Genomic DNA, 142,455 nt, shown 5'->3' on the forward strand with positions numbered 1-142,455 from the left:
CTTGCACCTGTGGGGGCATCGCCTGCAGCCAAAAAGAAAAACAAAACCACCCTGGTTCCCACACCTTCTTCCAGGCACTCACACCTTTATAGGTAAATTGGAAAAAGCATTGTGAACGACGCACCAGAAGATGTCGGGAAAATGACCCCTTCTGCCCCGCAGATAGGCGAGCAAGGCCATGCCAGAGACTTGACGTCTGAAGCAGCTAAGCGAAGTCAGGTATCACCAGGTAAAGTCAGTCTTTTCACCTCCACTGATGGCAAAGGACCCAGATGAAGAAGATAGAACACTGGGTGCCCAGCCTATGGGCTTTCCTTCGAGGAGACTAAAGCCGGCATTGCTTTTCCCTGTGCATAGATATCAGCATGTGTTGAGGTCAGACAACTTAGAACACCCCCACCCCCATAACATGTTTAATGTCAGCCACTCCTTCCTATTTGTATTAACTAAACTCAAACTTAAGTTTGCTGGAACAGGTTTTGTCGAACTGCTTCTCCAGTTCAAAACCTCCCTTTGAAATAAGCTCAAACTACCAAGGCTTTTTTTCCAGCTAACAATGGCTATGTACTGCGAAATGACTCACCTCCAACCCAACCCTACAGTCCTCTCCACCTACACCTCTGGAAGGCACACAGTGGGAACAGAAATGAATGCCAACAGACATTATGAGGGAGGCGGTCCGGCAGCCCGGGGTGGATTTGCGGATTTGGTGTATCCTCTCCTGACATCAGGTGACATTAGGGGTGGTGCACCCCTAATACTGCTGACTGAAACAAAAGTCTCAGTGATAGTCAGACAAAGTGTTCTCTAGATAATGAAAGAAGACTGAGAGACTGGTGGGAAAGGGGTCCAGCCCGCTGCTAATTTGCCCACCCCCTGATAGGCAGCCTTCTCAGAAAAAGGTGGAATTACACCTAAGAAGAATACAAGGCAGAAAGAGAGAATTAGTTTCCACTGGCATATGTTAATTTCCAGACAGGATAAGTATACCTTACACTCATTATCTCTGGTAGACATAATTTGCCTTTGAGTGTCAAGAATTTAGGAGATAAAATATTTTGTCCTAAAGAAATGCCTGTTTGGAGGGAGGCTCCAGGCTTCCAGACAGTGATTCCTGTTAATGGGGGTCAGAGGGCAGGGCTGAGCTGCAGGGGCTGCCACAGCAGTTCTCTCTGACCTGCCCTGGGGGGGGTCTGAGACGGAAGCGTGCACGTTGCGGCTGGTGGTGGGTGAGCAGTGGCTTGAGGCAATCCTGCTACCACTTTAGCCGGTGAACACCAAAGGGACCATATCACGCCTATCCTGGGGATGTCCTTTGTTGTGTGTGGTATTACATGCTTAATAGATGTCCAGGAAGTTAACTGCTTCCTTTATGAACTAATAATTATGAATAAAAAGTTACTCTTATACGTTTTTAAAATTCTGATATCATTTATTTATTGGCACAAAAATTATTCCGATACAGCATGGTGTCTAGACACGGCCAGACTTGGTACTTACCGTGTTTAGCTGAGTATTTACTTTGCTCAGAGTCCCCCACATGTACGAGACCATCCTGTGTTCAGCACCTCCGTGACACACGCCTGTTTGCCACGTCCCCGCTCAAAAGAGCGTTCAGTCCTCACTGAAGACACGGTGGAACCGAGGGGGAAGGCCACCCTCCTGCACCGTGACACCCCCGTCTGTGCGTGTGCCTGGAACACCCATGGCGGGTCTGAGACTGAAGCGTGCACGTCATAGCATCATGGCCGAAGACAGACCTTTCACCCATTTTGGCCCATCTGCAAATGCAGTTGCTGTGTCTGTGGACCAGTGAGGTAATGGGGTGGGTGAAAGTGATGATGTCGCTTCTCCCATTCTTTACAGTCCAGAGTCTAACACGCATCTCCCACGACCTGAGGCTTCCCGGCTGTGCCAAGCTGGCTGGATCTGTGCTGAGAAGAGCGACTGGCTGTTCTTCTGTCAGCAAACGCTTATGTGAGTTCTCTTGTGAGTTAAGTCAAAACCCGTATTTCTAAAGTTATATGTCTTCTGTTCCCCAAAATCAATGGCTTGATTTAGGCATTATATCGGTGTTCACTGTCCTGGGAACCAAATCAAGCCTATGTGTTTCTGACAATATATTCTTCAACAGCAGCTAGAAAGTTGGTTCAAGCCAACTTTTAATATACAGTAGTCCTTTTCATTTACATTTCAAAATATGTAACAAAGTGGAGCTTTCTGACCAAGGTTTCAGTTTAGTGGAAGCATAAACCAAAGTACAAAACTTCAAGAGAAACGCTGTGGGCACGTCTGGGCCTCCAGTTACCAGAAAGGACACCTAACAAGACAGAGAAGGGGTATATTTCAATAATTTGGGCATCTTCAAAGCTTTACAAAGATAAATCAAAATCGGAAAGACGGAAGTTTGACCGCCCCGGGCAGCCTCTGAGCTCCCCCGCAGGCAGCTAACTGTGTGGGGCACGGGCATCATTTCCAGCCACGCTCTGAGGCTGCCTTGGTCCCAGAAGGACACTGCTCCACACCCTTTCTCACAGCTTCTGCCTTTGAGCATGCCTTGGGCAATTAATCAAAGTGGACCCACGCTGTTCCTTGAAGCTGCGATCCAGGGTCACGATTGTCTTTTCATCTCCTCTGCCACTGCTCTGGCTTCCTTCCCTTTGCCCTTCTTGTATCTGAGCTGACAGCAAAAATCCAAAAGAGGGCCTCCCCTGGTGGCACAGCGGTTGAGCTCTGGGCTGCAAAGCTGCCCGCAGCCTCTGCAGCGCTGGTTTGATCCCTGGCCACCGGCGAGGGTCCCACATGGCGTGCAGACCTCTCCTGCCGTGCCCACTGCTCCCCTCAGCAGTGTATTTCGTCGCTCTGCTGTTCTGTTCCCCACTCTGGCTCTGGTGAATTCTCTTGCCCTCCCGTGCTTCTGACTGTACCCAGTGCTTGTATAAATAAATAAATAAATCAATCTTTAAAAAAAAAAAAAAAATCCAAAAGACCCCCCTCCCCACAGGTGAGGGTGTCTCCCCTACTCTTTCAAAACTTTTAAAAATATAATTTTAGTTTATCTCCATGTTTGCCCTATAAATATGTATCAATATTTAAAAATTTTCTGCTGTCTAGGACAAGGAACACATGAGTAAATAAAACTTTTAGAAAGATTTGAAACGATGATTATGGGTCACCCCAAATCTTCTCTGACCCTGTAACTAGGGTGTAGGGAGGGGTCCCGACAGACTCCTGCTTACCATCCGATGTAGCACTGACACAGGTTCTCGTGGGATGTTGCTTGTTTGATGAGCAGCTCAACTTGTGTGGGGACGTCCAGAGTTTCATCATGAGAGAAGTCCCGACCTAGGACAGGAGAGATGAAACATTTATGCTGCACCTGGTTACAACAGCCCTCTTCCCTCTGGCTTAAAGCCACTGCAGCCCAGATCAGTTCCTCCTCACGCGTCTGGACGCTGTATGTAGCTGACCTCATTCACTCCGGGTGACCTGAATAAACACCAGTCTCCTCCTAATACAGTCTGGGTTTGCGGAGGATAAAGTCCTGCGGTGGCTGAGTTCAGGAGGGGGGAGAGCTGGTTGGTGGCCTCTGAGAGGTCCTTCCTTCCTCTGTCCCAAAGCAGTCCTTGAGTCAGGCACATGGGTGAGAAACCTGCTGTCTTTTTTTTTTTTTTTTTAAAGATTTATTTATGCATACAAGAGCTGGGGCACAGGCCAGAGATGCAGGTGTGTTTGTGTGTGTGTGACAGGATCCACCAGAGACAGGGTGTGGAGCAGAACAGGCAGACTGACTGAAACACATTGCTGAGGGGAGCAGCAGGAGAGACAGGAGAGGTCTGCTTCGCCATGTGGGTTTCTCCCTGGCTGGCCGGGGATTGAACTCATGCTGCAGAGGCTGCGGATTGCTTCGTATTGCGGCTGGTTAACCCCTTGCACCACCAAGGAGGCAGAAATCTGCTGTCTTAACTCTCCATTTAACAGCCTCCATTCGGAGTTCCATGGGCAGCTGGTTAAGATGCGCACAGGCCCTGAGCACTGCCTGCTGGCTCATGCTTTTTGGCAACCGGCCTTTCCCTCTCCACATGGACCATTTCAAGCCCCTGCCCCAGCTGTCCACACCTATCCACTGGCTTCCCGCCTCAGCAGCCCCGGCCTCTATCTCACTGCGTTTGACCCCTGCTATGGCTTTGAGCAAGCAGAGCCCTGCCCCTCAGCTGGCCGCTGAGTTTACCTGCACTTTGGGCCCCATCACCTGCTTTTCCAGGTGCCTAGAGTGATGATTCCCCTTCCGCTCACTCAGGTCTTGGAACTGCCTCTCACCTGCCCCCTTTCTCACTGTTTTTAAACAGGTTCCTGTTTCTCACTGCAGTGTAGTGATTTACAAGAAATAGAGTTTGGTCTTTCAAATAACTAGATTCCTCATATATATTTGGTCTTAATCCACAGTTCTAGCACACAGCTCTCATAAAGCCTTGAGATTTCCTAACATTGACAATGATCAGGGGTCTTGCTATGCTGATGATGTTTTGGGGGTTGGTAGCCAGGAGGACTAACCAGGTGTTTAGAGGCTTAGAACTTGCAGCCCCACCCCACACCCACAGGGAGGGGAGGGGATGGTGGTTGAGTTCAACTGCCAACGGCAGTAACCAGCTGAGCCTCTGTAAGGAAGCCTTTTTAACAGTCCAAAAGGAGGCGCTCTGGAGAGCTTCAGGTGGGGGAACCAGAACACTTCTTCCATTCCACCTCGCTGGACCCCGAGTTCTACAAGGGCAGAAGCTCCTTTGTTCGGCGCCTGCCCCTGTGCCTCTTCACGTGGCTGTCACTCAGGACCCTTTGTAATAAGTGAGTGAGCTACAGTCAGGGCAGCACAAGTGACAAGCTATCAACACAACTGTTACAATTCAGAACAGAGAAATTCAAGCCATTTCTGATTAGCCAAGCTCAACTACTCAAAAGTCCATTTTTACTTAAAAAAAAAAAAAACAGTTATCTAGTGAGTAAACAGACTTCCTCAGTTCTGCGAGCCCGTCTAGCGAATCAGTGGAAGCTGAGGACAGGTCCTGGGATTTATAGTAGGTCTGGCAGCAGCAGAGAGTCTGGGCTTGCATGGGCACCCGAAGTCTGAGGGGCTGTGGGGACATCTGGTCTGTAGCCAGTTGGTCAAAGTGCAGGTGACTGCTTGGGGCTCGCCACCCGAATCTGAAATGGAGGGTGGTCTTGGGAGACGGAGCTTCCACCTGGGCCCCCGTGCAGTGTGGGTGCTGAGTTGAGCTCTTGAGTGCTCTGCTGTGTCCCGGCATTACTTGGTGCGGGGAGGCCTTACTCAAATATCTCTCCCTCCCCCCCGGGGGCTGCCAGGCTCACAGCCGCTCTGAGGGGCCCCACGATTTTCCCCCTCCCTTCACCAATCCTTTTGATTTTGCCTCCTAACGATGTCTGGACTCTGTCTGGCCTGAAGGAGGACGGCAGCGGCAACCTGGGCTCAATTCCACGTCCACACATGGCCAGAGAGCGGCATTCACATGACAGCCCAGGCGTCACAGCCCTCCCCTCCCCGCTGAAAACCCTTCAGTGGATTCCCGCTGCCCATTGGGGACAGGACGAAACACAAGGGCCGGCACGATCTGGGCGCAGCATGCTCAGCGTCAGAACATTCCGTGCTGCCCTCCTCCCATCTTCCTCCCAGGCAGCCAGACGCGGAGGGCAGGTCTGCTTCTGGATCTCTTACCAGACCCCCTCCTGCAGAAGGAGGAGGGTGCCTCTTTTGGATTTTAGCTCATGGGCCGTTTGCTCAGGGAAGCTTAATTTCTCCTGTTAATGGGTCACAGCCCACAGTCCCTCTCTCCCACCTGACAGTGTCCTTCTTAGGTTCTAAGCTCTATGAGGCAGGGAACTGTTTCTACTGATACCGTCTCCTCAGCATCGAGGACTTGTAGGTGCCCAACAAATACACTGTGACTACGAGACTTAGGGGCCGGGACCCACGTGTCATTGGTTCTCACCACCCACTGAGAGGCATATGCGTCATCTTCCAGATGAAGGGACGGGGCCCAGGGGCACCCAGAAAGCGGTGGGGCTGGGGTCTTTGGCTTCCCTGACTCCTGCCCTCCACGTCACACTGTTTGGTCAATGGGACATGTCTCCTCCTCAGCAGGGTGCGTTTCCCACTTCCATGCTCTCCCTTACAGCTATCAAAATGCAGAGAAGGGATGGTCAGATTCGCTCTAGTATCAAGCCAGGCAGAGAAAAAAAGTTTGACTGACTTTGGACTCAACAGAACTTAATTCTGTTAAAATGAGATTAAATTTACATTAGGGAAAGTTACTGTTGGTCATCAGACAGAGAACCAGAGACGGTCCTCCACTTATGGCCAGCGTTCAGGCCCCAGAGTCAAACTCTAGGTACCAAGGCCACCGGAAATGGGCTGGACCCCACCCAAGAAGAGGAAAGTCTCTCAGATGTTAAGTTCTTTTTGAACAGACACACACACATACTCACCAGTGAGCTTATCTCGAACCCTGTTAATAATCTGAATAGCTTTCTTATTTAGGGCCTCGGGCTTCACCAAACCGTCTCCAACTGAAATACACAACAGCAGAAATGACAGTAAAAACCATTTCGGGGCCACAGGTTCAACAGAGGCCACCGTGTCTCTCCAGTGTTCACTTTGCAAGTATTGAGCAAGACTGCTCTGGGTCACCTTTGTCCTCAGAATACAATGAGAAATTCACAGAACATTTCTGCTCAAAGATGGTTTTGTTAACTCATCTTATTGCCCCACTCATGATATAACACAGCTGCAACTTTCTTAATGAGCTAGTCATTGGTGCAATTCCTCAGGGCTGGACTTACTGAAAGAATGAATCGATTCTGGCACTGTGGTCCCTGTTTTCTTATGGGCTGGTTCCCCAAGTTCCACACCATCCAAAATTTCTGGGAAGAAAAAAAAATCAGTTAGCAGAACCTTCAAACACTATGATGTCACTGTTCCAGAGCCTGGCTGATTCCTGATGTCCCACTACATCCCCTTAGCCCTTGCTCCCTCCCCCCAAGGGGCAAGAGAGAGGGAGCCTTCTTCTTCACATACTTAGAAGTTTTTAAATCTGCAAAACCATTTTCAAATGTGTCACTGTTATTACTATTACTGAAGAAAATGGTGCTCATTAGAAATGAAGCACAGATTTTCACTTGAGCAAACAGCATTAATAAAAAGCTCCAACACAGAGAACAGGAGCACGTCATAGGCCTGGCGATAAAATGCATGTGCTGAGACAGAAACTTGACATTAGCAAAGAAAGCCGGCTTCGAGACAGCTCACATGTGCCTGTTTTTTCTTGGAAGAATTTAGATGTCAATTTTGGCAGGAAAGTCCTCAGACTTTAGGGTCAACCTTCAGAGTCTAGACTGAATTATGATGTTATTACACTGTCAATCTTAAAATGAAGCTAAAGATAATAATACTTGTACTAATGACCCCCTGGAAGTTAACTGTTAAGTCCCATAAACCAATGAGCATGGCTGTGGTGCCACTAGGACTGGCTTTGCTAACCCTTGCACTTGCCAGGCAGCTTTAGGGTCACCCAATAATGTGGCTCAGTGAGGTGACCCTGAGAGATAAGCCAACAAGTTTCACATATTTGGGACGAGCCCATCACTCCACAAGGGACCCCAGAGACCGGGCAATCCAGGCATTCACACCTCCTGCCCCTGTGTCCAGGGGAGAGTCCACGCATGTTCACAGGTGACACTACAACCGAGGGCCTCAATTTCCCCCTAAAACAGCCTTTTCCCTTTTACTTATCCAGACCCTTCCATCTAGTAAGGCTCAACTTAAATCCCACCAACCCCAGAGCTCCCTTACGCCCTGCAGCTCAGAGCTGCTTCTTCTGAAGTCCCACAGCCCTTCTACTTCAAACCAAGCCAGGCGGTGTTTGTTGACACCCCGGAATGCTCTGCTCTTCCACTATTTCATCTATATTTTGGTTAATTCTGTAATACCATCTCGGCAGCTCACATTTTCGTTTTAAACCCTAAATATTATTTGGCTTATTAGCTAAGCAACTATGAAAAAATATGTCATGACTTTTCTGACAAACCAATAGTTGCAAATGTGGCAAATGTTTTATAAATATATTTGTAGAGAATATTTATTTTTCACACTCCAACAGCATTTCCCAGTGTGAACTATGTAGGAAAAAGGGGTGCTAAGGGGTAGGTAGACAAGGGGAGGGTTACGCAAGTTAAAGAGTTTCACTCTAGACCTGAGCATGTCTCATGCAGAAGCCCCGTTCTGGCTTCTGGAGCAATGTCACCTTGCAGAGGCCTGTCTGCAGCCTGCACCCTTGGAAGCCATGTTTCCTGCGGCTTCACAGCTCCTCAGGGGGCACATCAACAATTGCTGCTCCTTCCATAGTCCCAGCTATTCTGAGCTGTTACAGTGTTTTGGGAGCAAGGTGATGTAGCTAATGATTGCCTCAATTTAGACACCAAATGCTGGTAAATATTCAGACATACTTTTAATTGTGTATTTATAGCTAAAGATCAGATAGTTCGATAAAACTTTCTAAACTCTAGGTGCCCACGTCATCCTGAGAGGCATTAAAAAAAAAGCATATATTACTGCTCAGCAGCTATTTCTAGACTAAGTTTATAAAGTGAAATAAATAAATGCCTATTAGGTGATAGTTTAGCAGTGATAGAGTCTGCAAAATCTCCAGAAATACAATGCTGCTTCTCCTATTCAGCATCCATTACTACTGTAAATCACGTACCTGACGACAATAGCAAAGCTCTCCCTATTCTAGAAACACTCTGGACAGTTGGGGACAGAGCTCACGATCACCCACAGGGTGCACCCACCTACTGACTGGCCAGCGGAGTAGGAATCTGTCCGTGTTCGGGATCGTTTATTGCCTTTGGTGTTTGCTAGGGAAAAAAATCGAGGGAGATTAAACAGTGCTTCAAACTTTGACTTGAAAGAAACTGGATGGATGAGACACTTTCTTACAATTAGAGAAATATTTTTCCAATGCCTGTAACTCCTAGGACCGAAACCATGAGGTACTACTCTTCAGGAGAGAGAGGGTGGATGTCCTGTGGGCATCCAATCCCAAGGGACATGCTAAATGGCTGAGTTGGATTTAGACAACGAACCAAGAAGACACAGGTGAAAATATGACTCATCACAGTGGACTAGACACTTCCTGTTTGTAAGCACTTTCTAAGGAGGCAGGAACACAGGGTAGAGTGAGATATTGCTGGCCCAAACTACAACTGTTTGCATCCCTATCAAATTCTAGCTTTTTTCCCTATATGAAGTACCCCCCACAAGCCCTCTCCCCACAAACCACAAAGGTACTTAATTTATCCTGAAAAATATTAATATCTAAACTGATGAGTGGCATTTTGGGCACTAATTAATAAAAGTACCTGAAATTCATTTCTAGCCACCAGAGCTGCTTTGTGTAATGCAATAGCTTGGCACTGTAGCCCAGGCTCCAGGCTTGAAGGGGAACGGTTAGTGTCTCAGATAGTCCTAACTTGGGAGGGGCCAACTCTGCTCCAAGCACTCGCTAGCACTCACTGTCCATCAGCCTCCAGTTCAGCAAGGGGTCGTAGACAAAGGCTTCCAGCACAGCCATGACACTGTCCTTGTGCTCTCGAAGCACTTCCATGACGGTGTGGCATGTGATTCTGTAGTTGCCATCCAGACCGGTCACCTGCAGAAGGGCCAGAGCTCCTCAGAGAGGAGTCACCCACACTGGCCTTGCGGCCTCACCACCAACAGTAATTCAAATGCATCAGCCCACTCAGAGAGCAGACACCGCCCCCTGCTGAGGTATCAGGCCTCCAACATCTTGGCAGCAAGGGGTGAGATCAGGGGTGTGACTCACATGAAGGCCTGACGGGAAGGATTTTCAAAGACCGATCATTATCAATAGAATGGACACTCCCAGAACAAACATGAGCCTTCAGGGTACTCATATGATCTATAAGCAAGTCTGTCCTCATAAAGGGTGGTGACTGTGTTGGCCCCATTCTAAAGCAGCTCATTCCCAATCTTCACTCACCTCCATAGCATTGGTCAACATTCTCGTTAGTCTAAACGGAATCTTCTCTGGGAACTTCTCTCTGGTCATGGCAACCTACAGGGCAATAAAGGGAGAACAGCCAAGCTCCCATTGGAGCGTTTCCTTAAGCCAAAGCTGGTGAAGGCAGGGGGCTTCCTCTGCAAAGCACCTGCACTGCTTCCAATTAGAGCAGAGAAATGAAGCTGCTTGAGTTTAGTGAGGGGAGAGGAAAGTGGCCTTGTGGGAGGGTGAGCTCTATGTGGCATCCAGAACCTGTGCTCACCTCAAAGCAGTCCCCAAAGTCAATGTGCAGGATCTTCCCACTCAGCCGGTCCAGCATCAGGTTAGATGGGTGCCTTTGGGAAACAGGAGCGAGACCAGGCAGGGGTCAAGAGAGCAGCCCCAGGAATACATCAACAAGCCCTCAGGCTGGCCCCTGCCCTCACCTGAGCTGTAAATCAAATTCCACTGGATGCAGCCTGCATTTGTTTTGTCTCAGGCCCCGCTTGTGTGGCGACAACAGATGAGCCTCTGTGTCAGAAATTATACAGCTAGCAGAGCCTGAAGTATTAATTATCTGGCCCTTTAGAGAAAAGTTTGCTGACCCCTGCTCTAGGCCTGAAAAGATTTACTGTGTGAATCAGAGTTGCCCCAAGAACCATGAAAATTCACTGTCCTGAGGTCCCTGGCATCTCGGGGTGACGGGTGCTCCAGCCACCACTCCCCCTCTCATAGGCCTGTCTCCCTGAGGCCCAAGCCGTACCAGACACATCAGCTGGTTTTTGTCAACAGATATTTTGCTAGTTTTTTGTGGGGTAAAATGATTTCTGCTATCAAATAACTGCATGAGACACAGTCCTGGGAGAGGAACAGCAGTCACCAGAGAGTTTGTTTTTTTAAAGTTCCAATGCATTGATTTTCAGACATTCTTAAGCTACTTTTTCAGTTGGTACATTTAGATGACCTTAATTATGCAGAAATATCAGGAGGATCCACTGGTTTTCAGTTATGGCAACAGAATGACCTACCTTTGCATAGTGGTGATTGAGAAACCTTTATTAAGTCAATCAGATTTAATATTTTAAACCAAACCATGGAGAAACCAAACCATGGAGAAAGCAGTACCCTCAAACTATGTTTTTTCTCCTTAGTTTGATTCTGCTGACATGAATAATAAAGAGGGTGCTAAGACCAAAGCTGCAGAAGAAGCCTAATGTACAAACTACAAATGTTTACCAAATGGTCATAAACCTCACTGGAAAACAAAATGGAAACTATTCCCACCAACGGATAGAAAGAATAAATTCACTCACCTGTCACCCAGGCCCAAAATATACCCAACCATGGACATGACTGCCAAGGAACGGGTGTAATTGGTTCTTCGGTCAAACCACACCTGGAACGACACAGGCACAAGCGTGAGCTGATGCTCTGGAAACCGGTTTCTGACATTACCACATCCCAACGAGCTCTTTTCCTCTATCAAGAGCCCACGAAGATGTACAATGGGATAAAGATCTCATTCGGTGACAGTAATAAATCCCACTTGGAGTAAGATTCGCTGAAGATGTGCAGAGCTTAGAAGAGTAAGGGAGGCCCATTTGCTTAGGAGTGGAAAGTCCTGAGTATTTGAAAATATCCACTGAAGATGAAAAGATGTAATATGTACCCAAATGAATTACACTTAATGTAATTCCAATAAAACTTTAGAGGCACTTTCTCCTGGGGGACCTTGACAAACTGAGCCCCAAATTTGTTAGGTGTAGGTGTAGATTAGGTGGCCTGAAATAAAGCAAACTATGAAAAGAGCCAATGAGAAGAGACTTGTGGTAATGATGGTTCTTGGGGGAAAACAGGCAGGAAGATCAAGGAAAAAGAATGGAAGCCCTTGGGCATGTGGGAGTTTAGGGTACAAGAAAAATGGACTCTGACAGCAGGGCGGGGATAGATTACTTGGCAAACACTGTGGTGATGTCTAATCATCTTAAAAACATAAAATTTATATCTGAATCTTAAATTCCAAAGTGAGTTAAGGATTTAACTGTAAAACAAGTCTTATAATTAACATAAGGATATATATGTAAAAAGATACATAATCTTCAGGTAGAAAAAAAATCAAAGGTGAAAAATTTTAAATCTGATAACTTCTAACTTTAAAAACTTTAAAACCAAAACTTCTAAAACAAAACACACCATTAAAATGTACAAAACCACACAAGCAGGAAATTTACAGCACGTCATGAAAAAGATTTAACATCTTCAATGCACAGAGCCCAAGCTGGTGCGGGGCCCAGTGGCTGCACGGCTCACCCAGCGAGTCTCAGCCATGAGGGGCTGGCCCTGCAGCTGATCGTAAGGAGGATGGGCACAGCAAACAAGGCCACCCCCTTCGAGGGCGAGTGCACTGGCCAGTGTGGGGCCGTACCTCAGAGCTGGGGCTTTTCAGCCACAGCAGCTTGGCCAGGTCATCCCCTGCCGTGTTATTGACAGCGTGCTCGAACACCTCCACCTTCTGCATCAGAGTCAAGTGGTCGTAGTCGGGCGCCATCTGCAAGGAAACAACCAGCCTGAGATGCAGTGGCAACAAGCTCAGGACCAGCCAGAGGGGGAGTCTAACTTCACCAGCATAGCCAAGGGGAGAAGCGGACTGAGAACGAGGCAATGGAAGCGCCCGCTCTAACAAGTGACCACAGGAAAGTCCAGGGCTGGGGGCAAACCTTAGGCCTCACCTCAGTACAGGCCCATCCCCGTGAACGAGGGTTCAAATGGGTGTTAGAGACCCCTTATAATCTCCACATCTACAAGACATCATTTCCCCACGAGGTAGGGGTGATTAAAGCTTAATTTCTGGGCTTTCTGTTTCTTAGAGGTCACCTGCTTTAGGACTCACGGCACTAGCGACTTCCCGGTAACAAGCACATGCAGAAAGGTGTGTAGAAAGGTAACTCCGTGAGCCCGGCGCGTGTCCTGAGACGTGAAAGCATCAGTCAGGCAGCCCCATCACTTACCCGCAACATGATGCGGTGCTCGATGTTGAGAAGGATCTTCTTTTTCTCCCTGTAGTCCCGGATGAGGGCGTGCAGTGTGTCGCAGTGGGGGACCCAGCCGATGAGGCCCGAGTTGGTGGACAAAGGGATCACGGCGTACCTCTGGATGCTGTGCCCACGGGGAAGCAGGTTAGCGGGCGGCAGGCAGAGTGCACCTGGACCCTCTCGTGCACACTAGCTTTACGATCCTCCCAGCGAGGGGCTGCTGTCACCGTGTAAAGCGTCTCGGCCTGCCTAACAAACTCACTGCTGTGGGGGAACAATCCCATGAGCATTTCCAAGCCTAAAATAAGCAACGTGATATTCACGTTCTTAATAGAGAGGGGGTGAGCGGGGAGTCTGGCTGGACTGAAATCCCATGGTCACATCCGATCTGCGGCATCTCCAGCCTAAGGACCACTGGGGATCCTGGAGGCTGCTAAAGGCATTTCCCAGCGCGAGTATCTAAAAAGCCAGAATCCCCCATGTATGACACCTTGGCTATGAGGATTTCCTGGCAGGCACACAATTTTCTGCCTCACCTCACAGAGGTGCGCAGCCACACGGGTATACGGTGGCGGGAGGAAAAGCCTGAGCATGTCCAGGGCGCGCTGCTCTCACGCCCACCAGTACCTGAGGTTTTTCCGCAGAGATGTGGGGTCGTTGGCCAGGAGGGTGTTCACCAGGCCGAAGAGCTGCATCACTCGCTCATCCTGTCGCAGGTCCTCGTGGCCCTTCAGGAGGAAAACGAACTCGTGCCCGTTGCTGCCTGCAGGGAACGGCGGGAGCAGTCAGTGCAGGCCCGGAGGCCCTGACCCTCTGTCGTCAGACCACCCCTGCCTTCAGGAGATCCTGCATCTCCTCTAGCCCATCAGCCACGCTTCTCTGCAAGGAGAAAAAACACTGCCGAGAACGGAGGGGAAGAGCGGCTGCTTCTGACGGCCCCCCAGTGAGAAGTTGCTCAAATTAAAAATGAAATAAAATGTAACAAGGAACAAGTAGGGTAAGTGAAGTGGTCAGGCTCCCTCCTACCACCCCCACCGCCTTCCCATCGCTAGCTTCTATGGCCATCACCCGTGGCCTCACACTCCTAAGTTGCGTGGATGCTGGGGGCCTAGAGGCATGGGGCTCACGCACCTATGGTTGTGGACACCTGGGCGTGCACGTGTGTAAACGCAGGCCGGGGACTGAGAGGCAAAGACTACAGTGGCAGCACAGAGGAGGGGCGCTCTGAGGCGAGACCACGAGACATGAGAGTGAGGACAGAGTGGCCAGAGAAAGAGTGCAAAGACTCTTTTACGCTCCTGAGCCCTGCTGTCTGGCCCGTGCCTGCCTCCTTGCAGGCTGGCCTCCCAGCCAGGTGTGCCTGCTTCCCTGGAGAGCACCGAAGGCCTGCAAAATCTATCCAGGGCTCTAGGACTCTCCCTTCTGTCTGCCCAAATCGACACTGAGCCTGCCCATGCACGCCTGCATGACGGAAAGAGACTCATGGGGATGGTCGTTCTCCACGTGCGCCTCTTCGCCACCCTTCTCCGTCCTGACCTGAGAAGCCTGCCCCCCCCAACACCCCCCCCCGCCCCGACACTCCATCACTGCGGTGCCCCATGGGCCTGGCCGTGGGGTTACTGGGAGGTGGGCAGAGGGCAGGAAGAGGGAGAGGTCAGGGTGTTTATCCCAATAACCAGCCCGCGCACAGTTCTAGAAGGTTGGGGATGGACTCTCTCCAGGTTGCAAGCCCTTTTGGGGCCTCTTGCCCTTTCTACTCTGGAGGGTGGGGTGAGTCATAGCTTCTCTCTGTTGGCTCAGAATTCTCTCACAGTTCTGGAAGCAGTTTCTTCATTAAGGTCTCTTTAATTACACAGCCAAGAATCTCCTGATGTATGTTTAGGATTAGAAGATGCCAGCCCATGGACACAGCACCGCACCACCGTGCACCTCAATGAACTGGGGCTGGTGAATTTGAATATTTAAAAAATTTTAAATTTAATTTTTAAAAAATTTAAAAAACACAAGCCTTATTAAAGGCGAGTGCTGTCACAGCACTGCCAGGGCTCAGTCCCCACCCCAGACAGGACACAAACTTCACCATGAGAATCTATCTCTACTTTGGTGTGTGTATTTTACACAATCACTACCCACAGAGACAGACAGTGCTGGCACACGAGAGTATTCGAGAGTGGAAACCCTTCCTTCGGTGTAGCTTTTTGGGGATCACACTTGCACTCCGATGCCTTTGGTGTCTCAGGCCCCCCACTGCCCTCACAGCCAGCTTGCCACACCACAGGCCTTTATAAGTCCTGCCACTTGTTCCTGTGCAAGAGCTTTATGTTTCACTTAAACCAGCAAGCCACAGAACGAACTTGGAGTCCCAATGAAGGTGTGATAAGGAGAAATCACGTGTCCTCTAGTCCTCTCTGAGGAAACATGGGAGGGGTGGCGCATGCGAAAGCTTAGCAGTGTGACCAGCAAGCAGTAATTTCGGGGGGAGACGGGCTTGGTCGGGGCGGGAGGGCGAAGCAGGTGGCAAGAGCACACGGTGGTCCTTACCCATCAGTGTCAACTTCCGGGGCCTCTGCTTGGACGTGATGACTTGCAGAGACGGGGCTATGGACTGAATGCGGATGATTGGCTGGTTGGGGTCATATGTTCCTGGCACGGCCAACTCCAGGTCCCGGCACATCAGGAGTTTCGGGGAGACATACTGGAGCTCCAAGGATGTAAGCTGTGAATAATTGCTACGGAGCTTAGTGTTCTGCCTCCAGGGAGGAACCTGCATTTAACTCAACTATTTTTCAAAGGACTGCTAATAGCAAGGGCTTGCCCCAGAGATTGCGGGTGCAAGTGCAACCAGGTGCTCTGGGACTAGTTACAACACTCACAGGCCATCAGCCAGAAAGGGCTGTGAGGACGCCAGCTGGCTGGAACTGAAGATCCTACCTGAGGCAGCTGCTTTGAGATGCGTCTGAACACGTGGTAATAGAGGTCCCAGGCCTGGGTGAGGTCCTTGACGTTCCCTGACTTCATGTACTTCCTGCACCACTCTTGGGCCTCCATTAAGTCCCGACCATATGCCTGAGGGACGGCAGAGAAGACTACACGTGGTCGAGGTGTCGACTCAGCCACAAGGCCAAACCCCCAAGCCGACACAGAGCTCTCTGGGATCAGACAGCAAGACTGGGCCCCGGAAACTGTCAGCTCCCAGCCTGTGTCCCCGGCCTCAGGCCAGCTGTTGAGTAAAGCAGGGCAGAGAGAGGAGATGCCCTTGTGGGTCTCCAGTTAGTCTCAGGAGGGGTCTCGTATCTTAATGACAAACTTCTGGTGTCTCGACAGCCTGTGACCCCGTCGGAGTATATTTTATATAAGTCGGGAGAGAAGTGGAGGGAAAGGAGTCTGTGAGGATCCTGAGTCATGTCATTTTGGCTTTTTATCCTGTACCTGGTTAAACGATGTCTCCTTCAGAGTCTGGGGACCTCGTTCCATCATGGCATGCAGGGGTTCCAGCACCTCAAACATGCCCTTCACATTCCTCTCCCCAAAGTACAAACGTGAGGCTTCTTCCAGGCCTTCGTGCCACATCTCGTGCCAGAGGATGGCCACTCGGATCAGCTCCTCGCTCACCTGGATGAAGGGGAGGAGAGGCACCGAGGGGATGTTCAACTCAAAGGCCTGCGGGAGGACAGCAGGCCCTCTGGCAGCCAGAGGGCGTATGCAGCACTGTCGTGAGCAAGAAAAGCCACCCCAATCGTGGCTCAGGCGCGGCGACCGGGAGCTCCCGCCCCGGCTCTGACTCACCATCATGGCCTGCTGCACCAGGGTGTTGCTGTGCTCGCACATGTTCTTCAGAATCTTGTTGGCAGCGTTGTGACGGGCAGTGGTGGTAGACTTAGAAGCCACGGTCAGGGGGTAGATGAGGGCCTGAAGCAAGCACGGGGGGGACATTTGTGAACGAGCATAAAAGGAGCCCGATGCTGACTTTATGGAGGATGAGCAGAAGAGGAGCAGGACACTGGTTCTCATCTGAGTCGCCCAGGAGGGGCTACTCAGTGCGGGGCTCTTTCTTCAGGAGGGCGCCTGGGCCAATGTGCCTGCCAGTTGGCACACCTGCTCCCAGGTGCTGTGCCGGGTCTGGAGCAGCTTTAGGGAAGGCTGACTACCAAGCCAGGGTCAGTGGTTCTGTGAGAAAGTGCCGAGGGGCTGCACACACCTGAGGGTGGTAGCGACCGATGTCTGTGAGGAGCTGGTGAATGAGGCGTCCCACCAGGGGCCTGGGTGTGTCGATTCTCGCAATGAGCTGTGGGATGACCTGGCATTCAAGAAGACACAAAGTGTGGCACAAGACATGGAAACAACCCCTTTGTCCTTCCAGGCAATGACCAGAGCTGGTAGCCTGTTTTGGTAGATGCTGGGCTCTGAAATGATTAATTTTCTTCAGTTCTCCAAAAAAAAAAATCTAAAGGAAAATATGGATTCTTGACCTCGGGAGCAATCCCCTGCCTCACAGCACACAACACCTGCCACAGGCGCCGCTGACACCCCTGGACTCCACGGAGCCAACCAGCCTCCGTGACCAAGCAGCCTCACCTGCAGCCACGTGTCGATCTGGATGGCTTTCACCCCTTCCACTAAGGCTTCATTTACATCTGGCCAGTGACCATAATCAAACCACAAGGTGAGGACTCTGGAAAAGGAAGATGAGAGAGTCATGGGAAGTTTAGCTCCCCAAGCTCTGTCTGTTCTTCAAACTTAAGCTTCCTGAGAAGAGCTGGAAGCCTGGTCTTGTGAGCCCTCAGGGCGGGCAGGTGGTCATGGCTGCAGTACTCAACTAGCCAGGAGGATCAGCCCAGTGAAGGATGATTTATTTCACTCCGGGTAGAGCAGAAGGATTGCTACGTGTGAGCTCAGAAGTCTAACATGACACTGTGGGCAACCCACGGACAGAAAGAGTAGCCTGTAAAACAGCGGCTATAGGAATACTGGCAATTAGCTGCTGAGAGACCCTAGCCAAGGAGGAGGGGCAGCCCTTGTCACCTGTGGCCTCGGACAGGCTGGTGTAGGCTGTTGTTCAGGCCCCTCAAAGCAGCCTCTAAAAGCTGGAGGAACCTCAGCAACACTGCAAGAAACAGAAGGGTTTCTCCTTCCCTGCATAACAAGCCTCACAGAGCCACAGAGTGTTCCTTCTCCATTAGCTTCACAGATTTCACCTGTGTGGATGGGGCCTGGTCGGCTGTTACTCTTGGACATACTGATGGAGTGGGGAGGCCCAGAGGACTGTGTTCTGTCACTAACATGGCCGCCCCTTCGCTGATACCTGAGTGTGTCCTGGAGGTTGTTGCCTCGTGACAAGGAGATAGAACGGAAGAAGCCCTGGACGGCAGGGACGGTGTACATCAAGAGGGTTTTGGACAAATCCTGTTGGAACAAACATGAGTTAGTGACACTCTTGCCTCTGCTTTCTCATCTGTAAAATGGGTACAGCAGCAAACTATCGCACCTCCTTCGAAGGGTGCTTATTAGGATCCAATCAGTGTACTGGTACCTAGCACATAGTAAGCGCTCAGTAAAAGGCAACTGTGACTTCCTGCACAGGGTTCTGGGTGGTAGCAAGAGGAGGTGGGGCTGGGGCATGAACATGCTCATGTCCAGGCCTGCCAGCTGCCCTGGCGCATGCTGTCCTCACAGCCCGGGAAAGTGGGCGGAAGGGGAAAGGCCAGGACACTGGACCTGGAGGTGCAGGGTGTTAGGACCGTGAGCTCATCCGTAGGGGAAGCACAACAAGGAACTTTTTCAGCCTGGGAGCGGTGTCAGCCCTCCAGACATATAAATAACGTCCACGGAAACACCGTCTCCAACAACTCCGGAGGGCTGAGGACAACACTTCCTCGCCTGGGAGCATGCCGGGTCCTGTAGGTCTGTTCCATTCCTCAGGGGGCCTGTGGCCAGGGTCAGTCTGCAATGGAGCAGGGAGGGAGGTACCTCTGTGACCTTCTTCTGCAGAGGAGATGGGGTGGGGCTGTTCTCGGTGCTCTCAGCCTCACTCTCGCTGTTGCTGCCCTCGGTGCTGGTGGCTGTGGCTGTGGCTGCTGTGGTGGCAGCAGTGGTGGCGTTGGTGATGTTGGCCCCGCTGGCATGCCGCAGCTTCTTCTTCTCATCACGCGCTTGGTTCTGGTGTTTGTAGTGCAGCACTGCTTCAAAGTTCATCACTGCCCACGCGTGCCAGGCCTGGGTTGTGGAGAAGCAAGGGAGCCCCGACTGTGATCAACAGCAGGAGGAGACTCGGCTCGAGGGCTGAGGAGGGTGAGACCAATGCTGTGGAAGGGCGCTGTGACCACTCTTCTCAGAGTCAGAGAGCACAACAATCGCTATGAGAGGCTTGGGAAGGGGCATTTACTCAAGTCAACGTGATTCCTGTTTGGGGTGCACTGACCAGGTGCTGTGTGAGAGCTGAGGGAGTGGGGCCCAGGGGGAGAGCAAGTTCTGGTCCTGAGAGTCTAGCGGGGGGCTCACTCACACACCTAAAGACAGGCAGAGCATGACTAGGGTGGCAAGAGAAGACAGGGTGCTGGCGGGAAGGAGGCTGGGGGAGCACCAGAGAGGAGGGACTGGGGGAGCTCGAGGAGAGGGCAGTGGCGAGGACTTCCTGGAGTGAGGACAGGGGTGAAGATGCGGGCAGGGCACAGGAGACGAATGGCTCTTCCTGAAGCTTAGGGTACACACAGGAGAGCAGCGAGGGGACGGCTAGCCCGGCAGGCTGGGGGTCAGAGGACAAAGGAGCAGGCCTACTGGGCCAGGAAGGCCCATTTCATCCTGTAAGAAACAGAGCTTTACTGGATTTTAACAGTTCCCTTGACAGCAGCTTATGAAGTTGATCATCAAAGAGCACAGAGGTCCGGGGCAAAAGTCTTCTCTGGCGGTGACAGTGGGAAGGGGACATGGGAGGGAGCAGATGCAGGGGCATCAGGTGGAGCCAGTGCTCAGGGGCCCAGGAGGCTTTCGGTGCTTATTTGGACAAAGGAGAAGCTATTCACACCTGTATGGGCTGAGGCCTGTGGTCTTCATATTTGAGGTTTTCTTTCTTTCTTTTTTTTAATAGAGGCATGCTTTATTTATTTATTTGTTTGTTTGTTTTGTTTATACAAGCACTGGGTACAGTCAGAAGCGCGGGAAGGCGAGAGAATTCACCAGAGCCAGAGCGGGGAGCAGAGCAGGCAGAAGGACCGAAGTACACTGCTGAGGGGAGCAGCGGGCGGCAGGAGAGGTCTGCTCGCCATGTGGGACCCTCCTCCGGTGGCCGGGGAACAGCCGGGGATCGAACCGGCGCCACAGAGGCCGCGGGCAGCTTCGCAACCCAGCGCTCAACCGCTGCGCCACTGGGGAGGTCCTTGAGGTTTTCTTAATGTTACTTTTTTTTTTTTTAAAGATTTATTTATGTATATAAGAACTGGGGGGTAGGCCAGAGGTGCGGGGGGTGAGAGGATTCACCAGAGACAGATTTGAGTTTTGGTTCCAGGGACTAATTCAGTTTTAGCAAGCTAAAGAGATACTGGACAGAAATCAGTGACATCCGTTATATAAAGCAGCTATTACTGGGAGGCCCCTCAGAAACGATGTGAAAAGTGAGAATATGTGTTCTCACCAAAGTTGTATAGTTCCAGGAATCCCTCCTCTACTAGTCAGTCACATCTTTTATGCGTTTTCTATTTATCTTACTGAAAAGTTTCCTATGATAAAACAGGATGTTACTCAGAGCTTTCCAAGAAAAACAGAAAGTTAAGTGCTAAGATGAGGAGCAGGCAGGGATGGAAACGGGAAGGTAACCAGGAAGGAACAGATGACCCAAGGGAACATGCAGTTCCAGAGATGAGCCCCTGTCCACGGGCCCTAGGAAAACAAGCAACGGCTCCAGGACCACGCGTAGAATAACGTGTCACAAACACTTCTCGAGTTAAGGGCTTGCTCAATCCCTCTGGGTCACTTAAACTTGCAAGGGTCCTCGCAGGAATGCCCGCTTGGACTCACAGCAGACCAGCACCCCCGAAGCCCCGCGGTCCAGCACCAGCAGGCAGGAGAGCCAGCCAGGCTGTGGGCTGTGGGCTCTCCCTCCCTGAGTTACCTTGTACCAGCTGCGGTCATGCTCGGTGGCGGCGCTGTAGTACTGCAGGACTTTGGGGATCGTGCTCTCGTTGATGCCCTGGAGGTTCAGCTGCCACTCTCCGAGTTTCAGGAAACATCTGAAAAGAGAGGACAAGCCCCCATGTTGCTCCCTCCTCAAAATAAAGTGAAGAATTATGATAGGGGAGCCCTAAAAGCGCCCCAATATTTACTCTTGCTCTCGGGAAGCAATAAGACAGAGCTGACAGAATTCTGAATCACATGGAAGGAAAGAGGTGGGCTTTCGGGACTCACTGGCAAGGCCCACCTTTTCTTGACCTGTGTGTTTCGACATGAGCATAAACCAGACACCTGGCATAGGGCGGTCCGTAGGGACCTGTCTATGCCAAATGTCACTTTGTGGGCGAGAGCTGTTGACAGTAATCTTCCTCACTGAGTGCCATCTGACTTCTCCCCTGCCTTTCCTTCCTCATTTCTTTATGACGACAATCCCAAGAGTTAGCAGTGGTCACTGCTCGGCCCCAGGTACCGCTTACACGCCGAGTGCTGTATCCTCTCCATCCTCACGCCACCTCTGCCACCCTAGGAAATAGGAATCCTACCTTCTTTGCACACAATGAGCAGCAAGGCACACAGAGGCACATATCTAAAGCCACACATCCAACTGGCAGCATATCTGGCACTTGACAACGAGACTCCAACCCTGACAGCAGGAGGGGGACAGAAGGGAGTGTTGGGAAGTGGCGGAGGCTGTGGAGCGGCTCGATTTGATGGCTGCTTGGGACCCCCGCTGGAAACGGGGAGATGTAAGCAACCTGACGGGTTCCCTGGGCTGCTGAGGCTGAGGCAGGGCAGGGCTCACCGGGCCATGAGCTTGTGCAGCTCCTGCTTGTGCTGCTGGTCCTCGGTGGCGATGGCGTGCTGGGCCTGCTGCTGCACAGTCTGGACAAAGTGCTGCATGTGCTGGAAAGCGTCGATCTGTGCGGGGGAAAAAGCATGGGAGCCACTGGGCATGCGGCCTGAGCTCGTGGGGAAGAACCCGTTCATCTGATACGCGGGTCAGGCCCTCTCCAAACACCCTCAAATGTAGTTTCAGGACCCCAAAGGCCACAGGAATAGGACATGATGCTGGGAGATAATTGGAACTGTCAAGATGATTCATAATTTTTTTCGACTCAAGTTTTAGCTCTTCTTTTGCCAACCGCAATTATCAGTTTAATGGGTCCTGGAAAAGCTACTTGCCTGGTTACCTCAAACAACAATTCGTATGAAGCAATCAGACACAGCTGCTTACTTCACTATCGACATATTGCCCTGGGGGAAACTTCAGCTTCTGGCGAATTGTCTCAGGCTAGTGAGACTTTATGCATATATTTATTTTTTTAAAAGATTTATTTTTATTTGTTTATGTACGCAAGAACTGGGGTATAGGCCAGAGGCGTGGGAGTGAGAGGATTCACCAGACACAGAGTGGGCAGCAGAAGAGTCGGATCCACTGAAATCCACTGCTGAGGGGAGCAGCAGACGAGACAGGAGAGGTCTGCTGCACCATGGGGGCCCCCTCCCTGGCTGGGGCTCAAACTCAGGAGGTAGTGCTGGGCTGTCAGGATGGTAGTGCTGAACCTTAACCCCTAAGCCATGAGGGAGGCCCCTAGTGAGACTTTAGTGGTTGTTTAAAACATTATGGTACCTTGGCTACTCCAGTGCAGCAAAAACTATAGTTTTAAAAAATCTGGTAGAATGCTTAGAACCCAAACAAGAACGCGGAGATGAGGAGAAGGTCCTCATGCACCCAAGTAGAAGATAGAGAGGACACTACAGATCTCTGGCTGAAGAGGGCAGCTTAGGAGCGAAATCTTCAGAGCAGCCTTCAGCACTCAGACCTACTTCCATTACAGGGTTTATACAGAACGAGCAGAGGGCACAGGAGCAGACAGTGCAACTAGAGAACACAAAGGCATGAAGTCAGAGACCTGAGGCCAAGTCATAAGCCATTTGTATAAGCCTCTGTGTCTGGACACACCAGCAACTTGATATATGGGGGCTATACTATATTTATTTTTTAAAAATATTTATTTATTTATGCACACAAGAGCTGGGGCATAGGCCAGAGATGCGGGGGGTGAGAGGATCTACCAGAGACAGAGTGGGGAACAGAACAGGCAGATTGACTGAAACACACTGTTGAGGGGATCAGCGGGGAGACAGGAGAAGTCTGCCTCGTAATGTGGGCTTCTCCCTGGCCGGCTGGGGATCGAACTCATGCTGCAGAGGCTGTGGATTGCTTTATAGTGCGGTGCTTAACCCCTTGCGCCACCAGGGAGGCCCCTACTATATTTAAAGTGCTTCGAGGTGAAGCCTTACAATCATCAAAGACTCAAATGAAACATAAACAGTGACATATAAACCCACTGATACAGAGAGGGGTAATGGTGTGTTGGAGAATGTGAAAAAGGTTATGTATTCTTTGTTGCAGAAGAAGGGGGGTAGATCAACCCTTCCAATAAATCTGAATGGTCTGCTCAAAGTAAATCATGTAAGAATGTTTTTTTGAATGGAAACAGGTCAGTGATGATGGTCTTCAAGGAACAAAAATCCACTGGCTTGGGGACCAGGACCTACCACAGAGACTTTTCAACATAAGGAATTAACTGGCACTAAGAGACAAGGCTTAGTGCAGAGCTGGAGTGATGGGACAATTTATCAGGCAGCTAATCCATGCATGAGGACAGGGCAGCCACACAGATGGCCCGGCAGTTGACAAGACACCTGTCCCCCTCAGACATCTGCCTTCAAAGCCCATTATTCACCATGGCTTTGAAAAATGAACTGTATTAGCATCCCCACCTGCAAAGTGATGAGTGTGCCTTTAGTTTTTCTTCCTGAGAACTACACTGACCAGACTTAAATCTGATTAAAAAGAAAAACAAAATGGATTGGGAGGCTGCATGAGAAAGATCCATCACCTCCGAGATGACTGGGAGCCAGCGTGGTGAATGTGCATCAAGCAGCGGGACTGAGCGAGGGACTCTGAGGCCGCTGCTGTGCAATGCCATAAATTCCGTGCCACTGACAGTTCAGACATAGTTTAAACTCTTTTTGGGAGACACAACAAGGCACAGAACAGAAAATAAATCGCCCAAACTGGGGAAGCTGGGTGTCAGTTTGTATTTAAAGTTCAACGTTAAGTGTGTTAAGTTACCCAGTGTGGATATCCTTTTACCCTGGGGCATGGAGGCCACTTAATGACAAATGTTCTATTAAAAATGCCTTATTTTCTCCATCCCCAGGAAGTGAGGAGGGGGAAAATGATTTTTCTCTTTCACAGATGAAAGACTGCTCACTCTAGGAAGGGGCTTGACGTGGGTCCAGAGTTTAAGCTGCTCATGGTGTCGGCTCTGCACTCCTGGATGGTCTTGGGGCAGGAGTGGTGCTCTCAGCTCAGTAACATTTCTTGGAAGGACCAGTCTGGTCTATGTTCTGTGAAGTGATTTGTCTAGGAAAACCCTGTACTCACACCCACTGCCTGAGATCTTCCTGCAAAGTGGGGTCTGCTTTTCCCCAGACACATTGAGCTGCCTTATATAAGGCAGGGCATAGCCCTGGTTTATGGTAAAGGGAAGCAGAGCTCAAAGGAGAGACTGCTCAACAGCACAATTACTGTTAAGTAATTAGTTTCTTTGGGCAGCTCCTGAGCTCTAGATGAGGTGCTATCTCTGCTCTGGTCTTGAAGTCCAAGTACCTATCTTTATTGTTATTATTGCACAGGCCAGAGGTACAGGGTGGGGGTGGTGAGAGGATTCACCAGAGACAGAGTGGGGAACCGAACAGGCAGACTGACTGAAGTACACTGCTGAGGGGAGCAGCGGGGAGACAGGAGAGGTTTGCCTTGCAATGTGGGCTGCTCCCTGGCTGTCCAAGGATCAAACTCGTGCTGCAAAGGCTGCAGATTGCTTCATAGTGCGGTGCTTAACCCCTTGCGCCACCAGGGATTCCCTTTATTATTACTATTGTTAAAAGATTTATTTATTTATGCATGCAAGAGCTGGGGCATAGGTCAGAGATGCAGGGGGTGAGAGGATTCACCATAGACAGAATGGAGAACAGAACAGGCAGATATACTGAAGTACACTGCTGAGGGGAGCAATGGGCGAGCCAAGAGAGGTCTGCCTCACCATGTGGATTGCTCCCTGGCCGGCCGGGGATGGAACTTGTGCTGCAGAGGCTGTGGATTGCTTCATAGAGCAGTGCTTAACCCCTTGTGCCACCAGGGAGGACCTATTATTATTTTTTAAAAGATTTATTTATGCATATAAGAACTGGCCTACACCAGAGGTGCAGGGGGTGAGAGGATTCACCAGAGACAGCGTGGGGAGCGGAACAGGCAAATCTACTGAAATCCACTGCTGAGGGGAGCAGCGGGGAGACAGGAGAGGTCTGCTGCACCATGTGGGTCAGCTCCCTGGCCGGGGACTGAACCCAGGCCACAGTGATAGCTTCAGCGCTGAGACTTTTAAACCCTGTGCCACCAGGGAGGCCCCATAGTACTGAGCTTTAAAAAGGTCTCTACATTTTTAATCCATATGGTTTCCCACCAGAATTCGGGCTCCTAAGAAAAGGCTATACTTGGTGAAAGAACCTATTCCTTGGTTGAGATTAGCTAAAAGCCTGCCTTTAGTAAGATGATCAGAGACACAGAGGCTCAAAGGAAGGAAACCAGACTATTTTCAGATCTAGCACTTTCTGTTTTTCTCATTCTCCTGGAGGAAGATCAGGCTTTGAATCAACTGCTCTGGCCTGGGAAGATCATAGACTAAAACAGAACAAAACGTAACACTCCCAAAACACAAGGAAAGAAAACCCTAAGTCTGCATACCTGGGGAAGGAAACTCATGCCCTTGCTACTGAGGTGAAGCCTGAAGACCGCGGGCTTGGGCTGCTGACACACCAGAGGTGGCATTCTCAGTCCTAGTCAGCCACCAACAAAAGAAGCGCATCCTAGACGCAGAGCCAGGGAGTCCTGAGCACCCAGTGCAGACACAACTGCTGCTCTGTCATTTATTCCCGGGCCATGGCACGATGGAAGAGCCAAGGCTGTGCTGATGTTGCCTCCAGGCCTACTTGGCGTTAATCAGCACCACCCTCCAGGGAGGCTGTTCGAAATAGTGCTCCCCTCACCTCCTATTTATTTCCCAAAGATCTGCTTGTAAATAAAGTGACAGGAAGTCTGCACCAGCTTCAAGATGATTTTCCCTATGGATGTCAGTGTGACATCTGGTGTGGTAGCATTTAAACCCCAAATGATGACAGGAAAGGAGACGAGAAGACTGAAAAAGTCTAAGTGGTCTTGTGAAAGTTCTAGTCTGCATTCTCACAATAAACTTTGTAAAAATTTTTGTCTGAGCAGTCCTTCTCTTAGGGGGCGGAAACTGCCTTTTCTGCTGCTAATAAGATGCCTGTGACGAGACTCACTGCAATTATCAACAGTAAATAGGGCTCTCCGTGAATGTGATTCCCTTTCTGAAATCAGGTCCTACAGCTTTCTTTCAGGGGCAAACTCCCCGAGGGGTGGTATGGACGCTCTGCGCTCAGTCTTGCAGAGGCAGGGAGAGGCAGGTAATGAACTTCCTGAGAAGTGGGCCTACCGCTGGAGGGAACAGACCTTGCGTGCGCTCTTCCACATGTTCTTCATGTAGGCGTAGGTCACCTGGGGGTGGACGGTTGGCAGCGGATGGTCAAGTTGCCGAGATGGATCCACTCCCAGGAGCAGCACTAAAGTTTTATGAGCAAGAGCCTTAAAAACGAGAGGTGGGAGTTACCAAGAGAATAAACCAGGGGTGCACCCCCCCCGCCCAGGCCCCGGGGGTGGGCTCCTCACCAGCCTGCCACTCTTGCCGCACAGGCTTGCATACTTGAGCCAGGTCCTCATGTCCTCATGAGGGCTGACCACAAGGGACCGCACCATGAGGATTTTCTGCCAGTCTTCCACAATCCGCTGGCAGCCCTGGAACATTCCGAAGAGATGGTCAGATATGGCCTCTGCTGTAGCTTAACCCCAACAAGCAACAGCAAAACCCACCCTGAGACAATAAATTTTTACCACCTCAACTTTCTCAAGTGAAGGGTACTGTGAATGAAACACCTCAAGGAATTTCCCAAAATCTCAGAAGCAGGAGAGCATGGACTCTGGGGAGCAAATCTTGGCTCTGCCAATTACCATCCCTGTGATTTTGGTCAGTCACTTACTGTGACTGATCTATGAAATGGGACAAAAACAGGACGCACTTCATAGGGTTATAGGGAGGGGTAAATGAATCACTTAAATTTATTTTCTGGATTTTTAGCTGTAATTTTTCTGCTGCAGTCTCTCCGGTTAAAGATAACTATCACTGACAAAAATCAAATTTAAAATGTAGCGCTCAAAATTCAAAGCAATTATGTCTAAAAGTTTAAATAATTATATTTTCCAATGATGCTATTTGAGAGCTTATATTTCTGAAGTTATTAAAGTCTAAACCTGGAGTAATTCTACTTGCCTTGTTTAGATGCTTTCCTCTTATTTTTTATTTGTCTCAGATCAAAAATTGCATGGAGACGAGGAAGTGTTTCGTTCACACATATACAGAGGTCAGACTCCAAGACCCAGCCCCAGGGGGAGATGGGTATCTGAGATCCTCCACTTCACTGGTAAATTCCTTGAAACCAAAAGAGCTGCCCTGTGAGAAGGCAAGTCTGGAAGTCTAGCAACAATGGCCGCGGGCTTTTAAATGTGACAGGACACAGACTGAGCCTGAATGAAGAACCGAATGTGGAGAAAACCGATGCAAGTAAGGCCGGCCTCTCCAACTGCCCCCGGGATGCTGGTTGGGCCTTCAACATAAAGGACTTGGCCACACACCAGCTGCCACAGCCCAGGCAGTTCACTGTGTGTTCTGACCGCAAGCCACCCACTCCTGCCAAGATCCTACCACACGTTAATGCTTTATTTTCAGGCGTTGACCATATCTTTCCATCCCATCAAGTGACAACAGGGATTTGGAAAGTTAGAAAAACAGAAAAAAAGTACACTGAGTGACTGTTTTGGTGTCTTCTCACCATTACTAGTCTCTCCCAGATGCTGAAGTGATTTGGACCCGTGTCAGCCAAAAAACATACTGCTGTCTCAAGGGAGAACACGAAGGCTTAGATGCTGACAGCATCTTGGACATAGTCAAGTCGGACATGGGTCTCCCCTCCCTGCCCAATATGCCCTCACCCCACCTTGCACGTCTCTATCTGGGGAAGGTCTCCCTTGCTAGGGTGGCAGAGGACTCCTCAGAGCTCTGATCCAGAAACTACACCCCACGACAGGCACTCAAAAGCTGGGGTGTGCGTTAGTGCTTTGTTGAATTCTTTTCTGGTGCTCAACAGACAATTTTCCATCACAACATTCACTGGGCATTCCAGGACTGCTAATAAAGTGTGGAGGAACTACGTGTGCTCGTTTCACAGATGCTCCTGTGCCCGCTGCCCTGCCCTCTGAGGTGGAATGTGGCTTGAGCTTCTTAGACAGGAATTCAGCTTGGAGAGAAAAAGCTTTGTCACAGCCTACTGAAAAATCTGGAGTGCAAACCTGGATTGATCTGGAGATGGAATTTGGCACTGTGGATTCCCAAGGTGGGGATCGGGCCAGTAGGAAACATTACAATGGAAGTTGATGCTGATGAGCAGGGACAGGTGGTTTCTGGAGGGGACAGGCATCCTTGCTTTGCTGACGAGCGCCCCCCCTCTTCCTAGTCAAGGAATGGGAGCACCGTCCTTTCCAAGGACACTTAAGAATGCTGACTCCCAGATGTGCAACAGACAATGCCTCATGCTAAAATGATCAGAATATACATGGAAACACCGATGGAAGACTGGTGAAGTATCCCTATGGGGAGAAAACTTCACTGGAAAAATAACAGAATCACGACCAGGGGCTACGACATTGGGACGACAACCTGACGCAGGGTGCATGGCAGGCGCTGGTGAGAGAACACCAGGCAGGCCCTCCAAGGAGCGAGGTGCAGGGCCAGGAAGAGTGTCTAGCATGGATTTCGGGGTGGGCCACTACTGGCATCACTGAGGGAGGCTGAAAAGGCATGGGTCCTGGATCTATCCCCTGAAGTTCATATTTATTTAGTGTGGGATGTGGCCCAGGTATCAGGATTTCTGAAAGCTCTCCAAGCATTCTACTTTGCAGCGAAGGTTGCAAACCCCTGAGTTTGAGGTTAAGAATTTCAAGCATTCTTAACTGGTTATCACTGGTTATTGTTTATTGAAGATGCTTTCTTTTATTCCTAGAGAAGGGTAAAAGGAGGCTGAAAAATTGGTCATGTTCTCACAGCTAAGGGCCGAGGAAAATAGCCTTTGTTTTGCTTTGACTGCAAACCTAGCCTCTGTGGGGAGGCAGGAAGCACACGCTGGGCAAGAGTAGGGGAGGGAGAGGAGGGGTTACTGGGGCTCCCACCGGGCTCACCTGCAGCCTCTCCCACCAGATCTGGCGGATGATCTCACGTCGCTCAGGAACCAGTTTGTACTGGATCACCTCCTCCAGCTCGGAGAGCATATGGCAAGAAACCATGGCCTGACAGAATCAAATCACATTCCAACTTAATACTGCATGAGCAATCCAACAGTCAGAATTCATTTCAAGCATTCCTTCTGGTAACCAGGTACCTGCTGAGACCACACAGACATATTCCCAGCAGCCCGTGCGTCCTCAGTAGCCTACTCTAAAAAAAGAACCGAAACAGGCCTCTATGACAACACGCAGTGGATCCGTCACTCACCCCGTATGCCCGGCTGTAGCTCTCTCCTGCCATGGCGGTTAGCTCAGCGTCCAGCAGGTCCCGGGCTTTGTCGATGCACTAGGAGAAAATGAGGAATCCCTAGAACTGAGCTGCGGACTTGGGACTCAGGGTGGTGCTGCTTTTTTCAGGCTTCCCAACAAGCTGCAGAAATTCACTGCCTCAGTTAAGTGCCAGGGATGAGAAAAATTCACTGAAGAAGGGACGAAGCCTTTCCCAGGTCTGAATGCTTAGGGGAGAAGATGATCCCATTTCTCAGAAGAGAGAGACATGTGTGACATCTGAGGTAAACATCTAAGATAGCGCCCCAAACCTTGGGTGCCAAGGGGAGTTGTGTGCTTGGAATCACTGAGTTCTCGCACCTCAGGGAGACAGCTGGGGGTTGGCCTTCTCTCTGCTTCCCCTGGCTGGGCCTGCTTGTGAAACAGACTGTGCAAGGCCGCCAGGGCTCCCGCTGGTCCTCTCTGGCTTCTAAGCACCTTGTCCTCTGCCGGACATTGGAGGAGGGATGGCTAGTCCTCTCCAGACCACCGGGGAGCCTTTGTGCTGTGACAGGGTGGCCCAGGCCTTGTTCTTTCCATGTAAGTGAATTAGAACCTTCTGTGCAGAACTTCTTTTTCAAATTTTTAAGGTTAATCACTGTGTCCTCATCCCTTGGGTGCGCAGGTCATTTACCCAAGGGCCTCATCCAAGAGAGTCTGGTTCCTGACAGGTGGGTGACTGCTACATCCTGTGGCCAGCAAAGATTCAAGGAAAGTGCTTGCTTCCCAAGAGGTAATCAGAGTGTGGCAGCTGCACAGCCAGAAGCAGCTGGTTGTTTCTGCTGTGAGGGGGGATGGGGGTGGGGGGAACCTGCCTTCTGAATCTTCCTTCGGTGAAATGGACAGTTCCTCTCCACTACCAAATGCAAGGCAAGGTGGCAAGAAGGATGTGAGCCAGCTCCCAAAGCACTCTGTGTTGACTTCCGGAACTCAGCTGCACCTCTCAGAGTGGAAGTGGCCCTGGCTGACGTGCACTTCAGTCACGCTAACAAGCTCACAGAGCGAATACCTGAGCCGGAGTATACCAGCCCGGTCACACAGGCACCAGGTGCCTGGGGGCCACCACCAATTACCTTACTTTGCCAGATGGCCTGGGCACAGGGGCTGTTTACCTGCTGTGCCAAGGAGAAGAGGTCCTGATGGAGCGCCAGCACCGCCCTGTAGAATGCCCCGTCATGGGTGTCCCGAGGGATCATGCAGGTGTACTCCTCCATGCTGTCCCACTGACCTGCACGCGCAAAGAAGGAAGCATTAGAACAGTCAGCACCTCAAATAGCCCTGTCATTGTTACCTGCACTAAGCTTGGGGTTCAAACAAGACAAACTTGACAAACAAACAAGACAAACCTGCTGTATCAAAATCCTCTGTGCTCTATGGGGCTGAGTGAGCCAATTTAACAAAGCCACATCTGTCTTCAAACACAGGACTCATCCTGCCGCAGGGAGCACCATGAAAGTTGGGAGAAACTGTGACTGCAAAGCCAGCATGTCAAGGGGAGTTAGTTAATGCAGCACCTCATTAACCTGGTGGGTGCGCGTGCAGATTTCTCCAGGTGAGAGGGAATAGCTTTCTTCCCTGCCAGTGGAGCACCTCACAGTTCACTGGTACCTTGGAAATTACATTTTCCACTCAACAACTGGAGACAGCCATTCCACAGACAGGGACGGGATTAGACAAGCAGTATGGTCTTCTCACTCTGGCAGTACCTTTGCCTCGTGGGGAGGAGATAAATATTTTAAGAGGCTCTGTTATAACAGAAAGAAGGGCCAGGTCATAGCCCAGTGGTCTCTGTCACGGCAGACTAGGGAAATGGCTGCATCCGGGAAGAGGTATTCACTTCCCTGGTGGGGTGAGTGTGAATCAAGTGCCAGGATTTCCAAGACCATCTGCAGAAGAAATATCAGCTTCATTAGCTGCAAACCGCAGGCTGTTGATTTTACAAGGCATTTTCCTGCCTTTCACTCCAGACCATTGGCTCATCCCTTCTCTCTGCCTCCAGGCAAAAGCAAATAGCAAATGATGACTCCTCAGGAAGCAATTTGTTTTTGAAAAACGTCTGGACCCAGCCCAGAGCTCATGAAAGGAGAGGATAGAAGCTCTGTGACTCAAAAGGGATAGAATGGCGGTGGAGGTTACGTAACCTCCTCTGCACTCAGCAGGTGAAGCTTCTGTCCTGGGTCATCCTAGGGCCCCTCTCCCGTCTTATCAAGGACACCTCTGGACTAGACACTGCTACTCCTTCTCTGCTGGGGCCCACTGTCAGGTATCGACACATGTCTGTGGGGATTAACAGGAAATCTGCTCTAAAATACCGTGGGAGGGCCTCCCCGGTGGCGCAGTGGTTGAGCGCTGGGTTGCGAAGCTGCCCGCAGCTCTGCAGCGCCGGTTTGATCCCTGGCTACTCCCCGGCCACCAGGTGAGGGTCCCACATGGCGCGCAGACCTCTCCTGCCGCCCACTGCTCCCCTCAGCAGTGCACTTCGGTCCTTCTGCCTGCTCTGCTCCCCGCTCTGGCTCTGGTGAATTCTCTCACCCTCCCGTGCTGCTGACTGTACCCAGTGCTTGTATAAATAAATAAAAATAAATCTTTAAAAAAAAAATAAAATAAATGAGAGAATGAGAATGAGAGTGAGGAATGAGAGTGAGAGTGAGGGAATGAGAGTGAGGCGGGCAAGGGTTGGGCAGCAAGGAGGAGAATAGAAAAAACAAACCCATCAAAATGTTTATAATTGTTGGAGGTGGGGACGGGTATATGGGGGTTCCTTATACTATTTTTGTCACTTTCATATGTGTTAGGAAAGTTCTAAGATAAAGTTAAGAAATAAAAGGAGACAGACAGCTGTCTTTTCTTTGCTCTTGCTTGGGACAAAGATATGATGGGTGGAGCTCCAGCAACCATTCTGGATCATGAGGTAGACTTGAAAATAGCGGCTCTAGGAAAAACAGAAATATGGAAAAAGGAGCCAGAATACCAGGGTGGGAAATTCTACCTCTAGATTTCCTTTTAAGAGAGAAAAACAAGACTGACTTAAGACAAACAAACCTCGCTAAGTATCTCCATTTGGATGCTTACTCACTGTTTTCCTTGGCTTCTCCATGAAAGCCATTTCTATTCCTAATAAGTTAGTTGAAAACATCAGGTAGAAAGGACAGATGGAAGAGACAGATGTGAACACAGACTTATGTAGAGCTGTCGCCTCTACCTGCAGCCACAAGTGGCCTACTTTTTAGGCATGAGCCTCCAACCTCAATCTCCCCACCTTCCCTGTGGGGGATGCCTCACCTAAACCCCATGCAGCAGCAGCGGCCATCCGGGCCATCTTGGCTTGGGTCTCATCATTAACCAAGGTCCACTTTTCACAGCATTGCTGATGGAGCTGACCCCTGGAGGAAGAGATCATATACCTGGTTAACCAAAGTCATCTGCATAACCTATCCATCGTCCTCTCTAGTCCCTCAGGTTAGGGGGGGCCAACCCTTTGAATTGGCATAAGAGGGGCCTGCCTTCATTAACTTGTCTGAGAGTTTATCAAAGACAGGAACTGTGTCGATGTGATGTGAAATGTCCTGAACATCTGGCCCCATTCATAAATATTACATAACTTCTGTTCTATGCCAATGAACGCTGGGCTCTGTCTCCTTGCCAGGCTTACAGGAAACACAACCTGAAGAGAGACATCCTGACATTTATTTTGTGTTCAAAGTCATAGGGCGAAGCAGCTTGTGAAACATGACAGAAATGGTTGCAGTCTGCAGTGAACCTTAAATGAAAATGATCTGCACAGAAAGGTCTACAATGATCACACCTATTGGAAGTTCACATGCTGCTTACCCTCAGCGTAAGGACCAAAAGACTGAGGTGTGAAAGGTGCCCAACAGACTCCAGTGCACAGAGGGAGCAGAAGATCTCTCAAGATCAGAGACATTCTACTGACTATTCAAACTGCTGACCTCAGGGCCTCCCTCATGGTGCAAGGGGTTAAGCACTGCACTATGAAGCAATCCACAGCCTCTGCAGCACGAGTTCGATCCCCAGCCGGCCAGAGAGCAACCCACGTGGCGTAGCAGACCTCTCCTGTCTCACCTGCTACTCCCCTCAGCAGTGTGTTTCAGTCTGCCTGTTCTGCTCCCCACTCTGTCTCTGGTGAATTCTCTCACCACTCCCTCATTTCTGGCCTGTACCCCAGCTCTTGTACGCATAAATAAATCTTTAAAAAAACAAAACAAACAAAAAAACAAACTGCTGACCTCCCAGGTCCCACTTCTGAATGACAGGAAGTAAAATGCGGGTGTGCGAGTATGAGCCCCTGCTGTTAGCTGACCTGAGCTAGGAGACTCGTCCTTCCTGCTTTGTGCAGAATGTCTTACTGAACTTGGCCTTGGGAGTGGAGTCGAGAGAAGAGGCACATTTCCCAGTGGCGTGGCTGCGGAGTCTCGCGGGACAGAAGCTGCACTGCAGAGAGGTGACAGGGGTAGATGAAGATACTGAAGGCAGCCAGTGCTGGTGGGACACAGGCTGGGTCTGGAGAAGCTAACTGGTGACCACGCACAGGAGAAAGGCTCAGAGCCATCATCCGGCATTTCCTTGTCTCTGGCACACGATCAAGAGAGCTGAATACACAGCCAAGATCAAAAAGAGGAAGAGAAGAGGCAGCTGCTCTGCCTGATGCACTTACTGATGCTCAGTGAGAGAAGTATAATGAACCCCATGTTTGTTTCCTGCCAAATACACCCAGCAACCTTCACGGGGCCTGCTTGGATCATCTGAGAGCAGAGATTCCCAAACTGTCAGGTGCATCAGAATCCCCAGAGGGATCCTTTGCGAAGATTGCTGGGTGCCTCTTTCTCCCCCGAAGCTTCTGACCCAGTAGAAAGTACACTTCTCACAAGTTTCTAGATGGTTCTGATGCTGTGGCCCAATGTCAGGTCTGAGAACCACCGCACAGAGCTCCTCTGGGCAGCACATTTTGCTGGGGTCCTGCCTGGAGGTGGGGGAGGTTACATGATCTCCAAAGGTTCCTTTCATCCCACGAATTCAAATGTTTACAGCTGGTGGCCACAGGCAAGTAGGCATCCCCCTGCTCCCTCAGGATCACCCATCAGAAATGGAGCACCACCCCTAGCAGCTCAAGAACACATCGAGGGGTAGAGCAGTGCAGCGTCTGGACAGGCAGATCCTTGATGGTGGACAGGGGCCTTCGTGACTCTCCCCAGGATTTTGACTTTTGCACCTGATGCAGGAGCAAAAAGCTTAGAAAGTGTCATTTCATTTGGAACACCTAAGTAGTTCGCTGCCTATGATCTCACTCTTGAAGAATCTGCACTTCCAGACTCAGGAACAGTATGGGAAGTGGGTTTACTTAGGTTTGCTTTGGCTGGGTGGAGCTGGGCCATCTCTCCTATTAGCTTCCTGGAGGCAGGGGAGCTTGGGGAAAGGGCTGGGATCTTGGTTCACCCGTAACCCCAGATCATTCCCGATGCCAACTCTGGTGAACACCTGCCTCAGGCGTGTTCAGGATATATATTCAAAGGAAAAGCAATTTAGAAATTGTACTCTAAATAGAGCTGACTGAATAGGCCATTCCAGAAACCTGCATATGATCAGGCAAAGAATTCTGCTTCTTTCATGTCTTTGAAAAATCTCTTTTAGCCTGCTGCATTCTTTAAACCCCTTGGTCAGCATCACTGGCCACTTATACTTTACAGCTAATTATAAAGCTAGAATGAATCCAAGAGAACAGAAGTGGATAGTCAGGAGTCAGGAGCCCCAGCTCCTGAGCTCCTGGGCGCCCGCAGGCAGCGGTGTCGACTTCTATGAGACACTAAAGCATTTAGGAACTGAATGGAGTTGAATTAAGACTTTTTAAAATTTTTCTCTTAACAATACATGGTTGTTTGATAATCAAAAGTAGGAAAAAAATGATTTTGAAACAGTGTGGCTAACTCTTGTTAACATATTTTTCTTCTGCCTTAGATCAGTATTGTTTAATAGAAGTTTCTAGAGTTTGGAAGAGGAGTTCTGTACCTGTACCTTGCCATATGGAGCCACTAGCCACACGGAACAACTGAACTTGTGAAATGTGGCTTATGTGACTGAATAATTAATTTCATTTAAATCAGAAACAGCCACATCTGGCTAGTGGCTACTATATTGGACCGTGTAGTTGTAGATACTGTTGGGACACAAAAAAAATCCAGCTTTGTTTAGTACAAACTAATGAAGCAGATTTGATAAGCTATGCTTCCTCAATTTATTGAGGTGAATGAATATGGAAGGTTAATTATGGAATTAAATAATAACACCTGACTCTCCTTAAGGGATAAATCAGAAAAAAACAATTTCAAGTCATTCTGAACTATTATCTGTATATATGTGACCTAACACCTAAAGCTAAATTCATTGACATTAAATGTTCATGCAGCTCATGATGACACCTTTTACCTTGGGAATATAACAACTTTATATTAAGAAATTAAAATAATGATGATTTACTAGAAGAATATCTGTAATTAAGTACAGAAAGAATATGCATAACAAACTTTTTATGCCTTACTTAGATTTTTTGTGATAATATCCTTTGATCTTTTCAAAGTGTAAGTTTTCTACGCAAATAAAAATTTACCTGTATTAAACTATAATACAAGCCAACTATGTAAGTTTGTCTATATTAAACTGAGGTGTATTGAATGTTGCACGTCATAAAAAAGAGGCAGCACCTACAGAGACTGATACCCAAGAGTGGCCTAAACCTGCTAAGTAAAGATGACGAGGTGCACAGCAGCACAGAGTGAGTGAGCCCTGACTACGTGTCTGCTTGCACAGGTAGGGCTCGCCTCTGGACATCTGAATAAGAACCTGGTATCAGGGCCTTGATGTCAAGGATGGAGTGTGGGACGGGGGAAGACTTGCTTTCATATTTCTGTCCCCATTTGGCATGCTAAATTTTGTACCAGGTGCACATTATCTTTTTTTTTTTTTTTAAAAAAAAAAAAAAAGCTTTAAAAGTAAAATATGAATACATGGATGTGGATTAAAAAACAACAGGGCCTCCATGGTGGTGCAAAGGGTTAAGCACCACACTATGAAGCAATCTGCAGTCTCTGCAGCACGAGTTCGATCCCCGGGCAGCCAGGGAGCAACCCACATGGCACAGCAGACCTCTCTGTCTCACCTGCTGCTCCCCTCAGCACTGTATTTCAGTCAGTCTGCCTGTTCTGTTCCCCACTCTTGTCTCTGGTGAGTCCTCTCACCCCCCACCCCCACAGCTCTGGCCTGTACCCCAGTTCTTGTATGTATAAATAAATAAATCTTTAAAAAAAAACACAATAGTGTTGGGCTTCCCTGGTGGCACAGTGGGTTGAGTGCAGTGCTGTGAAGCTGTCTGCAGCCTCTGCAGCATGGGTTTGATTCCGGCCAGCCAGGGAGATATCCACATGGTGTGGTAGACCTCTCCTGCCTTGCCCACTGTTCCCCTCAGCAGTGTTTTCAGTCCGTCTGCCTGTTCTGCTCCGCACTCTGTCTCTGGTGAATCCTCTCACCTTCCCACACCTCTGGCCTGTACCCTAGTTCTTGTATAAATAGAAATAATCTTTAAAAAAATTCAAAACAAAACAAAACAAAAATAACAGCCTTCAGTGACAGAGGTTACATCTGCAGGAACAAGTGCAAAGGCACAGGCCTGGGAGTTCTGTCTTCCCTAGATGGCTCTTTGGGAGGGCTGGCTTCAGGGGACCTTAGGCTTTGGGTTGATCTAGTCTTTGAGGAGCGCCGGGTTTTCCAGCATCACCTTCAGCCTGGAAGCTCAAACTACAATTCCTTCCCCTCTCACACATCTAGTCAGTCTCCTGGACACCTCTGGATCCAGCCACTTCTCTCTGCCCCCACTGCCCTCACTCTGCCTTCTTTGCCACCATTATCTCTTGCCTAGGAAGGTCTCTGGGCCTGTCTTGTCTCCTGTCTGGTGTCCTTCCAATTTGCTATCTAATTTGCTCCTTACAAGAGTTACTTTTAGCGTGGAGGGAGCCCAACAGTCTACGGTCAAGGACTGCGTGCCGGTGCTTGGGTAGCGGGTGTGCTGTCCTGACAGAAGTGTTAACTGCGGAAGTGTTAACCTGTTTCCCTAAATCATGTACAGTGCTGTACACTAATGTTAACTCAAAAAACCCCACACTTTAATAATTTCTTTTTAAGTTATTTTTATAATGTAAACCCCAATGCAGGCTTTCCAAACACTGGGACAGCCTCCCAGTAGCTCTTATGTTATTAAGTTCCAACTTCTACCCTGGTCTATAAGTCCCAAATGATCTTGTCCTTCCTGCCTCTCCTGTCTCACCTTTCACCTCTTTCTATATCACACCTGATCCTCTAGCCAAAGGGAACTTTACAAGTTACGTGTCACTTCCTCCGCGCAGGCTTCTGGAGCCCTCCAGGCCTGGATTAGGGTCCCTCCTGTTTCTTCTTTATAAGTGATATCATGCTGTATGACAAGCACCTGGTTGTCTGCCCCATAAGCTCTGGAAAGGCATGGGCTGTGTCCTCAGGGCGTGACACAGGAGCAGGGAGTAAGTGTGGCATAATTACTGCTTGTGAATGAGCAGGGGAACCCTCAGTCTCACATCTGAGAGAAAGTGGGGCTACTCTGCTGGAAGGGAGAGAGAGTGGCCTTTTTAATTTTTTAACTATTTGAAATTATAATTAAGCTATATGATAGCCGTAGTACACATTTTAAGAATTTTTAAAAACCACACCCCATCCTGGGAAACAGAAAGGGGACCTCTTTTTGGTCAGCATCCCCTAGTAACTCCCCAAACCCTGACCGAGGCAAATGTTCCAAATGTTCTGTCAAGCATTTACCTGTGTCACTTCTGCCTGGACAATCCCTCCTCTCTCCCCACTCTCCTTCACCTGTCTCAGTCGCGGCCCCTCCTCCAGGGAGAAGCACAAGATCTCCCCGTCCCTTCCAATGGTCTCCCCAAGTCACCTGCTCCTACAACGTCACTGTGCTCTGAGCCTTCAGCCTCCCTGCCACGCGCCTGTCTCATTAACCTCAGAGAATGGCGGTCTTGTTTTCCGTCTTATCCCTAGAGCTGGCCCCGTGCTGGGTACGTAGTAAGCATTTAATAAAAGTGAAGCAATGAAGAGGGCGTCACTCATTCTCCTTTCCCAAAATCAATAACAAGAGTTAATAAAAAGAGAAGAAAAATCCAGGTTGCAGAACGAGTCTATGAAGCCTTTCCCAGCCTGCGGAGGCCGAGAGTCGGGCGAAGGAGTAATGGATACCTCAGTGCAACCCAACCTGTCCTGCCCTAGAACCTTACAGAGTTTAAGTTTAAAAAGGAAGGCCTCCCTGGTGGTGCAGCGGGTTGAGTGCCAGTGCCATGCTGTGAAGCTGTCCGCAGCCTCTGCAGCGCCAGTTCGATTCCCGGCCGGCCAGGGAGATTCCCACATGGCGCGCAGACCTCTCCTGCCGCCCACTGCTCCCCTCAGCAGTGATTTCGGTCCTTCTGCCTGTTCTGCTCCCCGCTCTGGCTCTGGTGAATTCTCTCACCCTCCTGCACCTCTGACTGTACCCAGTGCATGTATAAATAAAATGGATAAATCTTTAAAAAAAAAAAAGTTTAAAAAGGGAAAAAGAGCCTTTCTATTTAGTTCTGACACTGAACAGAGAGAGAGAAATACCAAAGTGACAGATGATTCCTGGGAAAATACCAAGTGAAACAAAGTGAGAGTCTTAGGGGAACCTGGGAAATGTCTCGAATCCAAAGACAAGAGAGTAGAAATCTGCAGCGCCCAGCAGCTCACCATTCCCCCAGGGCCTCGAGGCAGCGCATGCGGCCCAGCATCAGCTCTGGGTCGTCCTTGTTGGTGTCCATTTTCTTATCGTAGGCCACGAGGGCATCCTCCCATTCGTGCAGTTTCTCATACCAGGTAGCCTGGATCTCCTGCCAAGTGGGAAAGAAAGGGGATGGCTGTGAGGCAGAGTGAAGGAGGTGTGTTGCCAATCCACACACCCTCAAGCTAAGGTGCTGTGTCGTACGCTGGACACTTCACCTAGCAGTCTTGGCTTTGACTGAAAGAACTTCTGAGTATCTGGAGGTATGCTGGCTCCTTGGCACAGTGACACAATGACCCTAGGGTACTCTGGGAGCGGAAGTCAGGCCAAGTCCCCCCATCACCTCCTACCCAGACAGAGACACAGGACACTAGGACTAGACACTAGACACTAGGACTCCAGCACGTGGGGGGTGTAAGGACAGGGGAAATCATTTGGGATGGCAGGGAGCCTCGAGCAGAGCTCCTGCAAGGATGCCAGGGCCTTGGCCTTGACTGTAGTGTTGTCCATGGCTGCCTGGCAGAGATGGCAGCTGCTTTTCTGATGGGGCCTGAGACCAGGGCACATGTACAGATTTGCCAGAGGAAAACAACCCACTTTTAAAAGCTCTCGATTCTCTGCATTTCTTAATACATTTTGAAACTTCCATAAAATACAACATAACTTTCCCCTCTGGAGTTATTTGGAAAGCCCTGCCTGCTTCTTCCAGTATCTCCCATCCAGTGCTCCTTCCGGCTCAGCACCTGGTGGCTTTGCCAGGGATGGATTCCACGTCGAGGGTGGATGGAGCGCCACGCTCAGACTCAGTGCTGGCCCTGCAAGTAAGAGGCTGCGGGCGGGAGTTGTAGACTGTGGCTGTCTAAATGGCTGGGGGCTGTTTTCTATGGAGCCTGCCCTCCACCTGCCCTTCACCTCTGTGTGTCTTCGGGCTTTTTATCACCAGCTTAGTAAATGACTGTTTCTCTCCCAGGCCAGCACAGTGGCTCTCCAGGGGTTTCTTTAACAATAATGTAATTCTGCAGTGGAATTTGTGTGATAGGATGCGGGCCCACACTAGTTTCCCCTATTACCCTCCTTCCTTTCTAAGTAAAACTGATGCTTGAGTGATTCTTACACTAACAGTGACTTTGCTCAGCCCTCTAAAAGGGCTTTCCCTCCTGAACTGCTGTCAGGAGGTCATTTCTGTTTGGGCTGTTAAGGTGTGCCTGCTGGTACCCGCTGGTTTCTAGCAGCGCCAACCCCCTGCGCTGCCCCTGCTTAGACCCTGCCATGGCGCCGCCCTCTTCCCCACGTCAAGTGCCCTGTGGGGCCTGCCAAAGTGGGCCTATCTGGTCCCATGGAAGGCACAGAAATAAGCTTCCCAAGCCTGTTTAATGCCCCCCTATTATGCCTAAATATGGAAGAAAAAACTTAAGAGAGATGAAGGGCTGCAAAGATAATGTAAAAGTAAAAACTCTAAAATTAAAGAGACTTGGGTGCATTTCACATAACTCTCCATTTGGGATGGGGAAGAAGGGGTTCTGTGGTGTGCACCCCAGTGCGCGGGGTGGGGGGCCTTGGAGCAGGTCGGCTAGGGGCAGGGTATTGTGAATTGCAATATACTGCAGAAACTGTAAGGTTTAAGCCATGACTCACGCAAAAGTCTAATGAGATTGCTGTTACATAAATTGCGCTGAGAAAGCGCAGGCTCTGCTGAGAAAAAGCAAACATTGTCAAGCTGAAGTGATTCAGCTACTTAGATATAACAAAATCCACCAAGGGTTGGGTAATCGGCCTGGGCTAATGGCCACCTTTGGAACCTGGAGATGGATGAACTTTCATTTAAGCCTGGCACTCTGAGCCGCAGGGTATAAACTATGTGCTGGCAGGTCACCGGAAGGCCAGATGTCTGTGGAACCTAGTTTCAGTTATTCTGCACTCTGTGCTTCTGTGCTCTGTGCTGAGGAGGACAAGGGAGAGGCCGTCTTGCCTGGGTGGACTACAATGAGGGCCCTCTCTGCTTATTGGCTTCTCTCTGCAAACAAAGCTGGTGCTGAGGATGGATGAGGGTCGTGGAGTTCTGCCACTTCTGGGGTATGCTTCTGGCCAGTCCAGGTAACAGGTACTCAAGATGGCAGAAGCCCCATCGAAGTAGACGAGCCCTTTACGAGGCCAAGCCTGTGGAGCAGTCACACTCTGCTTCCCTCGGACACTGGGCTATGGATTAAGGCAAACCAGAGAGTGAAATAAGTGACTGATGAAAGGTCCCTCATCAAATATATGGACCCAGAACGCTTTGACCTTCCAGAAAGTCAATGCTAAGTTGATTAAGTCGATGGTTTATAGATGCTTAGGAAGTAACCAAAGCACCCTCCTAGGACCACAGAGAGCTACAGAAACATTTTAATGCTGGTAGGGCAAAGACGGCAGGAGAGAAGAAGCTGAGTAAGCAATATTGCAATGGAACAACCCCTCATTATCTGGTATAAATTATAGAATGATTTTTTTTCTGGTGAACTGGCCATAGAGTCTTCTGAAGCAGATACTGGGGCCAGCTGCAGTGCTCACTGAGGGTAACTCAGTTCAGGGCTAAACACCTGGGCTGACACCAGCCTGCCTGGGCCCAAGTCCCGGTTCTGCCACTGCTACTCTGTGAGCTCGGGAAAGGCCGTGATCTGCTGGGATGACAGTCTCCCCCTCTGTGAAGAGGGCTGACAAGAGCACCTCACAGGGTTGCTGAGAGGACTGAGCAGCATGAGGTGTGTAACTCACTTAGCAAAGGGCCAGGCCAGGATGGTCTGTTAAAGCTGACAACCACTGCACCCAGATGCTGCCCTCACCCTCTACGTTCAGTGAGGAACCATCCACACAGCCGTTGTCTCCATCTTCAAGGTGTAGGTGAGTCAATGTCTCTGTTACCAACCGGGAGGAAAACAGGAAAGCAAAGGAAAGGAAAGTAACCTGCTTTTCTGAGAGGAACGAGGGACTTACCAGCTCTCCAAAGTGTTTCATGGCATACTCCAACACCCCGGCGGCTGCCTCAGGCTGCTGTAGCTTATTATTAATGCTGGGAAAACAGAAGGAAAAGGAGGTCACACTCCAAGTGTTGGAGGCGCCAGGCGGGTCGAGTGCGGGCAGATGGTTCCCCCATGTTAGGGACATTGTCTTGCGAACAGAAACATCAGTTATCGGTTACCACCCAGAAGGCTCAGCTTGAATGATTTCATCTAAGGGGTGACTTCATCTTGACTCCATTCATTCTCCCAGTCTTGAGGTGGCAACGCTGGGTAGAGGAAGCCCTGCTTGCTCTGGGGCCCGCCCTTCAGCCAGTAGACCAGCTTCCTCTCAGACACTGCAGCAAGTGTTTGCTCTAACACTAGAAACCCTGAATCCAAAAGTGTCCTCGTTGAGCACTCTCGGATGAGGGCCCCCCGAACTTTCCCTCTGAACCCTTACTTCCTCTCACCCACTGCCTTTGGTAATAATAACCAAAATAAATAAAACCGTCAGGCTCTCTGCGTCACACAGACATGGCTGAGGCCGGTGAGCTAGTTACGGACAGAGCCCGGGGCTGGTGGCGGTGCGATGCCTCCCTCAGATTCGCACTAGTGCAGAGACACTAACAGGCCTGGGGCAGTAAGTGGCCAGCTGGATGGGGTGGGAGCCAGCAACTGGGGCAACTGAGGTTCGTGCCTCGAGCTGGGTCACCACAGAAGCCGGGAGAGAGGAGCCATGGCTTAGACCCTTGTTCCAGTGGGAACTCATGTCACAGGGAAACAGGCACCAAGTCAACACTAAACATAAGCCCACGTTAGGAAGGAAGGAAAAGAGGAGGGAGCAGGCCTGAGAAGTCACAGGACTTGGGGGCCTCCCTGGTGGTACAAGGGGTCAAGCACCACATTATAACGCAATCCACAGCCTCTGCAGCACGAGTTCGATCCCCGGCCAGGGAGCAACCCCCACGGTGCAGCAGACCTCTCCTGTCTCGCCTGCTGCTCCCCTCAGCAGTGTATTTCAGTCAGTCTGCCTGTTCTGCTCCCCACTGTCTCTCGGAATCCTCTCACCCCCCGCCCCGCCCCGCATCTCTGGCCTGTACCCCAGCTCTTGTATGCATAAATAAATAAATCTCTAAAAAAAAAAGTCACAGGACTTAACAACTACTGTATCTACTCCAAGGTGGGGAACAAAATGTGACAGACCAACCTGGGTGTTTAGATGGCTTTAATGAGCAAGGATCCAGTTTACTGCTCTGGGTACAAACTGCCTACTTGACTGAAGTTAATTGTTAAGTGGTTCTGGGAAATTCCAGGATCTGGGTTCAGTGTGGCAATATGGCAAGAGACTGCTGTTATATTTTTTTAAAATTCAAATTCCACCACAATTCTTCCAGTGAAACCGAGAGGGAACTGCCCAGAAATGTGAAGAAGTGGACAAGTTACCATTTGTGAAAGTAATAACTTAAGCCTCATGCTTACAAAGCACATTTCAAATAATCTCCTCACTCTCTCACTCTGACCTCATGCATCCCTAACAGAGTGGAAAGGGAAAGGTCTTGTCAGTCCCGTTCTCCTCTTGGGGGACAGAGACCTGTGGGGGCAAAGTGTCCCCCAAGGCCTACAATGAGTGGGGATAGTCCTATGTGATCTGAAGCTGCCTTAGGTTTCCTTGATAAAGAGACATGAGGGGGTAAAAAGGCTTTGGACTGGAGTTGGCAATTTTGTATTTACATTTCTGGACTTTTCTGTTACTCACAAGCTGTGCAATTATAAGCGCATCACCTTTTATTCATTTTAAATTTCCTACCTAACGCTACCTCCTTCAAAGGGAATTCGTCAGGGAATCAAATGAAATTACTGAGTAGTTTCCTATAAAAACTTCTTCCTTCATTTGTTTTTGTCCAAGAATAAACGCTGCTAGAAACAGTTTTATGCGTATATATGGAAAACAAACATTTCAGGTTGAGATTTGAGCGAGCACAGGAATCCACAGCATTGCAAGTTCCAAAACCACCCTGCATAGGCCTATGTGAGTCAGGGGCTCAAGCTCTCGGTTTCAGGCTTTGCAAGCAGAGGGGAAAGATGCTGTGTAGACGTCCTCTCCTCTACGGCAGATCAGCGACCTCGGGTGGGATGTACTGGGCAGACCTGCTGGTCTTCTGTGCTGGCCCCAATATGCAAAGCAAGGAGTCAGAATGTTCTCTGTAAGTTAGTCTGCTGCAGGACTGGGCTGTGTCACTCATTTACATGGGGCTGGGTGAACTGCATTAATAATTAATATTACTGAGTAGAGATTTTTTATTATCTATTTCCTTGAACATCAATAAAGATTTTTGAAGGCTAAGAAGACAGAAAAAGACAAAGCCAATATTCTATATACAATGATGTTATGATCCAGTATGCATGACATATAAATGTACATAATTGTAAGGATATGTTCTATAATTTCCTTTAGTCCTAATGCAGACTACTGGAATGGCCATGGTAGGAATATCAACTGCAGTGATGACAAAGATAAAATTCTTTGTTGGAACTCAAAGAAGCTAACTCTGAGAATGACATAAAAACCCCTGATTGCTAAATACTGTTCTGGAATGTATTCTAATTTCAAGAACATTCTATAAACATCACCAGGGCTTGCTTCACTCTGGGACCAAGTAACACAAAAACAAAACACAGGCAAAAGCCTTTGCCACCCAGCTCTCCCACTCACCCTGCCAGGGATCAGAATTAGGAGGTGGCAACGGCAGGCCAAGAGGGACACGAATCCTGTTTTAGGCCGTGGCTCTGATACGCCTCCTCTAAGGGAGGACCACACAGCTTCGCAGGTTAGAAAGGAAAACTCATCACATGGCCCCAACACCTTTAAGAGAGGGTCCAGGAAAGTCACCTGCACAGCACCTCCCCCAGGGTTGCAGAAGCTGGCGAAGTGACAGAGCCCAGTGGGAAGGAAGAGAGGGCCTGGGTTGATGGTGTGGCCATTGCAGTTGCACTTAGCAACTGCCATAAAACCCGAGATTCGCCATCAGTTCCTGTCCAGCAGTACAGTTGCTAAATGAAGTTACAACTCTCAGGGACTTCCCCAGGGGCTCAGGGGTTAAGTTTCAGTGCTATTACTCCTAAGGCCTGAGTTCGATCCCTGGCTAGAGAGATGACCCACATGACGCAGCAGACCTCGCCTGTCTCGCCCACTGCTCTTCTCAGCAATGTTTCAGAAGGTCCGCCTGCTCTGCTCCCCACTCTGTCTCTGGTGGATCCTCTCACCCACCACACCTCTGGCCTACACCCCAGTTCTTGTATGCATAAATAAAATAAATCTTTAACTTCTGCCCTAAGTTACATTTCTTCTTCTCCACATGTGCCTACGAGGCTGCTGGAGAATGTAACTGCAGATGCGAAGGTTCTGGAGAGGCAAGAGAATAAAACTCTTGGTGATCAAGAGAATCTGTCATCTGTTTGGAACCTTAACATTTTCACCTTCGTCTGTGGCCTCTGAGGATCCATCACGGGAGGCAACGTACTACAACAGCAACAGGAACCTAAATTTACTGAGAGCTGGCTCGTGGGCAAGGCACTGTGCTTACTGCCTAAAATCCGAGATTCTCCGTAAGGCTGTTACTCAGCCTTATGAAACAGACGCTTTCATTCATACGCCCAACTTGACAGACGAAGAAACTATGGCCGACAAACCACAGGCTGTTGGATGTCATCCTTTTCTTTAAAACTGCTACCTTTTAAGAGTACCTAAGGGCCTCCCCAGAGGCGTAGCGGGTTGAACACAGCGCTGTGGAGCTGACCGCAGCCTCTGCAGTGCTAGTTCGATTCCCGGCCGGGCAGAGAGATTCCCATATGGCATGGCAGACCTCTCCTGTCTCACCCGCTGCTCCCCTCAGCAGTGTATTTCGGTCCTTCTGCCTGTTCTGCTTCCTGCTCTGTTTCTGGTGAATTTTCTCACCCTCCTGAGCCTTTGGCTTGTACCCCAGTGCTTGTATAAATAAATAAATCTTAAAAAAAAAAACAAAACCTAATAACTAAGATTACGTGGTAAGCTCCGCAAGGGGAGGTAGGGATGGTGGCTAAAAATTTCTTCTCAGCATGAATAGGCTGCCAGTGAAAACTGGCGAAAGCAGTGAAGGAATGCTCTCGTCCACAGCTGTTTCAGTTCACTCCTACATCTTGTTTGCCATGCAGGTGACCAGAGGTCTACGCCTTCGTTGAAGGGCCTCACTGACACTGCAGTAACACTGCCCTAAGGGATCCTAAGCTCCCACCCCCTATTTTTTATTTCCTTTCAGAAGCTTCTAGAGTCCTTAAAATGTTCTAACATGCCTGTCGGTCATGTTCCACAGCGGATTTCAAGGTGGCCTGTGGGGGTTGCCAGGCTTATGGACAGAGCCCAGACTGCCTCACGTGGGGGATGAGCCTCCTGGAAGCGCAGCAGCTCCCAGCTCCTCAACCCCCAGTCTCCCATCACTCGGGGTGACACAAGGCTGTCCTTTGAAATAGTTCCCTTTTAAACTCATATGTAGTTTTATGAGACTGAAGAGAGACTGGATGTTTGGCTCAAGTGAAGAAATCACCTTGGCTCAAAAGACCCCTTAATGAGGGACTTTGTTTTATGGGGCCACTGGGAGTTTTCTACAGCCCGTTCTAGAAACATTCCCTTCTGTGCCCCACAGTCTTTCCTATTAATGCTGGAGGCTTACAAAGGGCAGGCTGTTCACGGCAGAGGGGCACCTAACGACAGAGCAGACCCCGCAGACACTGGGACACTGGTCTGGTTAAAAGATCTGATGACAAACAGGTCTAGAGGCGGCGGCTGAGGCAGCGGTGAGCCCACTCCTCCCAACTCGCATGGGGGCCAGAAGGGAAAGCCAGTGGTACTGAAGAACCTCCTAAGCTAGCGGGAACCAGTTCTGCTGCTCTCAACAGGGGTGTCGGGGCTCATTTGTATTCGACTCCATTTTCCGGTGAGAACACCCAGTGGCGATCTTGTAGCATTTGAGTCTATAGAGCAAACAAACGGTCTAGCCATGTACTAAAACCCAGAGGAGGAAAAGTGTGGCAGCCGAGGAAGCGCCTCTGATGCGAGGAGCCTCTCGCAGCCCGGCAGCCTCCCCGCGCCGCCAGTGCCAGCAGAGGGGCCTGCTCTTCTCCATGACCTTCCCTTTTGCTGCCGTCAGTGCTTTTCACACACAGGCTGGGACCAGTTTCACTGTGGGAGAAAGGGCTGGTGACTGAGTGCTCGAGGTGTAGTGCTGACGCAGAGCAAAACAACAAGAGGGCCTCCCGCGTGGCCTCCCAGTGCCTTTCCTGACACCTGACGAACTCCACTGTGTCCTGGAGGGTTTTCTAAGTCACTGCTCCACAGGCTTCTGGATTATGTCAGATCCAAAATCACTCGGCTGGTAACTCCTTCCTGAAGGCCCATTTGGTTATGGACCTCGCTGCGCTGGCCACGCTTAGCCCTTCAGGCTATTCAGAGCAAAGTGACGCAAGACTCCTCAACACAAAGTCCCAGCCTGCTGGAAAGTCAGTGGAACGGGGAGCATCCGCAGTCACATCTGGGGGACCACTTATGCCTTCCACTGCGTCCATCAGGAATTTACGAGAACATTATGCTCTTGCTTCCCAAAAATGCCCCAGGCTGCCGCCCCTCCTGTCCTCCTGTCTATTTCTAGTACAGACTACAGTCTGCCTGTTATTTGGTCCCCTGTCAAGTAAGAATTCCTGGAATTCCCCTGGTGCTAGGTGGTGACATGGCACACCGCTGACTGGGGACCTTGGCAGGTCTGACTGAGCAGCCGCTGACCTGCCACGAGGAGGCCGAGCGGGTACTGCCGTGGCCCTCACCGCGACACCGAGCTGTCTTCCTGGTTCTCTCGTGATAGAGTGGTGACTGCTTCCTTTCATCCCCACCACTTCTCCCAATAGCGAGACTTGATTAAAAGTAAGATGGCTCGATTCCCAGCCAGAGCGGAGAGCTGGGATGGCTGGGCCCTGTGTCTGCACCTCTCTGGGACGCTGGGAGCCGGAGAGTGGGCGGGAGGTTACAGCCTTTCTGAGCAGGGGAATTTAAAAGCGACAGGACAGCAGTGAGGATGGGCAACGTGTGGACATCCGAGACGTGTCACGGGGAAAGATCCAGGGGCAACCTAAACGCAGGCGGCAGGGAGTGAAGGGGACGGGGCAGGCCCTCGAGTGACTCACTTAGCATCAGAGTCAGGAAAGCGGCCTGGGCCTGGCAGGGCAACCTTTCTTCTCCTCAGGGCCTTAGGTAAAGTAACTTTATTCCTTTTCTACGTGTTATGAAAGAGAAGGGTGGCCTTGTTAAAAGGCTCCAAAGTGGCACACTCGGTATCTATGGTGCTCTTGCAGACCCAAGAGCTCACTTTGGCTGCCATGTCCTCTGATGACGGTGTGGATGGTGGGTGTCACCATACCTAGGGCACACGCCAGTTCCATATGTGACACGTGGGAGCTCTCAAGAAGAAAAGAGAGAGAGAGAATGCTAACAGCTGCGTGGTGGGGCAAGGGAAGACAAAAAAAATCCTATCTTTCCAAGACTGGCAGTGCATCTATTTTTTGATTTAGAAAAAAAGGGAGGGGAATTTACTGCAATATAATCACCTTTCCAAATTATAGCTTTCAATTGATACACACGTTATACATAATGTGGTGACTGGAACAGTCATATGATTTTGTTATTCTGCCTTTTCACAACAGGCATTTTCCACTTACCCAGAGTCTTCATAATTACTTTTTTTAAAAAAGATTTATTTATTTATGCATACAAGAGCTGGGGTACAGGCCAGAGGCACGGGGGTGAGAGCATTCACTAGAGACAGAGCGGGGAACAGAACAGGCAGACTGACTGAAATACACTGCTGCGGGGAGTAGCGGGCATGACAGGAGAGGTCTGCTGCACCATGTGGGTAGCTCCCTGGCTGGCAGGGAATTGAACTCGTGCTGCAGTGGCTACGGATAGCTTCGTAGGTTGCGTCTTAACCCTTGCGCCACTAGGGAGGCCCCTTCGTAATTACTTTTAATGGCTGCATGATTTCATCCTATTGATATGCCCACTAACGGAGCTGGTCTCGGGGCGCCTTCCTGGCTGGTAGAGGGCACTGGTCAGGTCACCAGGCAGCAAGAATGCTGCCCAGGGACTCACATTCAGTGCTACTCCATGCTCAGCAAGAACCTGTGCCACAGAAGATTGCCAGGTCAGCCTGGGCACCACAGTGCCCCCCGGGTGTGAGGATGAACAGGGCCCCAGGATGAGCCAGACAAGTGGTTTCCTTTTCACATGTCCTCACAGGAACCCCCTGGCTGGACAGGCCTGGGGCCCTGCCATAACCCAGCACCAAGGCTGTGAGCCCAGCCTACCAAAGCACACACTCCTGCTGGTGGGGCTCCTAGCCCAGGGGCCTGTCAGGGGCGCGCTATAAAAATGACGCATGGCTGTCACCCTTCCAGCGCCCTGGCTGATTTAGGGAGCTACTGGCAGGCGCGTCACTCCCAGCATGTCAGCCAGTTAATTACCTCCAACTTTATCTTTCTTGTCAACACCGCTTGACAAATTGACCATTATCTTTCTATTCTACAACAGTGTGCACTGCTACTTTTCTGGGGATGCCTGGAGGGTTTTCTCTCCTTTGTGCTTCTTCAGATCCCAAGTGAAATGAGGAGCTCCAGAGAGAGGTGACTAGAAAGAAGCAGTCAGGGAAAAGAAGGTGAAAAGGGGAGGGGCCGACAGCCCGAATCCAGAGCTACTTTTCAGCTCTCTTGACTCAAAGCAGAGTGGATATTTTGGTTAAAATCCTGATTTCTTGGCTTCTTGACGTCCAAGAGTTCTGACTCAGTCTATTTTGCGGATAAAGTTGGGAAACAAAAATTAAACGAGCTGGCAGGTGGCAATTTGGCAGCTTCGACCTGTTCATGCTGAACTGTGTAGGCAGATGTGAGCTGGCCTTCTCCAGGAAGGAGCCAGGCCACATTGTAGAGCTACTGAGACCCACTGTGGAGACAGGGAAAGGAAAAACCCTGCCTGGCAAGGCAAGCTGACCGCGACACACTAAAACTGGATCCCCGAGACCCTAGCTGATGAGAGGTCCAAAGGATCAGGAGAGATCACGGGTCTCCATGGCTTGCTGCTGGGACAGATGTGTTGGTGGTACCCACGGGGCAGAACCCAGCACCTACTCACTTCATCAGTTCTAAGACACACACTTTCACTTAGTCGCTGAGATTGCACTGCAGCTGCCACTCGAGGCTCCCGAGTGTGGACAGAGTTGGATGGCCAGCAACCCCGTGCACCCTCGCACTGCCAGGCCTTCCCGAGGATGGGCTGGACAGGTGGTGGGTGACGTTTACTGCTGAACTGCCACAACTTCTCTCTATGATGGTTAGGGCCAGCTTTAGGAGAAGTCCCCTTCCCTTCGGGTTTATTTTGGGGGAGAGAAACTCTTCTGGGAATTAACTCTTTCACTTGACAAGTTCCATGTCTTTGCTCTCAGGCTCTGGAGCAAGTGCCAGATGCTGAAGCAATGGTGGCCGACGAGACAGAACCTTTCTTTCACCAAGCTCACGCATCAGCCAGTCAGGTATACAAACTGCAAACTGAAATGAGGTTTCCATGCAGGAAACAGAGCTCAGGGCCCTGACCTGGATCCGGGTGGCAGGGGAGGTGGTTCTGATGCAGGGGTATCACCTAAATCCAATTACTTACTCTTCGCTGGACATGGTCTAGGCACCAACACGGGTCGAAATGTTTTATGTGCACTACCTATTCTTAAGCAAACTTCTTAATTGATGTATAACACAGAGAGAGTGAAGTACCCCCAGAGTACAGCTTGATAAACGACCACAAAGTGGCGATCCCTTGTAACTACCAGGTAGACCAAGACACAGAACAGCACACAGCCAGCACCCCAGAAGCTCCCGAGCCTCCCCCAAGCCTGGCTCCCCTTCATCATCCCACAGTAACAACCACCTGACTCCTGCCACCACCGGCTAGTTTTGCCAGGTGTTGAGCTCACCTGTGAGATACACCCAGGTAGGCGCAGGCCGCGCCAATGTCTCCTTCCTACTGTGACTAGCATTTCACTTGTGATGTCCCACAATGCATCTTCCTCAGTACTGATGGGCATTCAGCCTGTTTCAGTTTATAGCTACTATGAACTGGGCTCCCAGGGACATTCCCGTAGGTGGCCTCTTTCCGTTGCGGTTACGCCTAGAAGTAGAGCTGCTGGGTGGCAGGCATGTTCAGCTTTAGAAGATGCTGGCAAAGCGCTCTCTCAAGCACTTTCACCAACACACACTTCGCTGGGAGAGCATGGCGATCCCTCTGCTCCCCCATCCTCGCAGACAATCAGTATTTTAGTGTTTTCCACGACAGTCTTCTGGTTGGTGTGTAATAAGTAGCATCTTATGGTTTTAATTTGAATTTCTGTAACAACTAATGAGCTTGAGCAGCTTTTCTTGTGCTTAATGGCCATCTGGATATCCTCTTTTGTGAAATAAATGTTTGTTCTCATCGCCTGCCAATCTCTTAATTGCACTTTTTTTTTTTTTTTTTTTTGGTTTGACTGGCCTTCTCTAGTCTGGGTATGTATACACAGAGGTTCTGTCTTGGAAATATCTTCTTGTCTTTTCACTTGCTTCACAGCGTCTCCTAATGAACAGAAACAACTACTCTACCAGCATTTATTAATGTTTTCCTTTACAGTTAATATTTTTTGCACCTTAAGAAATTTTTGCTTGGGCCTCCCCCGGTGGTGCAGAGGTTGAGCGCTGGGCTGCGAAGCTGCCCGCAACCTCTGCAGCACCAGTTCGATCCCCGGTCACCGGCGAGGGTCCCACATGGCGCGACAGACCTCTCCTGTCGCGCCCACTGCTCCCCTTAGCAGTGTGCTTCGTCAGCCTGCCTGTTCTGTTCTCCGCTCTGTCTCTGGTGAATTCTCTCACCCTGTCACACCTGACTGTACCCAGTGCTTGTATAAATAAAATAAATAAATCTTTAAAAAAAAAAAAGAAATCTTTGCTTATTCCAAATGCTGAATGTTATCTTCTAGAAGGTGTATTGTTTTACCTTTCACATTTAGAATTCAAATCTCTTGGGCTTGAGATTTTGTGTGTGGTGTGAGGTAAGCTTAGGTCAAGAGCCTTTCTGCCCACAAGGCTATCTGACTCAACAGAACTTAACGAAAAGAGATCCTTTCCTGGCAGTCCCGTGGTATCACCTTGTCATAGATCAAGCGTTTGAATGTGTGGGCCAGTTTCTGGACATTTATTTCCATTCCATTTATCCATGTGTCTATCCTTGTGCTAACACTAACACTGCCTTAATTATTATAGTTTTCTGCTAAATCTTGATTATCTAGTAGTGTAATTCTTTCAAATTTATTTTTCTCCTTTAAAAATGCATTAGTGGGCCTCCCATGGTGGCGCAGGTGGTTGAGCGCCATGCTGTGAAGCTGTCCCACAGCCTCTGCAGTGCAGGTTCGATCCCGGCTGGCCTGGGAGACACCCACATGGCGCAGCAGACCTCTCCTGTATCGCCCACTGCTCCCCTCAGCAGTGTATTTCAGTCAGTCTGCCTGTTCTGTGTTCTGCCACTTGCACACTGGCTAAGAGAACAGATGCTCTGTCTCTGGGGAATCCTCTCAGCCTCCCACACATCTGGCTGTACCCCATTCTGGTATGCATGAATAAATCTTAAAAAAAAAAAATGCTTTAGTTATTCTTAATTCTCTGCCTAGGTTAGCTTAATTCTCACAAAGATCCTGCAGGTAAAATTGTTAGGATTTTTATTTCAATTTCATAGACTACTAAATTCAGAGGAGTTAAGCAGTTTGTAAAGGGTCCTACAACTATCAAGTATAGGGGAGGGATAAAAACTCAGACTTGTCTGATTCTGGACCTAAATAGCTACAGCCTCCTTAGTCCTCAAGCCAGGTGACCACTTCAGGGCATTTAATATGAGTGTGTTACAATTTTAAAAAATGCCATTGTTCTAAACTATCTACTTTCAGTCAAAAATTTTATTGGTCACTATCAAAATTTCTGGTGAAATGCTGGAAAATAAAGCACAAGAGGCCAAAGCATCTTGGAGTCCTTCCACAGCTCCTTCGTCTCCAGAGTAACAATCACCCCCTCACCTGAACTGCTAGGGCCCAGGGCTGGCACCCTTCAGCTCTCCAGCTTTAACCCGCAAAGATCTTTCTTGACTCTAAAGCCACACTCGACTACTGACTTCCTCTTAGTATGTCAGGTCTCACTGGCTGCACCTTTGCTCACAATGGCCTCTCCCTCTCCTGGCTACTTCCTTTTTCTTTAAAACCTGGGTATCACTTCCCCTGGAAGGCCTTCCAGAACCTTGTCTGGGATGGGCACACCTCCCCCATGTCCTGCATCTAGCCTGTCACGCTCCTGGGGTGTAGCTGTCTCCCCATCTAGACTGCAAGGCCCCTGAGGCTGGGCCAGCACAGTCAATGTGTTCTGCCACTTGCACACTGGCTAAGAGAACAGATGTTTGCTGGAGAGGCCTGAGAGAAACCAGAGACAGACGTTTTTTCTGCGTGCAATAATTCAATACAGACTCTAAGAGGAGTCCTGAGAGAAATGATTTCTAATAGGTCTAGGACGCAGCGGATTCGAAAGCTATGGTAGAATTGGCGAATTAGAGCTTAGGGAAGAGGCGGAAGTACCTTCCGTGATGGATGGGAACTTTCAGTTGAGATAGAAATAGAGCTGACAGATATGAGTCAGAGAGTAAATGGCTATATGTAGTAAGCCATTAAAAGTCTTCATAAAAGGTAAACTATTCCCATGAAGTACACAATTAAACTAAAAACAAGGCAGGTTCTTCTGAGCTGCCCACTCAACATACTGCAAGTCTAGGACCGAGGGGAGCTGTTTTTCTCCTTCATCATTTTTTAAAGCGAGGCTTTAATAGTGAACAGGGCAAGAAGGCATTAGAAGAAGTGGTGTCTCCTCTCTAAAGGGGATATTTTCCATATAACGACATTCCATAAACTGTAAGGTGTCCTAATTTTGCAGTAACTCCCATTTTTATGGCCACTCTGTTCACTCGCAGACAGAGAGGGATTAACAGTCTTGCTCTAGTCATCCACATTCTTCTTGGCTTTCTGGCTTAGCTGTACTCAAAACAAGGGCTTGCTTTTCCTTCTTTAAGAAAATCAGAATCTAGGACATCCCAGGGGTGTGGATGTTTTGGAAAGCAGATAATCTTCTGGCATGGTAATTATTACTCTTAATTAGCTATTTTTCTAAAAAAAAAAAAAAAAAAGAAATGGGGATTTGGTTGACATTTGGACAGCTTAGGCGATTTACAAAAATCTTCAAATTAGAAAAGACTTTGTCTCCAATTTATGCCTTATGTTAGAAATAAATGTCAGAGAGTAGGCACTCATGCTGGAAACTAGATGCATCTGATCCACACTTGCAAATCCCCTCCTATCTTTCCCAGAGAGGACTGCTACATGGGTTGCTAAGATGAATGACTGATTCATTCTCTTCCCTGATATGAATGTCTACTCAGAACATTTTCTAGTTTGGGGAGCGGAAGCTACTGGGGAAAGCAAATGAAAAGCTGGCTGGGACTCCACAAGCGCCACTGTTGCAATGTGCTTTCTCCACCACACTGCTACAGGCGCACCAGGACAGTAGGGTCCAGGCAAGCCACGTGTGACTGCACGGGGTGCACTGCGGGACATCTGGATTAAGCTCCTTTGATGCCCAGGAGGTCATCTTGAAGATCCCCTTGAACGTTAGCAGACCCTGGCAGATGTTGGCGATTGGGGCCAAGTTTGTGTTAGTGACATGAACTCCACGGTACTAAGACTGTAGAACCCAGCTGGGCTAGATATTTGCAAAAAGAAAGCAGGGGCCTAAACAGAATCTCTTGAGCAGACTCACAGTTGTCACAGGTGCCAGCAACATCCTCACCTTCCTAGCAACAGAGACAAGGGAGGTGAAAATACAAACCCTGACCCACCAAATCCATTACTGGTTTTTGATTTAGAGAAAAAAGAATTGTTTGGTAACTTTAGCTGCCTGAACAGAAATTAGTTCCTGAGAAGCTAGAAGCTGTGTCTGGAAAGGGATCTGGGGGGATCGTGGAGCGGAGGGCTAGAGAAGGAGGATGGTCAGGAATCAGGCTTGCGCGTGATGGACCCAGACCCATATCAATAGAACAAGAGCTGCTTCGAGGACTCCATAATGGGAGGCAGCAACAATGTGCTCCAAAGCAGACCTAATGCTTACGGGCAGAGGGACAGACTGACTGCTTCAGGACAGAGGGACCTTTGCATAGATTTTTAGTGAAGTCTACTGTAAGGACGTTGGCTGAAATCCCAGGTTTTTACATTTGTTTTCAAAGGAGGTATGGCCTTCAAATATAATACATGGAAAGTGGCGATATCCCAATTTTCAGGGGTAGTTACCATACACAGAGAGTAACTTCAAATTTGCAAACCAAGCTGCAAAGGAAGCGGGAAATGAGAGTTTAGATGGGGTTTGTTAGGTGATGCCATTTCTTTTCTTCACACTTTAGTGTCTTTTCCAAGTTTTGAATCACGGGCCAAGGGTGGGCCTCCTGTTCTGTCTTCTGTCTCAAACTGATGGAAGTGTGGGTGACCACCCCAGAGCCACGTCCACACTACTGAGTTTTCATCCACGCTGTCATCTCTGACATCTCCTTACCAAATGTCAACTGGGAGAAGCTAAGGATGGCCCACTCTCGATTGAAGCAGGTATGTAAAACAAAGACTGAGGAAATCCTGCGGCTACAAACTTCAGAGTCTTTTTTTTTTTGTGCTTCCTCAGAGAGATACTCTATCCTATTTCTAGAGCTTTTCAAAGCTGGAAATTTTCAAACGTGAGATGACGTTAGATTTTGATTAAATGAGGGCTTTGTAAAACAATGAATGATGATCACAGAAAGGAAAAAATCAGCCTCATTAAAAGCACATCCAGCAGGAGGTTAAATAGAGCAGATCCTTGCAAGAAAGAGCAGGGATTATGTTAACAGGCCTCCCCCCTGCGTGAGTGGAGAGTCTTATTCCCAACGCTCTGCCCACCTTACACTCACCCCATGGTTATATAACCCTTAGACCGGAATGTGGAAATTCTTCTGACCCTGCCCTGTCTGCTGATAGAGCTGAGCCAGGAGCTGGCAGGGGCATAATCTAATAGGCAAACTGGAAACACAAGTTCACAGCCCTCTTGTCTCAGCCCAGAGACAGCAGGCAAGGAAAGAAAGACTCGGAAAGAAAGACTCGCCACTGTCTCCCTCCTCCCCTCCTCTGGCCTCAGTTCACGCTGACTTCACCCAACAGGCACCTGGCCCTCCCAGATGAGCTGGGAGGGGCTCAAGCACCATGCACAGCCATGGCTGGGGTGGAGGTGCAGGCAGCAGACAATATTTAAGAGTTTGGAGAGCATTCCGGCTGGGGAAGGAAAGCTGTAGGGTCCCCAATTAAGCTGCACTAGAAAGAGCAAGGAAAGAAAGAAAACAGCAAAGCAGTGAGCCCATCACGAGTGAGTGCAAGGCTGTAACTGGCTGCAGCTCTGCGAACCTCGGCTTTGCAAACCAATTCCCCCAAAGGGAGACCATCCTTCACCCAGGCCCACAGAAGATGCTGAAAAGGTGTCTCTCAGCTGTCGGCTGGCTCTGCGTTTTCATTGCAGTCTTTGTCAGCCACCCAGTCTGGCCACAGAAGCCCCCGAAGCAGAAGACACCAGCAAAGCTCAAAGCGGTTGCCTGCTGTGAGGAGGTGAAGGAGCTCAGGGCCCAAACTGCCAACCTCAGCAGTCTGCTGAGCGAGCTGCGCCAGAAGCAGGAGCAGGACTGGGTCAGCGTGGTCATGCAGGTGATGGAGCTGGAGAGCAGCAACAAGCGCATGGAGTCTCGGCTCACAGATGCCGAGAGCAAGTTCTCCCAGATGAACAACCAGATCGACATCATGCAGCTGCAGGCGGCGCAGACTGTCACGCAGACGTCAGCAGGTAAGGGGCGTGGCCCGTCCTAGGGCCTCCGTGGGTAGCATGGCTCCTAGGTAACCCGGTCATCAGACCACTGCCAGGAGCGCTCATGGGATGTACTTACTTTCTAGAGGACAAGGCCCTGGCTGTCTTCCTCCTTAGTAGAGGCTCAGGTAGTATTTCTTTAGATTCCTAATGTTCTGTCAACTAACCTAGCACCTTCGTGGTCAGCACACTACCAGGCCCCGTCTTCCAGGCAGGTGTCCTTGCTTACCCGGGGCTGAAAGGAAGCAGGAATGAGCCAAAACCCAAACTTGCTTTGGAAGTCAAGTTTTGCCAACAACTGTCCTCTTACACCTCGGGGCTCAGTGAGATGGGCACAGATGGAACTGGGGGTCCTCTCTCTGCAAACCTAAGTCTTCCACTGTCTCAGAATTGACAGAGACACTGCTCAGAGTCATTTGAAGAATTCTTTGATTCAGGAAAAGACAGGTCCCTCAATTCTGGTATTTCTATTTTTCCCCAAGACAACACATGAAATTATCCCCAGATTACACAGGAAATAAGAAAATGCAATGCTGAAATTTTGATTGTTAGTAGGCCCAAGGTAAGAAGTATCTACTGTCTTTTGTGAAATAACTTTCCTCAGATGGGCCAAGAACAATTTATTGTTTAGAGAGAAATCTGGTTTTCTGAATCATCGGAAAATTAGAAGTTGTAAGGAGCACATCTCATAGGTCTGTCCTTTCTTGCTGATATAAATACCTTCTGGCCACACAGTAAGCCAAGGCAACAAGAACACAGAGCCCAGTCACCAGTCACCCTTGCACAAACGAAGAAAAAGTTTTCACATGAAATCAAGCTTAAAAAACGCTGCTATCGGGCCTCCCCGGTGGCGCAGCGGTTGAGCGCTGGGTTGCGAAGCTGCCTGCGGCCTCTGCGGCACCGGTTCGATCCCCGGCTGCTCCCCGGCCACCGGAGGAGGGTCCCACTTGGCGCGCAGACCTCTCCTGCCGCCCGCTGCTCCCCTCAGCAGTGTACTTCGGTCCTTCTGCCTGCTCTGCTCCCCGCTCTGGCTCTGGTGAATTCTCTCCCCCTCCCGCGCTTCTGACTGTACCCAGTGCTTGTATAAACAAAACAAACAAATAAATTAATTAAAAAAAAAAAACATGCCTCTATAAAACAAACAAAAAACAAAAAAAACGCTGTTATCGAAACCAACATGTCTAAATCTCGTTCTAGGCATGCACTTCCTGACCCCTGGTTTGGGAGCAGAAAGGCCTCCTCAGGCTATTTTCCAGAAGAATGGGTTGTGATTTAATCTGTGAAATTACACCAGGCCACTGGGCCGCTCCTCCAAACAGGACTTTCTCACCACCCAGCAGGCAGTGTCTTGGGGGGCCCAGGTGTAGATTTCCCGCCTCTTACTCTGCTTGCCCAGAACTCTGCTCCCTGCTTTCCTGTGTGCCATCAAGTGCTGGGCCACCTGCAGACTCTAGGGAGCCCTTGGGGGAAGAAGCATGAGTTGGCGCAGGCAGCAGGAAAATGAACAACTCTGAGGGCTGTTGAAGGCCAGCAACTCCCCTTCCCCTTTCCCCTGAGCCCTCCAGAAACGTGCCCCACCTGCCCTCGGCATGTTCTCCAAGGCCCAGTGCGATGGTTGCCAGAAAGAAGAGAGGCCAACACAGGGCAGGAAGGGTGTCTCCCGGCCAGCAAGAGACCCCGCTGACGCCTAGGAGGAAAGCTGCCCTTCCACAAGGCTCTCCACACTCACAGCAGAGACAAGACCTGGCACACAGCAGCGGCCCCAGGGCAGCCAGGAAGCCTTTGCCAGTGAAGACCAGCCTGCGTAGCTCTCTCTGCTGTGATCATGTGGCCAGGGGAAGGCCCAGGGGTTCCTCAGGGTGTCTGCACTTTCTTTTGAGAATCTAGCAGTGTTAGAGTAAGTTCCTAAGGCAGTTCTAGGAGGCAGTGCTCACTGCCTCTGAAAAACCAAGAAACAATAGAACCAGCCCCCAGGGCAGAGACTCTGTGACTACTGAACACATTACTTGGCCCTCACACATGGGTTTCTAGAACCCACAGCCGAGAGCAGAGAACCAGAGCCACATTCTTGCTGGTTGGGTTGATGCTATCCAGGTGAGGGGTGTCCCCAGCCCCACCTCCAGGGAAGTCAAAATCCACCCCTTCTCGGTCCCCCAAAAGCCCGGCTCTGCCATATCCAGACACTGCCTATAATTAACACTCAGGCAAGTTTTGTGGCAGAACCGAAGTCTGTCTTTAGACTTTCAGCTGAGAGGAATGCCCACTTGTCATGGCGCCCTGGCTTGGGTGCTCAGCCCTGCGGTCTGCTCCTTTTGCAGACGCCATGTACGACTGCTCTTCCCTCTACCAGAAGAACTACCGCATCTCCGGCGTGTACAAGCTTCCTCCGGACGACTTCCTGGGCAGCCCTGAGATGGAGGTGAGGTTGCGACAGCCCGTGTTCCGCACCTGCCCCACGCCCCCCAGGGCTGGTCACAGACTAAAGAAAGGGACGCGCAAGTCAGAGAAGCAAACACGCCGCGCTGGAGAGTTACCTGATGCCTGATGGGGGGTGGGAGGGCACCCAGGCTGTCTTGCCCCTTCAGATCATTATCAAGCAAGCCCCAACCCCGTAACAGATCAGACCGTCCCATAACCGCCACGAACGCGCCAAGACCGCCTGTCCTGTCCGGGTGCAGGTCTTTGGGGAAGAAGAAAAAGAGAAGATGTAGGGGGTTCACCAGGGACACCTGGATTTTCTCCCCTCTAAACTTACGAGCTCGCCTCTATCTTCAATTCTGACAATTCCTCCCCAGCAAAGCACCACCCTGCCCAGGTCACTCACACTGGGGTAGATGCGTTGCTAGCGTGAATGGGTGCCTGGAAGTGCTCTGTGGGGACGGGGGCAGGTGGGGAGCCCATCCACGTTTTGGTGCCCGCCTCTGCCGTCCTGACCAGAGCGCCGGCTCCCCAGGTGTTCTGTGACATGGAGACGTCGGGAGGCGGCTGGACGATCATTCAGAGACGGAAGAGCGGCCTCGTCTCCTTCTACCGGGACTGGCGGCAGTACAAGCAGGGCTTTGGCAGCACCCGCGGGGACTTCTGGCTGGGGAATGACAACATCCACCGGCTCTCCCGACGGCCGACCCGGCTGCGTGTGGAGCTGGAGGTGAGCCTGGCAGGCCTGGGTCCCGAGGCCGGACCGGGGCTGTCACACATGACACACGGGGGCGGGGGTGGGGGTGGGGTTCCGATTCTAATTCACTCTAGGCTTGTTTGCTGTGGTGGTTTTCCTGAAGATGGCAGCACAGGTGAGGTAGAATAGTTTTTTCCTTTTTTTTTTTTTTTTTAACAAAGCTGCAAGTACAGGATTCAGGAAGAGACTGAGCTCGCGCCAGAGATGGATAGTCTTAACAGTCAGCTGAGCGAGACTCTGTGGTCCCCGCTCTGGCCTGGGCCATGAGTTCCCCTACATGCAAAATTTATTGATACAGGTTGGCAAAGGCCATGAAACAAAAACACTGTTGTCAAGTTGCTCTCATGATGGGATACAGCAGAAACACAGACACTGTGTAGGCAGGTATGGGGAGGGCCCAGAAAGAGACCCTAATCAAGGCCACATGACGATCCAGGCGAGAAGTCTAATCTCGGAGCCTCTCAGGGTAGGACGAATAAGGTAAGGTCTAGGGAGGTGAACAAGTAACGAGGCTGCACCACTTCCCAGAGTAAAGATACACAGTTGTGCCTGAAGAGGGTGTAGGAGGGGCTGACGTGGAGCCCCACGCACTGTGTCCAAGGCCTGCCTCCTCCCTGACAGGACTGGGAGGGCAACGTGCGCTACGCTGAGTACAGCCACTTTGTCCTGGGCAATGAACTGAACAGTTATCGCCTCTTCCTGGGGAACTACAGCGGCAACGTGGGGAACGACGCCCTCATCTATCATAACAACACGGCCTTCAGCACCAAGGACAAGGACAATGACAACTGCTTAGACAAGTGTGCACAGCTCCGCAAAGGTGAGCTTTGGGGGTGGCAGGGGGAGTTCAGGTACAAAAGCCCACAGTCCCACTTGAGAAGAAAGAGTGAGTTTATTCCTGCACAGCTGGGAGCCTGGCTTTGGTGGGCCTTTTAGATACTGGCTCTAACCGCTTCGTTACTGTTGAATAAACAACTCTATTTGGCAGCGCCTGAAGTCAGCCTGTTGGCTGTCGACGGGGAGCACACCTCGGCTGACTGACTTTGATCTCTGTCTGTGCTAGGTGGGTACTGGTACAACTGCTGCACGGACTCCAACCTCAACGGAGTTCACTATCACCTCGGAGAGCACACCAGGCACCTGGATGGCATCACCTGGTATGGCTGGCACGGGTCTAGCTACTCCCTCAAGCGGGTGGAGATGAAAATCCGCCCGGAAGACTTCCAGCCCTGAAGGAGGCTTGCTGTGGAACAGGATGGGGAAAATGGAGAAGAACGGAGGCTGGGCGAAGATGGAGAAGGAAAGGCAGGCTCTGAGGAGCACAAAGCAGCGGGTACCCAGAATGTGACAGTGAATATGAGTACTTCAATGCAGCGGGTCCTGACACATACTTCTCGGGGTGGGGGTAGGATGGGGTGGGGGTGGTCTGAGCGGCACGCTCTGGCCCATGGCCCCTGACACAGCAGTGCTGTCTTCTCCACGGGAGTTTCCCGGGAAGGAAAAATAATGCAATCACTTTATTTTCTCTAAAGCTTGTGTCACATGATAGTAGAAAATAAACCTCTTTCTACAAGAAGTCTACGACTTTGATTCTTAAGGCGAGGCCCTGGTGTCAGAGCAAGGAATGGAACAGGGAGGTAGAGGAGGGAGCCTTTCTTTTTAAACTCAATGAAATTCGCGCTACACTTCTCTTTTCTTTAAAGACAAACATTTTTCGGCTAGAGCTGAGTGACCCAGGTAGGGCTTGGGTGGAGGAACCAGGGCACCAGGCCTGGCAGTTAGCCCCTGGGCCTTGGTCGGGGCAGAGCACTGAAAGGCAGGAAGGGACTAGTGGCTCCGGGAGCTCCAAAGGGAGGAGGTGGCAAGAATCCCTCAGGGCGCTCGTGTAGACCCGCCTCAAACATGTGCCATCAATAAAGCCACTTTGTAAGAAAAGGACTCAAAGAGCTTTTCCCTCTTTTATCTTATACAAACAAAAATTGCTGAAAAATGAAGGTAGCTGGTCCTATAGTTAATAATTCATGCTGTATATAAGCATCCTGCTTTGTAAAAAGAAAACAGTACATTGTTTTAAATGTTCAGCTTCTTTTCCCTTCTACAATAAACTTTTAAAACTGTCGTTTTAAAAAATTGTTATTACTACTGGAGCACGGTAACAGTTTGGAGTAAAAGAGTCAGGGGGTGAGCAGTGACAAAGACACTCTGGGTTGCAGCGTCCCCAGGGATGCCAAGGGAGGATTAGGAGGCCAGAAAAGAAAAAAGCAAGGGACAAAGAGTACAGCAGCCACCAAAGAGGCCAGAGCCACCACCCACCCAGCTCCCACAGAAAAGGGCTGGGGCCACCACTGGGCTCCAAAAGACTGGCAGCAAGCACCCCTGCTTCCTACCAGGGCAGACAAACACACGGGAGGGAAAGCAGCCCTGCCGGGCAGATGTGACTCTGGCCTGTAGGAATCAGTTTCCCCCTGACTATTCCCTTGAACTAGCCCATGTCAGAGAAGCCCTCATCCCTAGCATTTCCTATGGTACTTGCTTGTGGTTTCTGCTCGTGGAAACCTATGTAACCCTATAAACAAGAATCTTGGCATTTTCAAAGAAATAAAGGGAGCAGAGGAGAAGTACAGGAGAGCAGGGCTTCCCACAGGAAGGCATTTAAACAGAAGCTTCCCGAGGCAGGCGAGGGATCTGAGATGCTACATGATACTGCCAGGAAAGAGCTGGGGGTCGTGGAGGTGACGGGGAGGGAGAACACAGGATGCCTGTTCGTGGGCAGCTAGTTACATTCTCTCTCGTCAATGCCTGCAACTGAAACAACAGGCTCTGGGCAGCAGAAGCTGCAATAAGTAAGTGTGACCACCTCAAGCTAGAAAGCTGCTGAGCAGCACACAACAAACTGGAAGTGCAAGCGACAGAACAGGAGGAAACACTTGCAAACTGAAATGCCTCATACAGGGTTAATACCCCAGATATATAAAGAACTCCTACAACTAACAGCAAAATTACAAATAATCCAATCAAAGAACAGGCAAAGGACTTGAATATTTTCCCAAAGGAGATAGGCAAAGGGCCAACAGGTACTGAAAAAGAGGCTCAACACCACTAATCAGCAGGGAAAACACTAAAGCCGCGGTGAAGTGCTAACTCACACCTGTTAGAATGGCTCCCATCAAACAGACAAGACATAACATGTTGGGAGGATGCGGAGACAACAGAGCCCTAGGGCCCTGGGGTGGGAATGTAGGTGGACTCAGCCACGTGGAAAGCAGGTGACAGCTTCTCAAAACATGAGAACCAGAACTCCCATGTCATCCAGCACCCCCACTGCTGGTATTTATGGGAAGGAGACAAAAACACTAACTTAGAAATACACGTCCCCCATGTACACTGTGGCCTGATAAGATACGCAGCAACTCAGTCCTAGACAGATGAATGAATAAAGAAGATGGATGCTCACAGCGGAGCATCATGCAAGCATAAAGGGAAATCCTGCCATTCATGACAACACAGATGCCCCCGGAGGATGTAATGCTAAGCGGAATAAGCCAGCTAGAGATACAAGTACATGCGGCACACTGGTACGTACAACCTGAAAAATGAAAAAGCCTATTTCATAGAAACAAAGAAGGTGGTTGCCAGGGAATGAGGGAACATGGGGAGATGAAGGTCAAAGGCACAAACATCCTAAGATCTGAGGCATCCAGCAGGGGAGAGGGAGGGAGAGGGCTCAAAACAGGGGAGAGAAGAGCACAAGGGACTATGACGACGGTTCACGGGTGATGTGGTGGTGGAGATTTACGGGGACTACACCTGAGGGGAGAAATCAAATACTGTGCAGAAATGAACAATGATATAAGAAAATTTAAAAGTTTAATAAAAAAAAAATAAAATGGGGGCCTCCCTGATGGTGCAAGTGGTTAAGCACAGCACTACGAAGCTGTCTGCAGCCTCTGCAGCAGGAGTTCGATCCCCGGCCAGGGGAGGTGACCCACATGGCGCAGCAGACCTCTCCTGTCTCCCCGATCCCCTCAGCAGTGTATTTCAGTAGATCCACCTGTTCTACTCCCCACTCTGTCTCTGGTGAATGCTCTCATCCCCCACACTTCTGGCCTGTACCCCAGTTCTTGTATGCATAAATAAATAAATCTTTATAAAAATATATAAAATGTTTACAAAGAGGGCAAAGGGTGAAGAAAAATAAGAGTAGGAAGATTAAACCCAGCTGGAGGTGGGGCGAGCAGGCTTCAGGAGATGAACCAGGGAGGTGTGTCCCCAGTGCCCCCCAGAGGGCTGGGACGGAGTGGAGAGCAACTTCCTGACAGTAGCTTTGCCTAAGGCTGTTTCTAAAAACTTTCTTCAGTGAAGACAACAGCAGAACCCCACAGTGGTAGTTAGGAAAAACAATTCTATAAAATCAGCAATGAAACTGCAAATGGGAACAGGCAAGAAGGGAGTGGGAAAACCCATGGGGCCAAGTGAAGGGCAGCGGCCTGCCCGCTGAGCTGAGCCTGGCGGGACAGACCACAGGCTCTGGGAAGCACTGGCCTTACCTGGGAACTGAGCTGTGTTTTGTTTTAAAACCAAGGCCCATGTGCTGGGAATTCTGAGAACTTATTTTCAATTATACTGGCACACAAGGCTGCACGACCTCCTTGAACACGTTTCCAGGCCTCTGACCAAATCTTTCTACTATAAATGTGCATAAACATTAGCAATTCTCTGAGCGTCTCAAAAATGGGGGGAATCTGGGGTGGGATGAGGGAGGTTTTAGAGCGGTGTCTGGTAAAGGTTAGCAAGGAAATGAATGGATAGAATGAGCTACTTGGAGAACTTACCAGACTCAGTTACCAGCTTTGTATCAGTGGTCAAGCGAGACCACAGTAAAGCTGGGGCAGGGGAGAAGGCAGCTTCCACACTGCTGTGCCTGCTGCGGAAGTGAGGCCCACCCAGATGCGGGCATGTTTGGAGCCATTCCTATGTGTTATTTTAGCAATCAACACTCCCTCAATGTCCAAAATGTGAAAAGGAAGACTTTTAAGCATCTACTCGAAAGCAGAGCGAGCCGAGGACCGGGCCACGTGGCCATATTCTCAAGCAAAGGAGGCACCACACATATCAGATAGCTCAGCCACCATGGGGGACGCAGCAGCTGGGCGATGCCCCCAAACTATCTGCAGTGAAATCAACCATGTAAGCATTTACAAGAAGATAATTAGATCCCAGAGTTTACATCCTTGATAATCAATAGGGGAAGGGAACAGTTCTCTAGGAACTGGAGTTAACACGTCTGCTACTGGTGTTAATTCCGGAACGGCAGAAAATGTATTAACAACCTACTTTTTCCACAGACAGACAACTCAACACCATCTTATGAGAGGAGAGAACCCTAGCAAATCAGGTAAAGAGCACGGAACCTCAGGTTTTTATCTTCAGGATTCCAGAGGTGGGACACCCAAGCAGAGCACAGAAACACATGCCCGCAGCGCACTTCTACCCCAGGCACGGAATCTATCTGTCCAAGGTGGCTGTGATCACAGAAGTGCTTCTAGGCTGATCTCACCGAGACCAGCAAGCCCAGGCTGGAAAACAACAGGAGCCCAGGTGCTCAGGGTTAACAGAAACGGCCGTTACAGTCAAAACACGGGCGCGCCATCTGCAACGACATGGCCTTCGAAGGCGTTTCCAGACCAGATGGCGGATTCCACAAAGAAGTCTCCAAGTGACTCTGTGACCGGCATAGGCAGTGGTAGGAGAGAGATTGCTTTAGATGAAAGTAGCAATTAAAAAGGGCTTACAGCCTACCTGATGAGAGACTCGAGGATGGCAGGGGTGGGGCCTTTCTGGAACTCCAGCTCTTTGTAGTGTAGTGCCTTGGCATATGCTCGGCACTTGGCAGCCCTCTCGCCCAGCAGAACGATGCCGTTGTCGTCTCGCAACGGCAGGGGGCCCTAGGGGAGAGCAGAGCCCGTGACACAGGAGAATGGCAGACGGGGCACAGACAAGAGCTGGCTGCATGGGTGCCTCTCCCCTCCCACCAGCTGGTTCCCTGTCAGGCTCCATCTGGACCGTGGGGAGAAGTCTCACCTTGTCACTGTGTTCCATGAATTCAGCCAAGTTTAGGAGGGTTTGTGTGACTTCGGCGATGTCCTGGGAGGTGAGTGCCAACTCGATGCTCCTGATGAGCTCATCCTGCTGGTCTTCATTCAGCTCAGACCAGCAGGACACGAATGCGGCGTTGAAGAGATCCCTGAAGGCAGAGCAGAATGAGAAAGAGGTTGGGACTGCCTTTCAAGCCTCTGCCTCGTGCCCCAAAGTCACTTCTATTCCTGGCACCGTTGACGTTGGTTACACAGTGCTGTCCGACAGAACTTGCTGGAAATGGTCTGTCTTTCTTGTCACTGAGCACTTGAATTATGGTGTGACTGAGAAACTGGATTTTAAATTTTACTTAATTCTAGCTAACTTAGAATATGGCTAGTGAGTATTATATTTCACAGCTCAGGCACAGACACCGTGTACACGGGGAATTGTGTGTGGGTGGGGGAAGAAAGGGGAGCAAAAAAAGGAACATCCCCACGGGCACAGTGCTCGGCAGTTCTTACATAATCTGTTCAGGGGAGGGGATGAATGGAAAGGGGATTTCCAACAGAAGCCGGCATCTACACATCCAGAAAACAATCTTCAAGTGGCTGTTGAGATATTTTTCTCCCTACAAGTCAGCCAAATTAAAAATACTAGCCTTTTACTGTTATTGTTAATGGACACTAATGTTTATATATTTTCCACGTGCTGAGCCTCCTCATCCCAGTCTGCACCGGGACAAGGGCGTGCAGGACACTATACCTGGCCATCGGGTTGTAGGCCTGTGCCAGGGCCCAGCATGAGCGCAGGGAGGGTGATGAGGAGTCCTTCAGCAGCTCCAGGCTCAGCCGCCTCAGCCACTCCAGCCAGTCATCTTTGGAAACCCTTCTGGCTGCTCCCCAGGCCTGCAATCCCATAGGCGACAATGGCAAATCATCAGCCTCAAGAACCAAATATAAAGAGTCCGCATCTAATTTATGATTTAATGATTATTCTACTTCTTTGATTCATAAATTACACTTCTCATGACAAAATTCCCCCAGAGCACAAATACAAAAGAATCATATTTAACTAAGTCATAAAGCAAAAGCAGCAACCTCTAAAATATACCTCAACACAGAAAAGGCCTGTTTTATGATTCATTGTGCTGGACTCTCAGCAAAGCAGAGTGCTACAGACCAGAATGGACAGGATCGTCAGAGTGTAAACAAGGCCCAAAAGCCTCCCTCAGTGTTGGAAGGACTGGACAGTAGCGGTGTTAGGACACCGGCTCATCTCACTGCAGAGTCTTACAGGGCGAGGGAAAATGCTCAGGTAGCACCATCAGGAACCCTGTCCCATCAGGTGACAGTGAACCCACAGGATACTGCACGCGGTGGAGTGAGGTCAAAGGACTAACAGACGCCATTTCCACTTTCTAGTTTCTCCCCTTCAACTTCCCAGAAAACAGCCCTCCAGGAATCAAGAGTTACTACCAGGGGCAGTTTGGGGAGGTGGATGGAGATTCAGGCTCTGGAGATGGGCAGGGTAATAGGCAGTGTGAGGCGAATAGGCAGTTCTGTGGAGCTTGTCAGTTTGAATGCAGATCCCAGTGAATGTAACTTGTTCCCCACTGACCTTGGGCAAGTTATTTAACTATGTCTCAGTTTCCTTCTCTATAAAAGGAATTGAGATTTCAGTATCAATCTGAAAAGACTGTAAACAGTTCCCATCTCACAGGATGGGTGTTAAGGATTAAGTTAACAGGCACAAGGGGGGTTTAACAGTGATGGTGCAGACTAGCGCCGTGGGGGGGCTCCCCTCGCCCTCAGCTCTCTGGGCAGGCTGCTGGTATGCTGCCTCTGAGCCTCAGTCTTCCTCAGCTAGGGAAAACGCATCTACCAGGCCTAACTAGAATACACAGGAAACCAATGGTTGCTATTATCATCAAAATGACTTCTCTTGGGATTGGCCTAGCCCTCACTACTAAATCCCTAACTTAAGAAGATTGTTTTAAAGATTTTTCTAGAACAGACACATTGATCCTCTTAAAGTGGGGAGATTACAATAAGCTAGAGCATAAGATCTCAAGTGAAGAGGTCCAGGGAGGGAGACACCAGACCCCCCCCCCCACCCAATGTGTGACAGCAACAGCCACAGTGACTCAATCTATCACCTCCCGGGGTAAATTGGAGATCTGCTGTGGCTTTTGATGAGTTACCAGCGAGTGGCTTTATGTAAACTATTATTTTGTGTCAAAATCGTAAGTAGAGATATTATAAGAAACAAGCTGAAAAATTATGTGAAGGATTGTCATGGCGAAGGAGAACCCTGAACCAGAAGTAGGAGTGACACTGAACACCAACGACTTGCGGTGACACCTTACTCTACTGAAGGAAATAGGAACACCAAGTCCTTTTCTATCTACGGAGGTCTGGCTTCCCCCTTAGAGACGGTCTCTGAGAGATGCAATGTGTCACAGGCCACTTAAAAGTTGGACTCTTCCCCTCTACTGACATGAGGCTGAGCTTGGGGAAGGCAGAGGCCATTTGGCACAGCAGCAAAGAGACTGGTCTTTGGAGTCACGTGACCTAGTTGATGTTGGACAAGTTACTTCACCTTTCAGTGCCTCAATGTCCACGTCTACGAAACAGGGACGGTAGTGACAGCACCTAACTCATAGTTACTGTGAAGTCCCAGTGGCTCAATCTGCAGTGTCACTGCAGTCCTGAGACACGGGAAGCCTTCAACAGATGCGTATGTTGTCACTGCTTTCCTTCTCGTCGTTACCATTTGGTAAGTGGCAGTGGCAGCAAAAAGTTCTTCAAAAAATCTTAGCTTGGGCCTCCCCTGTGGCGCAGCGGTTGAGCGCTGGGTTAGCGAAGCTGCCCGCAGCCTCTGCAGCGCCGGTTCGATCCCCAGCTGCTCCCTGGCCACCGGAGGAGGGTCCCGCATGGCACGCAGACCTCTCCTGCTGCCCGCTGCTCCCCTCAGCAGTGTACTTCAGTCTTTCTGCCTGCTCTGCTCCCCGCTCTGGCTCTGGTGAATTCTCTCACCCTCCCGCACTTCTGACTGTACCCAGTGCTTGAATAAATAAATAAATAAATCTTAAAAAAAAAAAAAAAAAAGAATCTTAAAAAAAAAAAAAATCTTAGCTTAAAGCACAAGGGCACAATCTATTAAACAGGCTAAGTCCATTCCCCCGCCCCCCCCCCCGGCCCCGCACCATGGTCCTCCCCGCTTCTCATTTATTTGAAACATAACCAGCTCTCAATTCTCTGGGTTCTGCAGTGACTGTCTAAAGAGCAGCCAGTGTCTTCATCACCCATCCCGCTGACTGCCTCGGCTGTGACCTGGTGTGTGCTGACAGAATGCCAACTCGCTCACTCTGAAGAGGGGCCCACGCACATTACCATAGCACACTGGAGTGAGTGGCTGAAAGCCTGGAGACACCCTAGAGCTTTACACAAGTATGCTTTTTTTTTTTTTAACTTTTTCCGTACCGTATTAATTCTCTATTAGCATAACCAACAGAAAGGTGACTGAAGTGGCAGATTTTGTTTTGAAAGCTAAAATAAAAGGCTAAAACTGATAAATACACCAACCCCTAATTATCATCATCTGAATATGTAGAAACATAATTACTTTTCGATGAAAGAATCTGAGATTCAACTGTGGAGGATTTTGCTAAGGGTTTTTAAACTCGATCTGTTCTCTGAGGTAAGATAGCCTAGAGACTTCTTTTTCTCTTTGGCAAAGTTTATTTTTCTGAGTTCTGAGTAGAAAGCAAAACTTCCTGGAAGCAACTAGACTGTTGGGAATTTCCTAAAATAGAGAGAACGAGGCTCTGAACAGGGTGAACAGCTATCTGGTTGGAAGGACATTCTGAACCTGCCGGGCTGAGAACATCTGGGAGGAAATGTGCCTCTGGCCTCCTGGCCCAGCCCTTCTCTTGAGTGTGAGGTGTCACGGGGGTGACCTCAGTAACAGCCTGGGAATTCCAGGTGATTGATGATTTCTTACTTCCTTCTGAAGTCTCAGGCTGGAAGTTAGAAAATACACAGAGGAAAAAGCAGCTTCTCCCCAGACCCAGGCCTATTTTACCACTTCCAAGTGAAATCATTAATGTTTCTTGGCAGTGGTCACTTCCAGCTGTACGTGTGGTAAAGAATGACGTAGCTGTTAGTGACAAGCCTGCTGTTCTGAAGCCGTGATTGAATGCACACGCAGCAACACAGGTCTGTGCTCAAATCTTTATGGGCGTGATCAAAAGAAGACAACAAATGTGCTGGGACCCAGTCCCGCCCAACTCTTTAGCCCTATCGGAGGGGACACATGAAGGGCAGGCGCCGGGGGTCAGCAGTTAACACAGGAAGTGCGCTGCCTCACAGTCACCAGACACACCTAAGACTAATGCGGGCGTGGGAAACAAGCATCTGGTGAATTTACTTACAAGTCAGGGAAGTAACTATAACCATTCCGCTCAGATTCATTAGTGATGCTTCGAAACTGCCTGTCTTCAAGTGGATGGGTGGGTGGGAATCATGACTTGATCAGCACAGAGGACTGAGTACTAACCTGCAAGGATCTGAAACCCTGGCACTCAAAGTGGGTTCTGTGGACTGGCAGCACTGGCATTACTGGGGAACTTGTTAGAAATGCACAATGTCAGGCCTAAGCCTGGACTGCCTCACCAGAAAAAGCATCTTAACAATTGGCTGGTAAGCACAACGAGCCTAAAGTTTGAGAAGCACTGCTTCGGAGAGCCTGCATCAGTTTCAGAGGCTTACTCATTTTGTTCAGTTCATGTAAAAATGAGAATGTTATTGGGACCACAGAGTTCTACTGTCGAAGCTCTCAGAAGGACAGACACTTGTTCTCTACTCTCCATTAATAAAATGTATTCAGACACTAGAGAAAACAAAATGACCTAAGTTCACGGTATCTAGGTTTCAAGAAAAACCATCCCAAGTGATTGTTTTAAACTAAAAGTATCAAGAACCAAAGTTTTGAGCAAAGGAGAGGGGCAGGGCCCTCCCCTCCAAGCTTCCCAGGAAGCGATGGACCTGCCTTTTGGAGGTTGATGGTGCTGACGTGCAGTTTCTTCATGGGTCCCGTTTCTACTGGTCCACTAGCCAAAGCGTCCCCTTGGCCGCTCCTTAGCATCCGATGCTGGTAAATCAAAGGGTCTTCCTCTTCATCAGCAAGGGTGTAGCCCTGAAATCAGAGATTTATAGGAAAAAAACCTGCAACTCCACAAGGTGCTCCTAGTTTAGAAAATATCCTTAAACTTCAAGGTATTCACACCTTCTGGAAGAGCCAGGATTTTGACAAGTAAAAAGCATGGCCAAAATGAATCATGGGTGGGCTGTGTTCCCCACTGTGGACCAGTCTTTGCTGGTTACTCTCAATCACTGACACGCCCTGACTTAGCAGTACGTGCGTGCAACTGGCAGATGAAATAACTGAGCGACGACGAAAGTGAGGAAGTATTTCGAGCAAACAGCCACTGTCTATTTTTGTACAGCCGAGATCTAAGAATGGTTTTCATTTTTAAATGCTTGGAAAAAGCCAATCAGAAAGACTAATACTTTGCAACATGTTAAAATTATTACAGAATCATACGTGAGTGTCCATAAAAAACACTTCCCTGGAAGACAGCCAGGCCCATTCATATAGTGATAAATCTGGCAAGTGGCTGCTTCCAGGCTACACTGGCTGAGCAGGGGAGACACACCGCAACCACATAGCTGGCAAAGCAAAAAATTTACTCTCTTTAGAGAAGTTTGCCAAGCTTTAGTTCAGAGCTAAAAAGCTAGACCTACTCCCATAGCCAAGCTGACAAAAACACCAATTTGAAAAGTGGGGACTGTGACAAGAAGTAGAGCTCACCTTGACGATTCTGCAGATGAGGACGTCGTAGCGCTGGTGGTTGATTCGGTGTCGCACCAGGACTTTGTTCACCATGGGAATGAAAATCTGGTACTGTAACGAGGAAGCGGTCAGAACCTGTCACGTCGTGGTGGGGAGTGGGGAACGCACCATCACTGAGATCCAGCTATTTCTTCGGGGCTGGGCTAGCTCTGCAGTATTCGGAAAGACCCTGCTCCTCCACTATAATCCTCATGCTCGTCACCTTCTATGTGGGTCACTATACACACCTGCTCACAGCCTCTCTGCTTCCATGCCTGGCCCAGTCTATTTTCCACGCAGCATGGGGAGTGGTCATATACAAATGCTAAGTCAGATCATATTATTCCTGTGCTCAAAAGTTCAATTCACAGCAAAAGCCAACATACTCTCATCATCCACAACAACGATGAGCAACTTTTAGCGGGCCTTAGGACCCACTGGAGGAGTTTCTGGTTCAGAAGGTCTGGGGTGAGGTCTGAGACCGCATGTCTCACAAGTCCCCAGCGATGCAGACACTGCTTATCTAGGGATCACATCTGGAGACCCACTGGCCTGCAGCACCTCATCTCTACCCCGCCCCAGTCTCGCCTCATCTCTATGACCTCAGCTTCAAGCACAGCCCCCTGCAGTCACACTGCGTTCCTGCTACCCCTTCCGTCTGCATCCAAAGCTCTTTTTTTAAACAAATGATTACCAATTTACTAAAAAGACTGCTTTGAGCCTCTGCCGTGGTGACCGCAACCTCAACTCCTAGCGCCATACTGCGCATGCAACTCTCTGGGCTTGGATCCTAATCTGATTCGAATCTTTGCCCAAAGATCCACTCATCAGAGAGGTGTTTCCTGTCTCCGTGAAGCATCTCTCTCTGCTCCCACCCACCACTCTTATCAGACTGGATGGGAGCTCTGTGAGAACAAGGATGCCATTCTGCTCATTATATTAGTCCCATATCACTCAACCCCCATAGATAGCTCATAAAGTATTTACTGAATAAATGAAGGGAAAAAGGCAAGAAATGCCTAATTCTCCGACAGTGGATAAGACCGGCAGACTGATGGGTAAGTCCCAAAGTCTTCCCAGAAGCAGGGAAGCACACATTTGCTTAGCACGCGGCCTCACCTTCTTCCCCAGCTGAAAGACAAGTGAAGACAACGTGTCCATGGCTGTGATCCGCAGCTCTGGGCTCTGGTCCAGTGTCCTCACAATGGGGTGAATGATCCGGGAGGCGTAGTCAGTGAAGTCCAGGGATTCGGTCAGGCGGTCCACCGTCTCTAATGCTGCCCTGCGACCACGGACAACTTACAGCATTGCTACCACAGCCCAAAGGGGCGCAGGGGCTTAAGGTGACCTAGCAACCCCTACCACAGGGGAAGGAAGGGCCCGAGGGAATTTGGGTGACACGGATCCAACATGTATTCCCGTGAGATGAGACAGTGAACATTTCTACAAATCTGGGTTATTTCTGGACTAAAATAATGGGAGTTGAGGGGCCTCCCGGGTGGCGCAAGGGGTTAAGACGCAACCTATGAAGCTATCTGCTGTCTCTGCAGCACAAGTTCGATCCCCCGGCCAGCCAGGGAGCAACCCACCTGGCGCAGCAGACCTCTCCTGACTCACCCGCTGCTCCCCTCACCAGGTTAATCTGCCTGTTCTGTTCCCCACTCCGTCTCTGGTGAATCATCTCACCCCCCACACCTCTGGCCTATACCCCAGCTCTTGTATGCATAAATAAATCAATCTTTAAAAAAAAGAGTTGTAATAACAAAAAATAGAAAGCTGTTTGGGAACTTAAAAAAGGGACATTTTCGGGCCTCCCAGGTGGCGCAGCGGGTTGAGCACAGCGCTGTGAAACTGCCCACAGCTTCTGCAGCATGGGTTCAATTTCCGGCTGGCCAGGGAGATTCCCACATGGTGTGGCAGATCTCTCCTGTCGTGCCCGCTTCTCCCCTCAGCAGTGTATTTTGGTCGTCTGCCTGTTCTGCTCCCCGCTTTGTCTCTGGTGAACCCTCTAATCCTCCCGTGCCTCTGGCCTGTACCCCAGCTCTTGTATAAAAAAAATAAATAAATCTTAAAAAAGGGGACATTTTCAATAAAACATCAAGAGCCATCAAGCCTGGTATTGCCAGTCCCAGTGGACAGGGACTTACTTTCGAGACGGCAGTGGGACTTCAGGGGCGTCAAACAGCTTCACGATAGGAGGCAGCAACAGATGCAGGTAGTCGTCCAGGTTGGCCCCAAACAGCTGGATCGCAGCCAGCAACTGCGGAAGGGGGCGAAGCCGAGGAGACACAACTTGGTCAGAGGTCAAGTTCCTGAACATGTGGGGGGCAGCGGTATGACAGCTGGAAATTCTGCTCAGCTCTGAAAAGCCTTTATGAAGTGGCTTGAGAAACCTTCTTTGGTAACACATTTTCCACCTCATTTTATTTTTCTTACATATTGCGTTGCTGTCTCTGAGCTTATTTCAACTAATAAGGAATCAGTTGCTAGGTAGTAGAGAAAAATTACTCTGGGGTAAAACATTTACCAAGAATAAAGATGTGAAACATAAGGACAATGAGAGGGTGGCACCCGTGTGAGAACTACAAGCTGCCCCCACCAAGTATCAGTTTCCCAGATTCAGTCTTGTGGGTCGAACGTCACCCTGTCACTCAGAACTGGGTCTGGGCTCTTGGCGGACACTGAGGGACTCTGTGGGGTGCCTCTCTGGGCTGCCTCGGGCTGCTCACCTTGATGGAGACGATTCGGCCGGGACTGTTGTCATGCATGAAGACGCGCAGCATGTGTGGGATTAGCTGGGGCAGGTAGAGCTTAAATTCACCCCCAAGGGCTACCACAATTTGCTCAATGAGAAGAATGATTGTGCTCTGGATTGAGGAGTTCATGACCCAGAATTCCTAGAGAAAAAAGAGTTTGAGGAGTAAAGCCAGGTATGGCTCTTCTGAAATACGAATGAAGGAACTGAGCTGACCAAAAAGCAGAACTGTAGAGGGCGTGGCAGGTCCCATGATGGACGCCTCCCCATCCTCCTTCCCCTGGCCCTGCTGGCACCCTACTCAGTCACAAGGCCCTTGCCCAGAGGACACCAGGCCACTTTACTCACTGTGCCCTGCTCCGTGCTCTTGTGTGGAATCTTCTCGCTCAGCTTGTATTTTAGACCTGACATAAGCGTCACTTCCCTAAGAAGGCTTTCCTGCATCCTCCCCTTCTCTACTGTGGGCGCCTCTGTCCTCTTCACACAAAGCCCCCCACCCTCACTAGATCACCGCTGGCTGTTCATGGGGGCCACAAGGAGGTCAGCGGGATCCTTGTTCACAAGGACTGTTAACTCCTGGGCCCTGGGGGCCAATTAAAGTGCTCAGACCAACAGGCAAAGGGGGAACCTGCTGCCCCTTCTCAAATCTGAGGAAATGCAGGCTCTATTCTGTAGGTGGAGGCTCCCCACCTCAAATCCCTGTTTTGGTCATAAGTCTTCTTGGGGACCTAGTCGAAGATTGAGCTTCCTGTCAAGAGCACACTGCTTTACTTTGCCCCTCCCCTCATATGCCCAGCAGGCTCCATTAGCTTCTGGCTGACTCTTCTTGTATGGAGGCCTCTGTGGGAGGAGCTAGGGAATAGAGCAGCTTTGAATTATTTATACAGATAGAGGTTTTTTCAGTTCTGAGATCGAGTTGCTGGGAAGTTCCATTTTTGAAGCCAGCCACTTTGATTTTAGTCCTGCTGCTTCCTCCAAGCCAACTACAAAGGCTTGGTGAGAAGAATAGGAATCACTGGAAGAACTGCCTTCCAATTCTGTGAGGACACAGCCTTCTCTGCAAAGCAACCTTCCCAGCAGAGAAGTTATAATGCAACAGGAAGGTACATTGCACAGGATAAGTAGCAAGAAGGACCAGGCTGCACCCCCACTCCCCAAATGAAAAACTGACAGTCATCAATGTGTAGTCCTCTGGCACCTACTTAAAGCATGTTATTAAATCTGGAACAGGTGACATTTCTCATCTGCTCCTGCAGCCAGAGGAGCATTTGTGCTTTTGGAGGAAGCTGGTAAAGCGTCACCTTTACCTGACCAGGTGTCCATCGTATCTAATAGTCCAGGCAAACCCAATGCCCAATCCTCTCAAAGGCCAGGATGTTATGGGCCATATGGAAGAGGGCTTTTGTGGGGACAGCTCCAGCACTGTTGTGACATTAACGTGAAACTGCTCTGTGTGCAAAGTGAAGAACTCAGGAGTCTATTTCCGGCAGAACAATTACTTCAGGAATCCTCCTCAGAGTTCATGCCGTGAACTCCTGTACCTGGGAGTCTGCGGAATCAGCCCCTGCTCCAGTGGGAAACCTTGTTCTACTTTTCATACTTGAGTTGCAAGAGCTCTACAGTGACCCATGAAAAATAAGTCGGTGGGATCCAGAGCAGCTCCCCAAGCAGAACACTGATGACCAGGCCAGAGCACTGGCTTCTACTCACTCTCATGAGGGTGACTATTTCGTCCATATAAGGTCTGATGTGGCTCTTCACAAAGGACACCAGCATTCCCAGCTGCTGGAAAAGAAACTGCAGAGAAGATGTCAGCAAGTTGGCACCAGGAAGGACCGAGAGCCCCCAGGCTCATGCTAAGCCTATTCCAACAGAGACAACTTTGGAACTGGCTGCCCAGCCACCCCATCTGCTGAGAAGATGCATAAAGGAATCAGATTTAAACCTTTGGTGGGGCTTTGGGGCCAGACTGGCTGTTTTGAGCCATTCTGCCACCTATGAACTTTGTGACCTTCATTTAACTGCTCTGAGCCCAGCCTCTTGAGTGGGAAAATGGAGATACTTGACTCAGACTTTTTATTTTTTAAAAGATTTTATTTATTTATCATACAAGAATTGGGGTGTAGGCCAGAGATGGGGGGGGGTTAGAGGATTCCTAGAGACAGAGTGGGGAACAGAACAGGCGGATCTACTGAAATACACTGCTAAGGGGAGCAACAGGTGAGACAGAGGTCTGCTGCATCATGTGGGTCAGCTCCCTGGCCGGGGGATCAAATTCAGGCCACAGTGGCTGGCGACAGCTTGACAGCGCTGAGACTTTAACCCCTATGCCACCAGGGAGGCCCTGACAGGCTTCCTGGAAGAGTTTAATGGGTAATAACTGGAAAGCACTGAGACAGGGACATGAATGCTGTCAAGCGCTCAGTGAACACCAGCCATCAAGGGTTTCTGGAGTCACTAACGACTTGAAAGTGGATGTAAACACTTTAATCAATAGCAAATGTACCTTTTGTTTATTCAGTCCTAATTCACTACCACTTACATTCTAAAACAAATACAGCTAGCTTGGATGGATATTGTAGCTCATTTATAGTAATTAACCCAATTAATTAGGTCTTAATTAGTTAACTGTGTCTCTAAGAAATTATGAATCATACTGACAAGCAAACTGGAAGAGGGATGGCATAAGGGGATTTATTTAAGTTGGTTCCTTGCAGGGTAAACCTGGACAGCCGGCTTTTCTTGGTAATGCATGTGTCTGAATGACGCACGAGGCCAGGCAGCCATCGGAGAGCTGCCCCCAATGCACATGCTGCCTATCACCCATGCCCCTGGATAAAGGGCCTGGTTGTCTCCCCACTGCCCCTCCTGGCTCCCCTGAGTAACAGATCTGGTTCATTTAGGTCATTTGGGGCCACTTGGGTTTTTTTCCTTTTTCTGTCATTCTGCCCCTGAGCCTGCAATGATCACTCTGATTTTTAAATTCACCAATAAAGAACGGGCCTGTGAAATCCGAGGCGCCCACCCTCAACTCCTATAAAAGCAGGCCCCTAGGCCTGTGCTTCCTCTAGCTCTCCTCCCTCAGCCCTGCTCCACCCCAACACACACATACATGCTCTGTGCGCCCCTCTTTCTCCCACAACCTCACCGTGTGGCCCCAGGTGTGCTAAGTAATTTCCAGGTCTTGTAAGTAATAAACCTCTTTTTTCCCCCAGAGTTGCCTAATGGTTTTGCTGAGGGGCACTGTAGGGTAAGGTAAAAAGCATCAGGCTTTTCTGCTCTCCTGCCATGGATGACGGAACCCTGTAGTCCTGAATGCATGCCTGATGGCGGCACCTGGAATAGGGTGTGGGCATATGTAGATGAGATTCACCTGGGCTAAGACTGGGCTTTTAAGGGCGGCGTCACGGGGATGCCAGCAGAAGCAGAAGAACCACGAGAACAAGGCCACCAGAGAACGCCAGAGAGCCCAGATAGAGTGAGGACTTGCTGGGGGGCTGGGAGGCCTGCCAGCCTCCTGGCCCCTACGGCACCCCTGCCTGCTGTGTACCTGGTAAATCCCAATAAAAGCCTGCAAAAGCCACTGAGGCCTCCAGGACTCTCTCACTCCTCCTTTACCTGGTCTGCTGGATCAGAAAACCTGCTCCATGCCCTGTCCTGCCCTTACAGGCATCCACCCTTCACAATCACACAAGAAGCCCAAGGAAGCACTGGACCAGCCACAACACTGACTGATAGGCTGAAAATGGCACAAAACAAACTGGGAAGCGATGTCACCCACGGAAAGATTAAGGAGGGCCTGGGTAAGGAAAACTCTAACTACAGTCCAGGTTAAAGGGGGTCTTCCAGTTGTGGTTTTTATTTTGTTATAGTCTTCAGGTAATGGTATGTGTCAACATTAAGTAGCAAATCATAGTGTAGAGCCCCCTTTCCAGAAGTTCTTTATGGCTCTCCCTGCCATTATACCCCTCCATTCACAAGGATAATTTAGCAAGGGCATATAGATTTTCACTCTTCTGCACATTTTGAAACTTGTGTAAGTTGGGGATACTTTTAAATACTAAGTAACACACTTATGGAACCCATTACCTGAAAAGGAGAAACTGACAGGACACACAAGATTGCGTTCAAAGACTGTGGACAGGGCCTCCCCAGTGGCGCAGTGGGTTGAGCACAGCAGGTTGAGAAGCTGTCCACAGCCTTTGCAGCGTAGGTTTGATTTCTGTCCGGCCATGGAGATTCCCACATGGCCCGGCAGACCTCTCCTGTCTCACCCACTGCTCCCCTCAGCAGTGTATTTTGGTCGTCTGCCTGTTCTGCTCCCCGCTTTGTCTCTGGTGAACCCTCTAATCCTCCCGTGCCTCTGGCCTGTACCCCAGCTCTTGTATAAAAATAAATAAATCTTTAAAAAAAAAAAAACCAGTGTGGACAGATTCTCTAATGACAGGGACACCAGTGGACTGTAAAGTGGTCAGAACTTGGTCACCACGTGGTACAGGCTCGCCTCAGCAGAGCCATCCCTACCTGTCTCCAGCGTTCCCCCCCCCAGAGTACATTGCAGAGATCAAGGAACCCGAGACTCAAATTACAAAGGTTCTTTAGTTAAACTTTTGTTATAGGAAACCTGGGAGAAGACAATCTATGCTGGAGGACAAGCAGGCACTGCAGATAACAGGGAAGCCAGGAAAGCCCGTGAGACAGAAAGGATGCACACAAACCCGCCCGATGGCAGAAGGAGACAAAAGATTGTCAGTCTTGATTTGGGGTATAGGCGAAGGAAAGTCTCCCCTAGGAGTTTGTAATTTTAAGTCATTCTTAGGTTTAGAGGGTTAAACTGTGTGGCCTGAGAAGCCCTATGCCCAGAAAATAACTTAAAATTCCCCCAGATCACCTGGCAGATACAGACATGCAAATCCTCTCTAAGACAGGCAACTTCAGAGTGAATTTTGTGGCATAAAAGTGGCAATAAAACAATTAGTAAGAAACAATATCACACACACACACACAAACACACAGCCCCCAAAGACAACACTAAGCATATTTGAAAGAACCTAGTAGAACTTTAGAAATAAAAGTTGAAACTAAATTAGTCTTTAGTTGAAACTGAAGACTAATGATGGGCCAAAAAGGCACAGCTGTGGAATTAGCCAACAGAAAATGGACGTGAAATATACAAACTCTATCTCCGAGAGACAAAGATGAAAAACATGGACAAGAAACAAAGAGACTCTAAGACTACAAAAAAAATCTGTATGTCAAATCAGATTCTGGAAGGAAAAAAACAGATGGGTGGAGTCCTCAGATTCAAAAAATCTACAAATCTCAAACAGGATCAGAAAAAGAAGTCCACATCTAGATACACAGAGTTAAACTTAAGGGCAATAAAAACAATGATAAGTTTCTGAAACGGTCAGAGAAAAGGGAGATTAAGTAAAGTAAGAAGGGATTGTGGCTTTACAATAACAACAAAAGAAATCAGAAAACAGCGGAGCAGTGGTCTCTAAATGAAGATTTTAAAAGAGGGTGAAATATAAACAGAGCTTTACTTCAATGGATGTTCGCAAAAGGAATTTGCCTCAGGAAGAAAGAAAATGATCCCAGGAGGAAGCTGAGATGGGAGACAGGAAGAAATGAAATGACAGGTGTGGATGACTGTAAACAAGCACTCTGCACAGAACGGCAGTGATAATTTAATTGGTGGTTTAAAAAGATGGTACAAGAGAATAACATAAGCAGGGAGGAAAGCAGTTTGAGCAATCAAATTTTTGTATGTTTTGGCAAAAGATAGAGATATTAATTTTATTTTAGACTTTGCTAAATAAGTTCTGTAAGTCAACATTTTAACAGTGAAACAGATAACATTACTTCCATTCCTTAAACTGTACATAGGGACATATTTCAAAGAGCTGAAAGATCTAAATGTAAAAAGTGAGGCCCGTCAAGTGCAAGAAGAAAAAGTGGTGCAAATGACGTTTACACACAGCTTTTCATTTCAGGACTTTTTAAAGACCAAAGTTCTGGAAAGAACAGAGACATTCAGTAGGGACTCGTGAATAGCTGTGCTCCTAGTGTTCACACAGGCAGTACCACGTGAACATAAAAGATATTCTCAGTATATTGTTAAGGCATGAACTCCTTGACAGGCCGCTAAATTATAAAAATAAAAAAAAGCAGGGCTCATAAAATAGAGTTTATATTATTTTCTTTTTTTTTTTTTTAAAGATTTATTCATTTATTTATACAAGCACTGGGTACAGTCAGAAACGCGGGAGGGCGAGAGAATTCACCAGAGCCAGAGCAGGGAGCAGAGCAGGCAGAAGGACCGAAGTACACTGCTGAGGGGAGCAGCGGGCGGCAGGAGAGGTCTGCGCGCCATGTGGGACCCTCCTCAGGTGGCCGGGGAGCAGCCGGGGATCGAACCGGCGCTGCAGAGGCTGCGGGCAGCTTCCAACCCAGCGCTCAACCCCTGCGGCACCAGGGGAGGCCCTATATTATTTTCTGAGGAAGGAAGGTGGGGTATATATATGTCCTTATACTTTCTTTTTTTTTTTTTTAATTTTTTAATTTTTAAATTAAAATTTAATTTAATTTTTAAATTAAAAAATTGGGGTACAGGTCAGATGTGTGGGAGGATGAGAGCATTCACCAGACACAGAGCAGGGAGCACAACAGGCAGACTGAAGAAATACACTGCTGAGGGGAGCAGCAGGGAGGAGAGGTCTGCCTCGCTATGTGGGATTCTCGCCGGCCATCTGGGATCAAACCTGCGCTGCAGAGGCTGCGGACAGCTTCACAGTGCAGCACTCAACTGCCTGCGCCACCAGGGAGGCCCTGTATGTCCTTACACTTTCAAAAACAAAAGATGAAAAGACAAAAAGTGATAAAAAACTCAAATCCCCAACCACCTTAGGTGAAGAGTGGGAAGCAAATAACAGTACCCCAGAAACATGTAGAACCCTAGAACCCGAGCAGAAATCATCATATGTGACAAGGGGGGCGGCCTACGAAGTTGTGATTTAATAAGGCTCAGGACCTTGAGATGGGAGGTTTCCAGGTGGGCCCAGACTAGTCCCTGGCAGTGTCAGACAGAAAGACCTGGTGACAAAAGAAGGTTCAGAGAAAGTTGCTGCCTGTGAATGGAGGAAGAGGGCTGAGGAATGGGCGCAGCCCCTAGAACTAGAAAAAGCAAGGAAATAGATTCTCCCCTGCAGCCCTCAGAGGGGACTGCTGTCCAAATGACACGGGGGTTTAAGTCTGGGGTGACCTGTAGGAACTCAGGCCCTCCTGAGCTGTGACATAATGAATGTGTGTTGTTGGAGCCACTGAGGCTGTGACAATTTGTTACAGCATCAGCAAGTAATACCAGGAAGAAAAAAACAAGGAAGGGAAGAGAAGCGAGACTCTGCTGAATATATCATATTGTAAAGTTTGGCCCTGGAACTACGTTTAAGTTTTACAGAACTAGAATGAAAATTAAATCAAAAATGCTCAAAGAAATTTCTAAAAATTTTAAATAAACAAGAACAAATGAATTTAACGATCACGAAATTGGCTGCACAATCACTCAGAGAAGCATTTCAAGGAGCTTTAAACATAGTGCTTGGTGTGTAGCCCCAAGAGGGCACATCCCAAGAACAACAACAAAAACTACAGCACTGGGCCTCCCCTGGTGGCACAGGTGGTTGAGCGCTGTGAAGCTGTCCACAGTCTCTGCAGTGCAGGTTTGATCCCGGCTGGCTGGGGAGAATCTCCCATGGCGCGGCAGACCTCTCCTGTCTCACCCGCTGCTCCCCTCAGCAGTGTGTTTCAGTTAGTCTGCCTGTTCTGTTCCCCGCTTTCTCTGGTGAATCCTCTCACCCTCCCGCGCATCTGGCCTATACCCTAGTTCTTGTATGCATGAATAAATAAATCTCTAAAAAAAAAAAAAACAAAAAAAAAACCCTGCAGCACTTCCTGAGCTGCAAAAGTAATCTCATTGTTAATACTTATACTGGTCACTTCCTATTCGTATGTTTACGAGAGTCATATAGATGTATCTCTGCAAGCTGCAGCACATCATTATGCACATGTCAGAACCAGGGAACTAAATATGTCAGTGTAACGGATAAGAGATATTAGTATAAAATCAAAGTAGTAAAGGCTCTTTAATCGTAAAGTTGAATTGGAAATGTCAGGACTGCAATGACTTATTATTCCTCTTCCTAAAAATAAGATTTCAGGGTTCTGTTTACTGGAAGGACCGAGGACTGATGGCGCGCCAGGAGCAACGAGTGGCACCCGAGCACCATCTCTCAGCCCACTCAGAGGAACCATCCCTCCTGGGGAGTAGTGGAATGTACTGGATAAACCTTAGACTATATTATTGTTTTTTGCCAGAAAGCAAAAAAGCAATCAAAGACTAAGACTCCTGGCCAAGCTATAGAACACATAGTCAGGTCGTCTGGCATGGATAGATTTATGAAAAAAGAACAGAGCCGCCAATGACTAGAAACACCATTTACCAACTCCCTGAGTGGATAATGGTTCTTCAGAAAAAGGCAAAGGGTTGGGGTGAGTGCCTGGGTCACCTCCAAAAGCTGGCAAGAGGCTTGGTTCATTATTCTGAAAAACTGATATAAGACTCCTGCCCTCATTCTGTCTTTCCTGCAGACTGTACTCCAGATTAACTAAAAGTTGATGATATAACATTCTTTACAAGTGATTTCTAGCTAATAATCCAGGAGGAATAATTAGAAAATCATTTTGCAGTCACCAAATAATGACTCTAGGAAGCAATCATCAGCAAACCCTAAAATGATCAGGATAAAGGTTGATGGGGACTTTGTCAGGGACCGACCAGGGTCTCCCTCATCATTCTTCATGTCGCCACTAGGAGATCATTTAGAAAGTCTCAGCTCACCAAAGGTAGAAACAGTAAGTATGCGGTATTGCCTGTGAGCTGCTTCTGGCCAAAAGAATGGAACTTTAACCCTAGCCCAATCAGGACTCTAACCAGTTCATAAGAAGTTAAAAGGGGCCTCCCCGGTGGCGCAGCGGTTGAACGCTGGGTTGCGAGGCTGCCCGCAGCCTCTGCGGCGCCGGTTCGATCCCCGGCTGCTCCCCGGCCACCGGAGGAGGGTCCCACATGGCGCACAGACCTCTCCCGCTGCCCGCTGCTCCCCTCAGCAGTGTGCTTCGGTCTTTCTGCCTGCTCTGCTCCCCGCTCTGGCTCTGGTGAATTCTCTCACCCTCCTGTGCTTCTAACTGTACCCAGTGCTTGTATAAATAATTAATTAAATAAAAAAAAAAAAAAAAGAAGTTAAAAGACATATTGAAGATATAATCAGTCAGCTCCATCAAGGGAAATTCTATAGGGCAATATGTTTTCCTCCACAAATACATGGCATGAAGAAAAAGAGGGGGAAAGAAAAGAAGAATTAAATATACCAACCTAAGTGTAAACCTTATTTGGGGTTCTGATTCAAATAAATATTAGATATAAAATTAATGTACTAAAACAAAACATCATCACCAAGATGGTTTCCACATAAGAATTCAACAGTTTCAACACCAGAACATATGTCCATCTAACTCAATATATTAACACCCTGAAAGAGAAAAGCCATGTGATCACCACAACAGAGAAAAAACAGGTATTTGATTGTGCCAAAGATTTTTTAGATTTGACACCCAAATCAAAGAACGAAAGCAAGTATCAGATGACACTATACTAAACTTTTAAAAAGCTTCTGTAAGCCAAGGACACCATGAACAAAATGGAAAGGCAACTCAGAGAAAATGGTAGAAAATAATTGCAAATCATACATCCAGTAAGGAGTTAACATCCAAAATACAGAAAGAATTCAGACCACTCAATAGCAAAAAAAATAAAAAATAAAAAATAAAAACAAATAAATCCAATTACAAAATTAGCAGAGGATATGCATGGACATTTCACCAGATGACATTCAGGTAGTCAACAGATCACTCATCACCATCACTTATCACCAAGGACCACAAACCAAAACCACTATGAGACATCACTTCACCCCTGTGGACTAAGATCGAAAAGATAACAAAATGCTGTTGAGGATGTGGAAAGAAGAGAATCCTTGGGCACTGCTGGCAGGAATGCAAATTGCTGTAATCACTGTGGAAAACAGTTTGAAAGTTATTCAAAAAATGAAAAATAGGGCCTCCTTGGTGGCGCAGGGGTTAAACTCCTAGCACCATCAAGCTATCGCCAGTCACTGCAGCATGAGTTTGATCCCCATCCGGGGAGCTGACCCACATGATGCAGCAGACGTAGCTTGTCTCCCCTGCTGCTCCCTTCAGCAGTGTGTTTCAGTAGATCCACCTGTTCTGCTCCCCCCTCTGTCTCAGGTGAATCCTCTCACACCCTGCACCTCTGGCCTGTACCCCAGTTCTTGTATGCATAAATAAATAAAAATCTTAAAAAAAAAAAAAAAAAACTAGAACTACAATAATATCCAGCAATTCCCCTTCTGGGTATTTATCTGAAGAAAATAAAAACACAGGGCCTCCCTGGTGCGCAGGCGGTTGAGCACAGAGCTGTAAAGCTATCCGCAGACACTGCAGCACCGGTTCGATCCCTGCCGGCTGTGGAGCAACCCACATGGTGCGGCAGACCACTCTTGTCCCGCCCGCTGCTCCCCTCAGCAGTGTATTTCAGTCACTCTGCCTGTTCTGTTCTCCGCTCTGTCTCTGGTGAATCCTCTCACCCCTCTACACCTCTGGCCTGTACCCTGGTTCTTGTATAAATAAAGCTTAAAAAAAAAAAAAAGAAAAACACTAAATCAAAAATATATATGTACTCCCATGTGTTCATTGTGGCAGTATTTACAAAAAGTCACAACATAACCTCAGTTGTTCAAGGATGGATGAATAAAGAAAACTACATCAATGTGAGTTTGTGTGTGTGTATGTGAGAGAGAGAACAGGATAGTATTCTGCTAAGTGAAGTACATGATGACTATAGTTAATAATTCTGTACTGTATATTTCTAAGTTGCTAAGAGGTTAAGTTTTCATCACAAGAAAAACAAATTTTGTAACTCTGTATGGCAGAAAGACGTTAAAAAGACGTCATAGTGACCATTTGCAATATATATAAATATTAAATAATCTTGTACAACACAAACTAATATAACATTTTATGTCAATTAGATCAAGCAACAAAAAGCAACATAAAACTGGTCCTATCAGATTCAGACATTGGCAATGCAGGATAAATACTGGAGGCTTTTCCCTATCATTCCCTCTATCCACCCGCCCATCCATAATCTTAAATATTTAAAAGGTAGCCTCATTGGAGGTAGACTTTTTTGTTTTGATTTATAAGTTACTTTTGCTTGTTATCATGGTTACATCTGTACAGCACCTCAGAACTCAATACTTACTGGCTTGTGATGTGAAATATTAGTGTAACTCAAATAATGGACTCCTAGGGTACCTCAAAAGGTACAAAGTCAAGGACACTGAAATATGATAAATTTATACGACTAATTACAGTTTCCTAGAAGCACAAATATTTATAACAAGAAGTTGGAAAGGAGAAAAAGAGTATACATATGAGCGAATGATTAAAATGCTATCTTATTTGGAAAGAAATTACAAAGTTATTGCAAAATACTAATATTAATTATTATTGTAGCAAACACTTAGATGGGTCTCCATTCTATGAGAAAGAAGATCACCCAGAAATAAAACACACCTGCACTATTCACAGCAAGAGGGGGAAAAAAGGCATTTGAGAAATCCAGCAAGTAAGAAACTAAGAAATCTAGCAAACTAAGACCACAAAAGAATGTTTATAATCTTTAAAAAGTTATCTACCAAAATCCTACAGCAAACATTAAACTTAGTGGTAAAATCTTAACAGTAGGCCCAATTCAATTAGGGATAAGACAGGTTTCCAGTATCACTGAGTCTAGTCAACCCTATGTTCTGGTAAGGAAAAGTAACAAATGGTTCACAGGTTAAGAGAGAAAACAAAAGTGTCCTTGCTTTCTCTTTCTCTCTCTGCAGACTGATTATCTAGAATAAAAACTTGGGAAAATATACAGGTAAATTGTCAGAATTAACAAGAATTCACTAAGGCTGATTGTATAAAAGCAAATTATACTTCTGTACTCCAGGTGTAAAGCTAGAATATATAATTTCTGAAAAGATACTGTCTTTTTGTAAATGTACCTCAAATTGCATATATAATCACACAGGGAAAATAACCAATTCAAGTATCCTTTAAACACAGGTGCCAACTGCACACCCTGGTATGTTTTAAGAACAGCAGGACCTGCAATGCCACCTTGAAACTTTAGAAGGTTTGCTGTCAGTAGTGCTACAGGTCATAGAAATCACAGAATGACTTTGCATATTCTGTGCTTGAGAGGCGGGGAAAAGGGTGAGAGACAGACAGAGACAAAGAGAGAGAGAGAGAGACAGAGACAGAGAGAGAGAGAAGGGAGGGAGAGGAGAAAAATCTGTGACCTAAGAGAACAGTTCAGGTGCTAAAGCGAGGGGATGACAGACCCACCCAGGCATTACTTTGCAACCAGCAGCATGACAGCTGACTCAGGGAAACCACTGGGGAACAGGAACAAGAGAGTTTCATGGTGACAAAAGGAAAAAGGTAACTTTTCAATGGAAATCTGACAGATAGCAACTTAAACATATGCGCAAACTTAGGATCAACAATATGGGGACAATGGCATGAGACCCACGAAGCAGCACGTAGCGCCACCTCAGGAAGCTGCACTAAGTATGTCTGACTGAAGTCTAATCCACATTGTGGGACATTGCACCAGACACCTGGCTTGAATTCTAGATTAGCAGGAACAAACAACAGTCGCTCCTCCAGGTCATCCTTTCATCAGCCACTTGGAAGGGGCTAGGCCATGAAACACGGCTGAGCTGATGAACCCCATGCCCCGAGGTGCTGGAAGTTGAGGGAGGAAAGGCGCTGGGCACAACAGCCAGTGAGTGTGTCCTCCGGAAGCAGAGGCACAGAGGTGTCTTCTGTGCAGTGGGGTGCAAAGCAGGGCGGAGGAGGGGTGCGGCTTTAGCTACTCACCTCCCGGATGGCCCCGTCACAGACCCGAATGACGTTCAGGAAGGTGGGCATGACCTGGGGCAGGAACTGCACACACTTGAGCCCCAGCGACTTGAAGATGAAGGTGATGGCCTGCACAACCATGGTGTGATGGTGGGAGAGGGACTGGTCTCGGAAGATGCGCATCAGGGCCACCATGGACACGGCCGGGTAGAACTCGTCCAGGGGCAGGTTCCCCATGTTGACCAGCATCTCACTGGTGCTGTAGTCAGCTGCAGCAAAATGGGGTGAGAATCGCGAGCTGTACATGCCAGGACTCTGTCACCCACCAGCAAGAAACCTCCTGGCAGACGTGAGCATTCCCCTCTGCTGCCCACTGCCGCCACAGGGAGCGCAGGCTGTACTGGGAAGCACTGAATGGGCTCAAAGTCAAGGTCTGAACAGTGTTTGGCTTTCATATTACTTAAATCACAAAGGCCTAGAACAGCACAGGATGGGTTTTCTTCAAATCGCTACGTTTAACTTAGCTTCTCACCATTACAGTTTACAGCTTCAGAGCTGAAACCATCAATAAAAATAATTATGCCCCCAAATGAAAGTAAAGGGAATTAAATTAGGCAAACATCTGCTCAGCAGCTGCTTGGTCCCTCTAGGGTATTCTGACAAGTCAGTGGCAAATGCTACCTGGTGTGAACAATATGGATCTCCAGGACTAGGGGAGCAAGGGGTACAGAGGGAGGGGCGTGGACGATGTGATGAGGAGGTAAGACCTGGAACAGCAAGAGACTGGCTGGCTGGCACAGCTGGGTTAGAGGAGCCCGGGGACATGGCTAGACTGTGCTGGCAGGGATGGGTGTGATGGAGGACCCCCAAAGGCGCACTTCTCTGATGGACTAAAAAACAAACTAGAAGCAATTTGATCCCATCTGTACAGTATAGAGATAAATGACCTCTTTTGGGAACACAACATTTTTCTGGAATGATAGTGTGAGCTCTGTCAAACTTTCATAATTTCAGGCCCTACTTGGATGGGTTCAAGTGTAGAAAGCTCTCCTGCACCCCCTGCACCCCCATAGCCTACTCAGTCTCTCAGGCTGCTCATCCAAAGGCAAAGAAGCTCTATGGCCAGGCCACTTGCGGGAAAAACTGCCCTGGTTTTTGACCACTAAGCCTGTCGACGCCCCCGAATCTTGCCTCGGATTTCCCTGTCAGAAGGAAGACTAACTTGCTGCCTCCTCCTCAGGGGCCTCAGGAATAGAAGGCACCCAAGAAGCAGAGGTGACGAGGTAGTAGCTCCTCTCTCGTTGGCATCAAGAGGCACTAGCCCAACCTGACGAGTCCAGACAGGCCGAGGCCCCGGGCCCTCCGGGAAGCAGCTTCCCTACTGTGACTCAGGGGGAACCATGGACTTGTCACTCAGGAGTTGTGCGGTGGGTCGATGAGCTGTAACGCCACAGGTGCCCAGCTTGAGGGTCCCGCTAGACGTGGCGACGAGGGTTTGGTGAGGCAGAAATGCAGTGAGCGCCTCACGGCCCCCTCTACTTACAGGAATCCTGACTTGACTTGGATTCCGACAGGCTGACAGCGGACGCGTCCCGGGACTGGTCAATCATGCCGATGTTTACTTTGTGCTTGTAGGGGTCCAAGGCTCCCAGCAGCCCTAATACACGGATAGCCTGGGGGGCAAGGAGAATGGGGGGACATTCACCATCACCTCCCATCACAAGGTTTCTCAGATATTCTCACATCCTGTGACAACCAGCACATATCCGAGTGGGGGGACAGGAAGCCCATAAGTACTATCAGCACGTGTTTACGCCACCCACCTCCTTGCTCTGTTCTCTTGGTAAAGCCTTTACAGACCAAGTCTGCCTGTTCCTACCTCTCTCCGTGTGCCCTGGTTCTGCTCGGTCTTCAGGAAATTCAGCAGCACTTCAAGCAAAGTGGGGTACTTCCGGTAGGGCTCCACCACATAGCCAGTGCTGGCCACCAACTGCCCCAGGGTCCACAGGGCCACCTGGACGGGGAAAAGGTGACAGGGTGCATTGAGCCGGTGAGCAAGAAAAGAAAGCTTCATAGCATGCTGTTAAATGACATCCCTGAAGAGGATATGATGAGAAAAGAATTTCCAATAAAACACTAACCACGAACAGAAACCCCAAGAGTTAGAGCATTGAAACAAGACTGTTAAGCACAGCCTACAACAATCACTAGGTCATAAGAAAAAGAACCTTCCCACCTTTCTCAAAGGAAATCCACAGCCCCTGTAAATCCTGCACAGAAACAGAAGTCTGACTTGGAAGGAGCTAAAGACAGTTTTCTTTCAGTCTAGTCACCCAGTGACCTCCCGTGACCACAGTGGGGCCAGGGTGGGGAGGATGAACCAGGGCTGCCTGCCTCCCCAGGAAGAGCCCAGGCTGGCTTCTTCCCACTGGGAGTGGGGCTCTGATAGAGGAGCTGATTTTCTTTTGCGCAGAGGAAATGGCAAGGTCAGCACTGACACTGAAAGTGACTCCAGGTCAGGAGGACAGATAATCCTGATTCAAAGTCTTTCTTCTTTTTATTCATTCAACAAGTATTTCTGAGCGCTTACTATGTACCCTGCACTGCAGCAGGCACCAGCTGGGGGGATGGAGAGAGACCAGGTCTCACGGGGCCTGTCCTACTCACCTGCCTTTTGGCCAACAGGGAGGAGTCCTGGAGCATGTCCATGATGATAATAAAAAGTTCGTCAACCCATTTCCTCATTTCTAGGCCACTAACCTACAAAGGAAAGGAAGGTGGTAGATGAGATTAGAAATGATGGCATTTAGAAGTGTTTTGATTTCTTCAGAGGCTAAACACATTTCTTTCCTCCCTACAGGAAAAGCGGTTGCCCCGTACCTGGGCCAGCTCTCCTATTGTAGCCAAGACATTATTGATCACGCCTGGGTTTGGGTCAGGATCCGGATCTTTGAGTTTCAAAATTAAAGCCTAAGGAAAAAAAGTATGAGAAGACGCATGCAGAACAGAATCAACTGCAAACCTTTCTGTTACATAAGAAAAGTCACCCAAGCAAGAGACCATCTCAGTCACTGATATATTACATCTAGACCTTATGAGTTCAGGGTTGCTCTGGAATGTGGATTCTCTCAAGCTCGTCTCCATACTGAGCACAAGTCCGGCCTATGAGAGCGCTGGGAATCCCACCGTTTAGGAGCACTTCCCGCGCTCCATTCATGTGTTCATTGGCCCAGGTAAGTCATGAAAGATTTATACAACCCTAACATGTTCACATTTGAAAGCTCATGTTTCTTTATTCTGGGGCAGTTACCTTATGCCCCTATTCTTTCTAAGCGTATTCGAGGGTGTGCTTGAAGCACAGCTTATCGCTTAAAGGAAAGCCTTTCTCCAACAGAGATGAGATTCTTGGTCTTCTTTCACTGAGTGCCTGATGTGGCCTTGTTGCTGACCCTGGGACCAAGAAATCTACTCTGTCCAGCCCACCAGGGAGCACGGCGGCACTCCCACTGCAGCACCCTGAGTGCTGCCACTGCTGGGGTAAGAGCAAGTGCCAGTCCCTTCATCTCTGGTGAGTTACCTTCAAAATAGGCTCCATGTAGGGTCGGATGAGTCGGGGGGCGTTGGAGACCAGGTGCCCCAGCATGCGGGCACTCTGCTCTTTGATTCTTCCAATGCCACTATGCTCCAGCTCTGTCAAAATCTGCAGGGGAGAAAGGTGCGCTATGGCGGAGGGAATTCTAGCAAGAAGCTGTGTCAAAAAAGAAAATGTGGCGGGAGACTAGGGGAAAGACCCAGAACACCACTGCAGATCAGCAGCTGCTAAACACTCCACCAGCAGGGATGACATCTCTACAGCTCACCCAAGTCCTGGATACGGCTGTGACGGGGAGAACACTGTGGAAGAAGCCCCTTTCCTGCTGTCACACACCCAGGGCCCCACAGTGTTCTCCAGAGCACAGCTACCAGTGCAGCCCAGGCAGAGGAGGCTGAGAAAAGTAGCAGGGACATCTCTGAGGGGGGCTCTGCAGAAATGAAGACTGAAGGGAGGGATTTTTGGGTGAAAAGTCTTGGTCCACACAGCAAATCACTGAGAGGACCTATAAATAACAAAAGAAATCAAAGCACAGTCAGAACAGCTATGTAGTTGAAAGAAAAATGATACTCGATAGCTGTTTTGGGCACATCTAGATAAGCCCAAATAGTTAGGGACCATTTCAACAGAATCCCCTTGGACCCCAATGAGCAGAGATAACTATATTTCTTCTGACTGACACGCTTGAGACAGCAGCAAAGCAGCACATCACACTCGTGGACACAGACAACTTAATACAGACAGCCTGCGGGAGAGCTGAAGCTGCCAGAGGGAAGTCTCCGAACAGTAAGGAAAGCGAGACAACAAAGCTTGCGTTACAACTCTGCTACCCAAAGGAGTCTACAATTTAATACTATATTTTGTCTTAGGTTATTGACTTTATGATCCTGACTTTCTGGATCCCCTCAGCAGCCTCTTTTTGAGGGACTGAGCAGGAAACTAAGAAGAGACCCACAGCAGCAAAGAGATGGCTGACTGCAGGAAGTGGGCCCCCATAAGGAGGGCAAGCTCTCTGGGGCAATGCAGGGTCAAATTAAAGAACCCCAAACTCCCTTCCAGAAATAGAGGGCACTGCTGCACTACACCAATCCCCACCGCCCACCCTGAGGATGATGACATCAAGAAAACGCCGAAGCATTACTTCGGTAATGTCGGTAACGTCCCTTAACTGAGGCAGGAAAATGTCAAGTCAACTTGGGACAACTTGCCTAAAAGTTTAAAAGCAAGAAAACGTGATTAAAATTTTGGTATCTCAGAGCTGTATTCAGTACACGGCAAATCCATTTACCAATACTTCACATTCCCTGATAACAGGAAAATGAGTGTCCTAATCGCTCACAACTAGCTTCTTAAGGCCCCAGGCCAAGCCTGGCGTGTTCACCGATGTCCAGTGCCCAGTGGTACTTGCAAAAGAGCAGCTACTCAGAATATGTGTTGACTGAACAGACCGATCTCCTCACTGGAATATGCTCCTATACCGTGCTTAAACATTTAACACAGTATGAGCTGGCGGGCTCAGCAGTGATTCTTTTCCTTCCCAAAACCTGAGTTACTTTAAAGGCTTAAAAAGAGAAGCCCTCCTAACACAGGCCAGCAGTTAAAGGAATAAACCACTGGACCAGAAACAGAGTACACATACGTAAGTACAACCTTCCGATGATAAAATTTGATGATAAATTTAGTTACTTTCATTATGACAAGCCGCGAATACAAGACACTTCTCTAGGTGAAAGGTATATATTAACGATTTTCTATGTTTAGGTTCTTTGCATTTATGAAGTGTTTATTTCAAAAGAAACCCAGGAGGAGGGTCAGGAAGCAGAGGGCAAGGGAGGGACAGGGTGAAAGTGGGGGGACAAGCAATGACTGGTGAGCCAGATTAAGATCCAGAAGAGGTGGGTGGAAATAACTCAGGGCAGGGGGGGCAAGAGCACACATCACTCACAGGGAGGCCAGAGGGCGTGCCCGGGGAGGTGCGTTGCAGCAGGAACTGAATACTTCACGAGCGCTAGCAGCAATGCCAGCCTGAACCAGCTTCAAGCTCTAGTCCCAGCGCTTAGCTTGGCATCTCATATTATGGAAGAATGAAAGTTGGTGCCAGGGGCAATGAGGATGAGAAACAATGTTGGCACCATTCTCATACTTGGCAGCAGCAAGCACAGCAGGAACGTGAAGGAAAGAGGTGTGCTGGGAAGACTGGAGCCACCTGCAGCAGGCTAAGGGAAAAGGGACCCAAAATGGAGCTGCCAATGATTTGCCAGAAGAGCTGTATGAGAAGCTGAGTCTCGGGCTGATGGGTCCCCTGGTGGCAAAAATCACACGACGCATAAGAGGAAATAAGCACAAGCCCCGTGATCCTAAAGCTGGGGAAGCTCGTGGAGACTCCTGGAGCCAAATGTCGCTTTTACCAGGTACCTCAATCTTTCTCCCCCTTCCTGGTTCTCCACTCTTTTGGCAAAGAGCTCTCATAATGAGAGTCCTCCGCCTGTTGCCTCTAGGGCTGACGTCCCATCATTACCTGGATGAGCATCTTGCGTAGAAAAGGCATGACAAAGGCTGGGTTCATGCTGCTAAGCCGGCCCACCGTGCAGATGGCCAGCTCCCGGATCTCAAACACCTGGTCATTCAGGGCCACAAACAGGGCCTGCAAATTCTCTGCCTGGGCCAGGTGTGCATCGAAGCGCTCATCCAGGGATGCCAAAACACAGTAGCGGATATCAGGGTCTGCAAGAGTAATTGAGCCTTTGAGCCTCTTCAATGATCTCAGCCTCCAGCCCTCTGCCATTTTCTACCTCTACCTCCAGAGTCTAGTGAGAGGATTCCAGATACTTTTCTCTCCCCTAACCTGGCCTTTTTTCTACTCATAGGAGCAGAGATTACACAATTGAAGACATTATCTTACACCAACGCCCTCCTTGTAGAGAAAGCTGGACATCAGCTTGCTGAGGCTGACGGTCCCTAGAGAGGCCATGCACGCAATTAGTTCCTTCCCACAGGCCCCGCGCTCACTTCCCCAGATGCTTCTGTCTCAGAAACTTTACCAGGATCTGTTATCCCGACCACGAGCAGCTTGCTGAGCACATCTGCCACCACTTGCACGGCAGTCTGGCTAACCACATGAGCGTGGCCGCTGATGAGGTGGACGGAGGGCGTGAGCAGGCGGGAGCAGGTGCGGGCAGCTTCCATGCGGATCTCCTTGTGCTCGCTGTTTAGGAAATGATCCGCACAGTGGCGGACGAACTGCGTCAGAGAGTGACCTGGATACAAAGGCATGCAGAAAACAAAATAAACTGCTGCTTTGGATAGTAGGTCAGCAACTTACTAGTGCATTTTCTATTTCATGGCCACTAAGTCAAGTTTCAACAGGCTATTGGCCAGCAAGATACTGATCCAGAACTCTTCTCTTAAAGAGGCAACAAATGGGCTTCCAATCAGAAGGGCAGATGGAAGGCAGAGGAGGAGCTGGGAGAGAGGAAAAGACATCCCCTGACCTGAATCCTTTCTCTAGTCCTTTCAAAGAATAAATTATTTTATTTGATTGTGACCCAGTCCTTTGTTTTCCAAACAGTCAGCAATGCGTGATGAAATTTATACATCTATTTTAGTTCCCAGATTTAAATCCCAAAAAGAGTCTGATGTAAGCTGGGTTTAAATATAGCTACTTTCTATTCATGAGAAATGAATTATCCTGGGTGGCAGTGAACGTCAGTGGAGGAGCTGCACTGGGGGACGACAGGCGGCTTGCAGGATTTTGAGGGCCGTTTAGGCTTTCTGTATTGGCCTGTTTCCCGCTGGCCTTGACCAACACAAGCAACACCACCTTAAATTTCAGAAGTATCCATTTTTATTTCCTGAAATATGTGTCCCTATGGTATTAATATGAGTCCATCCTCAGCTTAGAATTCTAAACACATTGCAACACTCTTAGAACTCAAGCCACCATAAAACTGGAAACGCCCAAAAGCCCCTGCTCACACATTTTAAAGCAATAAAACCACCTCGGCTCGGGGAGGTGGGGAAGCGGCTCTATCTCTGACGTTTCCATCTCTGAGACGTTATTTCCTTGGATTAAAGAATATTTTTCTGGATTACCATTTGCCCCCAAATTCAGTATGGGACAGAAGAAACAAAAGAGGAGGAATCAACAATGCATGGAAAGGGTGCACTGTGGGAAGGACAAGCTGATCGAGAATCAGCTACTGTCTCAAGGACCCCTAGCGAGATCCAGGAATTCTAACACCCTCTAATTTTATTCCTCGAGGTTCCCAGGATCACTTACCACCTTGGCAAGAGTCACTACAACTTCTTACCTTCAAATTCAAAGCTGCCAAGCGTTCGGAGGGCAAGAGTGATGCTGCCCACATCACTGGCTTCGGGGAGAGTGGTGAGGCCGGGGGACGCCAGCTGGTGTGCCAGGCCCTTGGGCATGCCTGGGTGCCGGAGGGGCTTGTGCATGAGGACCAGGGACAGCATCTTCAGCAGTCCGTCCTGGATGTCCTTCTTCAGCTGCGGGATCTGCCGGCTCAGGTCATAGAGCACGGCAGTGAGGGCAGGACTGAAGGGAAGGAAACTGGTCACACGTGGGGCTGGGCACACGACAGGGGGGTCTACTCTTAGGAAGAAACAGCCCTTGCTGTCCAGCAAGGGGGTTGGGCCCCCCATCTGCTTGGTCTTTAAAGTGGAAAGGAGACTATAAAATAGTCTAAATGTCCTGAACTCTCTTGGCCTGGTCAAAGGTTTCAAAGTGATAATCTGCAAGCTTTTGGTTTTTACCAAGGGAAGAACTTGCTTAATGTAATTCAGTCACCAAGAAGACCAAGTCTCAATAAACAATCTGGAAAGCAATCTCAATAAGCAATCTGGAAAGCAGACTGAGAACATCGTTTTATAGATGAGGAGCACTAAAGTGTGGGAACTTAAGCAATTTATCCGATAATAAATCTAACAGCTGCATACACTGAGCACTTCTTATGTTCAAGGCACTGCACTAAGAGTAGTTATTTCGTGAAATCTTCCACTTGCCCTCACAACAATCAGGAACTGAGTTGGTTATTGTACTCACTTTTCAGATGGGAAAATTACGGCTCAGGGAAGTTAAAAGTAACAGTTAAGATCACAGAGCAACTGGGACTTGAGACACTGCGTTTATGGAGTTCTCCTGCCTGTCCCATTTAATGCCTAAACAACCAGGTCTGGCTATTTGAATACAGTCCCAACGCCATGGCCCAACCCTTGTGCTAGCACAGAAAGGGGGGGTTAGGTTTTCGACACCCACCTCAGTCCCACCGCCAGCATGGGCTCCAACAGCTCCTTGATGTCCTGCTGGATGCCCGGGCCCATGGCTCGAGCCAGCATGCTGATGCAGGTGAACACGGTGGCATCCACCTGCATTGCCTTCTGTCTCCTGCAGAGAACCACAGAGCGGCTAGGCTAGAAAGACAACATTTTGCTCTGTCCCACCTCAAAACCACCCAGGGCAAGGCGGGTGAGTCACCGGGCAAGGCCACCACGTGTGTGTGCGGGGATCCACGGCACTGCGGACACTGTAGAGTTGTGACGTTAAAACTACCACCCAGCAGATGGCAGGCGAGTGTCTTGAGGAAGGGGCCCTTTTCTGAATTCTCACCAGTGGGTTAGCGCCATGCTGCCAGGGTACCTAGCTAGGAAGCTAACTGAGCAACGTGTTCAGTCGGGACCAGCGTGACGGGCACAGCCAGCACGTGGGAAGACGATATCCCTCCCGATGATGACAATGCTGTGCTCCGAGCTTATCCAGCGACCGAAGCAGGGAGTGACCAAAGCAGGGAGCAAGGCAACTCCAGCCCCAGTGCCTAGCCTTAGAGAGGCTGCCCTGTCTTCCCTATCTGGCAGGACACGGCAGGCATCTCTTGTTATCTTATTCACTGGGAGGTTGCAAGAAGTGGACTAACTTATCCAACTTGAGCAATAAGGAAAAAAGATGACTCTCAGGTGTCCTCAATTCCAGTCCAGGACTCCTCTCTTTGGGTCTCATATCAAAGCAAGACCCTTGAAAGCCGAGAGAAGTGTAAAACTGGGATGCCCAGTGTATAATAATACTGAAAACAGCACTGGCATCTAATACACCCCAAATATACGCCTGGATGTCATTTCATCCAGGAAAGTGAGAACTATGCCATTTGCTGTTCCCCAGGGGTTACTGAGGCCGAGACCAGATTAAACTTCCTGGAAGCGGGATGGGCATCCTTCCTCTCTGACTGAATGGGTGGCAGGTGCAGTCACACTAGAGATGCTTACTTGTGGGCAAAGTCCTTCGGGGGCAGGGCTGCTCGGATGATCTCCAGCACACGAGGCAAATAGACCTTGAACTCAGACCTCACAGCCACAGAAAGGAGCCCCAGGGCCTGGAAGGCTGCTGTCCGTTCCTTCTCCTTCTTGACACAGCTTAGGACGTGGTTCATCGTATCTTGGAGGTACTGGGTATCTGGGCACAGAAAAGAAAAAGTATATGGTTCAAGGTCAGGCTGGTCTCTGTATCAAAGACCAGAACTCTGATAAGACACTTCAACTGAAAAATAAATTAAGAATTTTCTGTTGGAAAGATGTCAAGAAAATTTAGAAGATGTACTGATGAAAGTCTTTTGCTTGACAATCACTCCTCAGCTCAACTTTTAGAAATATTAAGATAGTTTCCCTCTTTAATAAAAAAAAGGAAAACAAAACTTATTAAAGGGTCTCTAAAACATTATCACAAAATTGTTCCTGTTAGCATTGTATTTTCAGGGAAAGATCACATGCTCTTGTTTACGAAATAAATGCTAAATCTTGTTAAAGAACAAAGAGAGGGCCACCTAAACTATTTTATATTATCTTAAAATCTAAAGTGATATTGAAAACTGTTTGCAATAAACAGACTATTTCATTGAGCTTAGCCCTGGAAATCACTTTGCTATTACCTAGAGATTTCTGTTATCGTTATATTTAATAGAATAAGATTTAGACTGTAATTTGGAAAGCCACTTGTGTATTTTCATTAAGTTTACAGAAGCCAATGTGCATGGGTAGGCGATTCTTGGGCAATTTAAGCTAAAGTGTTATTACTCCTCTGAAGGCTGGTGTGTCCTGGTTCTCGTCTCTCTTGTTTCTTCTCTTCTAACTTGCTAGTCTCAAGTCTGGGCGCCCCAGCGCACACGTAACAGCAAAGGCGACAAGAACACGTATTCATTAGAATGAGGGGTGCAGAGGGCTCCCAGAAGCACACTTAGGAGACGGCGAACTGACTGCCGTACAGTTGTCACCGCACCTGGCCACAAGTGTCTTCTCCCCTAGCTCTCGTGGCCAAATGACAACACAGCATGCTGCGTCAGAAGACACGGGGACACCACCCTCCATCAGAATGGCTCAACAAGAAAAATGCGGCCTCTGCAGAGAGGGGCATGGCATTTCAGCAGGAAATGGGTTAAATAAAAAACGTAATTTCCTTTTTCATACTTGGCACCTCAGAGATCAGATCTGACACTGAGGGATTCCAGCCAATCCTGGGGTAGGGATTTCAGATAGTCCCACAGCACACGTCATGAGGAAGTTCACGCAGTGACTCCCAAAGTGCAGGCTGTAAGCAAGGGGGCTCTTTTCCAGTGAGGTCTGAACGTTGAGGCAGCCCAGGCTGAATTTCAGTGACATATTTTGGTATATAATTTAATAAAACAACAAAACCCCACATCAAAAGAAGAAACCTGGGGGCCCTCTGAGCCTCCGTGTCCCGCTGCCAGGCAGTCTTCTGAACTCACTAGGTAACTGCTTCCACAACGCGCCTGACTTTGATCACATTTGGCCTAGTTATCAGTTTCTTCTGAACCACAGACTTTCAACCCATGATCATTTAAAGCTCCATTGAGCAGGGGCACGTCTGGTCATTAAAAAAGAACAGGGGTGCTGGCTACCAGGTGGGGAAGAATGAAAAACACGAGTGGTTTTCATTATAGCATGTCTCTGTGGCTCAGGGATTTTACGTGGCTAATTGTCTCGTCCTTACTCAACATGTTCTATTCTCCACACAGCACACTGAACACTTCGCTGCATTGCTTCTGTTGTTCCATCTGGGCTGGGTGGTGTGAAACGAGACTGTGGTGGGGATGGCGTCTGCTCAGGTCAGGCTGGCCTTCCACTTACTCTCCTGGCTCCCACTTGGTGCTGAATACTTGACTGTGAAGCACAGGCCATGTGCAAAAAGATGGTCCAGGTGGGACCATCAAGGAGGCAGGTGACACGCGGACATTAAGCATGAGCAGGCAATTGGAGTATTCTCATAATTTTAAGTTTTACTTTATTTTAAAATGGATTTGAAAGAGCTAGAGGGGCAGTAATAACGCAGTAACAGTTTCCATGTTACTGGGGCTTACTCTGTGCCAGGCACTGAGGGAAGGGGCTTAGGCATCAACGCAGTTCATCTTGCAGGGTGGGGACTGTTACTCTAATTTTACAAGTAAGGAGGTGGAGGCACAGGAAAGGTCAAATCACCACCCAAACCCTCACAGCCAAGGAACACAGCAGGATTCACCCCAGATTTGACACCAAAGCCTTTCCACAGCTGAGGGTTATACCGGAAGAGGAAGACTATTTCCAATTGGAGTAACCCGGGAAGGCCCAGGGCCGAGCTGGTATATGAGCAAGACCAGCTTTAGGAGCCAGGGAGTCACTATGCAGTGAGAATAGGGCCCGCATATGGGAACGCAGTCTATGTCATCAGTGAAACCTCCCTCTGAAACACCTGGTCCTTCTGCTCTGTGGGTCACCAGGGGCAGCGGAGTGACCACCTCTGGTCAAGGGGCGGAAACAAGACAGTGACAAACCCTCCCGGCCTACAGAGGCTGCTGCGTAGAATCTAAGCCCAAACTGCCCAACCCTTGGCCTCTGCTAAGTTCTTCTATGAATCTGGTGGCCTCCACTTACCAAAACCCGCTTGACTCCAGAACTGCCTCTCTGCCTACAGACTCAGGCTGTTTCTGCGTCTGCCGCCTCAAGCATTTGTAGGACACCTGAGCTAGAAATCACTGACCTTGGACACGAGGCAAGGGAAGCAGACATGAGCCATGGTTGGCATGGTGCCCAGTGAGAAGTGGGCATACCTGCTGGGACCGCTCTGTGTGATCACTTACATGGGCAACAACCTCTTCCTCGGCCAGGGACAGCCTTACCTGTGAAGGCAGAAGGTCGGAAGGCAGCCAAGCGGGGCAGCAAGTTAAGGATTGTCATTTGGATCAGTGAGTTCTTGCTATTCCTGCATTTCAGCACCCACTGGCACACCTGAGAGACCAAGGAGAAGGGGGTGGTGAAGGAAAGGGAGGTGTGCTGTCTGGGAGCAGAGAAGCGGGCACTTTGCCACTTACCTGATCAAATTTCTCCTCCATCAAGTCTCTGCAACACCGGCTCTCCACGAGGGTGGACTTCGCTGGGCTGGGGGAAGCCCCAAATCCCATGAGGCCTTGGTGGGAGCTGTACCCCAGCAGTCCCACCAAGGCATTTGACTGCTGGGGCTGTACTGCCTGGAAACTGGTGAAGGGGGTAATGTGGCGAGGTTTCGTTCCAAAGCCCATGAGATCTTTGCAGTACTTGTCGTGTACCAACTGCTGCTGCGTGATTTCTTCCATTTCCTCTCTCAGGCGCTACAGATGTAAAGGGAAAAGTCAGCTCACAGCAGCATTCACCCTGGGCACTGTGGCGCCTACCGAGCAGCGCATCTGCCCAGCCCTGCAACATGACAATCTCCCCAGTGGTGGAAGTGGTGGTGCGGGGAGGGCATTCTTCATCTTAGGACTCTGATTTCTTCAACATGCAGGGGGCTTGATTTTGTTCTAATGTAAGCAGAAGAGCACCACCTACTGAGCAGTGAGGAAGTGGCAGGGGGCTGGCTGCCCAGGCCCCTGTCCTCTTGCCCTGGGAAAACAGGCCTGCAAAGCGTAAGTAAGATCACAGCAATGAAGTCACTTGCAAAAGTGAGGGGCAGCCCACATCCACATCCTGTTGAGGACATTTTACTTTCTTTCTTCTCACCAGAAACCTGGATAGGAACAACTCAGACAACTAACTTTCTCGGTACCCTATGAGTGCCCTAGATGGTATGGCGTGAGCTGACGGGCTAAGAACTCACACTCTTCCCCTTCAAAGGCTGCTTAATAATTCACCCTTCAAACTGAGGAGGAGCTCAGTTTTCCAAACTTACAAACTTTTCTTGTTATTTTTTTTTTTTAAAGATTTATTTATCTAAGAACCGGGGTACAGGTCAATTGCGTGGAAAGGTGAGAGGATTCACCAGAGACAGAGTGGGGAGCAGAACAGGCAGAGTGACAAAATACACTGCTGAGGGGAGCAGCGGGTGCAACAGGAGAGGTCCGCAGTGCCATGTGGGACCCTCAACGGCCGGCCGGCCAGGAACAAACTGGCGCTGTAGAGGCTGCGGACAGCTTCACAGCGCGGCACTCAACCGCCTGCGCGGCCGGGGAGGCCCACTTACAAACTTTTCTTAATGCACCTATTTTGGGGGAAATTCTGCCTACTGCTTTTGTCAAGGTCACCAAGGATGCTGAGACTGCTGAATCTGAGGGTTGATTCCTAGTCGTTTCCACTTGACTGCTCTGCAGCACTTGGGCCACCTTTACAGACCCCTGCCTTGAAACTTCTTCCTCACTTGGCTTCCCGAGCCTCACCCTTTCCTGGCTGCTCCTGCTGGTATCCCGTGGCTTCTCCCTACCTTCTGACCTCAAGTTCTCAATCCCAACCTCTTCTCCAGCTACACCAGACCCCGTTCTCACCCAGTCTCCTGATGTGGAGTATTGTGTTATTTCACTCCCAAATCTGTATCTATGCTCAGGCCTTTCCCCAGAATTATCCCCTATTCCACTGAGATGCCCAACTCCTCAAACGTAAGTTCCACAGCAAACTCCCGATCTCCCACCCCACACCCGCTCCTCCCACCTCAGTCCATGGTGACTCCCTCCTTCCAGCTTAGGCCAAAAACCTAAGCTGTGGCAAAACTACCCTGCCAGGAAGGCCGCTGTTCTCCCCAACCAGACTCCCGGCTTCAGCCCCTGCTCGTCCGATGACTGAACAGTGGCCAGAGCAATCCTTTAAACATGACTCAAATGTCACTCACAGCTCCCCGCTCCCCAGTGTACACCGTGGCTCGGAGACCCTGGGTGACTGCTGCTCTCTGCTGGGGTGTTCCTGACCCTCCTGCCACCACTCTCCTCTCACTCTGCTCAGACACGGGCAACTCACCGCTCCCCAAACATGGTAGCGTGCCCCACCTGGGGGGTATTTGTTCCTCACGTATCTGTGTGCCTTTTCTCACTCCTTCAGCACCGTGCCCAAATGTCATCACGTTTTAAAATATAATCTTTCATCCAGGCTACTGTCCCCTATTCCCTCTCCCTCCCGACTTTCCTCCACAGCATTTATCGCCAAATGACACACTGTATATTTTCACTAATTTGTGTCCTGTCTGCCCTCAAGGAGGGCCTTTCCTGACCTCAGGTCACCCTAACCCTCCTACCCTCCATCCCATTTCTCCCTATAACTTGTCACTATCTGCAATTAACCTGTTTACTCTCTGTTCCCCCTATAGAATGTCAGATCCCTGAGGACAAGGGTGTCACCTTGGCTTGCTGAGACTGGCCCAAGAAGCCCAGGCGCCCCGATGCAGCTCCTCACCTCTCCCTCCATGCTGCTGATGCGGACCAGCTCGTTGAGAATGAGCAAGGCTCCGTGGATCCGATCATCTCGATTCATGCCCTTCTCCTTGGCCAAGGTCTCGTCAAACCCTTTCTCTGCTTCTTCAAACGTGTGCTACATAGAGATACAGAAAGCTTTCACCACCCGTGCCTGAAGCTAGGCAGAACAGCCTGTGCCACCTATGTGGGGGTCTGAGGCATCACCATGCTACTCAGTGCCTGGTGCCTGTGTCACCAGCAGCACCAACTCATCCAGCTCTCTCGTTTTAATTTAGCCTCAACTCTCACAAGACCATGAGGCAGCTATCATTAAGATCCTTATTTAATTAAAAAATAGAGGCTCAAAGAAATGATGTAACTTGTCCAAGGTGATGCGGCAAAGCCAAGACTAGAACCCAGGTCTCTAGCTCAGGGCTTGGTTGGTCCTTTCCGCAGAGACAGGCAGCACAGGACTCGTGATACCAGCAGAGGGAGAACTGGCACTTTCTAAGGGAGCATCGACCACGTGTCATCAATTTGGAAACAACCATTTCCCCACATGTTAACATCTCTGAAGAGATGTCTTACAACGCTGGATAAGAAGGCCCTGAATCACAGTTTAACTGGCCCGCTGTTTTCAATCTTAGCGGTCCATAAAACAGCGACGTGGCCATCCATAAAACAGTGACTCTTTGCTTTAACAAAATACAACAAGGTGATGACAGATTCACGCTGAGCTGGGAGAATCACCCGAGACCACTGCCAGACCACTGCAAGACGCACTGTGCAGGCCTGCAGACCCTCCCTCTAGTAAGCACGTCTCCTCACCCTGTACCACTGTGGCTTCTGCATCTCCTTCGGCTCCCGCTGCGTGGTGAGGATCAGACAGGCACGAAGGGCGGCCACAGCTCCCTCGCGGATTGCCTGCTTGGGGTCCCAAACGGCCACAAAAATGTTGTCAAAGAAGGGTTGCACTTGCTGGAAGAAGAAGGTGGGGACACTGATGGCCAGCTCCCGGAGGACCAGAACCTGGAAGAGAAAGGTGTGCTAAGACCTCTCACCTGCATCTGTTTTCCCCTCTCAGAAACTTCAGGCTCCCGTCGTCTGAAGACCCATTACCTCATCAAGGAAAGAACAAGACACTCTCTGGCTAGAAGATTCTGGTGGCTTAGGCTGGCAAACAAAGTTGGTCAAACACCTGTGTGTTCAATACCCGAGGGTGCTGACAAACAGAATGCTGTCAGGAAATGCTTTGTATACTGCCAGCCTAGAACCATGCCTGGCTTACAGTAAGTATCTGGTAAATACCTACTGAGCAAATAATCCTGTTTAACATTTAACCTTGCTATTATTTTCATGTGACAGAGGAAGAAAGTGAAGGTTAGAGGCTGCCCCAAGTTACAGAGCCAGGAAGTGGCAAAGCTGAGACATGAGCCAGGGTCCAGGTGTGTGTCCCCCACAGGACCATGCTCCCTCCTAGGGCGGGAACAGACTAGAATTGTCCCAAATGATGCTTCTGCCCCCCACCATCTTCATTCCAAGATTCTCTCTTAGGGATAGGTACTTTTTGACACCACAGCCTGGAATCCTGACATGTCAAGCCACCCTTTTCCAGGGACAAAGCTCACAAGGCAGCAAGGATGGGCCACTGAAAGGAGAGGGCAAGAATGCAGAAGCGTCACTGGAGAAAGAAGCAAGGCTGGGCCAGCGACAAGTGATTAACAAGTGCCCAGGAAAGGTGTGGGAGAAGGTGGGCCAACTTTCCTCAGTGGGGAGCAGGGGACCAATGCCGCCTGCTCCTCTTCTGATCCGGGACTTCCACATTCCATAAATGCAGAGCCCTCGATAGAGAGACGGAAGGGACCATGCAGACAGCACAGCCATCTGGGGCTTGGTAAGCTGTTTGGTTTGTTGCATCTCTCATGTGTGGCTGGATGGCTCAGCTTGGGATTCTGAGTCTACAGACTCAGCGGTCAGGATGCTCACTGCACTCAGGGCTGCCTCTCTAGCAACACAGAGAACTTGCAGTTGCCTCTTCAGGTTCTGAGTGCAGGGTAAAGAGAAAAAGGGATTCAGGACAGACCCTGAGGCCACCGAGAATCACGGTGCCTGTGCCTGGAGCCTCCTCGCTCCCTCGCTGCCTCACAGGGACCTGAGCATACCGCAGAGGGCCCCGGCACAGCGCCATGGCTCCCAGGCCTGGCTGTGCTCCTCCCACAGGCACTCACAGCTGCGTGTCTCCGGCCCTCGTTGCGGTCAGCACCCAGCCACTCCAGGGCTCGCTTCACCTCGAACTCCACATACTCAGCGGTGAAAGTGTCCCCTGCCATGGCCAGGCGGCCAATGGCCTTGGATGCCATCTCCATGACAACTGGGTCATTGGAGGGGAGGAGGTTCCGAAGATAGTTAGCAAATCTGCCGATCCGGGTGGCATTCCCGCCTTCTACTCCTATGAGGCTGGCTGGAGAACAGAGAAGGCAAGAGGTGAGGATGGGCACAAGGTGTCCGTGAAAGTGTGCTCTCTGGAGAGGAGGGCAGGCAAGCGACCCTTCCTTTGACCTTGAGTACAGGGTGCAATTCACAGATGGTAAAAATGCAGGTAATTTTAACCCACAGATCTGTTGTCTGTGCCAGAACTACTTACATAAAGCCAAACAGCCCTGTTTAATGTATATATGATTGACTTCCCAAGAAGAAATAAACTGGGACCGAATAATCATCCACAGGGTGAATGACCAATCCCTGGGAGTTGAAAATTACCTGCCTTTTTTTCTACTGTACCCTAACTCTTCTGCTCGTGAGCCTACTATGCCAATTCTTGCTCCACAGAGAAACCAGCACCTGCACAACATGGAGAGAAAGCTGCCTTCGAGTCTCAGCTCTGGTCTTTAAAAAGCACTTAACAGTTCTCATACTTCACATCTGAAAATACCCGCTTTGCCTACACCTCAGGAATGTTGCTAGAATTGACATCCCCAAATAAGTACACCCAAAGTCACAAGGCTCCTAAAAACTCATTAACTGTGAACTAACCAACTACTAAATGACAGGCAGCGGGTACAGTAGACACAAAAGTCTAGGTTTGTTGGGACCAGAGGCTCTTACCTATGGCCAAGATGCCGCCTTTCCTCTCATTGGCATCTGAGCTGGAAACCAGTTCAAAAATGTGATGGTTCAGCTGATCATAGAAGCGAGTAGACTCCTCTTGACTCATCTGCAAAGGAAGACATACTGAGAACAATTTCCAATGTCTCCCTCACGGTGGTGGTGGGGGGTCTCTTCTAAAGATGAGGACCTGAGAGCTGGCAAGTACAGTTCAAACCAAGGATGACAAAGCCACAGCCCCTTTTTATAGCTTCTAAGTGATGGGTAGATCCGCTCCCCTTGCAATTCATCTGTTTACCAAACATCAAATGTCTACTCCATGGCAGGCCAGGTCCTGTTCTCAGTTCTGTTTAATACCAGGGGCACAGGGTGAACAAGCCATTTCCCATGACCTCGAGTCTGATCTCTACGTAGAAAATCCCAAGCTTTCAGCTCTCCCAACCCATCCCAACCACAATTAGCAGGCAGAAAGAGAGGGTCTGGAATGTGGTGGGAGAGAAAAAGGTAAAGGAACAGCTGACTCGTGAAATGTCACCACCACAGAGAGAACCACAGAAATGTGTACCTGCTGCAAAGGGACCTGCACCTACAGATTATGAGACATGGGCACCTTTCTAGACAGAATCTCTACATTTTCTAAACCCTCACTCGGTTATCAAAATGACCCTGGATCAGTGCTAGCATAGTGAGCCTGAATACTGCATGATGACTGATGACTGTCCCCAAATCACAGACGCTCCAACCTCGCGCAGCTCCATGGTGACATAGTGCTGGAGCTCCTTGGCAGCTTTGGCCCTGGTCTCCTCATTCCGGCTCTTCAGGCCACTGGCAAACTGCTGCAGAACGCTCACATTGCTCGACGTGGTGGTGGCCGTGGTGGCGGCGGCAGGTCCTGTTCCAAGCATCTTGCCCTGAGGTTCTTTGGGGAGAAACTTCTTTTAGTATTCTGCGTAATGAACTATAGCAATGGATTTATTTATGGGTCCAGCTCCTCAACAGAGCTCTCTACCCGACTCAGGCCAAGTAGGGGCTTCTAAAAAGGCAGGGAGACCTTACTGAGATATATGCAGAAAGCCTCATTTCATTCAATGATGACTGGTTTAAAAGAGGCAGCACAGTAGAGAGGGTCAAACTGTAGGCTGTAGAACCATATTGCCTGGATTTAAATCTAGTGCAAAGTTACATACTGGGAAGAAGAGACTTAAAATGTCTCAGTTTCCTCAGCTGCATTAGGACAGTCGCATGTAACTCATGTGGCTGATGTTGAGTATTAAATGAGTCAGTACATGTTAAAACAGTCCCAGGCATACAGTGAGCTCTTAATCACTGTTAGCTATTATTAGCATATTACTACCAAGTACATAGCATAGGTGGGGAGGTGGGGAGAGGAAAAAAGCATACTAAGGCTGCCCCTTTCCTCAAGGAGTTCGACTTAAAGGGAGAAACCAATTATTTGATTATTATTCTATACAGTGGCACTATCTAACAGCAATATAATACAAGCCACAAATGCAGTTTTAAAGTTTCCTAGAGGGCCTCCCTGGTGGCGCAGCAGTTGAGCGCTGGGTTGCGAAGCTGCCCGCAGCCTCTGCAGCGCCGGTTGGATCCCCGGCTGCCAGGTGAGGGTCCCACATGGTGCGCAGACCTCTCCTGCCGCCCGCTGCTCCCCTCAGCAGTGTATTTCGTCAGTCTGCCTGCTCTGCTCTCTGCTCTGGTGAATTCTCTCACCCTCCCGTGCTTCTGACTATACCCAGTGCTTGTATAAATAAATAAATAAATCTTTTTAAAAAAAAAAAGTTAAAAAAAAGTTTCCTAGAAGCCATATTTAAAATGATAAAAATAAGTAAAATTTATCCAATATATACAAAAGATTCTTTCAACACACTATCAATATACACACAAATATATAACTTGTTATATTTCCCATTCTTCTTTTGCTCTGCATCTCCAAAATCTAGTGTGCATGTTACACTTACCGTTTGGACTAGTCATATTTCAAGTACCCTACAGGTAGAGTACTTCAAGGACTCTACATATTTCAAGTACTCATTGTGGCCAGCAGTTTCGGTAAGGGGCAGTGAAGTTCTATCAAGGAATAATACTCTCAGGGTGAGCTTTAAGACTGAGTCTGTCCTGAGATGATTCATTCATTCTCCAACTCCGTAGTGCCCCATCTCTCAGTGAGCTTAAAACCCGGGGGGGATGCTAATAATGATCAGGCAACCACGATGAAGTGGGCATAAAAGGACTCATTCCAAACTGCCACAGGGATAACATATGTGCCTATCCTAGGTAGGTCCAGAGAGAAAACCAATTTTTCAAAATTCTTATTTTTGAAAATACTTCCGAGGTGCAGAGGAAACAAACAAGCAAACAGGGAATGATTGGTTTTTGAAAACTTTTGAGTACTCTGTGCCAAGAAAAAGACTGCAGAAGGCAATGTCATCCTTCAGGGGAGAGGAAATCCAAGGATCCCCGATGGGAAATCTACTACGGAGCGTGTGTGGGTGGTCTGTGATGCGGGGGAGGAAGGCTGGCAAGCAACTTCCACTCTCAAGAAGCAGCATGTAAGATCCGCGGCTCCCAGGCCATGTACTCCAGGCAGACTTCCCCTCCGCTACGGGAAGTCGAGCGTCCTGAGGGAGCCCGCGGGCCTCCCACAAGACAAAGTTGGGCGACGGAGACGGGTGGGGGCGGGGGACACGGGGATGCAACCCCGAGAGGGAACGGAGCCGAGCTCCGGGCTCTGGGTCCTCGCGGGGTCTCCAGGGTGGGGCGCAAGAAGCTGACGCTGACCCCCTATAAGTGGCCCCGAAGAAGGGGTGACAGACAGGCGAGAAGACCTAAGGGCGCCTGGCGGTGCGCGAGCTGCGCTCCGGCCTTCGCGGTGCTGGAGACGCGCGGCAGATGCGGGGTGCCAGGGGCCTCCGGGGGTCCCCGGGGGGGCGCCGCCTCGCCGGGCTCGGGTCCAGGGCTCCGGCGGCGCCCTCGCCCGGGGGGCCGGCGCTGGAGGGACCCCGCGTCCCAGAGGGGCGGCTTCCCGGGACAACCCCCTCCCCGCACCAGGCGGGCCGCGGGCCTGGTCGTTCCAGCGCCTTGGCAGGGCGGGTGCAGGCCCCGGACTCACCGCGCGGCTTCGGCCAAGGCCTCAGCTGCCGCCGCCAGCGCCGGCACCGCCGCTTCAGGCCCCCGGCCCCACCGCCCGCCTTCCCCTCTGTCCTCTATGCCGGGCGGGAAGGAGGGCGGGCTCCCAGCCCTGAGGGCCAATGGACTGGCGTAAGAAGCAGATGGACTGGCACACCGACCAATAGTAGTGAAGGAGAAGTGAGGCTTCGGGACCCGGCTTCCCTGGGGGGGCGGGGACTGTTCAAATAGACAAACCGGACGGCCAGTGGCAGGCGAAAGGAGGCTTAGCCCAGCCCAGGAGAACCAATCGGGCGCGAGTTGACTTGGGTCACTTCCACGCACACATCCGGTGCGCCGCTGCTATCCTTCCCCTCGGCTCCGGGGCTGCGGCCGGGGAGTCCGCTACGTGGGTGCCGCGCCGGGGCGCTGGGAGTTGGGGGGCGGAGGTCGCGGCCCGCCCAGTTTAATTCTGACTTCGGAGCGTGAGCCGCGCCGGCGCCCTGTCGTTACTGGAGTAAAAGCCTTTTCGGGCCAGCGCTGCCGATGAGCCCGTGATTTCTCTGTTGCTAAAACTAAGATGCATTTGAAAGCGTAGTTATATTTTCTCAGTTTTCCAAAATTACCTAGTTTACAAGATCATTCGCGAGAAACCATAGCCAAGTTTTAACTAAATGAGCTACTCCTAATTTCAGAGCAACATCATTAGAAACAGCCTGTCAAAAAATCAATTGCAGAAATGCAATTTGACTACATCTCAGATACAGTGTTTATTATGACATAGAAAATTCCGAACTATCTCAGGATGGGAGTGTGATCAAATAAAATATGATGCATTCATATTAAGGAAACCTTTTACAGTCATTAATAATGATAATGGAGCTGAATATTTACTTGAAAGGAAAAGCGTTCACATTTGTTTTTAGAAATTGGCTATACAACAATGAAAGTGTAACTACAAAAATAACCCATGGTTCTTGTGTGTCTATATTCACAAGGGTAAAATACACAATTACGATGTCACGGGATTTTGGGAAGGTGTATTTTTTCCTTTATACGTTACCTTTAATTAGTTATGTAATAAAAAGAAAACTTTGTTGAAGAAATGGAAGTTTCCAGAAGTCTTAAGCTGCCAAATTAACAAAGTTCGGTCATATTCTATGGCTAACAAAATACTTTGGAAGATTTTTACAAATACATACTTATTGTTACTACTTTTCATTGCTTTGATTCTAATCTGAAATTACTGTCCTCCGAGTTCCACATTTTTCAGGTGTGTTCAACATCAGTCCTGTGTACAAATATGCATGTGTTATAATTTTCATTGATATAAAGGAAGCGTAGCACACAATTTGTAAATTATAGTAATAAAATACACACTATTCTTTCTAGTAAATTCCACACAGCTAATTGCCTCTCCGTATACTTTCTTTGATATTGTACAGCCTCCCTGGGTTGCCTGTTGTTCTGACATGAACATCGGCCTATATTTCCTTTTATGTAAATGTATAAGAGGAAAAGGAAACTGTCAAGAGATGTTTGAGCTTCACCAGTTTGTTAATGAATGAACGACTTCTTGCTAAATTGGATAACAATTTTCCAATACTAGGAGAATATTTTCTTGATTTTTTTCCCTGCTATTCACAACATAATGGCTACAGAGCTGACACACTTTTAAGTTTAATCGGCATTATCAACTTTTACTCATTACTTTCTTAAATCTAGATGATCCTCAAAACAATCAGCAAGCATTTTGCTGGTTTGGCTGGCATGAGTTTCACTCCCGTGGTGGTAGATTTCAAGCAACCAACAGATGTCACTGAATGAAAATTTGGGAAGAAATGAGCAGTAGCACATCATTACAGTGTTTCCACAATGCGGATACAATAAGCCTGATATCTGAAGAGCATAAATGGTCAAATGCAGCAAGATAATTAGGAAGTAATGAGTTTTGAGTATTTATTATCTTTGTTTTTAATTTATCTAACTGTACGTTTGTATAATTTATTTTTTAATAGTGCTTAATGATCTGTTCACAAAATTCCAAAAAAAAAAAAATAACAATAGGCTCTTTCCATGCAGAAGGAGCTACAGATAGAGACTAGACGCTTCCATAAGGCAGGCAATGGAGACACTGAGCAGTCCATCTGAGGGGGCCAGGGGCGTCTTATATGCATAAATAAACAAACTAGAGAATGGATAAAAAAGCAAGAAGGGCAATATATGGCATGTGGTAGTTGCACACACACACACACAAAATGCGGGCATTATTGCTGTGATTACTAGCTACTGATTTCTTAGCTCTCACTTTCCATTTCAGGCCTTCAATCTTCCCATTTAAAAAGGGGGAGATGACTATGCTTTTCTTACCACTCTGAGCGCACTCCTTGGCTTTTGTCCATTTTGTTTGCGGCAGAGCACAGTCGTAGGCGCTCAGGAATTGTGTGTTGCATACAGTAGGCGCTCAATAAATGCTCGCTGCAGGAAAAAACCATGAACGAGTCCCATTTCGGCGCGGGAAAGCTGGTCGGAGAGCGACCCTCGCGAGGGCCAGTCAGGCTGCTTTCGGAAAAACCGGGGCGGGGCTGCGGGGCCCCGCGCGGGCGGGCGGGCGAGGCGCTGAGCCCCAAGGTCGCGGCGCCGCCCCGGCCCGCGCCCCCGGCCCGGCCCGGCCGCGCCCGCAGCCGCTGTTTCCGGCGGGCCTCCAGAGGCGGGCGCACAACATGGCGGCCCCGGCAGCCCGGGGGACGCGGCCGCAGCTCCGCTCCGGGCTGTAGTGTGGGGCTGGGGGCCGCCGTCAGGCAGCGCCTCGGTGACGGGAGCGCGGGGGGCCGCCGCCGGGCCTCGTGGGGGGCCCGGCCCGCCGGCTTCTGCCCCGCCGCCCCAGCCCTGCCCCGGGGCGCCCCTGAAGGTCAAGTCTGACCGCCCTCGGCCGGACCCTCCTCGCCCCGGGGCGGCCGCCCTTCCGAGGGTGGCTCACGGGTGCGTGGCCTTCAGCCACGTGCAGCCTCCATGGCGGCCTCGCAGGGTCCGGGGGAGAAGATTAACATCCAGGCCGGAGAGACAGCCCAGGCCGGGGACGGGGACCCGCTGGGAAGCGACTGGCCGCCCCCGCGCTCCTGGAGACAGAAGTGCGCCTCCTACGTGCTCGCCCTGAGGCCCTGGAGTTTTAGTGCTTCGCTCACCCCGGTGGCCCTGGGCAGTGCCCTGGCCTACAGGTTCCAGGGTGTCCTGGACCCCAGGCTGTTGGTGGGTTGTGCCGTGGCTGTCCTGGCTGTGCACGGGGCTGGCAATTTGGTCAACACGTACTATGACTTTTCCAAGGGCATTGACCACAAAAAGAGCGATGACAGGACCCTGGTGGACAGAATCTTGGAGCCCCAGGATGTCGTGCGGTTTGGCGTCTTCCTGTACACCTTGGGCTGTGTCTGTGCCGCTTGCCTCTACTACCTGTCCCCTCTGAAGTTGGAGCATTTGGCTCTCATCTACTTTGGAGGCCTGTCGAGCTCCTTTCTCTACACAGGAGGTAAGAACTGGCAGCTTTCCCTGCTGCAGGTCTTCGTTGCATGTGCTGGAAACTGCTGCTTTCCTGCGGGTGGTAGGGCTAGAGGGGTCAGAGACTTTTCTGAGTAATCTACTTTACACGCATGGGTCTTGTGGAAGGTTTGGAAACCGTAGGGAGTTGAGAAGATCCTGGTTTGGCTCATACACTAAGAATGGCTTGTGTGTGGAAGGTATCTAGTTTCTTTGGTTGGTCATACCTTATTATAAGTTTCACATTTTAGTGGAATTAAATTTGAAGAGCTCAAAACAAAGCATAGTTACTTTCAGTTATTTTGCTAGGGACTCCTAGCGGCAGGCTGATGATGGTGATGGACAGGGGGTTCAGCTGCGTATTGAGCACCTGTCAGGCACTGTTCTATGTGAACCCTGCAGATCCCTGCCCCTGTGGGCATTATTTTATATGTGGTGAAGAGAGAGAGAAAGTAGAAATAGTCAATTATAGTTAGGATGACCAATTCTGTTGGGTCTGGGTGTGTTCCAGGATGTGGGACTTTGGGTGCCGTAACCAGGAAAGCACTAGTGAGTCAGGAAGAGTTGGCCCCTGGTTAAAAAGGTGGAGCTGTGGGGAAAGAAAGTAGGAAAAGGGAGGAGGGCACAGCTGACTATTTAAAGTAGCTTGATGAGGGTCAGCTCAGCGAAAGGTGACCCGTGAGCCAAGATTGAGGGAGGTCAGTGGGTAAGTGCATATCTGGACGAAGAGTGTTCCAGATCTTGGAACCGCAAAGGCCTTGGCAGGAGTGTGCCTGAAAAGCTTGAAGAACAGCGCAGAGTCTCGCCTGGCAATGAGGAAGAAAGTGAAAGGAGGCAAAGTAAGAGACGTGTGCTTGGGAAGGGCAGAGAGGCACAAAGATTAGGTAGGCCAAAGAGTCACTCTGGTAAGATACTGAGATGGATAAAGGGCAGTGCAAGGCTAGAGGCAGGAAGATCACGTAGGAGGCTGCTGAGAAATTCAGGCAGGAGATGTTTTGGGGCTTGGACCAGGGCAGCCGTGGTAGAGAAGGGAAGCAGTGTCAGGTTCTGAGTGTATTTTGAAGGTGGACGGGTCTGCTGATGGAGGAGATGCGGGGCAGGAGAGAAACAGGAATGAAACCTATTCAAAGGTTTTGGCCCGAGTTACTGGACAGAGAAGGCTGAAGATCGGTTTGGGGGGAGAAAATTGGGAAATGTGCTTGGACACCTTAATGTGTTGGTCCAAGTGGAGCCGTCAAGTTGGTAGCTCAGGGCAGAGGTCTGGGCGGAACATGCAGATTGTCTGGGAGTCATGGGCACTAGCTCAGGTTCACCTGGGGGAGGTCACGGAAGGAGGGAGTGCTGAGAGAGACTGGAGGGGAGGCAGCACTGAGCCCTGGGCTACCCGGACATTAAGAGTGGGGAGCAGAGAAGCAAGAGGTAAAGGGAACTGAGGGGGCATCTGGAGGAGAAAGAAGAAAACCAAGACTGGTGTCTCGGCAACCAACTGTCAGGAAGTTTGACTGAGAGAATGCCTGGGGTGTGTGGTAAAATGTGGAAGGCGAGGCAGAGGGAAGAGGCCTTCTCTGTGAAGGTGACGTTTAAACTAAGGTCGAAGGATCAGGAGCCAGCCAGGGCCACGGTTGGGGTCTGATTCAGGTGCCAAATCCTTTGGGGCTGAAGGAGTAGCAACTGCAGGTACCTCGAGCAGGGGAGAGGTTGGCATCTTAACAGGATCTGCTGAGAGGCCAGGGTGATCAGGAGCAAGCCGGGGTACGGCTGGAGAAGCAGGAGCCAGATCGTTCTGGTCTCAAGGGACCCCCTCCTCTGCCGAATCCTCCTTACTCCCAACCTGCAGGCTCAGTTCTTGGACTCTGTTCTCCAGCTCCTTTTGCTCTTGGGGCGTCAGATGCCATCCACTAAGCTGGTGACTCCAGTTTGTACCTTGGGCCCAGGTTTCTCTCTAACTCCAGGCTCATCTGACTCCTTAGTCATTTCTCCCAAAGGTCTCACAGGCATCCAAAGCTCAACATTCCTGCAGTCAAATTCCTGATCATCTCCCCAAAGAAACCTGCTCTACCCAAACCTTCCCCATCTCACTCGATGGCAGTTTCTTCCTTTCAGTTCTTCACACTAAAAAATGACTTTTTTTTCTTTTCCTTTTTTCAGTCCTTCATCAAATGCTGTTGACTCTACTCTCAAAATGCATTTGCAGTGTGATCCCTCCTCACCACCTCCTCACCACGACGCTCTCCTCTCTCCATTATTGGGGCCACTTCTCCACTGATCTCTATGCACCCACACTTGTCCCTTTCAGGCTGCCCCAAATCGGCACAGAGCCCTCTGCAGCTATAGTGGCTCCCATCTGGTTCGGAGTCAAGGCCTCAGCCTTGACAGTGTCCCCCAGAGCCTTACACTGCCTGCCCACCCTCCACCCTTACCCTGCTCTCTGGCCTGCCCTCCTGCCTCCTCCCTGCTTCGCCCAGTGCTGCAGCCACACTGCCCTCCCGCCTTTCCCTGGAGCACGCCAGGCCTGCTCTTGCCTCAGGTCCTTGTAGACACGGTTTCCTCCCTTGGAACATTCTTCCACCTTCAACCTGTAGGATTCACTTTCGAACCACCTGTACCCATTTGCTCAAATGTAGCTATTCAGTGAGGCCTTGCTTTCTACTCTGTTTAAAAGCACAAAGCAATAAAACTGCAGCAGCTAAAAAAAAAAAGTTCCGCACATACGTGTTCCCCCGCCCCCACAGTACCTTCCCTGGTGCTCTTCTCTCTTCTCTGCTTTCATTTTCTTCACAGCACATCCTCTCTCTCAACATGCCATAAAAAGCACTTTGTTAATTATCTTCCCCCTGGCCCTTTGAGCTCCTGGGGTTTGCTCTCTGCAAGAACGGTGCGTGGCATTTGGTCCATACTTAATATTCACTGAGGGGACAAATGGGGGGACCTTGCAGTGTACCCAGCAAAGTAGTGACATCTGATTTATGGGTTTTCTTTGTAACATTGACTTTGGTTGATACATAATTGACTTACTGTGAAATGCACAGATCTAAGTGTGACTGTGATGAATTCTGACACCTGCATACAGCTGTGCAGCCCTCGGCCTCCCTGAGAGTTCCCCCAAGGCTTCCTTGTGCGCCCCTGTCTGGAGGCAGCGCTGTCCTGATTCTCACATGGGTTGGTTTTGCCTCTCTTAGAAGGTGAGTAAATGGAGAACTCCTCGGCAGGTTTTTGAGGTTCCTCATGCTGTGCTGTGTCGTGGCTCCTCGTTATGCAGAGTAGGGGCCCCGGATGGACACGGCGTCGTCCGTTTATCTGCGGGCCTATTCAGCAGCATTTGGATGCTTTCCACGCTGGGCCTGTTATGCCTGAATGTCCATGGTCACGTCATCCGGTGGCCATTTGTGTTCATCTTTCTCGCATAGCTGCCGCGGACGGAGTTGCTGAGTCGTAGGGTAGATCGTTTAACTTCATGAGAAGCCACTGAAGTGTTTTCTGAAGTGGCGGCACTGTTGCCTTTCCTCCAGCCGCGAGAGCCCCAGGCGCCGCGCCTTGCCATTCAGGCTGCTGCGTGGCGCGCTGGGCCGCTGTCCACTGCGTGGAAAGTGCTCTTGAGCCAGGACGGGTTTCCTTAAGAGAAACTGCTTCTCTGATTCTGGGGAAGCACACAGACTTGAAGCCACGTGTTGGATATATGGGATCCAGGGCTTCGTCCCAAGCACGTTGTCGTTCTCTTGCATCAGCTGACTCTAGGGGTTGTCAGACCTGGCTCACCCTCAGAGTGGGTTTACGGTGGGTTTTGTGGGGCATCTTTGAGGTGAGGCTTGCCTTTTAGGCCTACGTTTCTGTTCAACTTTGCTCACTTCAATTTTTGCCAGGTGACCTAAGGAGAGTTCGTGGGTTGGCTAGCCAAAGGTCAAGGCTGCGGGGCTGTAGTAGGGTGACCAAGCTCAGGGTGGCAGGCTGGGGGGCCCGGTGGCCTCCGGAGCCTCCCAGCCCCTCATGGATCTTTACTTTTTCTGGGCTCTCTCTGGCGTTCTCTTGTGGCCTTACCTCCCTGTAGTCACACGTCCTCCTGTAGCCGTCCTCTGAGTGACGCCGCCCTTCTAGCCCTGACCTCTGGGCTCAGGTGTGCACACTTATGCATGCGGGCACACTCATGCTCCAGGTGTCTGCCATTAGCGTGCCCTGGGCCCACGCTCCCAAGTGCCTTTTGCGTCAACACGATCAAGGCCCCCGGTGATGACCACAGAGGCTAGCGACGTAAAGAGCCTGGTTCATTCACTTGCCCTCCAGGGGCTCTCGTGTGTTCCTCCATAGCCAGAACCCTGGAGTCTGCTTGGATAGCTGAGAGATCAGCAGGAGAGAGCGGGCAGCTGGTGGGCACTCTGGCCGATCTGTGCCCGGCTCTGCCCACCACAGATGGTACCGAAGCGCAGAGATGGCAGGCGGTGCTGCGCTCCTAGTTTAGCTCTGGAGCCCTGGAGCCTTCTGCTTGAAGCTTCCCCTCGAGGGCGTGTCCTCAGACACCCAATTATTCCACAGTCATTGGGGGAGGGCAGAGGTGGCTTGCTTTGTGGGTGTCAGAGGCCATGTGATTCCCAACTCTGGACGCTTCACCCTAAATAACCCAGAATCAGCTGGCACCCAAGAACCCCAGCTAGGTGGAGGGGTGGCTAGTGCTGCGGGGGTAATTATTTTGCAGTGCATGAATGTATCAAATCACCACCTTGCCCACCTTCAGCGTTCATGTGTCATGTCAGTTGTGTCTCCTGGAAGCGGGGCCGGCCGCTAGCGTGAGGGGAGCTTGGGCCGGCTTCTAGCGTGAGGGGAGCTTGGGCCGGCTTCTCTTTGGCTGCCTGGCGTTAGTGCCTCCAAGGCCGTTCACTGTCCTTTGTTTTAGGGAGGTTAAAATACAACCGGGCACGGTCTTTTCTTCCCAATCCTGAGGTGCTGCCTTAGTAGTTTGGGTAGAGCTGGGGGTTTCCCAAGCCTCTGTAGCAGTATATGGGTCACCCCTTCTCGGGTGCTGCGCACCCATTCCATGCTGCCGCCCCTGTTTCAGTCTGAGGGAGAGATTTCCCCCAACCTCAGACCCCAATTCCAGGTGCTTGTTACTGTAGCTCTGTGTGCCTTCAGCCTTTGTGCCCAGCCTGCGGGAGCAGGCTAGAGCCCGACACGGGCCCCGGCCTCAGGGAACTTGGAGTTGGGGGGAAAGACAGTGAGTAATGCGTGATGAGCAGCGTGATGCAGTTTGTGGAAGTGGAGCCCGGTGCCAGGGAGCATATGACGTGGTCTGGAGGGGAATGAGGTCTCGGGTGAGGGAAGGCTGCCTTGAGGAATGGTCTTGAAAGTCTTGAAGGATGAGTGGGTTGTGGGGGTGGGGGGTGTCTGAAGACCCCGAGGGTCTGAAGGAAACGGGAGGAGGGGAGGGCAGGGCAGAGGGGAGCCAGGGGAAGGATCTGGGGCTTTAGCCAGGGACAGCTGCTTGATCAGGGTTTCAGGTGTGTTGGGAGGGGCTTGGTCACGCGGGTGTGTCTCAGGGTCTGGCTGCGTGTGGAGGTTAGCTTCGGAGTGGGGAGCGTCGTGGCTGTAACAGTGGAAGCTGAGGGGCCACTTAGGAGGATGTCCCAACATTCCAGGCTAAGATGAGCATGAGCGGGATTTGGGGCTGCCGTGAGGTGGGCATGGGAAGAGCCGGGCAGTTTGAAAGCGTGGAGTAGACAGGACTTGAAGTGGGTCAGCAGCACAGGAGGAGGGTTCGCCTCCCAGGCCTTGGAGAGGAGCAGCGGCATTAGGACTCCACTGCCTTAGCTCTTTTACTCATCATGTGGGTGCAGCTTTCTTTTGGTGGAGTTTGGGGACCCTGAAATGCCACCAAGATTCACTGGGGGTTTTCAGCCCGAAGGTGCCTCCAGAGGGTGCAGGAGGAGAAGCTGGAAGCTGGCGAGGGCGCTGAGGGGCTGACCTGACTGCTCTGCAGGCAGAAGCCATGTCATGTGGGGCTGCAGAGGGTGGGAAACCAAGACCTTCACAGGCTCATGGATTCTGAACCTGTGTGTGTGTGTGTGTGTGTGTGTGTGTCTGTCTGTCTGTCTGTCTGTCTCTGCTCTGTGTGTATGAGTGTTGGGGCACAGTGAGGAGGGAAACTTAGAAATGTGCCGTGCGGCCTCACTGGGTCCTCATGACCCAGCACAGGATAAGAAAGCAGATTTGCTCGGGGGCGTGGGGGGCGGGGTTCCAGCGACTAGCCACCCCCACAGTCTAAGCACTCGCTGTTCCAGCCCGAGGAGCAGTCCCCGCGCTCCAGCCCCGGCTCTCATGCCCACTCTCTGGGTTTTCTGGCCCTAGGAATTGGATTCAAGTACGTGGCTCTGGGAGACCTCGTCATCCTCATCACCTTCGGCCCGCTGGCTGTGATGTTCGCTTACGCGGTCCAGGTGGGGTCCCTGGCCGTCTTCCCGCTGGTCTACGCCATCCCCCTGGCCCTCAGCACCGAGGCCATCCTCCACTGCAACAACACCAGGGACATGGAGTCGGACCGGGAGGCCGGCATCGTCACGCTCGCCATCCTCATCGGCCCCACCCTCTCCTACATGCTCTACAACACGCTGCTCTTCCTGCCCTACCTGATCTTCAGCATCCTGGCCACGCGCTGCAGCATCAGCCTGGCGCTGCCCCTGCTCACCATTCCCATGGCCTTTTCCCTGGAGAGGCAGTTCCGGAGCCAGACTTTCAGCAAACTGCCCCAGAAGACCGCCAAACTCAACCTCCTGCTGGGGCTTTTCTACGTCTTTGGCATCATCCTGGCCCCGGCGGGCAGTCTGCCCAGGCTCTGAGGGACCAGTGGCCGCCCCGCACCTGTTCCCCTTCCTCAGAACGTGCTGAAGGCAGCGTTTCTGAGGAGGGCCGGGGGCTGGCGGGGGGAGGGAGCTCAGGATGGCGTGTGAATACCCACCTTTAAAAATTCTTGTGATTGTAAAGATTATGTTTTGTTCCGTTTTTATGGGCCATCTTAAAAGCGCTCGGGTGTCGGAAGGGAAATTGACTGTTTCATTTATAATTGCCGCTAGAGGGCGTCGTCAGGTCACTTTGAAGTGGACTGAAAGGCCCAGCGTGAAGAGCCGCGGGCCTGGCCGCCTGTCCTAAGCCTGTTCCCCCGGCCTTGCTGGGGGTGGAGTGTTTGCTGGGGCAGGAGTGTGTGGCGCCAGCCCCTCTGGCAGGGAGCACCGTCTCCTACTCAGAGCCCTTGCAGCCTGAAATACGCGGCTTGAAAGTCCCTCATTAACACCCCATCGTGGCTGGCTGCTGGCCTTTTTCCTGAATTCTGATTCAGAAGCTCTTGTCCATCACCCCTGCACTTATTGCCACCGTTGAGGAAGTGTCCAGTCCCCCTGCAGCAAGACGATCAGGCTGGGGATTCGGAAGGAGAAAGCCCACCCTGGAGGCAGCTGACAGAGCCACTCTGCTCTGGGTAGAAATTGGCAGGGTGGCAGGTCTCCCTTTGCAGGATCCGCTGGGGGTGACAGGAAGGACTCCCAGCCCTTTCAGGAACCGTTAGGAGCTTAAAATTGTAGTGGCGTCGCTATCCCCCCAGCCCTGTCGCCTCCCCTCACGCTCCCTTCTGCCCTCCCTCCGTTTCTATCAGGTCCCCAGGGAGTGTCCCCCAGCCACAGAGCCAGACTGGGCTGTCAGGGACAGTCACTTTGCACAGAGACACGGGGCGGGTGGGGCGGGCCAGCAGCTCCCCGGCGAAGGAATAGCCCGGCCTGCGAGGCCGCTGTGTCTTCCTTCCACCTTGACCGGGAGCGAATTGACCTTACTTCTTCCAGAGGCTCGGTTGTCGTGTAGAGTCTGCGCCCCGGGTGTTCCAGCGCTGCCCTTCCCTCCATGGCTGTGCAGTGTGGTTTCCAGGCTGGTGGCGCCCAGTTGCACGTGGCCCAGAACTGAAACAGATAGAGACTGTGGTGATCATGCTTTTCTGCTGTGGTCCTAGCCATTCTCACAGGTATTCTAGGTCTTGACCTGCCAAAAAATGATGTAAGAACTAGCCCTTAATCCATAAAATCAGGCTGTTTATGATCTGCCTCCCTGAGTTAAAATTGGTCAGCTGACTTGGAGAAAAAAACGTTTGGAAATTGCGAAAGTTCCTCTGAAGTTATAGGAAGTTTGTCTGCAGGGATCGGAAATCCTGGAATGTCCATCAGCGCCCGGTAACAAGGGATAGAAGGATGAAGCCTCTGGCCTGCCCTGTCCCCAGCACCCTTTTGTTTCTCGGCCAGGCTGGTGGCATTTTGGTGCTCGTGGTGGTCCTGCCTTCAAAGAACAGCCCTTCTTGATCCCCATCGGAACAGACCATTCTCACATGGGGCTCGCCTGTGAGGCTGTGGGGCCAAGCATTTCCTGTTCACAGACCAGACCCACCTTTGTGAACCCCCCACTTTGGGTTGGGGGCGTCAGCTTTGCACTGTGTCCTGGTGCAGATTTTAATGCACATTTTTATATATAAATGTTTCTAAAAGGCCATATTTGGTGCCAGGTTTTGTAGGCAGGTCACCATAATTTGTATTACACCCCCTGGTTCAATGAAGGTTTCCTTTAGCCTTGTTAATAAAAAAACAAACTTCATTTTGGTGTGGCTTCCGGTTTGTCTGCTTCCCTCCTTCTTCGTGTCTGGTTGTGGACTGTAATTCATACATCTCGGAAGACCAGGGCAGGGACTTTGGGACATTCGGGAGTGGACAGTGGCGTGGGGTCCCTGATCTTTGATGCTGTGTTTGAATGGGGTTTGATCAGGCTTAGGGAGCCCTTAGAAAAGGCAATAGGACCGTGCAGCCAGTGTGGGTCAGTGTGGCGGCCAGATGCACCTGTTTCCTCCTGTTCTTCTGCTTTGCCTTTCCCTCGGTAGTGCCACTGAGCTGATGGGTTAAGGGCACGCAGTAGGTGGAGCCCATTTGGGCTTCAGCCAGGTATTTGACACAAATCCTTATGAACAAAGCAGGGGTGTGGGGCATGGATGGCTGTCTAGATGAATTTGTGGGAGAGACTGAGGCGGTCAGTGACAGCCAGGAAGGAAGCCTTTAGCCTCAGGTATCAGCCTGCCCTCTGCCCTCTGCCCAGCCAGACTCCACACTCTCTATAAATGCCTAGAATCGGGCAGCCACCTGGCAGGGTTTGTAAACCTTGGAGGAAGCACTTATAAAACGACAAATCAAAAGGGTCAAAGGGAAAATTGAACATGAATAAATATAAAGCAATAAATATAAAGCTTGGGTTTGCAGAATCAACTGTACAACATCGGGAGGGGAAGACCATGGCGTGACCACAGGAGATGTGGGCAGGAATTTTCCCGACAGTTCAGGTCGACATCCTATGCCTTTGTCAGTCAGATTTAGTTGGCTCCTAGGGGTGGCTGGAAATTCAGGCTCAGTCACCTCTTGGCCTCCTCTTATCCCTCAAGGATCACTCGGGACTCCTGGGCCTCGGTGGGGCACAAGCCAGGGATGTTGGCTGGGCCTGAGTGCCACTCGCTTACTATTTGTAAGTTCTCTGCCACTTCATGCTGAGGTTCAGCCCTGGAATCTTAGATCAGGAAGAACATGCTAGTCATTAGAAGAAGCAGATGTCTGAGTGCCTGGTGGGCACTGAGTTCCCTGCGACTAGAGGCATTCAAGCAAAAGGATGCGTCCTTGTCGGGGGTATTGACATGAAGAGTTGGTCATCAGGGGTGATGAGGAGACTTCCAGGGCCTTCCACTCTGTGACGTGGCTATTGTGTTACGACGGGATTTCCTCCAGACCTACCCTGGGCTGGGAGCACAGGCCGGCATCTCCCGTCTGCAGTGTCAGGTTGGTGCCCGCCTGCCCGGTGAAACAGTCACACTGCGACTGGTAGTCCTTTTTTAAAAAAGAACATAGATCCACACATGTGCGTGCATGCAGCGGCTTTCACCCTCGAAAGCCCTTGAAGCGAGGTGGATGACAGCTCCTCCTCCGAGCCCCTGGACCACTCTGCCGCTAATGGACTGTCAGCCTCCTTCATTACGGCTCCAGACGGCGCAGGCTGGTGTAAAGCAGTGCCTCTGGCAAGGACCTGGCGCTTGGGTCTCAGCCAGTTGACATTTGTGATTTGCCCTTCTTCAAATGGGGACAGCCCTCCCACTGCGAGTGGCTGAGCCGGGATGCCAAATAGCCGTATAACCCAGGTCACGGCCCTCTCCTGGAGAGGCAGCAAGGGCCAAGTGGGGTTCTTTGGGGGGGGCCTGCAGAAGGCTTCCCGGGATGAGGGAGCAGCTGTGACAGCAGGCCACAGACTCCTGTGGAGCCCTTGGCCTGCCTCAAAGGTGGGGGGCTCTGGGAGTATCTGGAAGGTCTTGAGGACAGCGAGGGTCTTGGTCACTTGCTCTCAACCAGCCGTGTGGATCCAGGACACTGGTTGGGGTGCTACTATGATGTCATAGGGCCAGAGAGGCTGTCTGCTGTGTAATGCGACTCGGGCACCTCAAGTCCTCACTCACACTCCTTCTGTATCCTCGTCCCTCTCTCCCCCACCCTGCCTCAGGACTGCCCCGCTGGGGTTCCATGGGTCCAACCAGGAAGCCGCAGCACGGCGGGTGTTACACTGCTCTGCTTGTCACCCTCCTCAGCAGGTGACAGGACTAGAGAGCGAGGATTATACAGTAACCCCCTTAGCCATGGGGATCACTCCATGATTTCCAGTGGATGCCTGAAAACGAGTTTAGTGCACAGCCCTATCTTATATTTTTCTCTAACAGACAGACCTGTGATAAAGTTTAATCTATGGATTAGGCTCTGTAAGAGACACATGGTGTTTGGGCTCAGTGAGCAGATGCTGACACATGTCAACTACAGAGCAGGAGGGTGGAGATGGATGTTGGATGGAGCTAATCAGGAAGGCTTCCAGGAAGAGGTGACAGTGAGCAGTGATCAAGGCTTCTAGGAAGAAGTGGCCACAGAGGCGAGTGTTTTCTTGGAAGTTAAGGTGTGGGTGGACAGCTGTCCCCAGTTCCCCCATCTGCAGCAAGTCCCCTGGTCACTGCCGGAATGTGGGCGAAGCTTCCTTTAATCAACTTCTATGGCCACACAGCCGGGCATCGGGCTGAAGCAGGTGTGCCGAGAGCCGCAGCACCACAGCCAAGGTCAATGCTGGAGAATGAGAAGCTCCGACGACACCTCCTCACTGAGAAACAAACAGGAGGGGAGGATGGGGCATCTAATCAGCCAAGGCTGCCAATACCTAATCAAGATGAATGGCCTGGAGAGTCGAGTCTAGGAAATCATCAGGGCAGGCGGGGGAAGCGCTGAGCGGCACTGAGGTCAGGGGAGGCCAGGCGACGAGGAGACAGGTTCAGGGGAGATGCTGAGGGCACCAGAGGTCACGCCTGTCACCAAACAGCTGACCCTTCCCTGGCCGGGCATCTTTCCTAGCCTGCGTGGGGCCAGCTGTGTCTCTGCGCTCAAGATAAACGAAGCACCCCTGCCCCTTCAGGACTCGCAGTGAGCGGTGGGGCGCCAGCGCACACCCCTAAGTTATTCTCATGCCCTCCCGGGTGTTGTGATGGAGGCACAGAGGGCTGCGGGAGAACGAGGGGGCCGAAGATGAATTTCTCCACGCCCTGCAGTTCCAGACCCCAATTCACCTGCCTGCGCGCTGCGGCCTCTCTGGCGCCACCTGTCGGTCGCTGTGCGCCGCCACCCCTCACGGTGCCCTGAGCGGGTAAGACCTGCCAGCCCTCGCCGGCCAGGGTGTGATGCTGAGCCCCCCACACCTGGAAGAGACAAAGACACACTTCACGTCACTCGCGAGGCTTGGCTGGTGAAGTGCGAAGAGCTTGGGCTCTGGAGTCCGGCGGCGCTGGGTGTAGTCCACGCTGTCCCTCACCCAGGGGCGTGAGCGCCCACGCCTTCTCTGCAAGGGGTCAGCAGTTGCGGGGAGTAGATAGATATGGCCCTATTGCCCCTGGGTACTCAGCATGGTGCCTGGTACGTAGCAGGCACTGGATAAAGTGAGTTCCAGTTCCCTTCTAACCGGGAAGGTCTTAGAATGTGCTGCTTCCCTACCCTCTCAGACCGTCCTGCTCAGGGCCAGAGGACGTGGGGCTGACATGACGGTGTTCTTCACAGGGCCGGCAAAGCCCCAGGCACGATTGTTCATTCACTCAACAAACATTTTTGAGCATCTGATACCGCCTAGGTGCTGAGTTAAAAACTGAAAATAGAAGACAAAGAAGACTAAGCCCCCTACCCTCAGAGACCTTGTAAGATCCAAAGGGAGGTAGAATAGAAAAGAAACTCTTCTCTTCGAAACTGCATGTGTGTGCGTGTGAGTATGTGTGTGTGTGTGTGTGTGTGTGTGTGTGTGTGTTTGGGGGAATGTCTCTGGTGATTTTTGAGGGGCTCTGCTTTGGTTATAGAAGATAACCAGGGTTCTAGAAGGAAGCCAAGGGATGACCTGTTTGGAGCCTTTCTCTTGGGGAGGGCCAAACCTAGTTGTGTGAGATTGGAATCCGGGGATGGGGACAGCTCTGAGCAAGTTGCCCTTCCCCTCTACAACCCGGGAGGACACTGTCAAGGCGACTTCCCATTGGAATATGCCCCACAGCCCCAGGGGCCTGGCCACAGAGCAGGTAGCCCAGGACGAGAGGCAGATGGTCTATGAGTGGCTTGCCATTCAGAGGGGCAACAAGAATGCGCAGGTTGAAAGGGATTTAAGGGGTCCTGTCCCCCCAAATGGCCCTGGGAAGAGGTGATGTTTTCTAGGGCTGCCGGCGAAGTTCAGCGAGGGAGGGACATCAAGAAAACATCTGAGGTCTGCTTTACCAGCGCTGTGATTGTATTTGAAATGTTTGCCACGTGTCTGTGATTGCTTGTGTGTGTGGCGGGGACACCTACCCCCACCTCCACGGCCCACCGCACCAGCTGGGCAGATTATTCTAGCTATTCAAGAGGAGCCGAAAATGAATGAACCCCCATGCAATGAGCGACACCTTGTAAAACAATCTCAATTACCAGATAACCAATCTCTGTGCAATTCCAGCGAGGATAAGGGGGAGCCATGGGGCCGGGAGCAGATGAGAGCCGCTCGGGGCAGAGGCAGGGAGCGGCTGTTCTTTATCCTGCCAGCTCAGAACAGAGGCTGCTCTGCCGAGAAGAGACATCCCTTTTCCAAGAAGGCACACTGAGGGGATGGTGGAGAGCAAAGATAACTGAATCAGTCAAGTGGGGAACAGCGCTGTGTCATCTGTACCCCGGCCCTGGTGGCTGCCGCTAATCTTGCTCTGCCTGAGAGCCGGGGAGACCTGCTTCCCTAGAAGGGGCCCTGGGAAGCCCCACCTCCTGCCTGGGTGATGGGGCTCCTCATTCTTGTCTCTCTTGGGGGTCTGGTGACCTGGCCGGTGGCTGGTCTGCTGCATGGGGGCATCCTGACCTTCACTCCTGGGGGTCTGTGCTGAGAGAGAGGAGTTGAGGGAGCGGTGGGGGTGACAGCAGCTGGTCCAGGCCATCTAGCCACATCACAGTGAGGGTCACCTGCACCTGGGTCCCGACAGCAGCCTGGGGTTCAGCAGCCCTTCTCCACGGTCTCTTAGCCTCCCTTCCCCACGGCCCTGATTGCTGTGGGCTCCGGGGGTGCCGCTGCCTGAGGGTTATGTGACTTGCTCAAGGTCACAGGGAAAGGCAGCCCCTCCCCCCAGCCGGCTTCTCCGTGACTCCGAGCGCGGTGCTCATTTGGTTAAAATCTTTTTCCTTTCAGCGCTTCTCTCTTTTGATGGGGAGGAGGTGATTTCTTTTTTTATAAATCTCATTTTCAATTTAAATCTCTTAAAACGTGGAAGCTCCACAGCTGCTCCTCTTATTGTCTTCCTCTCCCTTTCTCTTTCCTGCCTCTCCCCTCACCCCTCTCCCGCACTCTCTCACAGCTCCCCTCGCCCCCCTGCGCTTGGCTGGCTTCTGGTGCTGGCTGTCCTGGGTAGGAGGAGACGCTGCGGTGGGGTTGAGGGAGCCGAGCAGAAAGAGGGGCTGGGGGCTCCTGCTGTTTGAGGAGCTGGACATTCTATTTGCTTGGTGTCTCCTGACCTCGGGGTCACCCCAGCCAGCCCTCGGGCCTGGGTCCTGAGTGGACCCGCGAGTCCCGCAGCCATGGGCAATGTGGCAGGAGAAACGGCAGCATCTCCCCGCCCTGGTCTGAGCGGAGCGAGGTACCACCTTGGAGTCGCGGGTGTCAACTTCACGATGGAGTTTTGACAGCTGAGGAAGCTGAGGCTCCTGCACCTGACTCTCGTGTCCCAGATGGCCCCAGGGTCCGAGCCCGCAGAGCCGGTGACCACGCTGAGCCTGGAAGCGGGTCCTTTGGTTCCCCCCCCCCCGCCCCTTCCCCAGGCTCCGTGCGGTGGCCGGCACTGGCCTCAGTCCCGGCGCGGGAGGGCAGGACTGAGGCTTCCAGGTCCTCCTGAAAGGGAAACCCAGCCCAAGACAAAGATAAAAGGCAAGCGGGGCGAGGAGGCTGGTCTGGTGCTGCGGACAGCCGCCCGGCTCCCAGGGGGAGGCTCACCGCGAACAAGCGAGGGCGCTGATGGGGAGGTCGTCTCCCTGGGAGCGAGCCAGGGCCAGCGGCTTCTGCAGTGGCCAGGGGACTCTTCCGCAGCTGCAGCCTGCATCTGGGCCCCAGTGCTGACGTGAGCTCCGCCCCCAGATCCGCATTGTCACCGGCTTATTGGAAAAACAGATGTTATTGTCCTCTCTTCCTGTCCCTTTGTCCCTAATAGACACTTAAGCACAGGAGGGGGAGTGAGAAACAGGCAGAATTGTGTGACTATTTCAGGCCCTTTCCGGCAGCTTGCACTTCTGCGGACGGGGGCTTGGATGGCGCGGGCACCGGGAAGCACTGCCCCAGGCCCTGCGCGCCCGGACAGGGCTGGGGAGGCGCTCCCTGTGGCCGCTTGTCCAGGCTGGTGGGGCTGGAGCCCTCCTCTCCGCTTAGGTCCACCACGGACGGGTCCCTAAACCCGGGGTGATGGGGACGTCGGGCCTTCTGCCTCCACTCTCAGATTTTGGAAGGTCAGGAGACAGGAGAGGGAAGTCTTGGGTTCCTTTCTCGCTCAGGCTTCATTCATGGCATCATTCAACGATCGGCTTTAAGAGCACTTTCTTGAAAGGTGTGCAGATGAAAACTTTTCATGGAAAGAACAGTATATTCTCCCACCTCAGGTCACCGTGGCTATGATTTAATGGGCGCTCGGAGGCTCTCCTGCACCTAAATAGCTCTGCGGCAACCTGCCCCGGTGCCTCCAATTCACCATCAGTCAGTCCTTCGAATGAAGGCATTATATTTCCCAACGGCCCTTGCTAAAGTACAAGCACATAACTGAAGGAGGGCTTGCGGGCGATGGGGGAGAACAGAGGACGGGGCCCCAAATGAATGCTCCACCAGATGGGTAAGTTTGGATGCACGGCAGATGGGACATGTCCTGCCCATGGGCTGCTGCCCTGGGCTGGAGGGCCCGAGGGGCTGCATGAGATTTAGGAACTTGAGGGAGCAGTTCCAAGAGGGACCTGGCTCCATGCATCACCCCTTGCCCTAGTCTGCTTTGAGACTGGTGGTGTAAGTTAAACATCAAAACTCCCAGAGAACTAGCTCAGCCTTTCTGCCCCTTTCTGTCCCCAACTGGAGTGGAAGGGGACTCTATACTCCACTGATCCCCCAACCCAGGAAGCGCAGAGAAGAGATATGGAGGAGAGAGGTCCCCCACAGGTGCCTCCTTGTAGGGTAAGGTAAAAAATCAGGCTTTTCTGCCCTCCCGCCATCAGGATAGATGAGGGAAACCTGTGATCCTGAATGGATGCCTGATGGCGGGCACCTGAAGTGGGTACACCTGTGCTAAGACTGTGCTTTTTAAGGGCGGTGTCACGGGGACGCCAGCAGAAGCCGAGAAGAAGCAGAAGAAGCCAAAAGAGAAGCCAAGAGAGAGAGATAGATCACCGGAGAGCCCAGATAGAGTGAAGACTTGCTGGGGGCTGGGAGGCCTGCCAGTCTCCCAGCCCCCCAGCACCCCTGCTTGCCATATGTCTGGTGAACCCCAATAAAAGACCTGCAAAAAACCACTGAGGACTCTGACTCCTCCTTTACCTGGTCTGCATGGGATCAGAAAACCTGCACTGTGTCCTTCCCTGGCCTTTACACTCCTCCATATATCAGTTGGGTAGCAGGGGCAGAGATAGGGTAGAGATGGAGCTCCAGCATCTCATCCATCACCTATGCCCCTATTACCTGACCTTGTAACACCCCCAGCTCTGTGCCTGTCTCCCCAACTCCTAGCTGGGCTGGGGATATGATTGCAGGTGAGTTCAGACCCCAGCCAGGGGCTTACCAAGGGCAGAAAGTGGCCTGGCGCCTCCCCAACCCCCCACGAAGAAGAGCGCCTCATTATCGGGGGAGGGCTGGGGGAAAGACCCTATTCACCACACCCCCCATTTACCTGGTGGGCATCAGGGGCTGGTTAACTGGGGAGGTGCCCATCAGGCAGAGATGCCCTGCATAACCTCCTCCTACTTAATATTCAGAACCTATCTCAACTCCCTGTAGCAGAACTTCTAAAAAAGTCACATAATATAGCACATTAAAATTCATCTGAAATGGTTTCCATAAAGACGATTATTATTGTCTGGTGATGATTCGAGGTGAGCACTCTGGTTTACTGAAAACCAGAGCTGGGAGTGCTGGGCCCCTCTCCCTGCTCCAGAAAGCACTCAGGAGGGGTCTTGCCATGTTTCCTGCCCCCGCCCCCTGCTTCACTGCAGCCTCGTCCCCACCAGCTCTCCTGCCTTCCTTCCTTACCAGCATTAATACAGCATCTAACACCTTCCTCGCACCCGAGCCACAGGGGTTGAATGAGGAACATCGTCCAGGACAAAACGGAAAGAAATTGGCCAGAGTGCCCAGAGGCCTGCTCACTTCTCACAGCTCTCACCTACTCTCGCTCTTCTACCCTTGCCTCACCCCTGTGTTTGCATCGGGTATCACAAAAGAGGCTCTTGAAGCAAAAGGCTTTGCTTCAGGATGGAGCCCCAGAACTCAGGCTGGGGAGGAGCCCTGAGAAGTTGGAAGTTCACCTCCTCACCCCCTGATGCAACCAACCCAAGAGTGAACTCATCACCCCCATGTCAGGGATCTGAGCTGGGCAATCAGGGCTCTAAAGCCTGTTTCCTACGAATACACAACCTTTCACAACTAACCCGCGGTGTCAGAAGTCCGGAGGTGGTTTCTGTTTCTTGAGTGGGGATCATAAAGAGGTCATAAACTGTGACCTTCAGGCACAGTTTAAACAGGTGCACTTACTTTAAAAAATCAAAGTACATTTGACATGCACCATATTAGTTGCAGGTGTACAACATAATGGCTTGACAGTCGAGTGCACTGTGAAACGATCACCACGATAAGTCTATTTCCCATCTCTTAACAATTTTCAAATTTGCAACACAATATCACTGCCTATAGATTCCATGCAGTATATTATATCCCCTTGACTTATTTATTTTATAACTGGAGAATTTGTATCTCAGATGCATTCAATTTGAGAAGATTCATTGAACTATATACTTAAAGCTTGTGCAGTCTTCCGAGTATCTGTTACCCCTCAATGAAAAACTTATCCAAAAAAGCCCTTTGTCAAAAAAGAGATGGCTATTACTTCCATACTTATATGATTGAGATTTAAAAGTCTGTTAGGGTGGAGTGGCACCAAGTAGAGAGAAGCGGATAATCCACAATTGTTTGCTACTTTGCACACAGACACATTTGTGGGCCAACGAGGTGCTCCTGTGTGTGTTCTTGCTGGTGTTAAAATTCATGGGTGGTTTCTGAACACGTCCTACTCAGCCTTGAAAGTGAGATGGTCCAGAAGCATCCTGGGATGTGAGACTGGGGCAGGAATAGGAATTTTTTTTTTTTTAAAGAGATGTGTGGGGGCGGTGAGAGGATTCACCAGAGACAGAGTGGGGAGCAGAACAGGCAGACTGACTGAAATACTGAGGGGAACAGTGGGGAGACAGGAGAGGTCTGCTGTGCCATGTGGGTAGCTCCCTGGCCTGGGATTGAACTCATGCTGCAGTGGCTGGCGATACCTTGGTAGTGCTGAGACTTAACCCCTTGCACCACCAGGGAGGCCCCAGGAATAGAAATTTAACATGATGTATCTACCCTCCACAGCCTGTCCTGGAGCTTAGCGTGGTGGTCGCCGTTCCGGTGCTGAAAGGTACATTTCCCTCCTGCTTTGTTGGGTCTTGAGTGAGAGCTACTCCTCTTGAGGCGAAGGAACAGAAGGAAGCTGCTCATTTGGAGGTGGGCCCAAGAGCCTTATCCCTGACCCGTGATGAAAGTACCCTGTTTTCCACCAGTCCTGCCCCTCTGAAGGGTCCCGATGGTGTGACCCTTTGCATTGTGCTTTCACTCCACCTTTCTCATCAAGAGGTGGAGTCTCTTTTCCGACCTCCTAAGTCTGGGTTGGCCTTTAACTTACTTTGACCCATGGAATTTGAATATGGCGGGAGTGATGATGCTTGACTTCCAGACTGGGCCCCAACAGGCTTTCTGTCCCCCTACTTGGAGCCACCTGAGCCTGCCAGGGGAAGGAGTCCATTCAGCCTTCTGGAGGATGAGAAACCACACAAAGCAGAGATGAGCTGTCGCAGCGAGGTCCCTCGACCCTCCAGGCCTCAGCGCACACCAACCACCAGATGGGATGAGCCCGGGAGAGACCAGCCCCAGTGCCAACCCTCAGAATCCTGAGTAAATAGACAGTTCTAAGTCACTAAGTCTTTGCCCCTCAATGATCTATGGTTGACGCCGAGACCTCCCTGAGCACCCACTGCCAGTGCCAGCACCCTAGGTGGCAGCATTGTGTCCTCGGTTGGTCTGTGCATCCTCCCATCTGGAACCCCCAGAAACAACTTTGTGTCCAAGATTTGTATCTTTGCTCATCCCCACCCGTTTCCGGGGCTGACACGGCAGTACCCATTGCTCTTTATTAGTTTAATATATGTTGAAGCCTCCAAATAGATGCTGGGGCCCAGGTGGAACAGATGAAATGTGACTAAGTTCTGGGGGATGATTGATAATGAGTAGGGACTGGAAAATCAATTGTGTTAATTCCTGGTCTGTCACTGGGACTGAGAATTAATGAGAAAATCTGTCTAACTTAATGGTATTTACACATTATACAGAGTGTGATAAAATTGTCTGCAGGTGCTGCCTGGCATTCCAATTACACAAGGCCTGTACAGCCGGAGGGGCAGGCCGGCCTGAGTGGTCCAGGCCCTGGGCTGGGCATGCAGAGACTCACCGGGATGTCTCAACTACCAAGTAACCTCTGACTTGGTCTCAGGGCCCTGCGTGGGTCTGACTGGCTGGTTCCTGCCATGTGTGGGCCATCCGGTGGCAGCATTGCCATGATCTGCTACAGGCCACTCCAGAAGCCACGTGGGCAGGCAGACACTAGCCAGGGAAGGCTCCGTCTTCTGTGTTGGCATGATATGAGAGATGCAGGCAATCCTTCTGACCTCCAGGTCCCTTCCCCAAGGGAAGGTCAGCACCAGCCCTGTCCTCCCTCACACTCACTGGTCCTGTCACTCAGAGATGGGGCCTTGAAATGGCCATGGATATGCATGGAAGAGTTGGCTTCCAAGTCTGAATGTTTGCTCCCCTGAAACTCTGTGGAGGCTCTGATTAGGCTGCCCATGGATGTGGCCCCCAAAATCCCCCAACTCCTGGTATAGACACCCTTGTGCTGTTTTCTCTTGTACTGACTAGGGTTGACCTGGGTGTCCATTGAGACATGGCGGAAATGACCACATGTGACTTCTGAGAACAGTCAGTGAAACACCAGAGCAGCTTCAGCCCTGTTCTCTCTTGATCCCTCTCTCTGGGAAGCCGCCATGTGGGGAGGAACTGAGGCCTCCTGCCACAACCAGCACTGGGCAGTGGCACTCCTTGGAAGCAGGCCCTCCAGCCCCAGTCAAGCCTTCTGATGACCACACATCCCACCAAGAGCTTGACTGCAGCCTCCAGAGAGACCCCAATGAGCTTGCTCCCCAATTACTGACCCACAGAATATGGGAGAGAGAATAGTCCTAGGTGTTTTAAGTGGCCAGATTTTGAAGTAATTTGCTATGCAGCAGTGGATTAATCATACAGATGGGGAGGGAGATGGGGGGCAGGGCTAGGGTTATCTCACAAAGGGGTGTGGAGCTGATGGAAGACACCCCTGTGCATCTTCCCTTCACTTACTCCCACCCTGATTTTTATTCAAGTGAAATCTATTGATATTTTTGTGTTTTGCTGCTTCCCCAACACAACTGCCCTTCTCATCTCCACGAAAGTGTTGCCTTCTCTACCTGGGTTGCCCTTCCTACCCTTCCTCCTTTCTCTTTTTCCTCCTGGCATGAACTCCTATTCATCCTTCAAGACCCAGCTTAAATGTGCCCTCCTCCATGAAGGCCTTCCAGGCTCTCGGGCAGTTTTTGTCACCTTCTCGGGCACCCCCATGATAGTCTCTTTCTCTATGGGTACTTGAAGGGGTGAACGGGAGTGATGGTTTCCAAACTTAGAACTTGGCTTTACAATAAACACTGCCATCCCACCCTGTTCCCTGGCACCAGGAGGATCCTAAATATAACAGTGCTGGATGAATAAAAGAATGAGGGAGCAAGCATCACAGACCACCTTGGGGGGGACGAGAGGAAGCACACGAAGGCTGGCTGGGAGGGAGAAAGGCAGAGCTTGGCCGGGGTCAATGGAGGGGGTGTGGGCTGTAGGTTGGCCTATGCCTGCGCTTTCGGGACGACTCATCTTGCCCCGGATTGTCCCTGGGCCAGGAAAGAGGATCACTCGGTGGGCCTGCTGTGTTTGTGTGTTCTCATCTCACCCCTTTCCTGCCCCCAGTCTTCCTTGCCCACTGTTTTCCATGCCTGCCAGGCAGCCCCCAGAGCCCCTTCTTGCTATCCAAACCTGGAGGCCGGATGAGCAGGAGTCAGACAAATCTGAACAGGTTGAAAGGTCTTTTCCCAGACACCCTGAGCTCATTTCTCCTTCTGCTGTCTCCGAAGTGCCAAGGCAGCAATTCAGATCTCAAATGCCCCGAGCAGGGTGCAGCCAAGTTCTTTATTGCACAGAAAGAATTTGTTATGCGGGGATTCTTTGGCCTGAAGGATGGTGTGATGTCCTTATGTCACGTGGTGTCCCAGCCTGACCGGTGCTTGGAGGCAGGGGAGCTGCCTTGCTGCCTATTTACCCAGAGAAACACTGAGGGGGGCTGAGGTCAGGGAGAGGTCACCCACAGATTCTAGTCCTACTTCTGCCTACTGCAGTTTATTGAGTGTCAACAAAATAAGTCCCGGAGAAATCAAGTCATTTGTCCAAGGTCTCCTGACCGGAAGTGGCAGAACTCCCAGGCCTGACTTCAGAGACCCCTGGTACGAGGCCACACTGCCTCTGCCTGGCCCAGCCATGGCAGGGACACAGGCTCCAGCTCCCAGCCCCTCCAGGGGCTTTGTGTGATTTCGGCAGGACTGAGCCGAGATGGAAGAAAATGACAGTCTGGGGCAGACGTTCTTGAATCCCCGCAGAGAGTCCGAGGCTTCCTGCTCAGCTGAATTCCGCGCCTGGTGGAGGCAGAGGAGAGTGGTTTGCCGCTCTGGTTGTGGGGCTTATCTTCTGAAACTCTCTAGTGAGCCTGGAAACCTGTGAACTAGAGGAGGAGAAAGGAAGATAAAAGAGAGAAAGGATTAACATCTCCCGCGCTCTGAAGAGCCCCTCCTGCAAGCAGCTTGCGATCTCTCTATTAGACGCCTGCCAACCTCCAGCTCTGGTGGGAAGACAGGCCGCCCCTCCTCACCTCCAGCCTGAGTCACTGAGACAGCAGCATATCCAAGGCATGCAGGAGGAAGGACCGGGTATGTTGGGGAAGTGGCAAAACACAGATTTAAATAAAAATCAGCGTGGAAGTGTAGGGAAGATGTGGCTCCAGCGTGAGATAGGCCTGGCCCTGCCCTCCCCCCAACCCCACCCCATTTAGTTACTGTGATGTGGTGACTAATAAGAAAGACATATATTCGGGCATTCGGATGGCTAGAATATATTTCTCATATGTATTTGGTCTTTATCCACAGTTCTTGGCTCAGCTCCCAAAAACCTTGAGATTTCCTAAGTGTCGCGAGTGATAAAGGTGTCTTTGGTTATGTGAATGAGTTGACTTTAGAAGGCACCTAAGGGTGAGGGCTGGTGGCCAAGAGACCCAACCATGATATTAATGTTCCACCCCAGATCTGGGGAAGGGAGGGGCCTGGAGGTTGAGTTCATTGTCAGTGGCCAATGAGTGAATCAGCCATGCCTGCGTAACAAAGCCTCCATAAGACCCCAAAGGAGGAGCTTTGGAGAGCTTCTGGGTTGGTAAACACCTGGGAATTTAGGGAGGACGGTGCACCCGGCGAAGGTGCACCCTTCCCCTCCACCCTGTCCTCCTCTTCTCTTCCATCTGGCTGTTCCTGAGTTACATCCTTTGTACTAAATCAATGATCTTGTAAGAAAATGGTTTCCTGAGTTCTGTGAGCCACTCATCAAACCTAAGGAGGGGGCCTCTGATCTACAGCCAGTCAGTCAGAAGCACAGGTAGTAACCTGGTGCCTCAGTCTAAGAGGGGGTTGCGGAACCCGTCATCTGTGGCAGGCTGGTCAGAGCCCAGGTAATGGCCAGGTGGGAACTGGCATCTGAAGTCATGGAGACTGAGCCTGGCGCCTGTAGTCTGCTGCTCTCGCCATGTAGACACGTCAGAATTGAGCTGAATTGAGCTGAATTCTCAACTGGTGTTGGTGTCTGGGAATTGCAGGGGTGGGGTGGCGGGGGCTCTGCACAGGCTCAGGTTACAGGGCAGGAACCCTCTCCAGTTTTCCATTGCTGCTTAACAAATCACCCCCAAATGTAGCTACTTAATAATAAACACCTAAGACTATTCTTGCTCCCATATTCTGTGGACCAACAATTGGGGAGCAAGCTCATTGGGGTCTCTCTGGAGGCTGCAGTCAAGCTTTTGGTGGGAGGTGTGGTCATCAGAAGGCTTGACCATGGCTGGAGGACCCGATTCCAAGGATCGTCACTGCCTGGTGCGGTGGGGAGGCTCAATTCCTCCCCACGTGGTGGCGGCTTCCCCGAGTGAGGAATCCCACAGAAGAAGGCTGAAGCTGCTCTGGTGTTTCACAAACAGTTCTCAGAAGTCACATATGGTCACATAGGCTGGCGTGGACTGTTCTCAGCAACCCCTACACTCCAGACAGTCACTGCTGTTGGCCTGGGTCCCTGGGGTGACTGTGTCCACCTCCCTACAGGCTGTGACCTCTGTGTCCCCATGACCCTTTCCAGAAATTGTGATCTAAACAACTACAGTGTGTGTAGAGTGGCCACACACTCCCTCCAAATTCTACCACCACCCCACATCCTCCACCCATCTCTACCCTCTGACTGCTGTACCCCACCCCACCCCCCAGTCCAAAAAAAGACACTCTCAGCAGCCAGTGGAGCACAGGGAGGCTGGGAAGAAAAGTCACTCCATGGAATACCTGTTGCCTGTTAGGTTGCTGCGGATACACACAGCCTGCAAGTGGCAGAGCTAGGACCCCAGCCCCAGTGACCTACCTTCGGGGTCCACTCTGCCAGCCTTACAGCTATTGCATCCGGGACATGAGGCTAAGTTCCTTTTATGAGGAAGCCACAGCTGCCCAGAGAGTGGGATTTGGAGGACAGCAAAGAGTGAGCAGGCCCCAATCCTGGAAGGCACTCCCTTTCACAAGCTGTGAGGCCTTGGGGTAGCTTCACCCCGAGTGTGTCCAGAAAGCGGGGTCTCTCAAGGCTGCAGTGGGCATGGGCAGCAGCCAGGCTAAAGGGTGGTGGGCTTTTTTTAAATTAATTAAAAAAAAATCAGGCCTCCCTGGTGGCACCGGTGGTTGAGCACAGCGTTGTGAAGCTGTCCGCAGCCTCTGCAGCGTGGGTTAGATCCTGGCCGGCCGGGGAGAAACCCACATGGCGCAGCAGACCTCTCCTGGCTCGCCCGCTGCTCCCCTCAGCAGTGGATTTCGTCAGTCTGCCTCACTCTGTCTCTGGTGAACCCTCTCGCTCTCTTGCACATCTGGCCTGTACCCCGGTTCTTGTATAAATAAATAAATCTTTAAAAAAATTAAAAAAAAACATGGTAAAATATGCATAACAAAATTTACCATTGTAACCATTTTTAAGTGTCCAGTTCAGTGGCCTTAAGTACGTCCACTTGGTCATGGAGTCATCACCACTGTCCATCCCCAGAACCTTCCACGTGGTCTGTTCTTGAGTTCTCTGCCCACCCCAGGTTCTGCCAGCCTGGTTCCCCAACTCTCTTCTGGCCAGGGCAGCACGAGCTGAGCCTGGAGGGAGGCAGCAGCACAAACAGGTTTTCCTCTTCAGCGGGGAGGTGTTAAAGTGATCCACCTTGGAGGTTTGTGCTCTGCTTCAAAGGCCACAGCGGCTGCGCAGCTGACGAGCTGTAACGGCGGCAGAGAGGGAGTTTATCACGGCACCTGGAGCTCAGCAACTCATAAACCTTTCATTAGTTTTACATCGATGACGGCTCAAGTCCTAGGAAGTAGATTTCGGCTGGAAGACAGATGTCTCCATAAATCATCATCTTTGAAAATTAGGGACATGGAGGAGCCTTTAGATAGGATTTCCCAGAAGCTCACTCGGGAGCGTGGCTTCCGGCTCCCTCTCTGAGCGGATGGCAGGCTCCTGCCGGGGTCCTCGGAGGGAACACGCAGTCGGAGGCTCAGAGAAGGGACCGGAAAAGGCAGCAGACTCCTCCCCTCTTTCCCGGGCCACCTCCAAGCCCAGAGGCAGCAAAGATGGTCGCATATCGGCCATCTGTTCTCCACAGAGGGCTCGGGAAAGAGCTGTCTGGAAGGTGTTTCTGTGGCGAAAGAAATGGACGCAGCAGCAGGAGGGCAGGCCAGGCAGCTCTAAACCCAGCTCTCACCCAAATGAGAAAATAAGAAGGGAGTGTTTTGCTGGCTGAGGAGAATAACAGCGTCATCAGCCCTCAGCAGCACTCAGCCCTGTGGTGGCCACGCGCTCCTCAGGGCCCGGGCACTTCGTAGTGAGCCAGATCATCGCGCTCCCATTTTACAGATGAGAAAACAGAGACCTGGAGAGCTTAAGGGACTTGCTTAAGATCACACAGCCACAAGGGCAGGCTCAGCCTCCTCGTCCCCTGTGCCTCTCCCGGGTTGGACGTGCTCTTTCCATGTTTCCTCATCGCCAAAGCAGAATCAGTGTCAGTCCTCCTTGTCCCCCAGGAATGAAGTGGACACCCCAGCTCGCCAGGGGGCCCAAAGCTGGGAGCTCTGGGGGGCAGATGAGATGAGATGACTTCCTCAAGAGGCAGGGAGAGCTGTCCATGGCAGGGCGATGCCCACACTTTTGCTTTCAGGGGGGCCTCACCATCTCTTGGCAGACTTTGCAGATGTTTTACACATGAGGAAAGTCCTTCCTGCCCCCCAACTCCCCTCTACCCGGTTTCAGACACACACCTAGTAAGTGGCCCAGGTAGACTGGAAGTGGGTCACGCTGCCCCGTGGCGTCAACCCAGTGGCCGGCAGAGAGCTCGGCAGCCTCTGGACCAGCTCTCTCCCGTCCCCAGGCAGGAGTCGGCCCGGGTCCCGTGGCTCCCTTTCTGCCGGGCAGGGGTCCTCGCCACGAGTTCCCTTCTGCTCTGGCCCCGCTTTGCAGCCTCGGTGCTCTTGCCCCTCCCCTGCTCTCCCCGCACTGGGCTGCTCCGAATGTTCGGAGACTAATTACAAGAAACAGCCGGAGCCCTGGGAGAGGCCCGGCTGCTGACGTGTGGCCTGGGCCTCAGACTCAGCGATGCTCACCCAGTGCCTGCAGACTCCTGACAAATCAAAGACTTTTCAATTGCCTCCTTCTCCCTTCTACCCCTGGAAGTCGAGCTGGTGCGTGAGCGAGCCAGAGGTGAGGGCTGAGGTCTTTGCTGCAAGCTGACTGTGCAATGCGAAGGCTCCTAGCAAGAAGCATCCCGGGGGTACTTTTACCCAGGAATAATATGCCTGAGGATTTATTTCCTCACTGCTGCGTCCCAGCTGAAGTGCGGGCTGGTGCTGCTGGACTTCTGCAGGGGGAGATCTCAGCTCAAAGGTTTCGGTGAAGCAGTCAAATGTGGATCCCAGGAACATGACCCAGCAGCTACGCAGCGTGCGAGCCCTGTGCCACCCACCCCCAGTAGCAGCCTTCTGAGCTGGGTGTTCCAATTCTTCCAGAATCCACAGTTGGTAATGATCCCCAGCTGACCCCCACTGCACTGACCTGCCGCAGGCCAGGTACCACGAGCTCTCCCTCTGCCAACTCTTCATTCCCTCAACAGCTCTATGGCCTACGATTGACTTGAACGACATAGGTTAGAACTTCTTGGGTCCATTTACACTCAAATTTTCTCCGTCTCCATTCTGGATTCATGCATCCAGCCAACTGCGGGTGTTAGTCAGCTGAATTCCTGGACATGCAGCTGCATATCCTCAGTGTCAACTCTAAGAGATAAACGTGGATTTTTTACTCCTTGGGGGTCAGCAGCGCCCTTCACCCTTGTGTTACTCAAAGGTCAGCTGTTGATGCTGCTATTTACCCTCCTTTTGCAGGTGAGGAAACTGAGGCCCAGGAGGGCAAGTAACTTGCAGGTTAGAGGTTGTAAGTGATGGAGTTGGGATCCAAAGTCAGGTCAGCTGGCACCAGAGCAAGGAATCAGATCCAAGCCCAGTTTCTAAAAACCAGTCACTCTTGGCTTAATGCTCTTCATGCTCACGGGAGGCTGAGTTTAGCGACAGCACATCCGGGTCCCTAAGGACCTCAAGAACTTGATCCTGTGCTTTGAGGGGGACGTTTCAGCAGCAAACTGTAGAAACCAACTTAAGCAGCTTAAGCAAAAGGGGGGCTTATTTGTTCCCACGAGGGGAGACCGGGAGGCGGGTTATAGAGATCAACTGATGTCATCAGGACCCATCTGTCGGCCGCACTCAGAGCAGTCCCCCCTTGTCCCCACACAGGGAGGTGGGCTTACATATGTTGGCAGTTTAAGCGCCCTCAGAGGCTCCAGCTAAGGGGCTGAGTGGGAGTCGGAGTGTTCCCAGCTCTGCTTGCCAAGCTCTGTGCCCCGGTACAGGCAGTGCTGACCCTGAGGGTGCTCGTCCTGGCTCAGCTGCCAGGAGGACTCACCTGTTCCTAATGCACGTGAGATGCAGCTGGGCCAGCGCTTACACGCTAGTGGAAGGTGGCCATGCAGAAATTGTGAGTCCTGCGGGAGGGACAGTGGGCTCTTCCCTGCTCAAAATACTTGGGATCCTCTTCTCCTGCCCAGCCTGGCAGCTAACCCCAAGCCTTCCTGCACAGGTGCGTTGTGGGGAGGTCCCCCAGTCTGTGGGGAGTCTGTGCCAGTGTATTCATAGCCAGGCCAAAGGCCTGCCAAGCAGTCCTGCTAATTACAGTGATTAATGGGTTTAATTTACTTAGTAAAAGTAATTTGCTGTCACTCTTGTCAGAGCTCAGCGCCAGCATCCACCCCCTTACTCTCGCCCACAGGTGCCCACCTGAGTTCTTGCAGCCTCGGCACTGGTGACCCAGCCTCCCGAGAGCGGAGCACCTGGGGCCCTTCTCCAGGCCGCCTTGGGGGTGGGGGTGGGGTGGGGGGGCGGGGGGTGGTGGTGGGGGGTGGGTGTCTGCTGCCCCCTGGTGGTGAGGGGAGGAGCGTTGTATGTACCCCACTGCAGGGAGTGGTGGGGCCTCAGTTTGTCCCTCCCAGGAGTCACCCCTGCACAGGGCATGGAGCACCCGTCGCTGCCTGACCCCACCCCTCTCGACCTCATCCCCATGTGGACCTCATCCTCCCTGAAGTCATTCATGGGCTTCTCGGTTTTACGACCACCTCCTGGCTCCGGATAACGAGCACCCGCGAGGCCAGGGCCTTTGCAGCCACTCTGTTTGCCTGGTGGATGAGTGAGGGCCACGAGCCTCACCCCTGCACCCCATGAGCCTCGGCCCTTCTAAGCGGGTGGCTTTGCAGCCGGTGCTTCCCCAAGTCTTGCCTCCCCTTCCTGGCTCTCCTCCCAGGTGATGGCAGCGTCATCCCTCTGCTACCCGAGGCGCACGAGATGTGCCACAGAGCCGAAGCCGAGCCTGGTGACCTGAACCCACCGAACCCACTGTCCACTGGAGCAAGGCTGAGGCCGGGCTGTCTCTCTGCACACAGCCCACAGAAGGCAAGACCCAGGCTTCTTCAGGCAAGTGTGTCCTCAGTTATCTGGTGCCTCGGTTACCTGGTGCATCTGCCAGGTGGTGGGTCCTCATGAGCAAGCTGGAGGGAGACCAGGGGGCGCAGGGCCTCTCAGAGGAGCATTCCCTGTCCTGAAGCCTGTGCATGATATGTGCCATTCTCTGCCCCCAATTGCTACTCACAT

At 50.4% G+C, this 142,455-nt stretch overlaps 3 protein-coding genes across 3 annotated transcripts; 2 read left to right on the forward strand and 1 right to left on the reverse strand.

The window, feature by feature from the left end:
- Positions 1 to 3,235: 3,235 nt before the first annotated feature.
- MTOR (mechanistic target of rapamycin kinase) lies at positions 3,236 to 108,174 on the reverse strand (the record flags this gene model as incomplete). The annotated part of the gene is made up of 56 exons (XM_084244066.1): positions 3,236 to 3,345; positions 6,499 to 6,579; positions 6,853 to 6,933; positions 8,860 to 8,925; positions 9,584 to 9,719; positions 10,071 to 10,145; positions 10,354 to 10,426; positions 11,384 to 11,466; positions 12,496 to 12,618; positions 13,079 to 13,226; positions 13,730 to 13,865; positions 15,644 to 15,818; positions 16,034 to 16,168; positions 16,532 to 16,714; positions 16,889 to 17,011; positions 17,301 to 17,399; positions 17,678 to 17,774; positions 18,405 to 18,505; positions 19,070 to 19,315; positions 21,207 to 21,324; positions 22,068 to 22,183; positions 26,868 to 26,999; positions 27,084 to 27,209; positions 29,703 to 29,810; positions 30,016 to 30,093; positions 31,187 to 31,302; positions 33,357 to 33,457; positions 39,876 to 40,015; positions 42,877 to 42,952; positions 66,907 to 67,052; positions 67,189 to 67,351; positions 67,948 to 68,090; positions 72,235 to 72,381; positions 73,057 to 73,149; positions 74,197 to 74,359; positions 75,225 to 75,337; positions 75,807 to 75,974; positions 77,543 to 77,629; positions 88,904 to 89,154; positions 90,429 to 90,558; positions 90,765 to 90,899; positions 91,553 to 91,645; positions 91,766 to 91,855; positions 92,463 to 92,585; positions 94,996 to 95,201; positions 95,519 to 95,734; positions 96,788 to 97,032; positions 97,753 to 97,881; positions 98,754 to 98,940; positions 101,654 to 101,762; positions 101,846 to 102,121; positions 104,166 to 104,300; positions 104,993 to 105,193; positions 106,393 to 106,625; positions 107,270 to 107,378; positions 108,013 to 108,174. 56 exons carry the CDS (start codon positions 108,172 to 108,174, stop codon positions 3,236 to 3,238), a joined length of 7,635 nt encoding a protein of 2,544 aa, XP_084100192.1.
- Positions 57,542 to 62,340, forward strand: ANGPTL7 (angiopoietin like 7; the record flags this gene model as incomplete). The annotated part of the gene is made up of 5 exons (XM_084242001.1): positions 57,542 to 57,911; positions 60,251 to 60,351; positions 60,886 to 61,080; positions 61,729 to 61,927; positions 62,171 to 62,340. The coding sequence occupies 5 exons, from the start codon at positions 57,542 to 57,544 to the stop codon at positions 62,338 to 62,340; spliced, it is 1,035 nt and encodes a 344-aa protein (XP_084098127.1).
- Positions 108,175 to 113,404: 5,230 nt separating the features above from the next.
- Positions 113,405 to 120,784, forward strand: UBIAD1 (UbiA prenyltransferase domain containing 1; the record flags this gene model as incomplete). Its single annotated transcript, XM_084243000.1, has 2 exons — positions 113,405 to 113,918; positions 120,260 to 120,784. 2 exons carry the CDS (start codon positions 113,405 to 113,407, stop codon positions 120,745 to 120,747), a joined length of 1,002 nt encoding a protein of 333 aa, XP_084099126.1. The 3' UTR covers positions 120,748 to 120,784.
- Positions 120,785 to 142,455: the final 21,671 nt, after the last annotated feature.

Source organism: Talpa europaea (genome assembly GCF_964194135.1).
Source record: "Talpa europaea genome assembly, chromosome: 9".
In the NCBI taxonomy this organism is placed as follows: Eukaryota; Metazoa; Chordata; class Mammalia; order Eulipotyphla; family Talpidae; genus Talpa; species Talpa europaea.